The sequence below is a fragment of the Gouania willdenowi genome, chromosome 22 (assembly GCF_900634775.1).
Source record: "Gouania willdenowi chromosome 22, fGouWil2.1, whole genome shotgun sequence".
Classification (NCBI taxonomy): domain Eukaryota; kingdom Metazoa; phylum Chordata; class Actinopteri; order Blenniiformes; family Gobiesocidae; genus Gouania; species Gouania willdenowi.
The window spans coordinates 3,302,719-3,416,079 of NC_041065.1; the positions used below are offsets into that span (position 1 = coordinate 3,302,719).

General features: G+C 39.8%; 3 protein-coding genes across 8 annotated transcripts; 2 read left to right on the top strand and 1 right to left on the bottom strand.

The window, feature by feature from the left end:
- The first annotated feature begins 2,572 nt into the window (after positions 1–2,572).
- nin (ninein (GSK3B interacting protein)) lies at positions 2,573–63,152 on the top strand. Of its 5 annotated transcripts, none has more exons than XM_028437809.1 (28): positions 2,573–2,730; positions 7,712–7,924; positions 15,413–15,506; positions 18,569–18,738; positions 28,887–28,929; positions 29,016–29,191; positions 30,051–30,197; positions 31,454–31,609; positions 32,467–32,603; positions 32,706–32,846; positions 34,174–34,348; positions 34,578–34,688; positions 35,235–35,324; positions 35,424–35,559; positions 36,622–36,743; positions 38,309–39,291; positions 45,642–45,740; positions 45,823–45,892; positions 45,965–46,117; positions 46,198–46,314; positions 47,281–47,394; positions 51,468–51,614; positions 51,687–51,830; positions 51,904–52,038; positions 52,115–52,210; positions 54,551–54,640; positions 59,852–59,968; positions 62,877–63,152. In XM_028437809.1, the coding sequence occupies exons 2-28, from the start codon at positions 7,733–7,735 to the stop codon at positions 63,090–63,092; spliced, it is 4,371 nt and encodes a 1,456-aa protein (XP_028293610.1). In that variant the 5' UTR covers positions 2,573–2,730; positions 7,712–7,732; the 3' UTR covers positions 63,093–63,152. The 5 variants fall into 5 exon arrangements, with proteins under 5 accessions (XP_028293610.1, XP_028293611.1, XP_028293612.1 ...); XM_028437810.1 differs by having other exon boundaries at positions 59,855–59,968; XM_028437811.1 differs by having other exon boundaries at positions 51,546–51,614.
- A 2,192-nt stretch (positions 63,153–65,344) lies between these two features.
- On the top strand, positions 65,345–75,506 carry sav1 (salvador family WW domain containing protein 1). Its single transcript, XM_028439046.1, has 5 exons — positions 65,345–65,643; positions 67,749–68,222; positions 71,678–71,948; positions 74,486–74,641; positions 74,719–75,506. Exons 1-5 carry the CDS (start codon positions 65,550–65,552, stop codon positions 74,930–74,932), a joined length of 1,209 nt encoding a protein of 402 aa, XP_028294847.1. The 5' UTR covers positions 65,345–65,549; the 3' UTR covers positions 74,933–75,506.
- Positions 75,507–82,034: 6,528 nt separating this feature from the next.
- atl1 (atlastin GTPase 1) lies at positions 82,035–111,867 on the bottom strand. Of its 2 annotated transcripts, none has more exons than XM_028438467.1 (14): positions 111,695–111,867; positions 105,914–106,167; positions 102,344–102,478; positions 100,712–100,816; positions 99,782–99,832; positions 97,616–97,672; positions 96,847–96,939; positions 96,637–96,775; positions 94,889–95,016; positions 94,047–94,103; positions 93,869–93,940; positions 89,513–89,944; positions 88,135–88,149; positions 82,035–83,412 (listed from the first exon to the last, which is right to left on the bottom strand). In XM_028438467.1, the coding sequence occupies exons 1-14, from the start codon at positions 111,726–111,728 to the stop codon at positions 83,314–83,316; spliced, it is 1,671 nt and encodes a 556-aa protein (XP_028294268.1). In that variant the 5' UTR covers positions 111,729–111,867; the 3' UTR covers positions 82,035–83,313. The 2 variants fall into 2 exon arrangements, with proteins under 2 accessions (XP_028294268.1, XP_028294267.1); XM_028438466.1 differs by having other exon boundaries at positions 111,689–111,867.
- Positions 111,868–113,361: the final 1,494 nt, after the last annotated feature.

Sequence of the window (113,361 nt, forward strand, 5' to 3'; positions counted from 1 at the left end):
CCTTGAACCAAGCAGCAGCCATGTTGAAAGTCTCAGGTCAGTGTGAGCCTGATCCGCAGAGATATCTGAGGAACACACACACACACACACACACACACACGCGTTTCTCTTGTTCTTTCATCACTAACAAACTAAGTCTAAAACCAGAGCATTCTAGGAAAATAAACAACTGTAAACAAATTGTAGTTGTTTTGCATTTCAAAGTTGTCTGTGTTTTTATTGTTAATTTGTGTATTTTTGAAGTCATTTTATTTTATTTTTCTTTAATTTTGTTGTCGTCTTGTGTGTTTTGTTATTAAAAGTTCTTTCAGAGTCATTCTGTATATATTTGTTTTCAATCTTTTTGTTGTTGGAGTCATTTGTGTCTACTTTTGGTGTTTTGTTGATTTTTCCCAGTAATTTTTTTGTATACTTTATTTTTCTCGCGTCTTTTTCAAGTAAATTGTATCTTCTAGCATTTCTTTTGTGAAATTTTCTGTCATTTTGTGATTTTTTTAGAGAGTTATTTTGATTGTTTGGGTCGTACATAATTAGACCGAGGGCCACATTTGGTCCCTGGGTTTATGTAAGAATACACTTTACCACTCATTGATGAAGTTAGATTTGTAATTGTGATTTTTGAAAAGACTTGTTGCACTGTTGGAGGTCCAGTTATGGCTTGAAAATGATTTATTCTAAACTCACCAGTGTTTATTATGCTGCAGAGGGATACGACTAAATCAGTGGTTTGGAGAAACTGCATTTTTACATCTGAGATCTCATCCATAGATAGTTGGTTTTTAGCACTATACTGACTCCACTTAAAGTCAGCCTTAAATTACTATAATCGAAAGAAACGATAAAACTAAGTGAGTGGAGCAAAAAAAAAAGAAATAAAACCTTCTTACCTCAAGATGAGCAACCTTCAAATGTAATAATAAACTTATGTTTATGTTTCACCTATGTTTCTAAGGTGAGAAACATTCTTACACTTTGTGCTCCACATCAGAACAAAACGAGTGATTTACAGCAAACAGGTGGATTTTATGAATCCCACTGTCTGACCTTAAACCCATCTTTAATGTCCAAAGGATAAAACCTGTATGTTAATACTCAACGGACTCCATTAGGATCCTTTCAAGGATCCATATTGAGCCTCTCTGATCCCAGCTGGTCCCTTCATTGCCATGGCGATGGATGATACCAGGACGGTTGTCTTCAGGGGCCACTCAGGGCTTCTCCCCATGGCCTCTTCCCATTGGCTGTAGGGAAGACACAAAGGAAAGAAGATACAGAACAAGGCTACTTGTGTTTGGTTTGAGTGGTCTCGTGAAGCTGAATGAGATGATTGGGTCTCTATTCAGCACGGAGCCACCTGCGTCCAATATGTCTGAGCTTTTTTCAAGTACACACCTAGATTACATCTGTGTTCCAGCACATATTCAGCTGGACTAACGTCTACAAATAATGGAGTCATCTGTGCAGCGAACCACATGGTACAAGGTCAGTGTGTCTTTACTGATGTCATGACAGCACAGGATGGTATTTAAATGACTTCAAATCTGACTGAATCTCAAGTACGACACTCTGTGATGGATACAGTGAACCTGGATTTCCTATTGGCTCCTTTGTAGAGCTCATTATTGACTCACTGCAAATGATCCACTGTTGGTTTGAGCAAAACTTATGTTTAATCCTATTAGGTGTCTACTTTACAGATGGAAAGGTTTATCAGTGGGGTCCACAAACACATGATGGTCTGATCTGAGAGGCACATGATCAACATTCACGTCAGCATTAGAATAAAAATGAGCAATCAGAGCATTAAAGGAAACAGCAAAGAGTTTTCTTCTGTTTTTGTTGTTGTTTTGTACAGCTGTATACATTCGTTGTTCTGTCAGTTTTTGTTTTGTGTATTTTCATTGTCACTTTTTATCATTTTGTGTGTGTTTGTTTGCCATTTTATGTGTGTTGGGAGTCATTTTGTGTATTTCTGTTGTTGTTTTGTAAATGTCTTTTTTTATTTTTATGTCATTTTGTTGTCCTCTTGTTGTAATATGTTTATTTTTTCAATTCTCCTTTTGCCCATTTTTGTTGTAGTTTTATAAATGTTTGTTATTTCTTAAAATGGCCATTTGTATATTTTTGTCATAGTTTTATACATGTTTGTTATTTTGTTGTTCTTTTATGTATTTTTGTTGTAGTTTTATATACTGTATGTTTTTTTATTTCTTAAATAGTCATTTTGTATATATATATATATATATATATTTGTTTTGTTTTTTTTAAATTTGCCTGTAATTGTCATTTGTCATTGACTTATTAACTCGGAACCCAAGTCAATATGTCGTCCCCCGACGTAGTAAGTCGGGATCCCGATATAATTACCCCATTTTTTTTTTTTTATTATTAATCTCATCCATGTCCCTTACCGGGCTCCGTAGTGACTTTTTGATCTTCAGCAAAAAGAATCAAATTAAAGCGTGGCCCTTCTACTCGCTCCACCATTGGTTGTGGGGGTGAGGGGGCGGTCCTAATGCTCCTTGTCCCCGCCCCTTCCTCCTCAACAACCGCTTTTTAAAAATCCGCTACAATCCGGAGGAAGAGGATGAAACACAGTCATTCTTTAGCTCCAGAGAATTAATCTGTTCTTAGTCACAGTTCATTTAGACCAACTTTAGGGTGAAATGTTGTAGTCAATGTTGGTTTAGAGGCGCTTTGGGACATTCTAGCGGCAGTTTGGACACTTCGGTGAGTCACTTTCACTCTCAGCTTATCACTGCTAACCACTTTTAATACTTAGTGTTACCACTGCTAACACTTAATATTACCACTGCTAACACCACTGCTAACACTTAATATTACCGCTTTTAACACTTAGTATTATCACTGCTAACACTTAATATTACCACTTTTAATACTTAGTATTACCACTGCTAACACCACTGCTAACACTTAATATTACCACTGCTAACACCACTGCTAACACTTAATATTAACACTTTTAACAATTATTATTACCACTGCTAACACTTAATATTACCACTTTTAATACTTAGTATTACCACTGCTAACACCACTGCTAACACTTAATATTACCACTTTTAACAATTATTATTAATACTGCTAGCACTTAATATTACCACTTTTAACACTTAATATTACCACTGCTAACACCATTGCTAACACTTAATATTACCACTTTTAATACTTAGTATTACCACTGCTAACACCACTGCTAACACTTAATATTACCACTTTTAACAATTATTATTAATACTGCTAACACTTAATATTACCACTTTTAACACTTAATATTACCACTTTTAACACTTAATATTACCACTTTTAATACTTAGTATTACCACTGCTAACACTTAATATTAACACTGCTAACACTTTAATATTACTACTGCTAACACTTAATATTACCACTACTAATCTCCTCAAACCTGTCTTTTAACTGATTAGGTTTGTAATAATAACACTGTTTAATTGTGATTTAGAATGATTATTTGTTGCACTCTAATGCAGGCATCACATCGGTTTTAGTTGTTTTCTATATTTTTCTCTAATATTGTCGGTTTTGTTGTTTTTATGTGTGTTTTTAGTCATTTTTTGGGTATTTTACCTCGTCGTGTTGTGTGGTTTTTAGAATAATTTTGTATTTTATTTTAAATTTTGAGTTTTAGAGTCATTGAGTCATTTTTATTTTTTTCCCCCTAATTTTGTGTGTTTTTCAAGTCATGTTGTGTGTTTTCTTTGTCGTGTTGTTTGGTTTTTGGAATACTTTTGTGTGTTTTGGAGTAATTTTGCAAATTGTAGTTGTTGTTTTGTGTGTATATTAAAGTCGTCTGTGTTTTTGTTGTTATTTTGTGTAGTTTTTTGTGGTAATTAAAAAAAAGTCAAATTATGTGTTTTGGAGTCATTTTTAATTTTTTTCATATTTTTGTGTCACTTGTTTTGTGTGTTTTTCGAGTCATTTTATGTATTTCCTTTGTCGTGTTGTGTGGTGTTTTTTTTTGTGGGTTTTTTTGAGTCATTTACTAATTTGTCTTTAATTTTTTTTGCATTTTTGCATTTGTTTTGTGAAATCTTTTGTCATTTTGTACGTTTTTGGAGTTATGTAGTTTGTATTTGTTGTGCCGTACTAAATTGTGGCTTCAGATAAATAACCATACAGCTGAGCCACATAGTGCAGATGCTGGATGGTTATGGTGGACAGGCTTTTGTCTGCGCTGAATGGGCACACGGTTTGGGGTGTGGGGGACACCCGTCTGGGTTCTTGGAGCAGCTGGAAAAGCAAAGGGTCAGGCAGCACAAAGTATTCATACCTAATCTTTTACCAAAGGAACTTAGCTGTTGTGGTATGCTCTGAATTTCAAACTAGTTTTCTACACAGGCACAACAAAATAACCTCTGACACAGTTTAGTAAGGGTGTAATAAAAAAAATATAGTTTTTTGTGTGTGACGATATTAAAAATCAGTATTTGTCTTCAGATTTAAAAAAAAAAAAAAAATGTGGTCATAGTTTAGCACGACCACTATCCACATAGATAGATAAATATATCCTGATATCTCACCATTAGCAAGCGTTACCAGGGTTCTCACGAGGAATCTTTCACAGCATAGAGGGATTGCGTAGCCCGCTAGTGTTGACGCAGAAAATTTAGAAATGTATAACTCTTTGAGGGCTAAAGTTAGTGAAATAAAGCTAAAGTAGTTTTTTTTTATGTTTGTTACTGCCTTACTTTAAAGCCAAAACTTATTTGTTATTATATGGGTAGGATCATATAAGTTTATACTTCCTTCTCATTTTCAAACATGTACAAGCTTCATTTTGTAACTGTTTATTTTCACTTTTCAAATGTTAGATTCAAAAAAATATATGTTCAAAATAAGTGTACAAGGACTACAGAGAAGCGCTAACAATCATGGGACATGTAGGATTTTAATGGAACTTACTACACGGTGGTGCGCACGGGTATGTATGCTCTGAGGAGTGTGGACAGTCCACGTGGACAGTGATTACTAAGGGTGTCCCAATCTGATATTGATATCGGATATCAGCCAGAAAACGAATATCGGATTTTATTGGACTCCATCTAAAATCTCTGATATATATTATATTTATTCAATTGTAGAATACTGTAGATATTATACAATTCAATTAAATTTTTCAATCAGTTTGTCCGAGTGTTCCATACTAGTTGAGCCGTGAACCAATGATCATTCCATCCGAGTGTTCCAGACTAGTTGAGCCGTGAACCAACGATCAGTCTATCCGAGTGTTACAGACTAGTTGAGCCGTGAACCAATTATCAGTCAGTCCGAGTGTTACAGACTAGTTGAGCCGTGAACCAATTATCAGTCAGTCCGAGTGTTACAGACGAGTTGAGCCGTGAACCAATTATCAGTTTGCCCGAGTGTTACAGACTAGTTGAGCCGTGAACCAACGATCAGTCTATCCGAGTGTTACAGACTAGTTGAGCCGTGAACCAATTATCAGTCAGTCCGAGTGTTACAGACGAGTTGAGCCGTGAACCAATTATCAGTTTGTCTGAGTGTTACAGACGAGTTGAGCCGCGAACCAATGATCAGTCCGTCCGAGTGTTCCAGACTAGTTTAGCCGTGAACCAATTATCAGTTTGTCTGAGTGTTACAGACTAGTTGAGCCACGAACCAATGATCACTCTGTCAGAGTGTTCCAGACTACTTGAGCCGTGAACCAATGATCAGCCCATCCGAGTGTTCCAGACTTGTTGAGCTGCGAACCAATGATCAGCCCATCCGAGTGTTCCAGACTAGTTGAGCTGCAAGCAATCGATCAGGAACCACCAGCTCCAGCATCAAGACACCTGAAACAGAAAAGAGAGCAGGAAAAACATGATACACTATGATACACTCGTTCCTAGTGGTTAGGTTTACATTAAACATCTTGGTGAAGGTAAAAATGTATGTAACCGATTGATTAATAATAACATTCCACACAACACCATCAAATTTCAATGCCTTTTTTGCACATTTTTTCCACTTTCAAGACATTTTCAGCTAGGGATGTAACGATTAATCATAAGGCAGTTAAAAATCGATTCATACGTATCACGGTTGATATCGATTTTCTGAAAATTGAATCGCAGTACTTTTTTTAAACAGTAGAGGGTGCTATGTATTTATCTTTCTCTTGTCCAAATGCTGAGGCGGCAGGCGGAATCTGCTACTAATTTCTTTCTGGCCGCCTTCTACTCTTAAATATGTTCATAAATGATTCCTTACCCCTTTAGCACTGAAAGAATATCTGTAATATTAGGTGAATATCTATAAAAGTCACGTTTTTCTATTAGCTCTGTCTGCTAGCATATAGCATCTCTTCTTCACTGCACAAAATATCTGCATGGCAACCGACCCCTGGGTTACCAGCACCCTCTGCTGGTCCAAACAAATATCTATTCAGATAAATAAATAAATGTGATTATCACAGATTCATAGAACAATTGATCATCATTTTGCTGAGTTAATGGACGGGCTCCAAAAAATTCAAATTAAATCACAGAGCAGTAAATGAACGACATTGCAGCTATACTAAAAAATTAACCAAGTATAAGTGTCAACAGAAAAATGAAGTGTCAAGATGCAGGTACAAAATGAAAATTTAAAGTTAAATACAAAAAAGAAGGTATAAGTGGACAGCTATTGGACTAAAGACATATACGCAGTAGTGAACAGAACTATAGTGCAGTAAATAGGAAATAAATATAAATATACTGTATATATACATCTAGAGCTATGTGTAAGTAGGCAGGTAGTAAATAATAAAGTGATTGTGGTGCATGGCAGATAATAGAACGACGGTCTTTAAATATAAACTAGAACTATGTAAACAAAGATGAATGCTGAAAGAATAAAGTGAGAGTAGTGCAATGATGGATAAGATATGAGAACTGATATCAAACAGAATAAAGTGATTTAGTGCATGAAGACCAATATAAGCATAATAAAAAGCATTAGGGGGTTATGGTGCAGGCTTGTGGAACAAAACAAACAAAAAGGAGGTAGAATCGATAAACAAATCTCTCCCCTTTATTACCCCTTATAGATGGCCCAGTCTCTACATGACTACTCTACAATGTTCATATCTGTGTTTAACCACCTTCAGCTACAGTGGGGGTCCTCGCTCTCTGGAACCTTTATTTTAGGGGGCGGGGGCTAAAATGGTTGAAAACCACTGCTTTAACACATGGCTATCCTTTATGCACAGCAGTGACATATTAACTCAAACAGTCCATTATTGATACTTGTACTGTATATAGTGCAAGCTTATGAACTTTTAGTACTTTTGAACAATGACGTGAGAAATACAGAAATTTTAAAGACGGGAGAATCAAGTGAAAGGGAAGAAGACTTAGTGAAACCAATCTGATTAAAATCTGCGTATCAGCTTGTTGCTTTCTCCACCACTGAACAGATAAACATGTAGTTTATATGTACTTTAATTATCAGCATGTAGTTTTTATTGAAACCAAACTCAAGCCTTGATGAGAAATATCAGCTGAAAGTGCTTGTGTGAGACGTGCTTGTGTCCGTAGGTGTAAGTGGATTAACCAAAGCTTGCTGTGACACAAACGATGAGCTCAGTGACTGGGTGGCACACTTAGAGATCGCTGCTGTTGTTTGAACAGATGCTTCCACTGTGTGTGTACAGCGATAACACCCATAGTCTGTGTGTTTCAGGGCAGGGTGCTGTCCTATGGGATGGGTGACGGCCAGGAGCAGGATCAGTACGAGGAGCGTCTGAAGGAGCTTTTTAACAGTTTTGATGCCAGTGGCAGAGGATCCCTGAGCCACGAGGAGCTTTCTGACCTCTGCCAGTCTCTGCACTTGGACGATGCCACACCAGCTCTAATCCACGCTCTGCTGCAAGACCAGGACTGCCTCACTGACAGGGTACCACATATTATTTATTTACACAGTAAACTACAGCTTCAACTTTTCTTCGACCCCAAAATCTTCTTGCTTCTCATTTTAGCATCCAGATCAATTTAAATCAGTGTTTTATAAGCAGCACTGACACTACGTGAGGTGATACAAAGAATTCTCCTTTTTCACAATTAACCTTTAAAAATACAAAGTGGGGTACGTGAGTAGAAATTAAAAATAGCGTGACAACATTGTATGGAAACTAGAATATAAATAGAGCAGCAGTCAGGAGCCTCCATGAATTGCTACAAAATACACATTGGCCAAATTGCACATCTCACTCCATCTTGCACGGCTAATCAATAAGATAAATGTCCTTCCACATGGACTGATGCCACTAGTCAGTCCACAGTTGAAGCGTCACCTGCTAGTTACAGCAACACAGACCAAGATGCTAGCAGCGCTACACTCATGGTGTGGATAGCCCAGCTACTAGCATGGCCATGGACAGCAGTGAGGAGTCAGAGCCCCCTCATCCATCCTCAGACAGAGAAACAATGCCAGTAGATTAATTAATTAAATTAATTAAAGTGATAATTTTGAATGTTTTCTTGTGAGCTTACAGATTATTATGATTTTTTTAATTAATTATTATTTCCAACAGAATAGCTTTTAAGCAGTGTTGGGCGGTAACGCGATACGCAGTTACCATTACAATATGGTGCGTTTGTCCTTTACTTTGCTAGCAGCAGTGTACTTCCTGTTACAGTGGCGCTACCTATTTTTGCGGGACGCCGTGCCAAACACGGTAAAACAGTAGAAGAAGAAACATTGTCAGCGTGTTTCTGTTTACTTCACGTGCGCCAATCATGGTGAGTCAATGCGAGAGCAGGACGAGCTTCTCAGAGTGGAAATACGCGCATTATTTTTGTCTCCAAAAGGTGCATCAGTGAAGCTAAGCTAACACTGCGACTGGATTTTAACAGACTGTGACTGTTATCCAGGGACAGATCAGCCAAACTATTGCACGGTATGTTATTGTAAATATGCAGCCTGTCGCTGCTGCTGAGTCACTGCTAACAGCAGCTCATTAGCCTGATATGTTTAGCATTGTGTTGCTGAGAAAAATGCTGTGAATTAGGTTTTCCACATTTATTTTTATAAACATTTTCAACAGCAGAATGTGCACCTGGAATACACACAGCTTTCTTTACATTACTGTGCTTAGGCTGAAAAATTACTGTTTTCATTTTGGAGCAGCTGTTTTGTGCTTTATATGCACATCATTTATGGTTGTTTTATAGCAGTTGATCAACAGTGGATTATTATATTATTACAGCACTAATATGAAGCTGTATGGACACAAATGACCCAAAATAAATAATACATTCCTCAATTCTACATAACTCAAAAGTTACTTTTTCCAGTAACACATTACTTTTTGATGTAAGTAATTAAAATAGTAACTGAGTTACTTTGTGAATGAAGTAACTAGTAATGGTAACTAGTTACTTTTTTTCAGTAACTAGCACAACACTGCTTTTAAGTGTGCAGGATATAATTTAAAATATGTAATTTAAAGATACACTTAAAAGGTAGCTATAACTTATGCTGACATGGATTATTCTGACTGCTCCTTTTTAATTATTTATGTCTTATAAAGCTGTATGAGAGCAGCATTAATGTCACCATATTCCCTCTCAGGGATCAATGGTTTACTGAATCTGATCAGGTTTATTAAGTTTTGATCAACTTAATTTAAATTAATCTTATTTAAATGATCCTGATGACATCATTCCAGACCGTAATGATTAAACAAAAACAAATGGACACAAGGATGCATCAGTTAGTTCACCACTGGGGGTCAGAATATTTGACAGTATCAGAAGTTATTAATCTATGATGTTTCAGACTCTACAATCACTGGTATTGATGATCTCGTCCACAACAACACAACTTTATTCACAGATCTTCTGTAGCTCTGAATAGATGTTTAAACGCTCTGAGCAGATGAAGCTCATCATGTTCTCATGGAGCGCTGCAGCGCTACATGAAAAACGGATGGAGCTCCACAGGCACGTTAAAGTTAAGCGGGCACTGGTCGGCTCTGATTTAGGGGTCAGGGATGGTTTGCGTAGTTTTTTGGCAGTTTAGTTTGAAGCAGCCAGGACGGGAGGGGGACTGGCGAAGCATCTAATAAGCGCTCCCCGAAACATTTTCCCGTTAAAAAAAACGTCCTTTTCCTCACAGAGACGGCGTTTAAACCCATTTCTATCCATTTCAGCTTTCAATGCTAGATTCCGTTTTCATTGGTTGATTCCGTGATTCCGTTAATGTGAATTTCTTAGGGCCCCAGTGTAGTGGTTGTTAGCGCACTCATTGAGACTTGCTGCAGCGCATAAAAGCTTGAGTCCTGTAACCATCTCTGATTGGCCAACAGCCCAGGAAGGCGATTCTCGGCGATTGTGATTGGTGAACATATATATCAATCAAATGATGGAGACGGAAGGAAAAACCTCAGCGTCTGAGGTTACGTTATCGTAGTAGTCCAGAACTCAGCAGCCTGTATCATCACCGGAACCCCCTCCTCTGACCACATCTCCCCTGTCCTTCTGCAGCTCCACCGGCTCCCCATCAAGTTCAGAATAACTTAAAAATGCTCCTGTACACTTTCAAGGCCGTCCACAACCCACAATCATGTGAAACGATTTTTTTTTTTTTTTTTAAACTAATTAATTACAAATCTGTGTGTGAATTTGTAACCAACACACTGAATTATCAAGTTGTTGCACAGAAATTGACTTTATCCTGAAGCAGTTACTTTTAATTTGGCGCAATTTAAAAAAATTGGTTAAAAAAATGTGCGCACAGCTCACATTATAGACGCAAAAAATGCGACGTAACCGCACGACCAGCATGTTTGACAGATATGTATGAAATTCGCCACATATATTTTTGACCCCAGGATTAGCAAAAAGTTATATTATGACATGCCCAAAAGCAAACAGGAAGTCGGCCATCTTGTTGCCTTTGTTTTCACAAAGAAGAAAAACTACTGTAGAGTGTGAACCATGCAGACTGCAGAGGTTTAAACTTTGGTAAAAAGGTCAGTCTGTTATCACCCAAAATATTAACTATTTAAAAGTTGTGCCAATAAAACAAAGTGCGCAAATAATCTAACTTGTAAATTTCAAAAATTCCAGTGTCAATATGAGAGAACTGCAGATTAAATTTGAACCGTGAACATTCAGACATAAACTATTGCTGCTTTACATTCAACTGCTGAGGCACAGCAGGCTGTTTACAGTACTGCGCTCTCCTTCTAAATCTCTATTATTAATTATCGTTAGTAATAGGGGTGTTGACAAAAAATTGATTCAGCGATATATCGCGATATTACGTCATCAATATCGATTTTTTTTTTTTTTTTTCCCCAAGTCATATATTTAATAAAAAAATTGCAATAATCACCTTATACTTTAATATTGGGATATATCGCATTGTATCGTATCGGGATACAAATCGTATCGCCAGATGCCAGGCAATACACACCCCTAGTTAGTAGTCAAAGTATTGTCCCAGTTTTCCCGTTCTCTATTCCCAGTGTTGCTCTGTAGATTCACTCGCAGTCAAAGCAAACGGCTGCAGACTCAGTCATCAGAGTTAGTGACAGCTGTCAGTGTTTACAGAGGTGCAGTGGTCACTTGTTAGAGCTACAGACGGAGCGCTTTTGTCTTTGTTGTGGGTAGATGATAAGCTCCACCCACCTCTGGCAGTCCCTGTGTGCCATCCTTCCTTCCACTTTAAAGCATGAACAAGCATTAGTGTTTAGAGTCACTGGCCCTCAATTATCAACCGTTCGTACGTTCAGATCTGAGCGTATGACTTGCATTCGACCATATTCACGCAGGCCTAATTGATCAATCGTGACGTGAGCGTACGCTATGATCAGATCTCACGTCGGTTCATACCTCGTGTATGATCATCTGAGTGTGTGGATTTGTGGTACAGCAGCCAAAACCCGACTGAGACTGAAAATAAAATATTAAACAAACCTCAGTTGTCATTGAAGCATAATGAATGAGACACACATTCAGAACAGATCAAAACTGATTATTAAAACCAATTAAACAAATAAAATTAATTTCCAAGAAGCCCACATTATTACTGATACCACTTTTTTGATTTTCCTTTCACGGAGGTGAAATCTGCTGCTGTCCAAGCAGGAGCGCATAGGTTCACCCAGTGCTCAATACGCACATGGGACTGCAGCGCTGCCATGCTCTGTGTTGGACCAGGAGAATGCTGCAGTATGTAATCAGTAATGTGATGAATTATAGGTGAAATTGGCTGAAAGTACAATAAACAACAAAGTGATTTTTAAGACTATTCTAAGGTTTTTGTTCATTTCTTTTAATGTTATTTATTGCCTAAAGCGTGCAGACAACTGAGGTCAATATAAAAGTCATATTTCTGTGTTTATCTCCAGGATCTCTAATGTGAGGGGTTTGTTGACAGCACACACAGGGGGGCAGACGTCATCTGCTCAATATCTGATCCTCTTCGTTCAAAAAGCAAATTTGTTTTGCTCCACCTCAGATGTGATTGGTCAGATACAAATGTTTCATAAATCACATGTTGGTCCAGTCGTACGTCCAAATGTGAACTCAAATTTGCACCCGTTTTCATACAAGGTTGATAAATGAGGACCATGTATGAAAGCAGAACACAAATCCATGTAGGATCTTATTGTCATATATAAGTGTGTCGGACTGATGAGCTCAAAACTGCTCTCCGTCTGGTATTTCCCCCCTCCTACGTAAATCCTCACCTTAAGTGTCTGTAGTCCAGGCAACCAATCATGGTTTTCTTTGAGGGTCCTCCATGTGAAGATGTTAGGATCATCACTGATCACATGTGCATTAAGGACAGCGGCGTGCATGTGGATTGTAAACAGTCTTTATGTTTTGGTTTCTCACAGTAGAAAAGTGAGATGTTTCCATCCTTCCACGGTGTAGCTGTAGCACTAAGTTTATTTTGTGTATAAGCATGTGGGCATGCGGGTGCATATTGTCTTGGTTCTGTGGGTGGAGTAGATGTGAGCAGAAGGGCCAGTCACCCACAGCACGTCACAATAAATTTAAAAAGGACCAATCCCCCCCCCTCGAGCCGCCAGTCGCCAGCCTGCACAGCACAAAGAAAATCAGCATAGCAGGGTTAGCAGCTGTTGATTCTTCAGGTTTGACCTCAAACTATTTGAAAAGCCTCCTCCATGCAGACACAGCCATAGAGGATTCATCTTTATTCTTTAGTTTCACTGAGCATCACTAGGAGTGTAATAATGACAGACCAGACCTGGCTTTTAGGTACACAACATAAATATTGCCATTCATGTTAACTACAGACACAAATTGTAGAGGAGACTCTTCTTCTGCAATTAAGGCTACTTGACTTTGGATGAACCTTTCCTGAAGAGATAAAGCTCTCAGACTTTATTGTCTTAATTAAATGCCTACCAAAGGCTATTTTCAGACAGTTAATGATGTTTAATTTTGAGTTAAACAAATTGTGTAAAAAGTTGATACTATTCCTCATCAAACAAAGAAAAACAAACGTATCATGAAATCTGGTTTAGAAGCACCGTCAGCAGCAAGCAGCATTTCAAGCTATCGTGTGTCGAGTTCATGTATTTTGAATAGAACTGGGACTTTAACGCATTAATTGTGATTAATTAATTACAGAAAAATAAGGCACTAAAAAAACAGTTAATCACTTTTTTTGGACTCAAAACAGTGCTGAATCTTTATCATTTCACGAGTTCCCCGTGCACCCATAATACTGATGCACTGACTACGGGCAAACCAGAGGAGAAGTCGTTGCTGTGCTTCGTGGCCAAAGAAAGAGTTTGTTGACCACCCCAGCTGTTCTAACCTCAGCTAGCACCTCAATGTTAAACATGTAGCAGCTAGCACCTCAATGCTAAACATGTAGCAGCTAGCACCTCAATGCTAAACATGTAGCAGCTAGCACCTCAATGCTAAACATGTAGCAGCTAGCACCTCAATACTAATCATGTAGCAGCTAGCACCACAATGCTAAACATGTAGCAGCTATCACCTCATTGCTAAACATGTGGCAGCTAGTGCCTCAGTGCTAAACATGTAGCAGCTAGCACCTAAATGCTAAACATGTACCAGCTAGTACTTCAATGCTAAATATGTAGCAGCTAGCACCTCAATGCTAAATATATAACAGCTAGCACCTCAGTGCTAAATATGTAGCAGCTAGCACCTCAGTGCTAAATATGTAGCAGCTAGCACCTCAGTGCTAAATATGTAGCAGCTAGCACCTCAATGCTAAATATATAGCAGCTAGCACCTCAATGCTAAATATGTAGCAGCTAGCACCTCAGTGTTAAACATGTAGCAGCTAGCACCTCAGTGTTAAACATGTAGCAGTTAGCACCTCAATGTTACACATGTAGCAGCTAGCACCTCAGTGCTAACATGTAGCAGCTAGCACATTAATGCTAACATGTAGCAGCTAGCAGGGACAATGGTCCTAGTGGAGCAGACAGTGTCTCCAATCCACACTAACACTCAGACAGGGTTCAGAACTAAAATGAATAAATCCATGAGTAACAAATGAACAAAGTCAGTGATAAATGATTGTAGTGACAGTCGACCACTCTCTGTGGTAGAGGATGTGGGCGGGGCTAGAAGCGCTGCTACAGGTAGCATCATCTGAGCCAACTTATCAACTGTTATGTCGAAAAACTATTTCAAACTAAATTCATCATCTTCATCAGTTGCTCTGTTTATTTCATGATATCCACAGATATTCTAAATATTTTACACTGTTCAGTTTATACTTCTCTGGAATGTTCTGGACTAAGTGATGTTTTTTATTTTAATACAAAAACATTTGTTTTAGAAAGTTTCCAACAAATCTAGAAAAGCATGAATACAGCTTCGTTAAATTTAAGTTTATGCTTTGTGAACAATACAATCATAATATTCTTTATTCATATTACACATTATGTTAGCACTGATGAAATGATTAACACTATTGAAATGAAAAACATTGCTTCTCACTTCAAATATTGTTAATGTGATTAATTTATTTTTATCAAGATGAATTCATTACAAAGTCTCTTATTAATTTTCATTCATTTTCAGACCCACTTATTCCTGTTAAGGTTTTTTAAATCTAGTCCCACCACTAATCTTTGAGTTTCTCCCACACATCAGGACAGTGGCTTTTTTTAATCAAGATTAAGATGATGTGGTTGGTTCAGTCATTTTTATTGGAGAAATCCTTAGTGCTTTCTTTGAGTGTCCTTGCATTTGCATTAATTTACAACTTAAATCCTGATTAAAACATCTCAATATAACTCTGTTCATAATGTTTATTTTTCCCTTGTTGTCTTAGGTCAGTGATTTCTGAAAGGCTTTTTTAGATCATTTTTTATTTCATCAAACTTCACTTTGTAATCACAGATTTTCCTTTTTTCAGGTCGACTTTGAGCGCTTCAAAAATACACTGATCCTGTTTTTGTCGTCGACCATCGAGTCTCCTCAGACGGCACAGGAAACTCTGCCCAAACCAGGTGAGCTCTTCTTGCTGTGGGTTTTAGAGATTGGTTCGATCTCTTTGGGAACGTGTGCCTGTGTGGAGGTTACAGTTAAACATTAGGAAGGTCTTTCTCACTGCGAGAGTCATGCAAGTGTAGAGGGCAGCCATCACGCAGATGAGCAGTGGGAGCCACAAAAATGGGACCACATTATCAACATTAGGGTTCTCACACGGAATTTTTCACGGCATATAGGGGAAATTACGATGGTACTTATTAAAAAGAGGAAAAACAACAGAAAATCCCCCCTACGTTGTTGAAAATGGAGCTTAAGGGGCACCATCGCTCAACAGCGCTGCCGTTTTGTTGTTTAAAAATGTAAAATCACCTTATCAAGCTTTATATCATGTTGTCATTCCCTCCTGAAAAACATAACTCCAGTATTTCTCAGATTGATTCACGTATTTTTGAGAAATCTTTAAATCTCCTGCTAGCAGCCATTTTCCAGCTGTTATGCTCGAGGGGACGAGGCTCCACATTGGGGATGAGGCCCCTCCTCCCTCTTATGTTCTCTTCCTTAGTTCAGCCTACAGCACCTGCCTCTGCAGATTTAGCTTTTAATTTACTTATTTTAAATACTTTTCTAAGAAACCCCTGGTTTTTGTTTTCTGTACTCATTAAAATAAAAAAATTAAAATGTAAATAAAACTCACACCCTCCCCCGCTTCCAGCTCCGTCAAAACAGCTGCAGTCACAGCAAACAGCTGAAAGATAGCTGTGTGTCGATCGGTTTACTTTGCTCATTGTAGTAGCTACCTGCCTTTAGTTTTTAAAAATGTCTTCAGCGAGAACATTGATTTTTGGATGTGAAGAAAACAGCCCTCTTTTGGATGAAACAATTTGTCAACAATGGTTGGAGTTTATCTTTGGAAGTGACACTAAAAAACAATGTGATTCCTACTCGTAAAGAGAACTCGTACTTCAGAACCTGTCTGTCTGTCTATGTCTGTGTCTTATTCTCCGACTGTACTTCAGCATTCCTCACTTTCATAACCATTCAAAAATGTAGAAAGTAGCCAAATACAGTGCACAGAAAAACAGAAGTAAACATTCATGCATTTTGTATGAGTACTGAAGGGGGCGTGTTCATGGGAGCATCAGACAAGCTTCAAGTTTCTTAAAGAGACAGAGGTGAAATCAAAGCTAGAGAGGGATATTTCTTTTAAGTATTGTTTTCATATTTGCTGCATTTTCCCCCAAATTTGAGTAGCATAGTTGTTTGAGTATGCTATATAATGGTACTATGTGCCTGACAAAAACATGATATCACCCTTTAAAGAGTAACTAAACCCCTGCTTTTTGCTGAGCTGCTACTAGGTAGGAAATTTAAAAAATGCCTTGATTATGGGCATTACTCCAGATGCACTAAGACACGCCCACTCACAGCGCACAGTGCTGGCAGTGACAGAGCACCATCTACACACACACACACACACACACACACACACACACACACACACACAGACAGACAGGGATACGCACACTATGCGTCTGTATGTACACACCTAGCTTGATGAACCCTCTGATTAGACCAGAATCTGATCTTTATAGAAGCACAAGTCAAAAACATTCCGCAGAAATGCACGGAGTTCTGCATTAGGGCTGTCAATTAATGGGCTGTGATTGGAGGAAACCATCCTCAATCCTCCTAGCTTTTATAGGAGGGGTGGGGCCAACAGTGACAATTGGTGATGCGCGATGGTCGCGATAATCCGTCTCAGCCATTAGCAACATTCAGTTGTGTTAGCCAGTGTTCAACCCTTAGAGGACAGTCACTGACATTTTACAACTAAATACACAAAATTAAAAATATTTTTACTAAAATGTTAAAAGTTGACTAGGATCAATCAACAGCACTACTTAATACCCAAATACATATGTATTCAGGAGAAAAAAGTTGGTTTGGGATTTAGTTACTCTTCATTTTATATATCTTTTGGTGTTTTTGTGTAGTTTTGTTGTCCTTTTGTATATTTTTCTGTATTTGTTATTGAGATTCTGTGTATTTTTGTTGTCATTTTGTAAATGTATCTGTTGTTTTTGGGTGTTTTTTTTATAGAGAATTTTGAGTTTTTTTGTTGTCATTTTCTATGATTCACTTATCCATTCTGGGCCGACTGTTGGTCTACATACACATGAAGCCAATCAGCTGACTGTCTGCCCTGTCGTGATTAAAGAAATGTTGGTTAACGGAAACTGAAAGAGATGATCAATCAATGACCTCATAAGTGCACTGTCATTATGTGCGTCTTAGTGAGTCTAAACAGTTCCTCGGATGTTTGCATCTGCCTCTAGTTTGATGTTTGATTTATTGAAACAAATGGGAGGAGGTGTGCTATAAAGCAGTGGTTCTCAACTTTTCACAGAATCTGTGATAACCACATTTGTTTATTTATCTGAATAATATCCACTGTTATCCAGGAAGTTTATTATTATTTACTCTTGGGTATATTGTCATCTGTCATCTTCCTCATTTTGATGAGAATCACAATGGGTAAAAAGTGACCAAAAATTGTGGAAAAGGTGGTGAAATGGGATTTTAAAAACCACAGAAATTGGTTGAAAGTTAAAAAATTAGAGTGACCAAAAACAGACAGAAAAAGTGGTAAAAAAAAAAGGGGTTCAAAGTGTCAATATTGGCTTGAAAGTGGCAGAAAACAGTAGGAATGATTAGTTTAAACTGGCAAATAATGAGAAAATAGTGGAAAAGGTGAAAAGAGGTTAAAAGTGACAATAATCGTTGAAATTTAATGGAGAAGTGGCAGCAATGGGAGTAATGTAGCAAAAATGCATTAAAAGGGGCAAAAATATGACAAGAATAGATGATGAAAATAGGCTAAAATGTGGTAAGTTTGGTGTAGTTGCATAAAAAAGGTAAAAATAAGCAAAAATGGCCTCAAATAGTTAAAATAATATTCTTAGTTCCTTGAAGGCATCTGGCAACCTGGCATCTGTCTCACCACCCGAATTGGGGTCCCATTAAAGGGCCATCAGTCATTGAACCTTTCCAGTCTTGACTTTGTAAACTAATTTTGCAGATTCTCCCGTGATCCGACCAAAGTTTGTGAAGGGCAGTAAACGTTACGGCCGCCGCTCCACACCGGAGTTCATCGAGCCTGTGACCAACTTATTCCAAGTTTCCAGCGTGAACACAGAAGATGAGGCTTTGGAGGACAACTATGACTCGGCTGTTCCCAGGAAGCGTGAGGTACGGGTGTGACGTTGGATTCCATCTTTATCACCTCCTGAACGCACACGCACCAAGTCTGTGCTGCCAAAGAGTGGAAGTGTTATTCTTAGCTGCTGTAATCAGCTTATCAGGCCTGGTCCTACAATGTAACATACAGACACTTCACCTCAGGGTGCACAAGGCTGAGTTCATTGCATAACTCTCTCTACACATGTTAGAAGGTCTTTGGTTGAGTCATCATGGAAGATTTCTATCTGTGCCAGCCTCACGTTTCTGTAGAAATCATATTAATGTGAGCCAAGTGTTTTGGAAAGAAAACATTTACACATTTCAGTCAACACGTAAAGTCATATATGCATCCAGGGATGTCCAGAAACATAGGCTGCAAATCGCCTTCTACTCTTAAACATGTTCATAAATGATTCCTTACCCCTTTAGCACCGAAATAATATCTTCAATATTGCGTGAATATCTGTAAAAGTCAGGTTTTTCTATTAGCTCTGTCTCCTAGCACATAGCATCTCTTCTTCACTGTGCAGAATAGCTGCATCCCAACTGAACACTGCGTTACCAGCGCCCTCTGCTGGTCAAAAATGTATCTGGCGGCTACAACTGAAGGAAAACAGTCATTCTCTTTAAACATTTCCCCAATAATACAATAAATCTTAATATTCACAACATTACTGAATTCAACTAAATTAATTAAACTATCTTCAAGAAAGATTCAACAAGAGTCGCTGGTAAGAATAATTCATTTTAAGTGATTTAAGAAAAAAGCACAATTCAAACTTTACATAAAGGATTATCTGGAAGTTTGAAAAAATATCCAAGACTAAAAGCTCTTCATTGAAAGAAGTTTTTAAAGTTTTGAGATTTTGAGGGTAACTGTAGTGCAAGCTTTTTTTAAAACAAAAAAAACCTACTACTTTAAATGTGTTTTTTTAATGTGCACATATTTACTGTAGTTTATTGAATGATAAATATGTACTTTAAACTTTGTCTGGATAGTTTTTCATTTAACTTTTTAATAAATGATTTGAGCTGTTTAGTTTTTATTCAATCTGGTGTGTTGACCTGTGAATGAGACATGATGTAAGGTCAATAAATCTTTTTATATATTTATCATTTTGCACTAGTTATTTACAATTTGTCAGGATCAGATGGTAAAAGTTCAGTTACTTAACATATTTGTTGAATTATTTTTTCATGTGTAGTAATGTTGAAATTGAGCTTTTTTCTTTTTTCCCTCGCCTAAAATCTGTGGTGCACTTAGATAAACTGCTTCGTATTTGTCCCCTGAACTAAAATGTGTTTGACAGCCCTGGGTTAGATGCTAAAAGCTTTGTCTATACCTTCTTGAAAATATAGTAACTGTGAGGTTTACTGATCTTTATATGTGAATTTGCTTTCGCAACATCTGAGCCATTTCCGTGTCAATCCCATTCACTGGTTCAGTCACTATTTAAAGATGGTCAGTCTGCCTGGGGCTCAGCTGGTTGTGTTAATATTCAGTGTATTGTGTGTCTGAAGTGTGTCTCGGTGTGGCAACAATGCTCTAATGTCCAGCCTCAGCAGATGGGCTCAGGCTGAGCACGTGAAGGAGGCGCGGAGGATGCAGGACTGTGACAGGGGAACAATGAGCACTGCCCCCGCCCCCCCCCCCGCATGCCGATGCTCCTGAATGCAGAATGCCATCTGCTCCTCCTCGAGACTCCCTCCCAAACAATAGGAGACACGAGGCATAACATTTTGTTGCACAGATTGCAAACGTGGGTTGGACTAAATAGAAAAGTACGGCAATGGTTTTAAGTTGTAGCTGGAGGAGCAAAGTTATTTTTTAAGCATTGGAAACGAAATGTTATGTCTATAACTTCTGTTCCCTGAAGGAGAGGAACGAGGTACAACACATAGTATGGGATATCACGCCCCTGCGTGGCCTACTGAAGAAAACCTCTAATCACGCCTTGAAGGCAGATGATCTGTGATGACGTAAATGAGGCTCCGCCTGCCTCATAAATACGCTGTCATCACAGTCATCCTTCAGTTCAGTAGCCACTCTTCACCGAGCCCATCTGTGTAGCGGGGCAAAGAAGTGTTGTACCTCGTTCCTCTCCTTCAGGGAACAGAAGTTATAGACATAACATTTCGTTCCCTTTCAGTCGATTCACTCGGTACAACACATATAGTATGGGACATATATACATGCCCCGCAGAGCAGCTATGAAACGGAAGCTAACCTCCAGCACCTCTAGTGCATGCTAGACCCAGTGGAAAGAACCGAATGGGCCACCAAAGGGGCCGTTACATCCAGATGGTAAAACCGAACAAAAGTGTGTGGTGATGACCAACTGGCAGCACGACAGATGTCACTCAAAGATACCCCCTAAACAAAGCCCACAATGTACATACGCCCCTGGTCGAATGTGCTCTCACACCCTGAGGTAACTGAAGACCCTTGCTGTTGTAGGCCAGGGAGATAGCCTCCACAATCCAGTGAGAAAGCCGCTGTTTAGACAGGGCTTTACCCTTTGCTGGATTAGCAAAACACACAAACAGCTGGTCACATAAACGCACACTCCTAGTGCGGTCTATGTATTCACGTAGAGCACGTACAGGACACAAGGAATGTAACCTCCTTTGCTCCTCAGATGCAAAAGGAGGAGGGCAAAAACTCATTAGCTCAAAAATCATGGAGCTATGAGCTGAAGGGATGATCTTAGTCACATATGCCATGTTTGGGCGTAATGTGACCTTAGAACCATCTGAAGTGAACTGGGCACAAGAAGGATGCACTGATAAAGCATGAAGATCGCCCACTCGCTTAGCGGAGGTCAAAGCGAGAAGTAGTGCAGTCTTGTATGACAGAAATTTCATATCTGCTGACTCCATAGGCTCAAAAAGGGGGCCACAGAGAGCATCCAGCACTACAGTTAAATCCCATGAGGGGATGATGGATTTCACCACAGGCCTCAGCCGGCGAATTCCCGTTAAAAAACACATGGCCAGCGGATGCGCACCTGGCGTCACTCCATTGAAACAACATGGCAGGCAGATATAGCCGCCAAATAAACCTTAATAGTGGAAAAGGACAGACCTTTATCCAACAATTCCTGAAGAAAAGTCAAAACCTCCACAATTGAACACTCGGTCCTGACACCATTGCTCGAATGCTCGCCATTTATAAGCATATAAGCCACGAGTGGATGATGCCCTAGCACTCTGGATCGTTGCCACCACACTTGGGGGCAGACCCTGAGCCATTAAATTTGACCGTTCAACAGGTAGGCATGTAGTTGCCACAATTCCGGACGTGGATGAACCACTTCTCCACCTGCCTGCGAAAGGAGGTCCCTGCGTAGAGGAAGCTGCCACGGCTCCGCTGCCAGTAGATTGATTATCTCGGCATACCATGATTTCGCAGGCCACCGAGGGGCCACCAGAATCAGGGACAGACCCTGACGACGCACTCTCTCCAACACAGGCAGTATCATTTCTACTGGGGGAAACGCATACAGGAGCATGTTGGGCCATGGGTGCGCTAGCGCATCCATCCCCAGAGGTGCATTGTGGTCTGTTATGGAAAAGAACAGGGGGCAGTGGGCGTTTGCCCTGGAAGCAAAGAGGTCCACCTCCGCCCTGCCAAATCGAACCCATATCTGAGCCACTACCAAAGGGTGTAATCTCCACTCTCTCACAAGGGGACCCCCTCTGGAGAGAAGGTCTGCACCCAGGTTCAGGCGTCCTGGAACATGAGTGGCTCTCAGAGACAGAAAATGAACACTGCCCCACATCAACAGAGAGTGAGTCAGTTTTAGCAGGGGAAGTGATCGTGTACCCCCTTGCCTGTTTATGTACAAGACCACTGTAGTGTTGTCCGTCCTGATCAGAACATGTTGGTCTGATAGCACAGAGCAAAAATACTTCAGGGCCAAGAAAGCTGCCAGCAGCTCCAGATAATTTATGTGAAGCCTGCTCTGTACTGAGGTCCAGAGTCCTCTCACTGCTGCTCCGTTGCACAGAGCCCCCCATCCCATCAGGGAGGCATCTGTGGTCACCACTTTGCGAAAGCACACCCTCCCTACCGGGGAGCCCTGGCTTAGTAACCCGGGATCCCTCCAAGGGTGGAGAGCCATCATACAAGACAGAGTTATTATCAACATCCGCTGGAGGTGACGCTGTGGACACAGCCGGTGTGAGCGAGACCAGCGCTGAAAAGCGCGCATCTTTAACAGTCCGAGCGGCACTACAGCAATCATAGACGTCATCATGCCCAAAAGCTGCAGGACCAATTGGAAACGTAGTTTGCGTCCCAGTTGAAAATGAGCGAGGCAGCCACCCTGCCCTCCGACAGACGCGCTCGGCCGGTTAAAGAGCATATCTCCAGACCGAAGAAAGAAAACTGCTGACTCGGGGTCAGCGAGCTCTTTTTCATGTTCACTGAAAAGCCCAGAGCTCGGATATGGGACAGAACAAGAGACAGATCTGCTGCTGACTGCTCTCTCGAACCCGCTAACAGAGCCCAGTCGTCCAGATAGGCTAAGACACGCACGCCTTTCTCCCGCATAGGAGCTAACGCCGCCGAACGGAAGCACAAGGTATTCGTAGGCTACACCTTCGAATGCAAACCTTAGAAACTGCCTGTGGTCCGGGTGTATTGCCACATGAAAATAAGCGTCCGTGAGATCTATAGTTGTGAACCAATCCCCCGGATTGATAGTGCTCAGTAGCTGTCTGAGTGTTAGCATCTTGAACCTGTACGTCCGCAGATACCTGTTCAACACTCGCAGGTCTAATATAGGACGGAGTCCCCCCCCTTTCTTCGGAATAATGAAATAACGGCTGTACTAACCTCTTTTCATCTCCGAAGCGGGCACCACTCTCACCGCTTTCTTGCTCAAAAGCGTGTGTATTTCCTCCCTCATTACCGCTGCAGCCTCTTTCTTTACCGCTGTGTTTATTACAGAAGTGAAGCGTGAAGGTCTGATCTGGAACTGTAACCGGTAGCCCATCGCAACGGTCCTCTCTACCCAAGGGGTGAGTGCGCATGCGCGCCACCTGGGAAGGTGGACAGCGAGCGGACTGACCTGTAGCACTGTGGGTGGAGTGCTGCTGCCCTCTAGCGTGCTGGGGGGTAGCAGCCTCACCTGACCGACCAGGTTTATATGAGTTGGAGCTTGTTTTGTTTTTCTTTGTTTTTTTTATACAAAATGCACTTTTTATTGAGTGCCACATGGGCATATTTGCAGTAGGCACAGAGTGAACCTTTAAAGGGGCACCGAGAAAGTGACGAACATTGCAAAACTTTACAGTTACCTGAGAAACATTCAACACCCCCAAACTGGGGTTTATAAACAGAGGTAACAGATGTGCATTTGTGTGCATGGGGGGTTTGTGCTTGAGAGACTGTGTTAGGAGAGAACAATGCCTTTTGGGAATGGGCCCCTGAACAGAACTTGGCTGGCTCCTTTTCGGCGGCAACAAAATAGGGACAGCAGGGTAGACGCCACGGTAGACGCCATTCCTCTGCCGAGGGAGAGCGCTGCACAGCGGGACACCCGGAGGATATAATCCGTGGTGACCCACACCTCGTTAAGAAGAGGAGCCAGAGAGCTGTCGGGGGGGGGAAGCAGCAAACTGAGCTCAGCCAGCCGCATAGCCTGATAGGTCTGCAGCATGGTGACAGAGCTCAGTGCACGAGCGGTGCCGGCCTGCGCTCTGTAGATTTTATCCAGCTGCGAGGAGGAAATCTACAGTGCTTGGAAGGAAGCAATGTGGGGCTGCTCGCGCCATGGTTGTGAGAAGGCACCAGATACGCAGCCAGAGAAGGCTCCATAGGTGGAGGGTTGACTAAGCCAGCCTTTTCCGCTCCATCCAAATCCAAAAACTGTCCATAGCCGGGCACCGTGACGCGGGTAGACAGTGGTTTGTTCCATGTTGATGTCAACTCCGAGATAAAATCCGGGAACATGGGCAGGCTATTCTTAACCACCCTAGGCTCGGGAGGGAGAAAAAATCCCGCAAACCGTTACGGTTTTTGAACCGGGGGAGGAGAGGGCCACTCCACTTCCAGTCTCTCAGCTGCACGGCGGCACAGAGAGTAGAAAGATGTGTCGTCCTGGTTAACCGGCGCAGTAGCGGCGGCACATTCTCCAGGCGACAACGCTTATCGTCCTCACGGTCGGCTTCTAGTCCTACCAGAGGCAGGTTTGAGCCCTCAGAGAACTCCGGCTCGACCTCGGCCGTGCACGTACTCCATGTGGTCAGCCCAGCTAGTAGCGGGGACTTCGACCACAGGTTCCTCATCATCAGACTCGGACGAAGCCGGGTCCCTAGACTCGGATAGGAGAGGGTCATGCCGTGCGACCGCAGCTTTTCCCAGAACCTTCTCCACGAAAGCGACCCGCCTTTCCAAGGTTGAACGCCGAAGCTGGCGACAAAACGCACAGGACTCGGGCAGTGTCAACGCTCTCCTGGCGTGGACTATTCCCAGGCAGACGGGACATGCTTCGTGCTGGTCCTTATCGTGTAAGGAGAAGCCGCACCCCTGAGGACAGGGGCGAACAGAAGACTTCTTCCTTGCTTTAGCCTTCGTGCTCATTTTGATACACCGAAGCTTGTTAATAGAATTAGCGCTCCGCGGGCAGCAGCAGTAGCTGCTAACACCAACAGGAGCAGTTAAACTAATTCTAAGGAGGCAGTAGCCAAGGCAGAGAGAGCTAACTAGCAGCAGCTTGTTAGCTCCACTCGGTAGAGGTGTTCTTAGCGAGGTGAAGAGCTTAAGAACTGAAGGATGACTGTGATGACAGCGTATTTATGAGGCTGAGCCTCATTTACGTCATCACAGATCATCTGCCTTCAAGGCGTGATTAGAGGTTTTCTTCAGTAGGCCACGCGGGGGCGTGATATCCCATACTATATGTGTTGTACCGAGTGAATCGACTGAAAGGGAACTTTGAATCTGATCGATTACCAATGTCTCGTGGGGTTCCTCAGGGCTCTGTTCTTGGACCTTTTCTGTTTAGCCTTTATATGCTTCCTTTAGTACACATTTTACAGAACTGTAAGGTTGATTATCAGAGCTACGCAGATGACGCACAACTATATCTATCACTGAACCCAGATGACTATGGTCCCATAGAGGTGTTGTGTGACTGCTTAGAAAAAGTAAACTGCTGGATGAGTGAAAACTTCCTTCAACTAAATCATGACAAGATGAAGGTGATTGTCTTTGGTAACAAGTAAAAGAGGACTGCTGTCAGCAATTATCTTCAGTTTCATCTTTAAAAGCTAAAGACCAAGTCAAAAACCTTGGTGCTCTGATTGACTCAGATCTTACATTCAGCAGACTTCAAAGTTCTGCTGCTGCTGGTGTATAAATGTGTGAATGGGTTTGGTCCAGAATACATCAGTGAGATGTTAGTCAGGTATCAACCCAGCAGGTCTCTCAGATCTATGGACACAGGTCAGATAGTGGAGCGTTTAGTTGTTATGCTGCAAAGAATCTATTTCTCTACTGCGTATGATTGAGAGGGAGATTTTGGGTCACGTGTGTTGATTTTAAATGTTTTTGCTGCTGATTTTAATATTGTTATTGATTTTTAAGCTGTTGAATGTTTTTTGTTGCGCTTTTTAATCATGTAAAGCACATTGAATTGCCTTGTGTAGGTAACACAATATACAAATGCTTTTTCCTTGCCTAAGACACTGTAGATAGCTTGTTTTTGATGTTGGACACATTTTTTTTGACAGTATTGTTAAAGCAAAACTCCAACAGGGAAGATCTTGTTTTCCTGATTTTTCATCTTTAATTGTGCTGCTTATGAAGGAATTTCTGGAACATGTGCCATATGAACAGTCCAGCATTGTGTTTACATTTCCAATCTCAGAAAAATGCTCTGTATGTGTGGTCCTGGTAGATTTACATACTGTTTCTAATCAGCTTACTACAAAGATCCTGCATGTTGTTAGTGCGTGTGTGTTTTTAAATGCTTAATTGTGAAAAGGCATTTCCCCCCACGAGCCTCTTTCAAGACCCGGGCCGTCATAAAAGCTTCCTTGTGTGTTTTATTTCTGCCACGTCTGCACACTCCACCGTTTGCTTACGACTTTGACTAATTTAAAAACATTTTGGCTCAAAATATGGGAGAGAGAAGAGTTGGGCTGATTGTTCTCAAAGAAGAGTGTTACTACTTTAACTTATTGTAAAAGTAAATTAATAAATGAGTGAAATATGTAATATACTGTCATGGACAAAAGTATTGGCACCCCTGGAATTTGTTCCAGAAATTACACAATTTTTCTCAGAAACAGTTGGTTTTGGTATACACGCGTTTATGTCCTTTTTGTGCATTTAACAAAAAACACAAAAAAGAAAAAACTGGGTTCAAATTTTTTTTTTATTTCAAGCATGTGATGCAGTTTAAAGGGGACATATCATGCTAACTCCACTTTTTTAGCCCTTAAATGCATTTTGTTGTATATTTAGAGTGCTTAGAAGTACAGAAAAAATCAAATTAGTCTCTTCAGGTGCTCCGTAGATATCTTCATATTCTGTTTTGCTCATATTTTTCAATCTGTTTCGATTTTTCTATTCTCTATTACGTTTTTTGAACTATTACATCACAGTATTTGCAGCGGAACTGCCAAATTAGTACATCAACTCCAGGTCCAACACTTCGAGCAATCCGCCATTTTTATTTCTCGCTTTTATTTTGTAGTCCAAGCTCAAGGATGCTGAAGTTAAGAGAGGATAAGTCAAAATGTTGGGTTGTTGGATGTAGTAACCCACACGCTTCATTACACCGTCTCCCAGCATCAGAACCTTTTCAAAGTGTCTGGTTGAGTTTTATTTTTCACAGAAATGTACCACATCTGTGGGTAAGGTCATTTTTGTGTGCGCGAAGCACTTCAAGGATGACCGCTTCGCCAGTATAAAGAAGGATTTGCCGAAAGACTTTGTCTGATTGAGGGTTCAATTCCTTCTATCTTTGGAGACGACGAACAGAGCACTTCGGTAAGCTGTAAATAATGCTAAAAAGTGTGATAAGACGTCCCTGTCATTGTTTTGTTAGCATTAGCAGTTGCACCGTCTTCATATGTTAGCGCTGTGTGCTCATTTTAGATTCTTGATGATATGACCTACGTGATTTAATTTAAGTCTAAAGTTTTCATTAGTCATTTCATTTTGCCGTTTTTGTCTTTGAAAAGACTGTATTAAAATGCATTTCGTGATGTTAGCTTGGCGCTAGCGTTAGCTCGGTGCTTGTGTTAGCTCACTTGTTAGGGTTCTGCAGGTTCATCATCTTCATTTTCATCTCGCTCCGCTGGGTCAGACTCTGGCTGGAACATGTAAGGCTGGATGGACAAGTCTAACGTTGTTGACATTTTGTAAATAACCTCTGAATAAAAAGTTTATGCGCCGCTACATAGCCGTATCTCTTCTATCAAACTACAAAAATGGCCGAGCAGGGTGGAGTTAAACCGAGTGTCACCTGAAGAGGGGGCGGGGTATGGAGTGTCTCATTTGCATTTAAAGAGACCGCACCAAAACGAGTTGCTCTCAGAAGCACATCAGAAAAGGGGTAGAAAAGGGGTGGAGCTATAATAATGAGGAATTCAGACCCAAGCATTGCAGTTCCACTTTATATAGACCATAACTGTATGATTTATATGTAAAAAGGAAGGATTTAAAACCATGATATGTCCCCTTTAAATTCACCTGTGGTAGTGACAGGTGATGGTAATATAGAAATCACACCTGAAGCCTTTAAGTTTGTATAAAATTATGTAAAGTTTGGCTTTTTCTTCTGATTTTTTGTGTATTTTCAATGCACATAAAGGAAATAAACATGTTTACACCAAAATATTTGGACTTTCAGTTATTTCTGAGAGAAATTGTTTATTTTCTGGAAAAATTCTAGGGGTGCCAATACTTTTGTTTATGACTATCTCAGTCACCAACACATGCTATGATGAGAGGAACTGTGTTCTTTATTTCTTGAGATGGGTAAAAACCAGGAACATTAGATCCATAAAAAAAAGACTTGTACACACAATTTAGACAAATGATGAAGTTAGAAAAGGATTGTACAGAAGACAAGGTCTGGCAGCATAGTTTGCAAAGAATGGCATTAATTCTGTTGTACTTTTTGTGACCTCTCTGACAGCGCTGGAATGCTCACGAAACCACAGAGGAATACGAGGCTGAAGGTGCGTCACTTTTCCCACGAGCTCACGTTTCCTGAAGAGACATTATTAGTCCAAGGCTAAAAGCCATCATGTCATTCCGTGCACAGGCCAGATGCAGCTGTGGAACCCGGACGAGACCAACACGCCTCGAGGGTCCATCATCGCTCTGTCGGCCCAGGTAGAGGAGAGGCTCCGTGAAGCCTGTGATGAGTTGGACGTATCATGGGGTGGATGTGCATGGCACAGTCAGCTCATTGCTCTCTGTGAGCACGTGGGACTGGAGGTTAGTTTGGAAACACCCAATGACTTTGAATTCTCTTTAATTATCTTTACTGATGTGTTTGATGTCACTCATCTGTTTCTATTAGGCTACACATGTTCAATCTATGGCCCTCCATGTGCAAGTGAATGCACAAAAATGACTCCACCAATGCACAAATTGACCCTAAACAAATGTGCAAAATCACAGAAAAACACCCAATGATGACAGAACTACTCAAATGGAATCAAAAAGCTTGACTAGATGACTAAAAAATACAAAAGTAACACAGAAAAATACAAAACCACAAAACAGAACACAAAACACATTAAAAAAGCTTGACTACATGATTAAAAAAATACAAAAGTAACACAGAAAAATAGAAAAACACGAAACAAAACGCAACAAAAACACACAAATTGACTCAAAAAACAATTACAAAATTACAGAAAAACACACAAATGATAACAAAACAATTCAAATTGAATCAAAAAGCTTGACAAGATGACTAAAAAATGCAAAAGTAATGCAGATAAAAAGAACCCCTCCAAAAAAACCACACAAAACCAAAACAAAAATACACAAAATGATTAAAATACACTAGAACTGAATGAACTGGACTTAAGTCTTTGTTTTTTCCTGTGTTAATGTGTCCCCTCAAATCAGATCATCACATTTTTGTGGCCCCGCTGTGATAAAAGTTGTTGTTCTGTGTATTAAGGCCGTTAACTCCTCTGATGTAATGAGATAAAACTCAGCCATGATTCTTTTCTTTCCTAGTAGTTACATTAGTTGGTTATTTCCACACATGGACCCCAGACTTGTGGCCCTCAAGCTAAAGTATTCCAGCCTTGAAGTTCACTGTATGCTTGAAATGTTTCAGATATCTGGAGACGTGCTCTTGGCCCTGGATGCTGACACAATGACAAACGTTCAGGAGTTTGTTTCCATGGCAATAAACAACAACAAGCCTGTGACTCCGTCAGCCTCCACTCCCTACAGGCAGCTGAAGCGCCTTCACTCCACACAGGTATGCTACGCTACGCTGCTAGTTTAGGACACTTTAACACTGTTTCCATGTTAGTAACTCTGGTGTGACGCAAACAGACTGGAGGTGTTTTTACTGAGTTCACTGATTATGGTTTGTATGTGTATCACAGTACGGTTCTATAAAGGCTTCTTATTTGTGCTACAGGAGTTAAGGTTTGAGAAAATATCCTGAAATCTTTTATTTCGTCCTCCACCTTCTTATTGCCTCATAGATTTCTAGAAAAATCTAGATTTTGATACAATTTGAAACACGTGCTTAGTGTATATATTAGTGGTGGGACTAGATTTTTAAAAAAAAATCTAATTAATTAGAGACTTTGTAATTAATTACTCCTAATTAACGACCTAACAATATTTGACACGAGAAGCAACATTTTTACAATTTAAATGAGTTTTGGTTTATGACTGAATTAACAAAAAAAAACAATAAATTATCTTAAACAACAAAAATGTGTTTATTTCCACCACTGAGTGCTAACCTAATGTGTAATATGAATAAACAATATTATGATTGCATTGATTACAAAACACTAACTTACATTTAACGAAGCTGTATTCATGCTTTTCTGGATTTTTTTGTAAACTTTCAGAAACAAATGTTTTTGTAATAAAATAAAAAACATTACTTAGTCCAGAACTTTCCAGAGAAGTATAAACTGAACAGTGTAAAATATTTAGAATATCTGTAGATATCATGAAATAAACAGAGCAACTGATGAAGATGATTCATTTAGTTTGAAATAGTTTTTCTACATAACAGTTGATAAGTTGGGTCAGACGATGCTATCTGTAGCAGCGCTTCTAGCCCCGCCCACATCCTCTACCACAGAGAGTGGTCGACTGTCACTACAATCATTTATCACTGACTTTGTTCATTTGTTACTCATGGATTTATTCATTTTAGTTCTGAACCCTGTCTGAGTGTCAGTGTGGATTGGAGACACCGTTTGCTCAGAGTATGTAGCAGCTAGCACTGTCCGAGTGTCCGTGCTAGCTGCTACATGTTTAGCATTAATGTGGTAGCAATAAAATGTGCTTTTTGTTATCCAAACTTATACAAACGGCAGAATGGGAGTTTACACTCTTCATTACTGTAGATGGCGATATGCACCTATTGAAGTTGGTTTCAACATGCCAATAACCAAAAAAGAAGAACTTATGCTAACAGTGGAGGCTAACTTTGCCATTGTCTGTTTTGTATAATGTCAGAGTCACCATGCTTTTGACTTTTTGCAGCCCTTTGATGACGGCGGCCGCAGAACGACGTTAAGCAGCACTATGGGGATCCAGCTGTTCTCCACCCTGGATGATGGCACTGGTTACACCCCAGTGGAGTGTGTCCTGGATGCTTGGACTGAGGAGGGAATAGAGAACAGCACTGAGGTCCTGCAGGTACAGTCTGACCCGTTTGGGTCCAGAAACATCTGTTTGAGGTTGATTATGTACCTGAATGTTTCTGTGTTTTATCTCTGTGATGGACTGGCACCCTAAAGATCAGAACAAGCATTGTTTATTGCAGGGGTTCTCAACCTTTTCAGCCCGTGACCCCTCAAAATAAAGGTTCCAGAGAGCGGGGACCCCCACTGTAGCTGAGGGTGGTTGAACACAGACATGAACATTGAAGAACAGTCATGTGGAGACAGGACCATCTATAAAGGGGAGAGATTTTTGGGGTCCATCCATAAAGTCAGCAAAATGATGGTCCATTGTTCTATGAATTTGTGATAACCAGATTTATTTATTCATCTGAATAATATCTACTGTTTTCCAGGAAGTTTATTATTATTTGGGCCATAGTGTATAGTCATCATGAATATGTAAATTCTTGTTTTAATCAGAAATAAAATTAGTTAAAAGTGACCAAAAATGGTGGAAAAAGTGGTGAAATGGGATTTAAAAAACCACAGAAATTGGTTAAAAGTTGCCAAACAGACAGAAAAAGGGTTCAAATTGTCAATATTGGCTTAAATATTAGGTTAAACTTAAAAGTGACAATAATGGATCACAACATATGTGACATTAGGTGGAAAAATGGTGGAAAAGTGATAAAAAATGGGGTAAAGTAAAAAAAAAAAAATATTCTAAGTTTCTTGAAGGAAGTTGGCGACCCCTTCCCAGTGTTTCATGACCCCAAATTGGGTCCTGACCCTTAAGGTTGAGAACCCCTGGTTTATTGGATGAATAAATAGATTCCAAGGTAAACTCAAAGCTAAGGAACACTTCTTCTTTCGATCGTTGACTTTTCTCAGGCGTTAAATTTTGATCTGGATGGAAAGCTGAGTCTCAGTGATCTCACGATGGCTCTGGAAAGCGAGCTGCTGGTTACTAAGAACGGGATCCACCAAGCAGCTCTTGTTAGCTTTAAAGCTGAAATTAGACATCTCGGGTGAGTTTAAGTCATCCCCCAGGTCCTAATGCTGTTACGTCATCCTCAGGAGAGACCATTAATGCATCATCACTGGTATTGTTGTTGTTTTCTACTCATCAGAGAGTGCATGGAGCGGGAAATCAGAGAGAAAGACAAATTACGATCAGACCTGGAGAAAGCAGAGAGGCTAAAGACACAGTTAGCCTCTGAGATGGATGAGCATCACTCAGCAATCGAACTCAGCAACAATCTCCATCTCAGGTGACTTCGTTTTTTACCAGTTCCTAAACTTCTCACACAGTAAAATGCCAGAAACGATCAACAAAATAAGAAAAATTCAATTGTTTAAACATTCATCTGAGATATTAACGATAATCAATCAGTAAAGTTTAAGCTTTTCTCATCCATACATGATGAAATGTTGCCTTCACAGTTGGTGTTATTGTTCCCCCTTTTATAGCTTCAACATTCAGTAACAGTTAGATCAGAGATGATGGACAACTTAGTTAAATCACAGGGGGCGGGGCCACAAACAAGTGATTGGCTGTGTTGTAAATGTCACCCTTTGTAATATAGACCAGGGGTTCCCAAACCTTTCAGCCCTTGAGCCCCAAAATAACAGTGACAGAGACTGGGGACCCCCGCTATCCCAGGTGGTGACTGAAAACAGAAGAAAACGTGCACACAGGACTCGTGCATTTATTACCTCAAACACACACGGGCTTAACAGCAGCAGAAAAAAGAACATCATCATCTACTTTCCTCTTCCACTGCTTGGGTGCCAAGGATTGGCTCTACCAGAGGCAGGAACCTTGACTTATGTTGCATTAGTTTTTGCAGGGCTGAGTTAGGAAGTCTAGTTATATGAACAATGTACTTAAGGTGTTGGACTCGACAGAAGTTACAAATCGGTGTAGAGTGGGTGAGAAGGAGTATGTCAAGATTGGTACGACATCCATGAAATGATTTACATGTTATCAGAACAATTAGTCAAGATAGGTTTAATAGCCACAAACCATTGCAGTGCATCAACATTTAAACACTATTGCGCTGCAAACATATATTATATTATTATGACCCCTCTGCGGTCCTCTCCTCCACCTTCTCCCCCCACGCCTCACGTTGTGGACATCGGAGGGGAGGGAGGTGCGTGTAGAGAGGGACCAGTGCGGGACCTAGAGGACGAACCCATAACTCCTGGACGATGTGACGGTGGGGTTTTGGTTCCTAGCGACAGACAGCAAACCTGGCCGGGGGCGGTGCCCGCGAACCCCCATGGATGCCGGTGCATTGCCGACGAGCGCGCCCACGACAAGCCCCGTCATGGCCGTGGGAGCTATTTTATTGTGTGTTTTTCTGTGTTTTTGGCATCTCTTGTGCATTTACTTTGGGGGCGGCCCAAAATCAGACTGTGGACCCTTTAGAAATCAAATAGCAATGGATTCTGCACTGCAGCTTATTGAGATTTTTCTTGTGAATTTTTGTTTTTGTACAAAAACATTTTTGGCTAATTGTCACTGAATTGAACGAAAGGACTTGTTTGATGTTAATTGCTACTTTTTTTCCTGTTTTTGACGTGGTTTATTAGGAAACTGGAGCAGGAACATAAAGACAAGTTAACAGCAGTGCGATCAGAGCTGAGGACAGAGATGGACCTGATCCAGCAGCAGGCAGGCCTGCAACGTGACGAGCTGGAGGCGGAGCTACAGAAGATCAGAGGGGAGGAGTCTTTCCTCAGAGAGCACCTCTCCATCTCACTAAAGGTTAAAGCTTCTGTTAAATGATCCTCATCCAACAACAGATCTCCTTTCTCTGCTTTTATTGTTGCAACTTGGAACATACAGAATATATGTGAAGATATAAGAGAAGGTATCCGTTATTGAGTCCCAACGGAATGCACCAGGGCAGCTGTGGCTACAGATGTAGCTCACCACCACTTTAACTGGGTTGTAATTGAAAAATGGACTGAACTGTTGTTGAATCTTTTTCCAGGAAAACCGACGCCTTGAGACGGAGTTACTGGACAGTACGGAGAAGTTAGTTGAGACTCAGAATCAAATGAGCAAACTCCAGACAAATCTGGACAACCTGACCAAGGACAAGGTGAAGGAAGGTTCTCTGCTAACATACATCTGCTGCCTTTGTCGTTTTAATAGTTCCTACAGCTCGCCTCACTTTAGTTTTCATTCCCTTTTTTGTTACTATGTAAAATGTCCCTGTAGTTGCTTTAAAATGAGCTTACCAGGGAATGGGCTATTACCAGTCTTAGCGTTAATACAGGAAATGACAAATAATTGGTGTGTTTTTCAAAAATGTTCTGGTCATTTTAGTATGTTTTTGAAATCATTTTGCTGTGTTTTTGTTGCAGTTTTGGGTTTCCTGACTAATTTTGTTTCTATTGGTTGCCATTGTGTGTGGTTTTGGAATCATTTTGTGTTTTTGTTGCCGTTTTGTAGATTTTTGTTACCATTTTGTGTTTTTAAATTATTTTTGGTGCGTTTTTGTTGCCATTTTGTTTTTTGTTGCCATTTTGTATATTTTTGAAATCATTTTGGTGTGTTTTCAGAGTCATTTTGTGTATTTTTCTGTCATTTTGTGCAGTTGCTTTGGGGGCCATGTGTAACTTATCCATTTGTTCTTATTTCTTAGTATGGCGACCTGGACCAAGGAAGTGCAGACTTCTTTCTCCAGGAGGAGCGAATCAAGGAGCTCCGCTGCAGCTACGAAGCTCAGTGCAGGGTAACTACAAACTAAACTACTGCAGCTTCTCTACCTGTTGTTGTGACGGCAGTGTTTTTGTTAACATTGATTAATTGATTAAGCTTAAATATGTGGTAGGAGCTACAAGATCGCATTGATGAGCTGCAGTCGGAGCTGCAGGACTTTCACAGTTTGGATCGAAGCCATCAGTCCTGCAACAAACCGCTTTCTGAAGAGCTGGAGAGTAAGAGTCCCGGCATGGATTCTGACCCAGGTAATGATAAATACAGTAAATCCACCATCACAATGTTCTAGATCAGGGGTTCTCAACCTTGGGATTAGGACCCCATTTGGGGTCACAAGACACTGGGAGGGGGTCACCAGATGCATTCAAGGAACTTTTTTGCAACTTACACCAAACTTTGCATATTTTAACCTATTTTCATCACTTTTCCTTGCCATATTTTTTCTCCTTTTAATGCCTTTTTGCTACATTACTCCCATTTCTGCCACCTTTCCATCAAATTTCAAGGCCTTTTCTACAGTTTTTTTCCACTTTCAAGACATTTTCGTTACTTATAAACCCATTCCACCACTTTTCCACCTATTGTTGCATAAGTTGACTTATTATTGTCACTTTTACCCTCTTTTGATTATATTTTTGCTCATTTAACCACATTTTTTATTTGTCAGGCCCATTATTTGCCAGTTTAAACTAATTGCTCCTACTTTTTTCTGCAGTTTTTAAGCCAATAGGGACACTTTTAACCCTTTTTACCACTTTTTTTCTTTTAACCAATGTCTATGGTTTTTAAAATCCCATTTCACCACCTTTTCCACCATTTTTTGGTGTTTTTTTTTATCCCATTTTAGAAAAGAATAGAATCATTTTTATTGTCATTACGCAATGTACAATCTAATGAAATTTGAAAAATCATGACAATAATGACTATGTTGATTGTATTTTATATGATAGTAAAGTCAGTATAGCACACGCTATTTGTAAACATCTGATAAAATAGGATAAATACAAGTCATAAGGATAGAGATGTGGAAATGCAGATACACATACATTATATCCAAATGTATGGACTCCCCTATTTCTTCAAAATATCACAATGAAACACACAATCCAAATTGTCAAATTTGATAAATTTCATCAATGATAAGAATTTTTTATTTATTTATTTTTTCTTTCAAACTGATCTATAATCAGTATATTGATCCAGATCCCCTCCAAACTAAGGTCTAGCTTTGATTGATGAAGTAGTTTATTGTAATCCTGCTGTTCAAAGACATCAGATATTGTGAAGCACAAACCTGGACATTTTTCCAGGTCTCGGCTCTGAGGATGTGCGACCTTTCAGCATGAGCCTGGAGTCTGAGATGATGCTGGAGCAGCTGAAGGAGCAGCACCAGCAGGAAGTGGACGAGTGTCGGAATCATCTGCAAACTAAGGTACTGTTCTGTGGGAACATGATCAGACCAGCTGGAGGAGATGGATTTTATCACGTGCAGCACATGATGGTTGAGATTAAAACTCAGCATATCCTGTCGTGACCATATTTTGATTTCCCAAAAAGAAGACACTTGGGCCAAACTCAGCACACTCAAAGTTCTCGAAGTTTTCTTGAATCTACCATGTAATGCCAAAATAGAATATAATAAATAAACAAGTTGTTAAAAGTCATTCTGTTAATAGTCCCTTGCTGACTCTGAGCTTTATTCTGACTGTTGTCATGGAGACGGGAGCACATGAGGTCTAGACCAGATGATGGAAACTGTGGAGGCTCAGCTCATGGTGTTCATGTCCATGGAGGGGCGTGTCCACTCCCCATGGACTTAAAGAAGAAGAAATAAAAGAAGCGTTACATATTGTCATTAAATTGCACATGTTCATCAAAGGAGAACTGAAAGTGAACCATACACACACAGTTTAAACTGTGGCAAAAGATTTTATTGATCCAGAAATGTAAATGATCTTACCTTAACTTCCTATAGGCTAAGTTTCCTAAAGGTAGACCTACACTGTGCGATTTATGGCCCATTTTGAGCCGATTTTCGACTCGTGCGACTATTTTGTGGGATCGTGCGAGTCTCTTCAAGATCGTGTGTCGTGCATCGTGTAGTATACATGGGGTCACGAGAAGCGATTAACACCTCACGACCAGCTCCAGATCAGCAATCGTAGGTCGTAAGGATTTCAAACATGTTTGGAATCCAGTCGCTCCTAGTGAGGGTATCTCACAGTTGAAGCAGTGCCACGGACCGGCTTACCCTAAACGCTCACACTGCGCATGCGGGAACACCGTAGGACCGCTGTAAAATTGACTGACTGTACTTCCCACGTCTGTCCAGCAGCTCCTGGTCCATCACGTCGCCATCTTTTCTTTTTAAAGCTCTTTTTGCTGAGATTTGCGAGCGTCTCTCCACTTCCGGGTTTTTCTTCTTCGTCTGTTTTAATGATGACACTTCAGTGTTCTTCTTCTTCTAATGTGTATGTTGCATTTCCGGAAACAAGACCCCGACGTGTCGTGTATGAACGTACAGTGTGAGCAGTCAGATCGTGTCAGAGTGTCGGTCCGTACAGTGTGAGAATATGAATCGTGAGCTGCGACATTCGGGCTCTGCGTCTGAGTCGCACAGTTTGAGCTGGAGCTGAGTGCAACGATTGAAAAAATCGCACAGTGTATCCCAGCCTTAACCCTATCCCTCTCTGAACCTCCATCCATTTGATCTCTTTTAATCTCTCTCTCTCTCTCAGACTTTGCTCTTCTTTCTCTTTTCCTCAAAACAAAGCAGCATCTTTAATGATAATGACATCAGATTGACTTTAAATAGCCACTCCTTAGCTTTTAGAAACTGCTGGAATTTCTCAGATAGAGCAATTATTAGTATTACAGTCTTTTAAATTAACATGTCCCCTGAGATGCGTTCAAGGTCCCTGGGAAACCCGGAAACCTGGACGTATAGTCACCCTAACAGATCCCATAATTCCCCTCGTGTTCTTCTAATCACTACAGATCATGGAATTTGACCGGGCACTGGAGCTGCAGAGGGCAACTCATCAAGACCAGAAGGCTTCTCTGATCCTCCAGCACCAGCAGGAGATCCAGGCTTTGCAGCAGGAGCTGGTGCGAATGAAGAGCCACTCACAGGAGCTCCAGGCTGAGGAGCTGGGAGGTCTCCGGCAGCAGCTGTTGGAGGCTCACACCTGCACTGCAGACCTGGAGGAGCACCTGAAGAACCTGGAGAGTGAGCAGGCAGAGGCTGAAGAGATGATGGTGGAGCTGAGGAGGAAACATCTGGCTGAGGTTCAGAGGCTCAAGGATGAGTATGCAGAACAGCTGGAAAACAGACTCCTAGAGGAAAGAGCTGAACTGGAGCAAGGGTTGTCAGGTGATTGGGCCAGAGAGAAGAAACTGTTGAAAGAAAGCCACGAGCAGCAACTAGAGGAGGTGAAGATGAGGTCTGAGGTGGAGCATAGAGACTTGGTTAAGAGCCTCACAGAGCAGTGGCAGAAGGAGAAAACACAGCTGGATGAGCAGAACACGGAGGCCCTACAGGGGCTACTGGAGGAGGAGATGCTGAAGATGGTCTTTGAACAAGAGGAGAAGGAGAAGGAGCTGAGGGAGCAGTGGGAGCGTGAACATGCTCAGCTTCAGCAGCAGCACCAGGATGAGGTGCTGAGGAGATTAGAGGAGGAGAGGTCCCAGTTTGAGCAGAGGGAGAGGAGGCTGAGAAAGCAGTGGGACATGGAAAGGCTGCAACTAGAGGAAGACTACGAGGGAATGATCCAGGAACGAGTGAGTGAAGAGAAGGAAAAGCTCCAGGCGGAGAGAGAGGAGGACGAGAAGATGCAGCAGCAGAGTTTGAAGGAGGAGAGGGAACATCTGGAGGAGAGACAACGAGTAGCAGTGAAAGAACTGAGAGCCAAACACGCAGAGGAGAGGGCTACACTGAGCAGCACGCTGGAAAAACTACGAGACGACATCGCTGTGGAGAGGTGAGACACACACTCCGTTATTCTTCAAAACTCTCACATCTACTTATTTAAGGAGCACATGTCCGCCCATGTTGTTTAACGTGTAAGTACACCCCCAGGTTTTTGCTGACCTGTTACTAGGGAGAAATTTAAATAATGCCTTGATTATGGGTGTTGCTGCTAGAGTAGTTAGGATGCGCCTAGTCACTGTGCAGCCCCGCCCCCACAACGCTGCACAGTTCCCCTATGGAGCTGTCGATCAATACTCCCTGAAAGCTGTGAAAGGAGGAAACCTAGTCCCTCCTCCCATCTTTTGTAGGAGGGGCGGGGCCAACAGTGACGGGTAGTGATGTCACTGATCCAAAAAGACATCACTGGTCTAGTCTCAGCCAATAACAAAATTCAATTATAATAGCAGCGTTCAACCCATAGTGGGCAGTCACTGACATTTTACAACTAAAAACATTCAATTTAAATACTTGGACTAAAATGTGAAGGGGGGACAAGGATCAATAAACTACGTTACTTCATACCTAATCATATATGTATTCAGCAGAAAAAAGTGGTTTTAAGAAGATTTAGACTTTAACAAAGAATATCTTCCACATTGGATCACAATGTGATGTCTGAACAATAATTACAGCAGATCATCAAAACAAAAACACACAAAACTACATCCTTACTTTGTTTCTGATGCTTTAAAACAAAGAAACATGAAGACAATAATACAAAATGTATAAAAAATCTATCTTGTTTATTATTGAAGATCAGCTAATAAACGATGTAGTACTTTTGGGGTTTTAAAGGAAACCAATAATCCCCTAGAGATGAACCGCCCATGCATTCTAAAGCATGGCGGAGATTTCATCAGTTCAGTGCTGCTTCACTGCCTCTAGCCCTGAAGGTGTTGAAACTAACTAAACAAATGTGTTCAATCATTATGAGAGGATATTAGAGGGGAAGATTTCTGAACATTTGCAACATAATTTTAAATGTTTCAATTTCAAATGTTGGATATCGTTGTGTGTAATTTTATCGCACACAATAGAATGATTTGTTTATCTAAGGTATAGTAGTAGTAGTTTTCATTAGTATTAAGGCGCTTACCGACCTTTAAGTGTAGGGTAGTAGTCATTTATCAGCCTCAGGACAAAATGTGCATTTTCTATATTTCTATTGTTATGTTTGTTACTTTTTTTCCCATGTATTCTCTGGTCAATTTTGTATATTTCTATTGTTGTTTTGAGTGTTTATGTTGTCTTTTTGTGTATTTTTGTTGTCATCTTTGTATATTTCTATTGTTGTTAATGTTATGTGTGTTTATATTGTCCTTTCGGGCCTTTACTACAAAGCTAGATAATACTATCATGGATTTATTTCCGTTAGCTTCACCTAACCAAACATTCTCCGTCAGACAGAAGCTGTCCTACAAATCTCGATTACAACTCGTTAAATTCAGCTTGTTGATATCACACTGACTACGTGCGCACTCTTGTGACAGAGGAGGAGATTACAGCATCAAAATAATCACAATCACTGAAAAACTGGAGAGAACAACTTACGTCACAATTGATGAATAATTCTTCAAGAATATGAATAATTAAAATCCATAATTCAGACCAAAAACAACACTGTTGCTGCAGTAAAAGCAGGATATAATTAATGCAGGCATTGATGAGTGTTAATGATTAAATTAGTAAGATTATAAACGGAGAATAAACAGACACTCTTATCAGTTTCACTTTTACCTTGTACAGTCTGTGGCTCTGATGCTGCGTTCATACAGACCAGCTTGCATCATAAGGTGGAATATATTTGTATTTTAGATTAACTTACAGGACCGAGGCTCTGCATCAACACAGAATACATGAATTAATTAATTTATCGGTCTGAAAGAGTCCAACACACGCAGGCTTTATCAGCTGACTAATATAGGTCAGTCCATCCGATAAAAATCTATATATTACCTATAGGATGTCATCGGGTAAATGAAAGGATGAATATTCTCTGTCCTGTCACCGTCACATCAGATCCACAAAGTGCTGTGTTCACAGAATGATCCTCCTTTTATTGGACAGGTTATTTTCTAAGAGAACTGATTGGTCAAGAGGCGGGACTTTCATACTCGCTCAGATTTTAACTTGAGCAAAACCTGGTCCTGACCAGGTTAGTCGTTCAGCCTAAGTTACCATAGTGATTAACTCCCGTCAATTTGTGTAATTTTTTTTTTTTTTTTTTTGCATTTATTTTGTGTATTTATCTACTTATTTTTTTGTTGTTTTGTTCTGTATATTTCTGTCACTTTGTGTTTTTGGAGTCGCTACTTTTGGGGGCCTCACAAAATTAGGGACTGCCAGTGGCCAATGTCTGATCTATCGCTTAAAGAAGCTTCATCTTTGCATTACTAATAAAACAATGACTGCTTGACGATGGAACAACAAATGAGTGAATGTGATTTTGCAGTCGGCTTTGAACCTGACGGGGATTGAAGTGTCTTTGGTCGTGTTATAAATGTCATACTAACGTACTACTCGTAATAAGTTTGACCTCAAAATAAGTAGATAGTGCGTTCACAGGAGATGGTATGAAAAGATTGAGTACACGAGAAATACCCAGATGTATACTATATGGGACATTTTTTAAGTATGTACGGTGGGCACACTAGTCATACTGAAATGACCCATGATGCATTGCAAGCAAAAAGTAAAATTGTCCTGGGACCGGCTTCAAGCTAAAAATCAAACATCTCCTTTTGTCTTGTTTTGAAGTTAACCGGAAGTTTGTACATGAGTTTTATGGATCAAATGAGCACTTGGTACTTGGTCACTTTCTCACTTAAAATGTTTTCAGAACTTTTGAAGGTGGAGAATCAACAGAGATATTTAGCCTCGGCATGCTTCAGGTTTGTAGGTTCCAAATGCATCGTGGGAAACTTGGAACTATACATCAGTGGAACGCTCATCAGCCTAATCATACTAATCGTGTATAGTAGACAGTATACACTCATTGTGTTTGTAGTGGATAGTACGGAGTGTGACTTTTAAAACACAGCCATGTAGTTCAGAGCTGCCAGACATTCTTCGATCTGCCTGTAAACTTTAACTTTGCAAATCACAAAGGCCAGGTCATGCTAAACCTTATCCCCTTCAAAAATGGAGAGGCACACCAACGGTGAAGTTTTTTATTCTATTTGAAGCTTCCATTTTCAAATTGAACAATGAGTGAAGTGTTCTCAGTTCAGGGGGAGGATTCAGTCGGCCAGTTGGTAGGTTGGTTGGTTGATAGGTTGGTAAGCGCCTTTAGACTAAAAAAACATGGTTGCTTTAACGGTTGTTAATGACTATGTACAGGAGAGAAACGGAGCTCAGCTTCAACAGGAAAATCAAAGAAATGGCGGAACGGTTCGCTAGTGACCAGGAATCTATGACGCAACATTTTCAAGCAGATGTTTGGAAAGTGGAGCAGCACTACCAAACTGAGCTAAAGGAGCTTTCCGAAAGGCACGCAGAAAAGGAAGTCCAGTGGGAGGCTCAGAAACAAAATGCTTTCCAAGGAGCTGAGGAGCAACACATGATGGTGGTGGAAACCAGGGAACAAGAACTGGAGAGACTTAGTGCGCAGTGGATCAAAGAACGAGAAGATCTTCAAAGAGCGCATAGTGAAGAGGTCGAAGCCTTGAGGATAAAAAACAAACAGCTGCTGGATGAGTTTTTTAGTAAGGCCCAGGCTAAAGAGATTGAGCTGAGGCAGCTCCACAACAGACTCCAGGAGAGCCTGGACACCAAACAACAGCTTCTTTCTCAGTCTGAGGACAAAGCTGTAGAGATAGAGCTTCTACTTAACCAAACGGTGGAGGACTTTAAAGATGAGAGGGAAGATCTTCTTAACAACTACTCTGAACTGGAGGCAAAATACAGTGAGATGCTCTCCATTTCTGACAAGATGATCACAGAGAGGATGGAGCTGCAGACTGAGTACGATGTTCTAAGGGTGAAGAACGAAGAGCTGGAGATGCTTCTCAAACAAGCCACTGTGGACTTTAAACTTGAAAGGGCGGAGCTGCAAGAAAATGTAGACAATCTTCAGACGCTACTTAAAGAAAGTCAAGGTAAAGACAGAGATGAGGTGAGAGAAGATGATGGACCAGTAACTAGAGGTGAAGTGGAAGATGCCTCTGTGGAAATGAAGATGTTAGAAGGTGGTTCTGAGTTTGCAGACCACTTTCTTACTCAGCTTGTGCAAGATGGAAATGCAGAGACTGACAATGAACTTCCTCCTGCAGTGTATGATGGTGCTGATGAGACAGAAAGTCACCCTGCCAGTGATGTTGATGATGGTAGACTTAACTGCTGTGATGGACACCAAAATGTTGTTCAAAATGACGAGAAGGAGACTTGTCAATTAGGAACTGAAAATGCCGTTGTTTCTCAGAAGTTGGATCTTGACGTTAAAGTTGTTTGTGATGGACATCTTGAAAGTTCAGACCCCAAGCTTGATGATGGTCATCATGGATTTTCTGATTCATCACCCTGTACTAGTCACCATCACCCAGAAGCTCCAGGGGACTGTTTACTTGATGGAAACCAAAATGAGACACACAGCGAGTTGATTTCATCACATGAGGTGTTTGAAAATGGTGGGAATCAGCGGATTGAAGCAAGTACAGAGGAGAATAAACCTCAAGGAGTTGCTGTAGAATGTGGGAGCTCTTGTTCAGGCAACAAACTAGAATCAGCACACACTCCTGTCAAAGAAGAGAACATCCTTCTGCACCAGAAGATTTCTTTGCTTCAGCAGAAGACTGAGATACTTGAGAATCTATTGTCTTACAACAGTGAGAAGATCAAAACTTTCCACCAGGTTCTAGAAGAAAACTACAGCCTTAAAGTGAAACTGCTGCTGTTGATGGAGCACAACAGAGACCGCGAGATGAAGGCTTTAAAGATGGCAGATCTATTGATCCAGTATGAAGAATGCTTGTGTGAAAATGCCAAACTAAAAGACCAAAACGATCAACTTAAAAGAAACATTTGGCTACTTGAAGCTGGGATTAATGTTTTACACAATGTCCGGAGTCGGCAGGTGTGTGCGGAAGACGAGATCGGCAAGATTGAAGAGGAAAACATGAAGCAGAATGGGAGGCTTTCAGTTATGGATTTAGATTCTGAAGGCTCAGAAATGCCCCTCACGGGTCCAAACGGTGAAGTAAACGTCAGCAGCCTTGCAGCATTTGACTTGGACGACTGCTGTTTGGAGTTTGAGCGAGAGAATGGCAAACTTCGCCTAGCCATCTCAGAGCTGCAGGACCAGTCCCAGACATTGGATGAAACAACACAGGCTCATAGGTAACATGGAGAAGACTATAGAATCCTGACCCTGGTCTCCAGTTAGCCCTGCTTCCCACCTGAGTTTCCTTTTATCTGTCATCGCATTCCAATAGTGTTCCTGCTTCCCTAATCCTCTGAGCAACGCATCGAGCTGGTTGTGGTTTAGGTCTTTGAACCCTGTAGTAAAAAGTGCAATAAAAAACTAAGTCACTTCTGTCCATGTAAACCCTATTCTACAGTATGTAGTTACTGTAGGCTTTTATGGAACTAAGTAAAGCTGATATACTGCAAAAACTCAACAGTTTTTACTGCCTTTGAGAAAATATATTTCTTTCTCAATAACAACAATTGGGGGTGACGGGATGTTGTGATTAGAAACCTATGGAAGTGGATTAAGGCCAATTTTGATATAGAAAATAATTTGGGCAAATCAAGAATAATGTCGAGATTAAAGTCTAAATTTTGAAAATATACTCAAAATACAATATGGTGATAAAAGTCGAAGGTTTTCTAATAAAGTGAAATCTACAGAAGCCGACTCGGGCCAATTCACCTTATACAATAAAATTTTCCTTCTAAACTGTCCTTAATGTGTTTACGTAGCTCCTCAATAGATACAGAGGGACTGAATGCTCCACATCTTCCAAACTTCACTGGTTTTTTCCTTTTAAACAGATTCATTTGTGATTATGAGCTAAAAGAGAATCTCTTTGTTATTAAACCCAACTTCGAAGTATAGTTTAACGCATTCATTGATACACGGCCACAATCTGCTGTTTGTTGTCACATGGTGAATTGGCCCTCGTCAGCTTCTGTACATTTGACTTTATTAACAAACCATTGCCTTTAATCTCGATATTTTCAAAATTTTAACTTTAATCTCGACATTTCGTCTTTATTCTTGATTTGCTCAAAACTATTTTCGCCATCAAAATTGGCCCTAATCCGCTTCCATAGAAACCAGATATGTAAAACTTGTGGGTTTTTGCAGTGTAATGTAATGTGTATTGTGTGATTGCTGTTAACTCAGTTTTGTGTGTGTAGATCTGAAGTTCATCGGCTCGCTGATGAAAACGCTGTCCTCAGCCAGAAAATTGCTGCTTTAAAGAACGAGGACCTGAAAGAGGAACACGACAAGTTGCTGTAAGAAGCCCCAAACACATCCTCATTTATTTATTTATCTGTGCCCTGCTAGCTAACCGAGTCCTCTAATGTCTGATCCTAGAAAAACGTTAAATCATCTGAAAAAGGAGAAGTTTGCAGCTCAAAAAGCAGCAGAGAACGGAAAAAAACAGGTAACACACAAAGATATGGGTTGCAACAAAGATGAAGCTTTGTAGTTCAGAGATGTAATCGTCTTCCTTCAGATTTCAGGGCTGCGTTTGCAAAACCAGAAGCTGGAGAACGACAACAAGGTCCTGTCGGAGGAAAATGCCAGGATCTCTGCTGATGTGGAGAGCTTACGACAGCAGCTGGAGAACAGAAAGAGAGAGGCGCTCCCAGTGGAGGAGAGGACCACGGTGAGGCTGTGCACGTGCTACACCCCCGGGCTGGCATGCTAGTGGTAGCGCGTAGTTAACTGGTGGCTGTTTTGTGTTAGCTGGCAGCTTGTATGTCTGCTCTGGAGGCAGAGTTGACCAAAGCTTTGGAGGACAGTGCACAACTAGAAGAAAGAAATATCCAGCTGTCACAGCAGCTCTCTGAGTCCAGGGAGAAGGTGAGCCTTTAAACACAGGAACCAAGACATCAGACACATGTTCTGTATCAGCTTAAAAATAATATTCTTTCAGTTGTACAAAAGTATATTGATGATGTAGAACTGTAGAATTTGTCATAAATGTTGTATATGGTGCTATACAAGTCAGGTAGTTTTTTTTTCATATAAATGTATTTACAAAGGTCCGTTGACTCCTCATGAAGTAACCAGGATAGCACAGGCCAACCCTCCAGCCACGCCCCTTTCCCATGTGCTACACAGTTGATACAAACACAGGTCTTTCTTGGTGTAAGCCTGCTGTAAACTGTGGTGTGCACAGGAGTGACTGCGTAGCTTCACTGTCGCTATGATTCAAGCATGGGAGTGAAGCTCGCTTTCATATCCACCATTTTTGTTGCATGGCGTGGACCGGGCGTTATGGCGAGTGATTAACTGATAACTAATAACAGTAATAAATGGATCATATTAGTTAATTTTATTTAAAATGATCAATATACCTTTCCTTGTCATTTTATAATTTTTGGTTGCATAAGGTCCATGTGGACACCAGAATCCTTTATTGATTCCTTTTCATTAATATTTATCCAAAATGTGAGGAAAACACTAATAAATGGATTAAATTCAGACAAATAACAGCATTGATTTGAGTGTGTGAGCGCTCTCCACCACTTGTACAACTTTCTCTTATTAAGGACTTTTCTTTTAGTTCTTGTATTGCTTCCTACATGATAAAAAATAATTTAAATATTACCATTTTCATTTCAGGAATAAAATTCAAGTTTTTTTGTGAGGACAGGAAGTCAGAGACCCAAAAAGTCTTAACTTCCCCTGTCGAAGTAGATGGGATACTTGGCCTATACGACAAGTGGCCTTTGAACGATAATGTACATCTGTTTCCTGAGATGAGTCTCGTCCTCAAGCTTGAGTTTTGTGTTTAATTTGCAACATTTGTTGTTTTTTTTTCAGGCCCACCTGAAAGACGGGATGGAGAGCCAGCTCAGCCACCTCGTGGAGGAATGCAGGAGTGTGGATAAGGAGACTATGGGCCTCAGAAACCAGCTCGCCAAAGCTCAGGAAAAGGTGTGAGGGCGTCTAAGCGTGAGGAAATGTAGAAGCTACTCATCTCATGACGTTGTGGGAGAATCATCTCATTTCAGAGGTTGAAGTGGTGCACTATAGTCACAACGATTCATATTCCTGTTGCTTCCTCTTAAAAAATGTATTATTCATACAAGACACAGAACTGTGCCTGTATTCACAGTGATTTAATAACACGCTACAGGCTCGATCGTGCAGAGATGATGTTTGTGGTTGACTTTATCAGGGATGCGTGTATTTTTCCACACAGTATAACGTATTAGCAGAGTGCTGAATCAGTCCATTACAGTGTTTTCACAGCCTTGTATTGCTGTGTGATTTGTTTGCTCCCTGTGACCCTGAAAAGGAACAAGAGGGTCAGAAAATGGATGGATGGATTTGTTGGTTTTCAGCTGGATTCTCACTCATTGCAGGGCAACAGACGGGCACTCATGGGCATAGTGGGTTTCCATGGCATTGTTTGTGTTATTGACGTCACTCATGTCTGCATAACTGCACCGTCACAAGACAAGGCGTTCATGTGAGCAGGAAGCTGGAGATCCAGCCCCTAAACAGTTCAGTAAATGAGCATATATCATTTTAAAACATTTACTTTGATATTAATAAGTCTTAATGGTAGACTACAACATTCACCTGTTTAAGAACAACTTATGCTCTCGCTTTAGATTGCAGTAGATAGCAGAGCGTCTCACACTCGTTGATTATGGGCACACGGAGAGGGAACGATCCATTATTTTGTTTGGTAATGCGCTCCCAGGTCTGCCTCTTCCCTAGTGCCGTGATCTCATTACCCAGTTTCTCTCTTTATTCTCTTTTATTTATATTTTGAAAAGAGCGAAAGCTGTCTGCTCCACCATTAATATGAAACACATTAAGCAGTAAAATGACCAACGTGGACAGTTAACATCAATAAGTGAATCAATATAACAATCGCCATGGGAACGAGGTACGAGCATAGCCACTCATGCTGATGAATAGTTGACTTAACTGGCGTATCGTAGTGGAAGTAAAGTTTGACAGTGACTCGAGATATATTTGCAAAATGTTTTAATGTTTTAGTGTCAATATTAAGTTTTTCTGCAACAAGCAGTGGCTGAAATAACAGCTCATTTATTTTATATCATTTTAAAAGAAGACGTAACAAAAATGTTTTAAATAACAGCAAAGCATAACAACAGGTTACATGTATTCTGTTATTTTATTTTGCAGAAATGCTGTACTTGAATTAAGTTAACAGTAGCATAACCAACTTAACATCTGCATTGTCCAGCTCTGATAGTGGGGTCTCCTAACCCTCTTCCCCTGGTCAGGGGTCTTCAACCTTTACTCTACAAGGAACCATTTAACCTCATCTCACCTGGATTAAAGTCCTCCTGGAGCCATAAATACCTTCTCAATGAAGACAATACAGTGGATTAAATTATAGGCAGTGGCTACCCGTACGGTTGCCGTATCAATATACCGACATTATATCCGTATCATTGGCCAGTTTAGGTCATGTGACTAAGACTAAACCTAACCATAAACCTAACCCTAAAAATTGTTGCGATATTAGGTTATAACCTAACTCTAAGACGTGTACTTCGGTGAACGTACCAATAGCACCGGGGGTTGTCTGTACGACAACCGTAGAAATAGACCCTATCTAAATTATATACAGTTAAAATGATATAGAATAATGTTTGATTTAATTTGACTTGAATTTTATTGATCATGTAAATAGAAACTTAAAAAGAGTTTAAAATAAATTGACAACAAGAAATAAAACAGTATCTTTCATCTTCAAATTCTGACACATCTCAGTTTACATGAACACAATGTTATATAAAGAAGAGTTTTTTTTTAGTTAATGTATTTGAAAGGCTACAAAAAGTAACATGAATATAATAACACATGATCATGTGATCAACACATGTTAATTACTAATTTCTTGCCACACATAAAACATACATATTTAACCTGTACATTGGTGGTTAAATGAATCTGTTCCCACACAATTAAAATCTCTATTATCTTCCAGAATAGTGTTTATGTTGGTTTAATTATCTTACCAGGGATTTAAAACTGAAGGTTAGTCACAGGTGCAGGAAAGTTGATGGTCTGTAGATGTTGCAGGAGGTGAAGTAGGAATGTGCTGAGTCATTGGACAACGTGATTTATTTTAGGTTAACAAATTGTTATATCTTGATTTTATTTGTCATTAATCATTAATCTGTAAAAAAAAAGTTTTTTTTAAAGCTATAGGGAGCCATTGCAAAAGAGTCAAAGAGCCACATTAGGCCCCAGAGCTGCACCATACTCAATCAGTTCTGGTCCCTCCATGCTGATTCTGATGAGGTCCTCCTCTTTGGTGTGGAATAGTGTATGCGCTGCGCGTGTATGCTCACTCAGCGCGTTCTTCATTTTCAAAATAAGGTCACCCTACACCAGGGGTCACCAACGCGGTGCCCGCGGGCACCAGGTCGCCCGTAAGGACCAGATGAGTCGCCCGCTGGCCTGTTCTAAAAATAGCTCAAATAGCAGCACTTACCAGTGAGCTTTTATATTGTGGCGATCGATGCGAAGGCACGAGACACTGACTACTGATTACTTTTCACACACACCCAAACCTGCAGGTGGTGCTATTTTTAATTAAGCTTCTATACATGCACAGTGTGCAGAGTCACTGCTGCACACACAGACCTGACACACGGTGCAAACACAACGCACCTTCTTCATTACATAACATGAAGACACAACTTATATTTAACAGCCACTTCAGAACATGGCTAAACAAAGTGCACAATTCCACTCTAAAGTGCTAAAACAGAACACCATTGTGCACTCCCACAATCCTTTGCAGACGACTTCCCCTCCATGGCTGCCACAATATATATAGATTTATTTATTTAGCTATTCTTGTTTAAATCACACTTACATGTAACTTAGAAATGACAATACATATATATAAACACTTAAAATGTAAAGTGTTTTTTGTGTTTAATACATACTTGCCAACCCTCCCGATTTTCTCCTAATTTCTGCCCGACATTGTCCGGGCGGACCATCCTTCACTGAGCGTCGTTCCCAGCCGGACAATAATATAATTAATTAATTAATTATGTTATTGTAATAATAATATTGTTGTAATAATAATGACGATTACACCGCATAAGAAGAGGTGTAATCGGTATAGGCTATGTTTAATTTTCCTTTTGTTGATTATTTTTATTTCAAGCATACATTGCATAGATTGATGGATAATTTATGCAATGTATGCCTTTTTTGTTTAATTTTATGTTATTTATTTTATTTATTCTACTACTACCACCATTTACCATTTGCACGGGTACTGTGGAATTTGTTCTTTACTTTGTGTTTTTCAAATAAAAGAACACTGTGAAATTGAATTATTTCATTTACTCTTTAAAAAGCAAACTACCCCCCCCCCCCCCCCCCCCCACCCCCGCTCTTTTGAAAATCTCCCTAATTATTATTTAAGTGTGTATCAAACTGGTAGCCCTTCGCATCAATCAGTACCCAAGAAGTAGCTCTTGGTTTCAAAAAGGTTGGTGACCCCTGCCCTACACACTCGCACAGATGCGACCAGATGAAATTTTCACTCGCACACACTGAAAAAATAGTCGCATATGCGACCAATTTGGTCGTAGTCTTGAGCCTCGTCTAACAACCAATCACAGCTTTTAGCAGACTGTATCATACCCAGCAACACCTCCTCACTAAGATAAAAGTTTCTGTCCGTCCTGCTCTCAGAAACGTCCTGAATCACTTTTAAGCTAGGTATTTTTTGGCTACGTTAGGAGCTCTCTGAGAGACTCAGAAGCTTTGTGAATACAGGCACTGGAGCCCTTTTAAAGGCCATAATTTCATTTTGTTAATATCTGCTTTTATTATTCTCTAACTATGATGTAAATGATCTTTAACATATAATATAAGACATATAACAGACTTCATTCAATGAAACGTATAAAAAAGTGGAGAAACCACCACAGGAAGTGTGTCCTCTGTGGCGAGAAGGGCCGTATTCGATTACATTTATTTTCTTTCTGTTCCAGGTGAACTTAGCAGACAAAACTCTTCAGGCTCTGAACCTTCACAGTTCTCGTCTGAAATCAGACCTTCATGCTTTGCAGCAGGAAAGAGATTCCCTCCAACAGGAAGTGGCAGTGCTGAACAAGCAGCTGCAGAACGCCAATGATAAGGTGAGCAGATCTAAGCTGTAGAAAAGAAAAAGAAGTCAGAGCAGCAGTGACAGTGATTTTTGTCCTTTCCAGAATCGCGTGTTGGAGAGGGCATTGCAGCATCACAGTAAGACGCTTTACAGGGATGAGATGGACCACGACCTCAGGCAGGAGAACAAGAGGCTTCATGCAGAGGTCTGCAGTATGAGAGGAGACCTTGTCCAGTGCAGGGAGAAGGTGGGCATGGAGCCACCATGACAGGAAGAAATAAGCAACCTGTGGTTAACTGAAATCGTTTAAATGTGTGTAGGTCTGTCAGCTCGATGCTACCATTGTATCATTGAAGCAGCACAAGCAGCAGAGTTCGTCCTCCCTGATGAAGGCTCTGGAGCAGGAGAACGTCTCTCTGAAACAGGAGCTCCAAGCACAAAGCAAGATGAACAGAGTACGAGCTGCAGACAATGCCCTTAAACAGTTCAGAATGTAAGTTAACATCTTTATCATGTTGGTTTTTCTTTCAGGGCGAAGCTGGAAGTCTCTCAGAGCTTCAGAACCTTCAGCAGGAAAACGAGGCTCTGAAGACTCGGATAGAACAGCTGTCAACACAGCTGCTCGAGGTTTCTTCTTCTACTTTCTCCCTCTTGTCTTTTCTGAAGCTTAAAGAGAATTAAACCTCCAGGGTTTTCTGACCTGCCGCCAGGGGGAGGATATTAAAAAATGCCTTGATTTGTGGGCGATGCCCATTGTTTTCTATTGGAGTGAATCATTCAGCCTGATTTTTAGATCATTTAGCAGCTTTTTCAGTCAAAATGACAACTTGTGCTGCTTTTGGTTGCCCTAAATAATCAGGAAAAGTTAAAGATGTCGGTGTAAACCTCTTTTGTTTACCGAAAGAGGATAAACACAGTTGTGACCCAAAAAAAACTGTGACTGTTAGTAGACAATGAAGCAGAGAAGAAGAGCTCTCCTAAGGGACCCTTACTCTCCCCCAACCAGTGCACTTACATGCTCTGGTGGCTGAAGTTAGCGAGTAAATCATCGACTGCAAAAATTGTTTTCACAGTACAGGAGGATCATGTGACGCGCAAACGAGTGCCACCAGCATAAGAACTTTTTGAACTTTCTGAGGGCCAAATTTAGGGAAGTAAAGCTAAAGTTGTATTTTTTTTGTAATAAACACACACACACTGTAGAGACAAGAAATAACATTTTATTCAAAAGACTGATTCCAAGACGCGCTTTTAAAATTTAAATGAGGTCATATGTGGGCTAACTGGCACCATGTTGGTGACCCCTGCCATAGGGGATTAAAATTACAATGTCGGGGGGGGGCTACACTTAACAGCGAGAACCCTGGACTGTTGAAGACACACACACCCTGAGAATAGAAGTCCTTTTGGGTCAAAGTCCTTCACTCCAATAGAAAACAATGGGATGTTTACAGACAGTGGGGCCGTGTGACATCATCAATAATGTGATTTCAAGATGGAGGAACACAGGCTCTAAAACTGTAAAATAGCCCCATTTAAATGAATATGGTGCAAAATAATGTGTTTTGTTAGACATAGATCATTTTAAAGGTTTTTGGCCAAACCTATAAAAACAGTGGAAGATCCTTTAAGAACCACCTATTCTATACTACAAAATCTCCAAAGAACAATCTATGCTATGCTAACTAGCTACTCAACACTCACTATTCCTCTCTATTCACAATTGTCTCAGTACAACCTACTCACCAAAGATTGTAGAGTCCCAAGCTGATAGTTTAATAGAAGTTGACGTAAGAAGTGGCTTAAAAAGCCACCAAAACATCACAATCCTTCATTCCTAGCCAATAGCAACATTTGATTGTAATAGCTGGGTTTCAACCCATAGAGGGCAGTCACAACAAAATACGACAAATTGAAGTATTTTGGCTGTGTTTTAAATGTCACTACAATGAGTACATACTGTCTACTATATACTATAGTATGATTAGGATGATGAGCGTTCCCACTGAAGTATACTTCCAAGTTTCCCAAGATGCATTTGGAACCTACAAGAACAAAAACCTGAACCACACTGAGGCTAAATATCTCTGTTGATTCTCCACCGTTGAATGTTCTGGAAACATTTGAAGTGAGAAAGTGACCAAGTAGAATATCAACATGTGCTCATTTGATCCATAAAACTCACGTGGACACATTTCATTCACATATTTCACACATTTTCAGAGACCCTCCATTGTGCTACTGACTAAAAATAAAAAATGTCCCCATATACAGTAGTATACATCCTCTTTTCATACTTTTTAATGTGAACACACTACATACTTAGTTAGACGTCAGACTGTACGTTAGTATGACATTTACAACAAGGCCGTTCACTAAAATGACTACAAGTTGGACTAGAATCAATCAACGACATGACTTCATACTAATTGCATTTGTTTGGGGTTTAGTTACTTTTTATTAGGCCAGGCTAATGAATGAATGAATATGATGAGAAGCTTGCAGCCCTTTTTTTTAAACTAGGCTTGAGGGCCCACCCCCCCATTTCCAGTAATTTCCAAATTTATGGGAACATAGTCGTGTGTTATATTGTTTCAAAGGTAATTCAACGTAGATTATGATTATGCCTGGCACAATTCGATTAGGGGCCTGGAGCCCCACCCCCTTTTTCCGGTAATTTCTAAATTTATCGGAACATAGTTGTGCGATTTATCATTTCAAAGGCAATTCAACGTAGATTACCATTTTACGTTACACAATTTTATTTGTTTTACTCGGTGGAACCCAGTCATTTGACTGAATTCTCGGGAATGTGGTACGTGCTATTTGGCGCGGAGTTGTTCCGCGGGCCCTGCCGTAGTTCGTTCGAACTTGTTAAGAATACAGTCATGATAACAATTTGAGCTTGCTAGCTGCTAATCAATGCTCTCCTGGGTCTCTAATCACTTTCCATTGCTGTGCTCGTAGACGCTGCAGGCTCAGTTGTTGGGACTTCTGCCTCCATCACCTCACAGGTTACCCAGAGGGCAGCACCGAGGGGAGGAGCCTGATGTGCAGGTAAAGCGCACACTCACAGAGATACAAATAGATAGGATGGGAAAGAACACTAACAAAAAGATAGTTTTAAAAGGTCTTTATCTTGGAATAATCAGTTTCTCTGCAAGTGCCTCATGGACAACTGGGGGCCAGATGCAGCCCTTGGTTTAATTTTGTGTAAAGTAAATGCACAAACTGCCTTCAAATGACAGAAATATACACAAAATGACTCCAAAATTAGAGAAATTTAGTTGTTCATTACATCTTAACACTAATGAGTTTTTATAAATCTTAGTCTAAATGGAAAATGATTTTTATATATAAATGGATATTAGGGTGGTCCAAAAAATATATATATATATTATTTTAGATTATCTAGGTTTGAACCCTGTAATTGGTTCCATATCTGGCCAAATTATTTCGGTCCCAACTTTATGCAAATGAATTATTATTTAGAAGGCACAAGACACTTAAAATTGCTCCATACTATAACATAGCGAGCCAAAAAAATTGGAATCATTTGTGGTTTTGTTCTGCAAAAACAAACTTTGTTGACATCTGGTGGAATCTCTGAATAATGTTATATGTGTATAATGTATATCTGATCAGCCAATTTCCAGGAAACTTTGAGCAGCTTGTGCAACCTCTAAAACTCCTACTTTTTGTTCTAAATATCTTTCTAAATCATCTTCTAGTCCAAGTTATCTGTAACTTTCTGTTTTTAACACTTAAATAATTCATCCATGATTTTGTTTTTGTCTTTTGCTTGTAACATTTGACACTGATATGTTTAATGGATTTCATTTTATCGACTTTCATTCACTTGAGTACCTCAGCTTAGGTCTACGTACTTTGTGACTGAGATTAACTTTCACAAAAATACACGAGCAGAGTCATTTTTATGTGTCACTTTTGTTTTTGTTTTTTTACTTTAACGTCCATCTGTCGGGTCTTCATCGTGTTTATTCAGTGAGTGTGTTTGTGAGTCACTGGGGAACCTGAAGAATAATGAAGGTGTGATTGTTTTTTCTGTAGGGTTGTAACGATTTCTTTTAGCAATGATTGGATTTGAATTATGATTCATTGTTGCCCTTTCCATTCAAGGATGATATTAATTCATTTGGAATAATTAGAAACGATTCAGTGACTTTTTATCCAAAATAATAATTCAACCAGTGTGACTGTGAAATAAATCCCTGGATACTGGACAGAACAGGTGAGATTTCACAGATTTCTGATGTTTCTTGTTAGAGAATCGTCTATAATTAATGATAGATTTAAACAAACAAACAAGTAAACAACATTTAATGGCAAATTTATTCAAATTTTATTTGAATAAAGTCGAACCAACTCTTTTAAATTAACAGGATGTTAGCTTTTTTGCTCTCATTTTCAGTACTAATAAAAATACATATGAGGTTTACCTACCTCTTCTGTTTGTTTTTTCAACATAATAAAAATACAGTTTTAATATAAACAAGTTCAGATGAACTACGACAATTCAGTTCCTGGTGCCCCCGTGGCATATACAGAGTAATGGGCCCCATTCATATAATGGTATGAGTCAATGATTTGTAACCACCAACAGCAACATTTCACTCACAAATAAATGAGAAAACAACTTTAGTGGAAATTACTGAAATGTGGGGTCGGCCCCTCAAACCCCTAATGGAATTGTGCGAGGCATAATCGTAATCTACGTTGAATTACCTTTGAAACGATATATCACACGACTCGGTTCCCATAAATTTGGAAATTACCGGAAATGGGGGGTGGGCCCCTCAATATATTAATTCATAGAGTATTCATACCAATCTGCGTTCCGATCTAATGAGAACTAACGGAGGAGTAATCATTTGAAAAATGCGGCCCCTGGCACCCTAGTGACACATACGGGGTAATGGGCACTATTTATATTTATATTAAGTGCAATGATTTGGTACCACCAACCGTCGTAATATTTGACTTGCAAATAAATGAGACATCAACTTTCTTTCTTTTTTTTTTTTCCCCTTTTGGGGCCCCAAATCAAAAATGGGGCTCCAAGCATCAAATGCGTACAAAGCCATAGATTATAGCTACCAAATTTCAGCCTGATTCGTTCACAAATAACAGAGGAGTAGCGATTTTAACTAGCGTAAACAACAACAACAAAGTGAGTGGCGTTTTGAGTCCGGTAACCCAACCTAAAAATGAAGTGCAGCTGAGATCTGATCAGGTTAAATGAGCTGTGGTTGACCCTGATACTTTTACTTTTAACTTGATGGCTATCATGAGGCTAACGCTAACGAGCTAACGCTACATATGCTGCTGCTACCAGAAGGGCCTGGTAGTGAACGGTGGTCTTTTTAGAACATCTCCATCTGTGTTAAAGCCAAAGTGTTTCACACACTGGACCCCAAAGGTGGTTCTTGTCAGTGCCTGATCCTTTCAGATCCTTTCAACGTATGCGTGTTAACTCTGTCACTTTTTTCACTCGCAATCTTAACGACAGAGCTCCTGGGACGTGATATTTGAATGTAAACCAACCATTGTTAAACATTTTAATAGTACACATGTAAATATGTGACTGTTTTGTGTTGTTTTTAATTGGTAATTAAAAAAAGACAAAATGGAAAAACCACAGCAAGGCAATATATACAAAAACGGATCAAAACACAAGACAGAACATTGACAATCAATAAACAAACAGAAAATAAAAACCAAAATAAATCGGAATTCACTGAAAATATACATTTCTAATTGTTTTTAACTAGCTGGCTTCAAACTTTTAAATAGTGCACAAACTGCTGTAAAATAGCTCAACCGGATGTAGACACGTTTCGTGCATGTGTTGAAAGATCCAAAAGGATTGACATGACACTGACAGTACCATCCATTTCTCACTCGCTGGCGTGTGTTGTGTAACGTCTCAAACATCCGACAGTCGGCCGTAACTTCTTTATCTTTAGAAGAGCTTTTATAACGCATCCATATAAAGCTGCTTGACACCAATGCATTATTTCCTTGTTTCGATACAATCAATCAATTAACTTTATAAACAATTTTAGATCGATTGTCATCCGGAAGGCCAACTTGCCGAGCACAGATCAATGGATCTAATGGATGAATCGTTACACCCTTAGTTGTCAGTGTGTGATCGCCATGTTTTTCCTTCTAAGTTTATATCTCAGCAGCAACAACTCGTCTGATTTATTTTGTAAATCTGAAGCATATTTAATGCCAGGAAGCATTTAACTTGTTTAATAAATATATAATATAATATTATAATAGGGTTATGTCATTTCAACAAATTTTCAGAATATCCCACGCACTTGGGTCTCAAAAAAGAGAAAATGTAAAGTGATCATAATAAACACTGTGTTTTCAAAAATAAATGTTTTCTGATGCTACGATTTTTATATTTTTTATCTTACTATTGGAAAACTAATGAACAGCAAATCATTTTGTCTATATCCTAGGATATTTAATGGTGAAATAACCCAAAGTTGTGTCCAAAAATAGTTTTATATCCCAAGAATAACTTTATACTATAAATAAAAGCAGAAATCAGATTTTTTTCTTACATTCCCACATGCAGTTATTTATGGGCCAATGAAAATAGTTTAAAAATAAGGATTTTTTTCGGATTTTAAGAGCGTGTGACCCAAGAACCAATGCATATCTGTGACTAATCATTAGTGATGTGAACAGTCTATGTTCATAGCTCTAAGCTGATCACAATACAGGGAGCTGAGACATATGCTAAGTAGTTTACTGAAGGACCAAACATGTTCCAGACCCAAACACACATTTTAGAGGAGCTGACATGTCCACCAGATAGAATGTATAGCAGATCTATATCTATATTATTTACCTTTCTATGTGATGGAGTTACTGACATATTGGAGGATGAAAATGGAAGAATAATCATGTGTGAAAATCGATACATACCCACCTAACTCAATTGTCCATATCTCAAAAAGTATTGATCTGATCAAACTAAAAATGTACAGTGTGACTATTGAATAATCACTGAACAATTGGTAAAAAATTCTGAATTTTTTTCGACCGAAGTGTGTCCTGAAAATGAGTTGAAGGAAAATGGAATAACCCAATAATAAAATATATTCTACTGAACTTTAGTCATTGGTGAGAGGAGGAGCATCACATTGGTTGTGTATTTTGTGTGTTTGTTTGTTTGTGTGTTTGCTTGTGCTGGTGTTGTAGTGATGCAGTCAGTCAGTGGTGCTGAGTGCAGCCTCAGAGGAGAGCGTGAAGTGTTCCTTCTCTCTCTCCAGGCGCCGATGCCCGAGCAGCAGCGAGCCGCTCACGCAGACGGCTGTCGGCGGATCGGTGGATTGTAACCATCTTTCTTCTTCTTCCACTCTTCGCCTAAATCTTCCTCTTCCTCGCACCTTATCTGGAGCAATAATCTGACTCGTAGCACGTGACGTTACACTTTTCTGTATCCTTGTAGGAGATTCTGATCAAAGCTGTGATTGGACTGATTGTTCCTCCCAATGGGAGGAGCTTGAAATACATCTGATGTCAGCTCTGGATAATCCAGAGCCAAACTATAACTATGGTTGTTTAAAGCCGTTCTGCTGGGTGGGTGGGGGTGGGGGGCTGTTTTAATGATGTGTAACAGGGTATATTTATCATCTAGGAGCTGGACTTTTTCATTCCTTTCACTGTTTGTTGTTTCCACACGGCTCTCATGCTGCCTTTGGTGTGTGTTCAATGTTGTCTTTGGTTAGTGGTTAGTTTTTCTCTTCTCACACACACACACACACACACACACACTTTGGGACACTCCCACATGCCCAGGTATCCTGACATCCATTCTGCTCTGTTTTAAATGTTTGATCATAGGAACGTCTGATGAACCAAACAAATCATTTTTATTATTGTGTTATTTTGTAAAATGACTTATTTTAATTATGAATATTCAACATTAATTTTTATTTTGTTTTAGGAAACATGTTTAATTTATCAATTTATTGTGTTAGGATTTATTTAATTTATGTAATAAATTATTTTTGTAGGAGCCTATTTTTATTCTTATTTATGTCTTTATTTATTTTGATAGTCAATAGTTTTTTTTGTGTTTGTATTGTATCATCATGTCCTGGTCCAACTGAGATTAAAAATAAAAAATTCCAGCGAAGAAGAATTCTGCATTCTGTTTTTATTTGTCAGTGTGTTTTGTGTGCGTCAGTGTGATGATGATGATGATTTCCTCTTCCTCAGCAGAGCGACAGAGAGAGGAAGATGAAGGTGATGGAGGGGCGCATGAAGGAGATAGAGTTATCGTTACATAACGTCAAAGTACTGCTGAAAGAGAAGGTGGTTCAGCTGAAGGAGCAGGTAGGTCCTCCATCCAATCACAGGCCTCCATTAGTCCTCCGTCCAATCACAGGCCTCCATTAGTCCTCCGTCCAATCACAGGCCTCCATTAGTCCTCCGTCCAATCACAGGCCTCCATTAGTCCTCCGTCCAATCACAGGCCTCCATTAGTCCTCCGTCCAATCACAGGCCTCCATTAGTCCTCCGTCCAATCACATCCATCTATTAGTCCTCCATCCAATCACATCCATCCATTGGTCCTCCATCCAATCACATCCATCCATTAGTCCTCCGTCCAATCACATCTATCCATTAGTCCTCCGTCCAATCACATCCATCCATTAGTCCTCCGTCCAATCACATCCATCACCACACCTGTCATGTTTCCCGTTTTGGTAAGGAAACGTATTTTACTCCTCTTTCCCGCCATCATCCCGTATTAGTATTATCCCGTAAATATCTATATTTAAATGTATTAACAATTAAAAGATAAATGAATAAAAACAATCCTCTGACTTACTAAACTCTAAGCTTCACTAGCCTCGAAAGAACTGACACCTGAAATGGCCTGGGTGGCAGTTCTCGCCAGATTAGATTAAATGAGATTAGATTAGATTAAATTGGAGCCGACAGCGGGAACAAACACGGAAACAACTAACATAGAGTTTATCTTCCTAAAGACCATCAGGATGTGACACAGTTACACGTTCTGTTAGATTAATAACTGATATTTTAACGTCTACCACAGCGGAAGGAACCACGTAAATCAGCATAAAAAATCATCCAATCACAAGCTCCACAAATATACACTGCTTTAAAAAAGTGTTAAATAATGTAAAGTCTGTAATAAATGTGTCTAATAAGTCATTAGTGAATATCAGAGAACCACATGAGTGAGTATGAGAAATTATAAGAAAATGTATAATAAAAATAAAATGTTAATGTCTAACTTAAAGACAAACAACGTGAAATTAACAGTAAATATGCAACGTGTTGATTTGTATATAAACTGTAAGTATTTTAAATTTTTAAGTTTTAATTTAGGCTGTTTTATAATTTAGGAATTAGAGCTGGGCAATATATCGAGATTCAAGATATTGAGATTTCTATTTTCGCGATATAGAAAACTACAATATCGCTTACTGTATATATATATATATGTATATATGTGTATATATATATATATATATATGTATATATATATATATATATATGTGTATATATATATATATATATATATATATATATATATGTATATTTTTTTTTTAATAGCGTATTTTTTATCAATAGATTCTTTTTTGGAGTCGCTGCTTTTACTTCTCCTAACAACATGTAAAGCTCAGTTAGATGATTAATGAGTGCGTCCTAACCCAGATTTTTGTCATAACAAGCCACACTACAGAACTCACTCACACGTGCTGTCCCTTACAGGAGAAAAAGCCAAAAGTGGCAGATATATTGTGCAGCTGTTTGTTAATAAATGTGTCTGTGTGGCATTTTGCCGCTCGTAGCGGGCGTTAGAAAATTTCCCATATTTTCAAATCCAAAACTTAACAGGTATGTCAATCACATTCATCCTTTAGTTCAGTGCTTCTCAAAGTGTGTGGCGAACACTTTGTCATTGAAGCATGGGGGTTAGGGTGCATCAAACTACGCAAACATTTGTTTACATTTTATTATCTTTCTGTCTCCAATCGAAATTTGTTCCAATACAAAAAAATAAAAATAAACAGGCAAAATATTAGCCAATTTCATCATTGTTTCTGGAGACCACCAAGTCTGTGATGAAATTAAAAATAAACACTAACAACATAAAATAAGCGTTTTTTTTTGTTGTTTTCCTGAAGAACATAAGAAAACAGAAATGGTAAATTACTGCTGGGTCATCACTTCATCATGGTAGTTGTGTAAATGTGTCAATAGTGCCTTATTATAAACTAAATCAACTTTATTTATATAGCACTTTTCAAAACACAAGTTACAAAGTGCTTTCCAAAGGCAGATATGTTAGAAAATTAAAGCTGCAAACCGCAATCAACGGGCCCTCGCAACCACACACACATTGGGACGTGGCACACGTCGGGGTGCATGTCGGGGTGTGGCAGAAATGTTAAAGTGTTGAGACGTAGCTGACCATTTTCAAGGATTATATCACAAACTTTCCTGCTATGATCTGTGTAAATATAATGTCTATGATTTCCTTTTACCAATAGGTGGCGCTATGACTATGAATGACATCTGGATTAAACCATAACTCAGTTTTTTGGCAAACTCTTAACAACTACCATAAGCGTCACGCTCGCAGAATTTTGTTGACGTTCCACAGTGATGATGTCATCAGTCCCAGCTTGGAGCAAATATAATTTTCAGGGGGCGCTATTTAGTCATTTTGCAATTCACATCTGAAATTCTCCAAAATATAAATTTTGTCGCCGGTCCTATTATGCGTTCAAATTTTCATTCGTTTTTTAACGTATTTAGGTCCTCAAAAATGTGATAATTCGGCCTTAAATAAAATAATAATAATAAAAACGAGGTGCATTACAATAGGGTCCTACGCATCGTTGTGCTGGGGCCCTAATAAAATAAATAAAGTTTAAGTTAAAGATTCAAACTGTTAGAAGTTACTAAAGAATAAGGGAAGGCTCTCTGATAAAAGTATGTTTTAAGAAGTGATTTATTAATCTTTATCATCCAGTGCAATGAAAACAATTCAACCTTGAGGTGGACCATATGAATAGAATTTGATTTACCAAATACTTTACAAGGCTTCATTGGAACATGATTGATTTTAATCATTGCAGGTTTTAATGGTGACGGTAACGTCATACTTGCCAGTGAAGGCGTTTATTTGTTTCTTCTCTTAATGCTTCTAAACTTTCACGTCGTTCCAAACTGAACCCTAAACCTCCTCTTCCTCGTTCTGCAGCTGCATAAGAACAGCAAGTCAGACGTGCTGCTCAGAGACCTGTACGTGGACAACACTCAGCTGCTCAGAGCTCTGGAGCTAGCGGAGCAGAGGCAGAACATCGCTGAGAAGAAGAACTACCTGCTGGAGGAGAAGATCTCCAGCCTGAACAAGATTGTACGAGAGCTCAGCCCGTCTCCACTGTCCTCACTGCCCTACCTTTACAAATGTCCCTGAAAACACCTTCAAATAGCTTTATTATCACTATATTTATACAGCTCGTTTTTTTACAAATATAAGGGATGAAAAAACTATTTTTAACAAGAATATTTTTATTGACTTTTCCAATGGATTAGTTCCCCTTTAAAATGCATTGTGATCAAACATTATTACAGTGAAATAATTTAATATATTAATTTCCCTCTCATTGCTCAGGAAAGTCTCATCAATCAAAAAGAAAATAATTGTTCCTTTAATTACATTTGAAACAAATTTAGTCTGATCTTTAAAATTTGCTTGAATAGGTTTGAACAGAATAAAGCCTTAATATTTTGAGATTAAAGATGTAAATTTTAGAATAAGGTCGTAATTTTAAGAAAATAAAGCCGTAATGTTTTTAGATTAAAGTCGTAACACGTGGACGACTTTATTCTCAAAATATTACGATTTTAATCTGAAATTATTACAACTTTAATCTTGAAATACAGTATAATGACTTTAATGTGGTCAAATTAAAAAATTTTTTATCAAGATTACATCTTTATTCTCATAAAATCAAGACTTTATTCTCAAAATATTGCGACTATCTCTAAATATTACGACTTTAATCTCATGAAATTAAGATTGTATTAAAATACGACTTTTTTTCTCATGAAATTACAACTTTATTCTCAAAATATTACAACTTTAATCTTGTAAATTATGATTTTTATCAAGATGCAACTTTATTCTCATGAAATCACTCTTTTATTCTCAAAATATTTCAACTTATATATTTTTTTATTTTAATGTGGCCCCAATGCACCATCATAAGAGTAGGGCCCAATTTCATGATTATTAAATAAGATAAAACTTATTGGGAATGCAGCAACATTTAAATGCTTTGCTTTTGTAGTTTTACCCATTTCATATTGAGCAAATATTTGCTTTATAATATGTAATATTTACAATATATTATAGTGAAATATTCACTAAAGTCAGACTGTAAGAAAGAAAATGAATATACACTAAACCCAACAAGAGCAACTGTTGGGTTGGGGGCCACATATGGCCCTCAGTCTAAATGTACAACATTTAAATACGTGTGTGTGTGTGTGTGTGTGTTGTTTTCCAAAGAGCAGAATCACTCTGTGTTTAATGTGAAGAGCTTGGTGTGTTTATCTGAGCAAACAGAGCTCAGTGGTGGAAGGATCCATGCACTGCTGTCAATGAAGGACTGGATGTAATCCCTGCACTACAGCTAAAGCGGACATGATTTGTGCTGAGTCATGACTCGTTTTTTGGAGGCCAACAGCAAAAAGTTCCTTTTCAATAAACTGTTCATGTGTTTTTGTAACTCTGCTTTTGTTTTTTGAAGTGAACATTTTCCCCATGTGAGACTGGTGAGTGCTTTATTGCAACCATTTCAACTTTATTTACAAAGAGTTTCATATTTTACAGATTAAATTTATTTTTAGAGCAGCAGATTAGTAAAAATCATTTACTTTGGTATAAAAGCATGACATTTGGCACAGATGCTCTCCAAGGACCACTATTTTTGGAAAAAGGTGTTGGCCGTTCAATATGGCGGCCATTTTTCAAGAGTAAATAATTACACATGGTCGAGGCCAAAGGGGTGGCCCAGGGTGTCACGTGCCACCCCTAAATTATATTAATATAGTCAGGATTAAATATTTTTATGCTTTTAAAATAAATAGTCATACATTCATCACTCTAATCACATAAAGATTTAAACATTTATACTGGGTAGGAAGTTTCAGAGCAGGCATTTGAGACACGCAGATGTGAGAAACTTTTAATATTTGTATTTTTTTTTCTTTAGATGTTTACCACGTTTTGTTGCTTCAACATATAAAGGAAATTACAAATAATTATATAATTTAGGGTAAACAGTATTATTAACTGGGATTTTAAGTGGTTGTTTTACTATTTGAAATGTAGTATCCCACCATCATCTGAGTGTGCACCTGCAGTGGCCCCCAAGCCAAGATTTCCTAGACCCGCCCCTGTCGTTACCCATTTAACACTTAATATTGTCTAATAACAAAAAGACTCTTTAAATATATATATATATATATATATATATATTTGTACATCCTACAACGTATTTGAATGTACTGGAACCATCTGCTACACGTGTATAATATTTATATATGTTCTGACTTTATATTACATTCTACTGTAAATGTGACATATTTATATAATGTGGCCCCCAGTACTGAGATCAAAGGTTCCCATCTTTGTGCGCGTGCGCAGATTGTCCTGCAGAGGGCGTGTCCTCACACATCAGGCTCTAGCTCTGGCTCTGGCTCTAGCTCTGGATGCTAATGGGCCGCTCTTCCCGTTGAGCTCCGGGGGCAGAGGCAACGCTGAGCCGGCTGGGACCGACCCGGACGGCCGCTCGGAGATGGCGCCCCTGGGCCGGGACGGTTGCTGCTCAGCCTCAAACGTGTAGGTGCTGCCGAGCTGTGAGTTATGCTCTCCCGAAAGAAAAGTAAAAACGAAGCGTCCAAGCCAGCCGAGGTACACGGGAAATATGTGAAGAAAGAGACATCGCCTTTCCTCAGAAGTAAGCGCAACTAGTTGTCTGCTAGCTGGTGTAGTGAGTCTGCTGGTTCCCCTTGTAAATAGGTGACTGACTTCCGCCTGTGTTGGCAGTGACTACTGATTTATCCCGAGATTAAAACTAGGAATTTATCCAAATTGTGACTTTGTTTGATAGTAATGTATTTAAAACAAATATCGCCAATTGAACTGAACTTGTTAGGTAAAGTTAACTGACGTGACGAAGTTAAAAACTGCGTTTTGAAAACCTCAAACTACGGAAGTCGGTCACTACTTAACACGGAATCCAGTGGATCCAAAACACAGTCTGGCTCAAGATTGGCATCAGTTAACCCTGAATTAAAGTTCCACAGTGTCACAGCTAGATTTAACTAACTGTAGATAATCCATATTTTAAACCAGCTCACGGTTCTGATACTCTTTACGTGTTTTATATGCGTGTTAATATATTTCTACGTTATAAACTAATGAAGATGCTAATGTGATGCTAGCCCAGTGAGAACAGAGTTGCTATTTGAACGTTGACGGAGTTGTTTAAAGTGATATTTATTATCAGAGACTGCTTATAAATATCAACATAGTATCTTTCTAACTGTTAGGATTAGCTTAACTTAAGTTAGCCCAAGGTTACACAAAACCCTGTGACGTTTAAAGGCTGTCAACTAAAAATAGATTCAAGGCAAGGCAAATTTATTTGTATAGCGCATTTCATACTCAAGGCAACTCAATGTGCTTTACATGATAAAACATTCAATTGTTTAAAATCAATAAGAACATTTAAAATCATCAGTAAAAATCAATTAAAATTATCAGTAAAATCATCGTTACATCAACAACATGACAAAAAATCTCTCTCTCAATCATACGCAGTAGAGAAAAAAATTTCCTTTAACTTTGATTTAAAAATGTTCACATGTGATGTTGACTTCAGCTCTGCTGCAGTTTGTTCCACTTCTTTGCAGCATAACAACTAAACACAGCATCACCATGTTTACTGTGAGCTCTGGGCTCCACTATCTGACCTGTGTCCATAGATCTCAGAGACCTGCTGGGTTCATACCTGACTATCATGTCACTGATGTATTCTGGACCAAACCCATTCACAGATTTATACACCAGCAGCAGAACTTTAAAGTCTATTCTGAGGCTGACTGGGAGCCAGTGTAAAGACTTTAAAACTGGAGTAATGTGTTCTGACCTCTTTGTTCTGGTTAAGACCCAAGCTGCAGCGTTCTGAACCAGCTGTAGCTGTTTGATGCTCTTTTGGGGGATTCCTGTTAGAAGACCATTACAATAGTCCAGTCTGCTGGAGATAAAAGCATGGACCAGTTTCTCCTGATCTTTCTGAGTCATTAAACCTTTCACTCTGGAGATGTTCTTTAGGTGGTAGAAGCTGTTTTTGTGATAGATTTGATCTGATGCTGAATGTAAGATCTGAGTCAATCAGAACACCAAGGTTTTTGACTTGGTCTTTAGCTTTTAAAGATCGAGACTCAAGATACTTGCTGACAGCTGTCAGCTGATTCAAGGCGTAATAAACAAATAAACTATTTAATCACTTTTAACTTAAGGTGTCCAAATTTATAACTTAATCTAGGTGTGTCTTTTAAAACAAGAGTGTTTTAGGGCCACACTGAGGGAAATAAAAAGATGACTTTGAAAATGAAGATATATATTATATATAAATATATCATGAGAATAGAGTCTTACTGTCCTAAAAAAAAAAAAAAGTCATAATTTAACAACTGCTGTTTTCCGTCATCATAATAATACACATTTATTATTGTATGTTTACAGTTTTATTTTCAAAATTAGGGGAAAAAACAAAAATAACCCAAAGTTTAGGTCCAAAATAAAATAAAAAAGATGAAAATTTGTTTTATATCCCAAGAAATAGTAACTTTCTTACGTTATGAACCAAAAATGACAGTGTAACTATTGAATAATCACTGAACAATTGGTAAAAAATGTCAGAATTTGTTGCCAAGGGTTGACTTTTTATTTGTGGTAAATTATTTAAGATAAAATCAAGTGAGTCAAAATTGTTTGTAGTGTTCATGAATGTTGTTAAGTTGTGATGCTGACTTTTTTTTATTCTCTCCGTTCTAGATCTCATGCCCTCGTTCATCCGCCATGGTCCGACCATCCCCAGACGCACTGAGGTCCCTCTGCCAGAGATGGCGTCCTCAGCCTACGCCGTCCCACAAAGCCGTGAGCCTGTGGTGTCTCGTAACAAGAGCGTCCTGCGCCCCCCTGTGCAGAGAAGCGCCCACGAGGTGGCCCGCAGAGAGAGCCACCGTCTGTCGGCCCCTCCCTACCTGCCCCGCAGCCTGGGAGACATTTCCCATGAGTACGGGGGCTCCTCCCAGTCCTTCCTTACAGACGTGAGCCCCCTGTCGGAGAACGGAGACGCCACCCGCTATTACTACCCGTCAGAACCGTACTATGAGAACCAGCAGCGGCAGCCCAGGAGGGGGCCGGACTGCTTTCCTGAGGACTATAGATACTACGAGCACAATGAACAGAACTTCCAAAGAGTTCCTCGACAACACACTCCTCCAGCTCCGAGCAGACCTCCTTCAGGTAAATCAATGCTTTTACTAAATATCAAGTCATGTGATCAGTGGCTTTTTACCAAACACTTGCTGCAGGGTTCTCGCCAGTGCTGTTGAGCGTGGGGGCCCCTACGCTGTGTTTCAACCAGCATAGGAGAGCTTTTGTGTGGTTTTTTTCCTTTTTTAATCGGTACCTGCATAATAATTGTTGCACACTTGGACACAAAAGGGACTTCCAGATGTGCATGGGCTGTTTGAACTCTTTTTAATCTGAATAACCCAGAAACACATACATTAGCTGCACCGTATATTTAATACAGGCGATCTGCTCGGATGCTCCCGTCTTCTCCTGAGGACCCCTGCAGCCACTTAGCTGCCCCCGATGTTGCCTGTGTGTAACCCATAATTACTGTCCAATATAAACAGTGCTGATTCAACCAGATGTAGCGTGAAGCGTCACAAGAAGCTGCTCGTCATGTTTGTAACGTCTGGTTGAAACTTGTTGGGGCTTAAAGAGATATCGGCTTTATTCGGGTCGGATGGTTCGGGCCGTGCTCTGTCGGCTTAGGGCCCTGTAAAATCTGTGTTAACGGAATCGCGGACGAAATCGACCAATGAAAACGGTTAAACGTGGAAATGGACAGAATCAGCATGAAACGCCATCACCGTGGGACAAGGAACGTTTTTTGGTGTACCGCCCTTCCCCCTGAAAGCTCCGCCCATTTTTTTCTATAGCGCAGCAGTGAGAACGTGATCAGCTTTAATCATCTTCCCCTGCTCAGTGTTCGAACTGTTATGTCTGGTTAACTAAGAATAACTCAGTCTGTGTTGTCCTTTCGTCTGTGTTTATAGGTTCACATTCACAGTCAGCTAGCTACCTCAAGTACAACCGTTTCAGTGGGAACTTCCGGTTTACAAAATAAAAGTCCGTTGAAGCAACGTTATTAGAATGTTACATTCTAACAACATCTAATCAAAGCTACAGAAGATCATTTAAATTAGGTTAATTTAAACTAAATTGATCAAAACTTAATCAATAAACCTGATCAGATTCAATAAGCCATTGATCCCAGAGAGAAAATCATGTGACATTAATGCTGTTCTCATACTTCTTTATATGACATATAAATAATTAAAAAGGAGAAGTCAGAATAATCCATGTCACTACAGTTTATATCTACCTTTTAATTGTATCTTACTTTAGTTTTTACATACATTTTTGTTTAATTATGAGTTTTTTTTCTTTAGTGTCTATTTTGTTTCCTCACAGGAGTTATTTAAACTAATATTTAAAAAAAAAAAAAAAATTATAAGTATTTCTAAAAACAAAACACATAATTTAAAAAAATTAAAGTGGAAAACATGGAATTTAGAAAAAATAAAACGGAATTTGGAAAAAAATAAAACAGATTTTATAGAGCCCTAAAATATCTACTGTGTACATCCTCAGCTTTGTAACCCATGAAACTCAAATGTTATTTCTTGTCTATACAGTGTGTGTGAGTATTTATTAGTAGATGATCTATACCAAGCATTCATCATCACCCTTCACCAATTCAACAAATCACTTTGGTTCGAACCACAATTCATAGTGGCCGAGTCGTTTCATGGATGATATGATTCATTTAGGATGATTCAATCCAAAGTGACTCTTTGTCACATGTTACTAGTGTAAGTGAAATAAACACAGGTGACCTTTCCAGTCCAACCAACAGTTCAGTTTAATTAACAGGATGTTAACTTTTCTGCTCTTATTTTCAATAATCAATATGTTTTTTATAAAAATACATATTAGGTTCTATCAGTGTGTTTCCACCCACTGGACCCAAAGTGCTTCCATCCATTTCTCCTCCATCACATGTGTTGTTGTATAGTGATGACATCACAGACAGTAACGTCTTTAACGTTAAAAGAGCTTTTAAAACACATTCATATGAAGTTTGCTGGGCTAAAATCCAAAGCCTTGTTTCGATACAATCCATTGATTACCTTTTAAAAGGATTTTAGATCAATATGTGTCATCAGGATGAACAACGAGCACAGATCGATGTAGTTGGATCGTAGGAATATTAAGGGATGAATCTTATTTCTGGTTGTGCTAATCAATATGACTCATGTTGTCGGTTTCTCTGGGCTTTTAATATTCCAACATTATGTTTAAAAGAGACGTGAACATTTTGAAGTGATTAAATGTTACCAACGGTGTGTAGTAGGGATGCACTGACATGAAAATTATTGGCCGAAAACCGAAAGAAATGATTATTGGAAATTATTAGTAGCATTGCATTCATGCCTTTGAATGTTATTAACCTCACTAAAATTAAAGCATTAAAATTGTATAAATTAATATCAATGCTTCAAAAAATAAATCAATTAAAAATATGAAAAATGTTTATTTAGCGCTGATATTCCAACAACTCTGTGAGTCCAAGGACAAGTTGGAACATTTCCAGACAACATCAACTTCCTGTTTAAGTCGGCTTGTTTTGGTGAATGGTTTGGCCCAAAAGTGCATTTTTGGTTTTCAGCGGCTGAATTTTGATGCATCATTATTCTGTACATACATCAGGGTTATCACAGCGGGGCCACAACAATGTGTTCATTTGATCTGAGGGTCACATGATCAACATTCATGTCAGCATTTAGAATATTGAGTGATCTGAGCATTACTACAGGTTTTTACATTTTAGATGCATTCTGTGTATGCATTTTGTACATTTGTACATTGTACATGTACTTTTGCGTTTTTGTGCTGTAATTTGTATGCATTTCTGTTGTCGTTTTGCTTGTTTGTTAGCACTGTGGGTTTGCAGAGCCAATCTTTTGTGTTTTTCTTGTCATTTTCTGTAATTTTGTCTATTACTGTTGTCGTTTTGTTCATTTTAGTTTTTTTTGGAGTATTTTCTGTGTTTTTATTCTTGTATTTTCCTGCAATGTTGTAATTCTTTTTATTTTTTTAATGTATTCTTGCTTTTGTTTTGTGTATTTTTCTGTCATTTTGTACATTTACTTTGGGGGCCGCATAAAATTAGACCCGCACATGTTCCCCGGGCCGCCAGTTGCTTATGTCTGCTGTACATGATGTCATCAGTGCATAATCACATGATGGTGGTTAATAGAAGCACAAAAGGTCACATAAGTAGTTTGCACACAAGTAAAGGTTTACTAGTTTTAAACATGGAACCAATCATTCTTTAGGCTTCTTATATGAAATGTTACTATCATGACGAGAAACAAAGACGATAAGCTATAAATAATAAAATAACCAATGTTGGTTCCTGGTCTGCTTTGAGTTCGGCCTGGAAAAAGTGCAGTGGTGATGAGGAGGAGGGGGAGGGGGAGGGGTCAGCACGCTTACATTCCTTCACTCAGCAGCTGGCGTGGCGCTCTGTAGCCGTCACTCCTCCCCTCCCCTTTCTGCTGCTGTGATTGGCTGTCGCCTGTGGGCTGAATGAAAGCCTGTGATTGGTCTGTTTTCCTCAGGCATCGGGAGAATTCAGGCCAAATCTCTGGGGAACCTCTCCAGCCTGGCGGGAGAGGACGTCCCACTGCCGGGCGGCTGGACCGTGGACTGGACCATCAGGGGCAGGAAATACTACATCGACCACAATACTAACACCACGCACTGGAGCCACCCACTGGAGAGGGAGGGGCTTCCTCCAGGCTGGGAGAAGGTGGAGTCAGCAGAGTTTGGGGTGTATTACGTGGATCACATCAACAAGAGGGCACAGTATCGCCATCCCTGCGCTCCGAGGTGAGCCACAATCATGTGGGGAAAGAAAGTCAATCACGGGATTGTTCAGGATATTTCAGTCCCAGCACCAAATGTACTGGAATATAGAGATCTGAGATAGTGGAAACTAAAGCCCTATTTGCACAGGATTAGTTTTACCGAGGGACCACATGTCATTTGTAATAATTGCGGAAAATGTTTGTGATGTTATTCCTGTGCGAATCGGCCGTGTCAGTAATTTGTAAAGTAAATATTCCCTCACAAATGACCTACTATATTTTGCTGAACTCTGAGGTCCTGTGATAATGCTAATCTAATGTGAATAGGCCTCTGTGTGATTTGGACAGAAATAGGCGGGATCTGATGCGTCCATAAATTTCAGCAAAATCTCAGGCTTCGTTATCCCGTGTGAATGCGCCACATAAAAAGCAGACGTTGGGGGTATTTTATTTATCACATGTGGTCCTTAGGTAAAACTAATCCTGTGTAAATAGTGCTTAAGTCTGACTTTTTGCATTATTAAAAATATTAAGGTTTTTCTTAAAGGGATCCTCCACTGTTTTTACAAATGTGGACTTAAATTTTTAATGTACTTATTACAAGATTTATGTCTAACAAAACACATTATTTTGCACCATATTCATTTTTATTAACTTTTGAAAAAGGGACTACTGTACAGTTTTAGAGCCTGTGTTCCTCCATCTTGAAATCACATGATTGATGATGTCACACGGCCCCACTGTCTGTAAACATCTCATTGTTTTCTATTGGAGTGAAACATTCAGCCTGATTTTTAGATCATTTAGTAGCTTTTTCAGTGAAAATGACAACTTGTGCTGCTTTTGGTTGCTCTAAAAAACCAGGAAAAGTTCAAGATGTCAGTGTAAACGTCTTTTGTTTAACGAAAAAACAGTTGGGAGCAGAAAAATAATCTTTGACCGCAGGAGGAGACAGTTCCAACTCTGAGGTTTGGTTGTAGACACAAAGAAGTTTGGATGAACTACGGTCGGGCCTGTGGAACGTCTCCGCGCTAAAAAACGCGTATCACGTTCCCAAGAATTCAGCCTCTGGCGCCCTCGTGGCACATACGGAGTAATGGGCCTCATTCATACTGTATATTGGTATGTGTCAATGATTCGGTACCACCAACTGTCACAATATTTGACTCAAATAAATGAAAAAACAATTTAAATGGACATTCCTGAAAAAGGGGGTGGGCCCCTCAAACCCCTAATCGAATTGTGCAAGGTATAATCGTAATCTACGTTGAACTACCTTTGGAACGACAATGTTCCCATAAATTTGGAATGCTCCGGAAATGGGGGGTGGGCCCCTGGGCCCTATTTAAAAAAAAAAAAAAAAAAAAAGGGCTCATAGCGTCTCATCATATTAATTCACTGAGTATTTCTACCAATCTGCATTCCGATCTAACGAGAACTAACGGAGGAGTAGTCATTTGAATAATGGGGCCCCCTGGCACCTCCGTGACACGTACGGGATAATGGGCCCCATTTATATACAGTATGTGCCAATGATGTGGTACCACCAACCGTCGTAATATTTGACTTTTTTTCTTTTGGGGGCCACTTGGGGCCCCCCCTGGGCTCCAAATCAAAAATCGGGCTCCAAGTATCAACTTTCAGCCTGATCTGTTCATGAATAACAGAGGAGTAGTGATTTTAACTGGTGTACACAACGACAATAACAACAACAAAGTGAGTCTGGTAGCCCCACCCACAACCCTGAGAATAAAAGTCCTTCATCTGTCCATGTTTAGTATTACTCTCTAACTTCAGCCACCAGAGCGTGTTAGCCCACTGTTTAAGGGAGAGTAAAGGTCCCTTAGGAAAGCTCTTCTTCTCTGCTTCATTGTCTATTACCAAACCACAGAATTGGAACTGTCTCCCCGTGTGGTCGCAGGTTTTTTTTTGGGTAACAACACTTTTCATCCTCTTTCTGTAAACAAGAGGTTTACATCGACATCTTTAACTTTTCCTGATTATTTAGATCTACCAGAAGCAGCACAAGTTTTGATCTAAAAGCTTCTAAATGATCTAAAAAGCAGGACTAGGATCACACTCTAGTCCACCTGACATTAGTATGCGCTACACCATCCTGCACGCTTTAGAGTTCATGTTATTAATGATGATGACTAATGCACGCTGATCATTTCTGAATGCAGGAATGTAATAAGTTAATAAAATCAGGCTTTCCACACAAACATCAATTTATCGTTAGAATTGTAAGTTAAAAAAAAACATTTTTTTTCAATGACATTTACAAGCGTTGGGGAAAGTTCATGTTCCGTGATTTCTAGACGGCCCAAAAAAGTAACATCATGGTCCAGTCCGCCTCCCTGGCTTCAGACCGCCTTCATTCAGACTACGCGCTCTTGGTTGATTTATGTGTGTGGTGGGCGTGTCAGGAAGCTGGACTGGAGAATATGTGCATGTGATAGGAGTCTTTATCTGATCAAACCTGATCGTCTCCAGTCATTTGATTGATTTCAAATCGAATGCAATGACATTTAGACGTATTTGTTGTTTGCTCGTGTCCAGTGTTCCCCGCTACGATCAGCCTCCCCCGCTGCCCCCCCCTGTCACCTACCAGCCTCTCCCAGCTGAGAGGAACCAGCCGGTACTGGTACCAGCTAACCCGTACCACACAGCAGAGATCCCGGACTGGCTGCAGGTGTACGCCCGAGCTCCGCTGAAGTAAGTCCAGTCTACGTGTGTGAGCGCTCAGAGAAACCATCTGTGATAACAGAAAGACGTGATGTTCTCCGTCACAGGTACGACCACATCCTGAAGTGGGAGCTGTTCCAGCTGGCAGACCTGGACACGTACCAGGGCATGTTGAAGCTGCTCTTCATGAAGGAGCTGGAGCACATAGTGAAGTCGTACGAGGCGTACCGCCAGGCGCTGCTCTCTGAGGTGGAGGCTCGTAAGCAGCGGCAGCAGCAGTGGTATAGTCAGCAGCAGCAGACCACCAACAGCTTCATGTGACCACCAAACACTCCCGTGCCTTTGTTTGATCCAAATATCTCAGCCTGGAGGTGCACACGCATCACCTCAAACTGACTTTGTGCCTTTTTATAGAAACAAACTGCAGCAGTTTGATTTCCACTGGCAGCTTCTCCTAACATCTACCTTTACCCTCCATCGCTTTTACTATGAGCCGTGATACCTGTGTGTTATTCTCTGTTTTATTGCCATACTGAACGTTAAGACAATCTACCAAAACTACACAATATGTAAGTTTTCTTAGAAGCTAAAGAGCATCTCTCCACATTACTGTAAGTCAGGATCATTCCTGTTTTTGTTCATCAAAGTAAACCTTGTTTCAGGAACATTTGATCACTGACTCCAGTCGGACGTTTGAGTTGTTGGAGCCGTGCTGTGTGGACGTTTGTGTTGAAAACATGGAACACTTCAAAGCTACGTCGATAAATACACTAAACATTAGTCGAACAAAAGCCAGGACGTCAGCTTCACATTAAGTCTTTTCTATGCAACGAGGTCTCCATCATCGCTCACTGAAACCTGATGATGTGGTTTGTAATTAAAGGTTGTAAGCTAACGTTTATAGTGACGCGTGCACTTATTGATATCTGTTAGCACATTTTTGACTCACTACATTTCTGCTGTACTTTATTCTGATATTTAAAGTGTCTAGAATGGCTGTCATGGCCAGTCTAGACACTTGTTGATTTGAAAAAAACTAAAATCTAAATCAATTCAAATGCATTTTCTACCTTATCTTAGTTACTGTATATCATAGCCCTCTATAAGTATTTCTATCATTATTTCCATCATAATATTCATGCAAACCTTGCCGATGCTGGACATTCTATGAAGTATCATGTGGTGAAAATCTTTTTTTTACACAGTATTTTAGAATAATTCATTTTATTTTATACAATTGTATTTTTTCATTATAGCAACATTTTAAAGTCCAATTTTTTTTTTTTTTCATTTTATCTCATTTTTATAATTTTTAAAAAGCTTATAATGGGTCAATGACATGGCACCTAAATATTTTAACTGAGTTTCTTTTAGTTAAAAAAGGTTTAAAAAGATTCAAAATATGTAGTAACTTTGATATTTAAAAAAAAAAAAATTATTCTGTCATTCCATGGTTTGACAGGCCATGACTGCTGTTTATAAAAAACTTTACATTTACTCTGAATCTATTTATATTTATTTTCTGCCCTATTTTAGATCTATTATAGTACTGTATATTTATAATTTTTATTTCCATCATATATTCATTCAAACCTTGCCCAGTTATGTCATAGCATCCGTGTACGTCATTGACCCTTAGAACACAGTTTAATTTACCCTCTTCTATTTTTTTTAACTATCCATAAGAAACAAACCTGAACAGAATATTTTGTTACACTGGCTTTTAAAATGTATTTATACCTAAATTTAAACTTTTCCACATGTTGTTACATTATAACATATAAATATAAATCAGACCCAAGGTGATTTCTCATGTTTTGTGGATCTTCCATCCATCCATCCATCTTCTACCACTTATCCGTGGTCGGGTCGTGGGGGCAGCATCCTGAGCAGCGATGCCCAGACCTCCCTCTCCTTGGCCACTTGATCCAGATCTTCCAGGGGGATTCGGAGGCGTTCCTAGACCAGCTCAGAGACAAAGTCAATCCAGCATGTCCTGGGTCTTCCTCGTGGTGTCCTGCTGGTGGGACGTGCCCTGAACACCTCACCAAAGAGGCGTCCGGGGGACATCCTAATCAGGGGCCCGAGCCACCTAATCTGGCTCTTCTCAACGCAGAGGAGCAGTGGCTCTACTCTGAGCCCCACCCTGATGACTGAGCTACTCATGCTCTCTCTAAGACAAACCCAAGCCCCCCTGCGGAGGAAACTCATTTCAGCTGCTTGTACCCGTGATCTTGTTCTTTGGGTCATGACCCAAAGCTCCTGGTGCTAGGTGAGGGTATGAACCAAGATCGACCAGTAAATCCTGAGCTTTGCCTTTCGGTTCAGCTCCTCTTCATCACGACGGATCACTGCAGATGCGGACGCTGCACCAATCCTCCTGTCCCCCTCCCACTTTATCCTTCCCTCACTCATGAACAAGACCCCGGGGTAACTTGAACTCCGGTCGAGAATCTTGGACTCAGAACCACATCATCTGTGACCCATTCCTGGGGCCACAAACCAGCCCCTTCAACGCCCCCTGGCTGTGCCTAGAAATTCTATCCATAAAAGTTGTGAACAGAATGGGTGACAAAGGGCAGCACTGGACGAGTCCCTGGGAACCAGTCCCACTTACTGCCAGCAATGTGGACCAAACTCTGTCTCTGGTTGTACGGGAACCGGACTAACCAAAAACTAAACCACTGTTTTTTTCTTCCACAAAAGAAACGTATGTCTAATGAATTTGGTTGAGTTTTATTGATAAGCTTTCAGCTCTGAACCAGTGGATGAGGGTCGTTGTTTAACACAGGCTTTTCTATTAATCAGAAAACAAATACAACATTTCTAATTCATTAACAGACGACTAACAGTCAGAAGAAAGAGATTTTACAACATTACAAATCTTAAGGTTGGCTCATGGTTTTCACTTCTTTAAATTTCTAAACATATTAGCAGGGGAAGGTTTAGCAAATCAAAGCATCAAAATGATAAAGTGAACTGATTCAAACCTCTGAGCCACTGGAATTCACTTCATGATATAATCAGAGGTGCTAAAGGATGGGAATCAGAAGCTGGAGCTCACACTGCACACACATGTTCTACAGTTTCCTGTCTTTTTTTGTGTTATTTGTATGTATTTTTGTGTATTTTTATTGTTTCTTGTGTGTTATAGTTGTTCTCTTTTGTATTTGTTTTCCTCTTGTAATTTTTTGTATGACGTTTGGGTATTTCTGCTGATGTTTTGTGTGTTTGTTGTTTCTTGTTTTTCATTTTGGGAGCCACACAAATTTTGCCGTAGGGCCACGTCAGCGCACACACATTTCACTGCTGAGCCTTGGGTTGAAGGCTTTGAGTCTGACAGTGGTTTGTGTTTCTAATGGAGGGCAATGAGCGCCTGTGAATGGCAGAGGTGCCGCCATGTTTAACAGACCTTTCTCACAACTTCCGTGTTTTCTACCGGAAATACGCAATCGTTGTGGAAACCTACTTCCTGTTGCAGTCATGGCAACGGTTAAACAAGCAATGAGCAAGAGTTGTTGTAGCGTACTGCGTTGCTCTTGTAAAAGCCTTAACTCCTCCCCTGTTAACGATGAAGACAAACGAAAATGGGTTCAGGCTATTCGGCGTGATGAAGGACCAACGTTTACGATTAAATAGGGGAGTATACAATGTCTGCAGTAGACACGTCACACCATCCCTAGCCTTTTTCCTGGAACAATCACACGTCTGAAGGAAAAAGGAAGTCTGTGTATGAGCGGTGCCATTGACGTCAGTTGGAGTCAATATAAAAGAAATTGCACAGAAAGCTTTGAAGCTGAACCATGATGCGAAACATTAACGTTATGTCTTCATGGTAGAGTGGTGTGTGGCTTCTTCAATCACTGTAACAGTGCGTTAATATTTTAAAAAGCATTCTTTGCCTCATATCGCTTAGGCTAATTCCCTAGCTAAGTTGTTGTGTAGCGGATTAGTCATTCAAGCTAACACTTCAGTAACAATTAGCCTAATTGCTCTCTAATGTTATGGACAAATTCTTTGTGTAAAAATGTGTATCCTTTATCCAGTTTCTTCTTCTTGGTGACGGAGTTTTCCTCCACGAGTCTTGCCACGTCGGAAAAGCTCATTTTTGGCAAATCCGTGAGAGCAGTTGTGTAGACTTTCTGCTGTGTTGACATTTTAGTCCGCATTCACTACGATTTCTTATTTGCGGTTATTGTGAGAATGGTCTGTTGAGTGGGAGAAACAAATGGAGACGTTGATAAGGAGCCTCAGACATGACATGGTAAAAATACTACACAATTAAAAACTGTAGAGCAGTTCATTCAATGATGTTTAAAAATCACATGACACTGGATTGACACACACAGATTTTCTTTCTAAACAAGTATTAAATTAAAAGCTACAAAAAAAGAAGAGAAATCCAGTTTCCCCATTTACATCTGGAAATTGTGTCACTTTTAAAGTATATACTGTATCTAGAAAGACTCTCTTTTTAAGAGCAATTTCAATCTTTAATCGCTTAGTTTTCCCGATGTAGAAACACCCGCAACGACATTCAAGTCTGTAAACTACAAAACAAGTGTGACAGTTTCTAAAAGTCTGTAAAGTTCCTTGTCATATTGTCACAATTATTGCATTTTCCACATTGATGATTTCCTACTCTAGAGTCTAACCAGGTCTTTTTTGAAAAAAAAAAACATTAAGTTTACATACTTTAATGTCTTTGTGGGTGTTTCTACATCAAGAGAACTAAGCATCAACTAAAAGCAAGACTGGCTGAACATGAATACATAATTAAAACCAGAAGCCCACAATAACGTATAACGAGACTAATCGTGGTAGCAACTCTAAATATCAGGCATTGAGCAAATACAAAATTCTGGATACAGTAAATACTGTACATTAAAAGCGACACAATTTCCAGGTCTAAATGAGGAAGTGGGTTTCTCCCGTTTTGTTGCTTTTCTGGGCCTAAGATTAATACCAAGATAAAATCTGTGCGTCAATCCAGTGTCGTGTGATTTTTCATGTTTTTAAACATCATTGAATGTTTTCACTTGTGTGACCTTTCACTTTGTCATGTGACCTGTTGAAAATTTGTGCCACATCCGTTCACACCGGATGTGGCACAAATTTTCTTTGACGCGTGCGCCGTGCGAAAGCTTCCGCAGGATCCAAAAACGTTTTCCCCATATTTGCTTCAAATAAACATCTGAAGTGGATGTAAAAGCTCTGCCAGTTAGATGCGCTTTCTTTTCACCATCAACCATGGAGGACCCCAGGATAATCCATGCTCTTTACGTCCTGCGATGCCACCATTATTTTCTCCTCCATGCTGAAATGGGTGAAAATTCTCAACGCAGGCGAATGAAGAATGTCACGAAAAGTCTGGAGCGCTCACACCTTGCGGATCAAATTGCGGCGACCAACAGGAGAAGAATTTGCGTCTATCCCATTAACTTCGGATGTAAATTGGTCGCGCAAACATTTTGTGACGCGTCCGGTGTGAACGCAGCATAGGCTGAAACATGTGGCCCTCATGGATTAAAGGCTTTTTAACAACAGTCCCTCTGAGTGCCTCAGATCTTCTCAGAACTTTACGTTGGATTGATTGAACATCAGAGACCACATTTTTCAAGCAACTTTCAACTTGAACAAACCCATGCAGCACTCCATGCAACTGTTTTTGAATGGTAAAAATACTAATTTCGTGGCCGCAAATGGATTTTTTTTTTTTACCATGTCATGTCACGTGGCTCAGTAACATAAACAGGAAGAATGTCACTTCCTGTCACTGTGAGGCAGAGATCCAGGTTGAACAGCGTTGTTTCACTGATGACGCTTTAGTAACCCTGGGGACTTCATGGAAAAGCTTCTTCTGTAAGTCAGAGTATTACAGTTCATTGCTGCACCATTTTGTAGTCATACAGAATGTATTTTTAATATTTTCACGTTACATTTTATACATCAATGAGGAAACTCAACATGAATACTAATATTAAAAAGACTTTGTAAATCCCGATGCTTCTTTAAATCAAACCTGATTAAATCATTGCACAGCACATGACGTGTGTGTGCAGATGTTTACGATGCAGTAATTGTGGTACACACACAGGAACCATGTTCTCCAATAGCACACGAGTGACTGTAGAAGCTTTGTATACATGCTGCAGGGCTTTGCACAGAGGATTCAGCTTGAGCCGCATTGGGATGATGAAACGGGTCAGGAATGAGGTTCTGTTTCCAAAGCAGGACCACGCCCTGTGGGTCCACGCTTTGACTCCTAGATGACCACAGAGCAGCTGCTGGAATGTTCAGTGGAAAAAGACACAAAGTGCTGTGTGTGTAAACGGTTCATTTCCCTGTGTTTGAGTTGAGTTTTAACCCTCCTATTATCCTTGTTTCAATGTTTATCAGTCAAAAAAAATAATAGTTTCATAACTTTTTGTAATTTGATGAGTACAATTCAGAGATGTCCAGAAAAAGAAGCTTAAAAAAAGAAAAGTGGAAGGATAAAACTTACGGTGTGTTGCTGCTACTGCACGCCGATGACTCGCAACACCTAAAGTGATCGGGGGGCATGCCCCCCCCCCCTCCCTGGAAATGTTTCCAAAAATGATGCTATATGGTGGCTTTTGGTGCATTATATTAGTGTAACTGTGGCTTTTCTTCTGTTTATTTTGTAGCACTTTTCTTAGCATGATGTATTTTCTCACCTAGTTTTTGTTTGCATGATGACATCTGGTATCCATGGCAATGATGACAAATAATTGAGCATCATTATCAGTTTAACTCTTTCCAGGTAAAAATGTACCAACTTATAGTATAGCAGTAGTATGGATGCTTGGTGTCTTAGTAGTCCTCTGTAGAATGCTGTCTGGTACTGGAACATATCTGTATGATTAATATCATTTATGTGTGGTTTGCTCGTTGTTGGTTTTAATAATATATTTAGTGTATCAATGCACATTAATATTCATAATATATCTTACATATACCCTTACATTTGTGATTTTTGTAACCCAGTACCCTGGACGCAGGACTTTTAATTCATGTTGATATTGATCAATAATGTTAAAAAATAAAAATACATATTCAATTTTATAGAGAAGAATTAAAAACACCTTCAAAATCTACTTTTTTCAAATTTGGTCCATGAATTATTCTTACCAGCGACTCTTTTTTTTTAGTTGAAACTTTCTTAAAGATAATGTTTATTTGATTTAGTTGAATTCAGTAATGTTGTGAACGTTAAGATTTATTATATTAATAGGGAAATGATTAGAGAGAATGATTGTTTTCCTTCATTTGCAGCCGCCAGATATTAGTTTGTACCAGCAGAGGGCGCTGGTAACGCAGTGTTCAGTTGGGATGCAGCTATTCTGTGCAGTGAAGAAGAGATGCTATGCACTAGCAGACAGAGCTAATAGAAAAACGTGACTTTTACAGATATTCACGTAATATTACAGATATTCTTTCGGTGCTAAAGGGGTAAGGAATCATTTATGAACATGTTTAAGAGTAGAAGGCGGCCAGAAAGAGAGTAGTAGACTATTCCGCCGGCCACCGCCTACGTTTTTGGACATCTCTGGTACAACTGATCAAGTATGAAATTATCATATTTGTCTCAATTTGCTGAACTCGTATTGCACACATTGATGTTCCGCTGGGGTCCATTTGACCCCCAGCTGTTTTAGCTGTGTAAAACTAGCCTGTCCTTACACACGGCATGCCAGCTCTTTATCCGAATCATTGTTCATTGTGTTCTGTGTGTTTTGCAATCTGCACGCTCTCTCTCTCTTGAAAATGTCTTCTCTAGGAAAAGGTTTACTGTCTGAGGTTTTGAAACAGCTCTTTCACAGTGAAAGTGACGTAGAGGAAAATGTGTCTGAGACCGAGGATTGTGTTGAGGACCCTGATTTTGAGGCATTCTAATCTGATGACTGTTGACGCTCCAGCAGACACAACATGACCAACATCAATCAATATGGTTAATTCTGTGAGAGTTATGAAATTAGAAAAGATACAAAGATACACTAACTCTAAAACTGAAAGCTGGATAAAGGAAAACTCATATCATCACCACAACCAACAGGGTTCATACTCTTGTGTTCAATAGTGTTGTTGGAAACAATTCAAGATAAATGATTTCTAATTAAGTGCCTGATACAAAAACTTGGTCAACAATTTTCTGAAAATCATTTTCTGGAGGCAAATATCTCTGGGGTCAGATGGACCCCAGGGTAAAATGTGTTAGTAATATTTGAGGATAATAGGAGTTTTAAATGACTAATAAATCAGTGATATTATGGCACAATATTACACAAGTGTTGAATAAAACACATTGTTTAAAGCGTAAGTGGCGTGTAGGGCTTAAAGCAGACATACATTATTTATCATGCTGATGATGCTAGTCACACTTAAACTGTTAGCGATGGCAGATGAAGTTCGGACTTCAACAGAACAATCACCACAAATGAAGGATTTCTACACACGTGGACGATCAGAGTGTGCACGGCTCGTCTCCAGCTGAGCTCCCACAGCTGGACACCGTCGGGGCGTCATGCGGTCTACGGTTTGGGTTCTGGATCTAGACCCGATCCACCTGGAGCATACGCTGAGGGGAGAGTTCCTCTGTGACCTACTCACAGGAAGTGAGTGAAGCCACTGTTTGTCCATCAGTAGGAGGTCCCTGCAGAGCTCCACCCCTTTCCCTTCAGTCAGTCCCTCTTCCTGTCCTCGTCCGCCTGAGGCCCGGGGAAGGCGTGGTGGTACAGGTGCCTGTGATTGGCTGCTACGTTGTACAGCTTGTGGAGAGCCTGGAAGAGGAGCACCACACAGAGGTTCTTGATCGAGAACCAGGAGATGATCTGAAGAAGATCTAACAATCAACACAATGCACAACACTCCCACAGTGTGTCAAACTCAAGGCCCGGGGGCTAAATCCGGCCCTTTACTTTAAAGCAGGGGTTCTCAACCTTAAGGTCAAACTAATTTCAGCCCATTTTTGCTTATTTTTACCGTTTTTCTGCAACTACACCAAACTTGCCAAATTTTAACCTATTTTCATCACTTTTTCTTGCCATATTTTTGCTCCTTTTACTGCATTTTTGCTACATTAGTCCCACTTCTACCACTTCATCAAATTTTAATGCTTTTTCAGCATTTTTTTCGACTTTCAAGACATTTTCAGAACTTATAAACCCTTTCCTCCACTTTTCCACCTAATGTCACATATGTTGACCCATTATTGTCACTTTTAACTTATTTTAACCATATTTGATGCTTATTTTTTGCCGATTTAACCACATTCACGATTTAACATGCCCATTATTTGCCAATTTAAACTAATTGTTCCAGTATTGACCCTTTGAATCCTTTTTTACCACTTTTTCTGTTTATTTTTGCCCACTCTCATTTGCAACTTTAAATCAATTTCTGTGGTTTTTCAAATCCCATTTCACCACCTTTTCCACCATTTTAACTATTTTTATTTCTGATTAAAACAAGGATTTCCATCTTTAAGATGACTATAATAATAATAAACCACCTTCAGCTACAGTGGGGGTCCCCACTCTCTGGGACCTTTATTTTTGGGATCACAGGCTGTAAAGGTTGAGAACCACTGCTTTAGGTGTGGCCCAAAACTGACAGAAAAGGATCAACTAATTCAGATGTAAAGAATTCAGTCCCTCCAAATACACAAATCTAATAATAATAATACATTTTATTTGTATATAGCGCTTTTATAGTACTCAAAGACACTTTACAGGGATAAACAATAAGTACAAATACAGAGGCATATAATTAAGTAAAAACACAATGTAACTAGAACTGCAAGCAGTTATTAAAGGGGGCTAAGCCTTCCCGCGCGACTCGGCCCCCAGGCTTTGCGGAGCCCATGGAAGTGCGTCATGAAGGATGACGGGCACAAACCAACGTGCCATTTGCTGTAGATATAACATTTATGAAGATGTAATTTAAGATGTGAAAGTTAGAGGCCAAAATGCGTTTGCACCCATTATAGCTCCCCCTAGTGGTGCACTTTTTGGTATGGGTGATCTGTATGCTCTTATATATGTACCCTGTAAATTTCACAGCCCTCAACATAATACTTGAGCGGAAATAAAAGTTTGTTGTTTATGTTGTAATAAGCCACGCCCACTTTGACCAATTGTGAACAACTTCGAGATATGGCTTCAACAGCGACCCAAGGTCATACCCACTAAATTTCTGCATTTAAGAAATATGCATTTCCCATATTTGCAGCGCCCCCTAGTGGCCTACATTATTCAAATTTAGCTCATACCCTCACAGTCACATGTCAACCAAGGATCTCAGATTTGGTGTTCGCATTTTTATAGCTAGCTAGAAAATTTAACCCTCATATTTTCACCAAATAAAATAATTTTCATAACTTTAGGTCCAACTGAAGCCTCAATGTACCAAGTTTCATGCTGATTGGACAAAACCCCAAGAGGAATTTGAAAAAGTAGGTTTTCCAGTTTTCACAATTTTGCGACTAAACAATTATAGGCGCAAATGGACGTGTCCCAGCCCAGGTGATTCAGTGTTCAGGGAATCTGTGAATATGAGGTTTATGAATGTGCGACATACGGTGTGGGAGTTATAGGCCAAAACACGTTGACCTTGGTTATAGCACCACCTGCTGGTGGACATATGTGGGTTTTTGTGTACGTGGAGGCATCTGGACCAACCCTCCAAATTGCATCACCCTCCCTTGCACGGTTTAGCCTGCAGCACCACTTTTACTGGGGGAAACATAATAATAATAAAAATCCAAGCAATTACAATAGGGTTCCTAGCACCACTGGTCCTATGAACCGCGTATGTTCATAGGACCCACGGGCTTGGCCCCCTAATAAACAATAGATAGACTACAAAATAAAATGGCTATATATTAAAAGCAGTCCGGAATAAGTGGATTTTGAGGTGTTTTTTGAAGTCTCTAAGACTTTGAGGGAATGAGTTCCAGAGGGTGGGGGCGGCAATAGGTTCGACGCCTGCTCCTGGAGGGAGGGGACAGGAGGTTGGTGACGGAGGAGGGGAGGGAGCGAGTTGAGATATGGTGATGAAGCAGGACAGTGAGGTAGGAGGGGCCCAGGTTATGGAGGACTTTGAAAGTAATGAGTAGGACCTTGTAATGTATGCGCTGAGGGATAGGAAGCCAGTGTAGATTTTGAAGAACAGGGGTGATGTGTTCACGGGAACGGGTGTGTGTGAGGAGGCGAGCAGCGGAGTTCTGGATGTACTGAAGTTTATTGAGGGTTTTGGATGGTAGGCCGTAGAGGACGCTGTTGCAGTAATCGAGTCTAGAGGTGATGAAAGCGTGAATGAAGGTTTTGGCGGCGGAAAAGGAAAGGGACGGGCAAAGACGTGCAATGTTTTTTAGCTGAAAGAAAGCAGACCGGGTTATGTGACTGACGTGCTGTTGGTATGAGAGTGTTTGGTCAAAGAAAATGCCAAGGTTACGTATGAGAGGGGATGGTGATAGAGTGGTCTGGTCAAGATGAAGGGAGACATTCTGAGAGGAGTTGATGATGTTTTGGGGGCCAATAATGATGATGTCAGATTTGTCCGAGTTGAGTTTGAGGAAATTGTGTTTCATCCAGACTTTTATTCCTGATAGGCAGTGGGTGAGGGTGGAGAGGGTGGTGGGAGTGATGGATTTAGTGGAGATGTATAACTGAATGTCGTCGGCGTAGCAGTGAAAATGGAGACTGTGACAACGGATTATGGAGCCAAGGGGGAGAAGATAGAGGATGAGGAGGAGAGGACCAAGCACCGAACCTTGGGGGACGCCTTGAGACAGAAAAGCAGTAATGGAGGAGCAGTTATTGATCCAGATGAACTGTTGTCAGGTGGTGAGGTAAGATTGGAGCACGGCCCAGTGATGCTGAGCAACGTTTTCAGGTGGGAGATGAGAATAGAGTGATTGATGGTGTCAAAAGCTGTGCTGAGGTCGAGGAGGATGAGTATATTGAGATGGCCAGAGTCAGAGGAGAGCAGGAGATCATTGGTGATCTTGAGTAGAGCTGTTTCTGTACATTGGGAACAGAATCCAGACTGGAAGGGTTTGAACTGACTGTTTGAGGTGGGATTTTAGCTGGCTGGCTACAACGTGTTCCAGGATTTTAGACAGGAAGGGGAGATTAGATATGGGACTGAAGTTAGCAAGAGGTTTTTTAAGGAGGCGGTGATGGGGGCCAGCTTGAGAGACTGAGGAACAAAACCAGTGGAGAGTGATAAGTTAATGATTCTGGAAATCAGAGGGGAAATGATGGAAAAGCTACTTTTAATGAAACCAGAGGGAACAGGGTCCAAGGAGCAGGTCAGAGTTTTATTGCCAGAAATTATTTTTAAGAGTTTGCTTGAAGAGAGAGGGATGAACTGAAAGAGAGGCTGGGGAAGGTGAGGAGATGGTGGATCAGTTGGAGGCACTGAGTGACCTGTGGGGGGAGTGAGGATGCTGTAGATGGTGTTAACTTAAGATTGAAAGGAAGTGAGGAGACTGTGAAGGATGCTGATGTATTATCACTGGGTGTAGGAGGTTGTTGATTGTGGGAAAAAAGACTTTTAGGGTTTTTGGAGCCAGTGAGTAGAAGTTGGATCGAGCAGTTGTTGTATTGCTGGATGTGTTCAGTGTACATTTGAAGATGGACAGTTCAACCAGTTTTTCTATATAGTCTCAAGCCGGCGTTTGCAGGATTTCATTTTATGGAGTTCAGGAGTGAACCAGGGCGCTGAACGGGTAAAAGAGACCATTTTGGTTTTTATGGGTGCCAGTTCATTAAGACAGGTGGAGAGTGTGTTATTGTAGTAGGTTTTCAGACAGTGGGGGGGGGGGGGTGGAGGCTAGTTTGGTGGCCAATGTGGTTGAAAAAGCCAAAGGAGAAATGGAGATGAGGTTTCGAAAAGATATAGTGCGTGTGTTTTGAGGGTGGGGAGACGGATGTCGATGGCTAGGTGATCAGAAATGTGGAGATTTTGGCTGGAAAGGTTGTGGATAGAGAGGCCGGGATAAGACCATGGGAGTGAGTGGGAAAATGTACATGTTGGGAGAGATTAAAACAGTGAGGAGACGCAAAGAGCTGGGTCAGAAAGTCCGTCAAATCAGAGAGAAAGGAGGAGTTTGTCTAATGAATCTAATGAAACTACACAATATGTGCAGGACTATCTCACATTTTATAATATCCTTTAATTTCTCACAAACTAGAAAACTCTCCTGAAAACCACCACATATTGTGCCTGGATGTTACATGGAGCCTGCATTTCTATGTGGAAGTTACAAGTGAATATCATTAAAATGAGATCTAACAGGTGAGTGTTGGGTCCAGCTCTGACGGCTTGGAGGAGCTTTTACTGTCTGAGGGATTCTGTTCTTAATTTCTGTTAGTGCTGCTGGCTGATAAATCATCGCTTGAATAAAAGCAGAGCATGCAGAAAGAAGAGCAAACATATGGTATGTACAGTATGTGTACTTAATCAAACGTTACATCAGCAGTAAACGTATCACGTACCTCATTGGTGCTTCCCTGCAGCAGCATTCAGAAACAAAGGCAGAAACATCATCACACGTTACATTACAAAACTCACAATATACATCAACATCACTACAATATGAGATCACACGAGGGCACAAATGAGCTGAGGGTCACATGATCAACAATCATGATGTCAGCATTGTAGGAAAGAACTATATGAAGATGGATTTGCTTGACTTCTAACTGCAGAAACATGTATTAATGAAACAAACAACTAATCCGTAGCAAAGGTCCTCAGAATAATAATAATGACCAATCTGAGCAGGAATATAGGAAAGAATTATTTTTGTCTGTTTTTGTTGTCATTTATCTCCTAATTTGTCTGTATAGGTGTGTTCCTGTTGTCATTTTGGTGTGTTTTTTTTGTGTATTTTATTGTCATTTTGGTGTTTTTGTGTGTTTTGGTTATTTTGATGAGTTTTTGTAGTCCTTTTGGTGTTTTTTGTGTGTTTTATTGTGACTATGGTGTGTTTTATGAGTCATTGAGTATGTTTCATTGTCATTTTGGTGTTTTTTTTGTGTTTTTCTGGAGTCATTTTGTGTGTATTATTGTGACTTTGGTATGTTTTTGTGTGCGTAGGACCCTACTGTAATGCACCTTGTTTTTATTATTCTTCTTACAAAAAAGTGATTGCATTTTTGAAACATGTTCAAAAACTCGTGAAAATTTGAACGTATATTAGGACTGGCAAAAAATGTGATATTTTGGTGGGATTGGTCATGTGAATGGCAAAATGACTCAATGGCGTCCCCTTGAAAATTGTATTTGCTCACAGCTGGAACTGATGACATCATCACTGTGGAACTTCTGCAAAATTGTGTTTCATTGTCATTTGGGTGTGTTTTTGTGAGTTTTCTGGAGTTATTTTGTGTGTTTTATTGTCATTTTGCTGTGTTTTTATGTTTTTTCCGGAGTCCTTTCAATTATAATTTTTTTAAACAATTAATGTCAATTTGGTGACTACGAGAAAAAAATAATGAATACAAAATACATAAGAAGAGCCCATTTTGTGTGTTTTTGTTGTCCTATATTTTTGTGTTCTGTTGTAATTTCTAGTGTACATTTTGTTCTTCTACTTTCAAGGTGGTGTCGCCCTCTAGCGTTTGAAAACATTTGATAAACTAGATTTTCTATTTAAATTGGAGGTTATGAAACCTGAGTGTATTTTATTATTTAGTGTTTACTCATTTTCAACCTTCAATCAACTCATAAAGCCTTAGAAGGGCACGTGTTTATTTATTCTACATGGATGTAATGTTGATACCAGGGTTAGAGTTAATTACATTTTTCAATTACAATTATATCTTCAATTACAACTCATTTCTGATTATGGTGACTGGCATTTTTGCTGACCTGGTCCCACAGCGCTCCAGCCACCTGGTCGATGACCGCCCCCAGCTCTCTGTACTCCCCCGAGTAGCGGATGTAGGCCCAGGTGCAGAGCGTGATGAGGGCCAGGCCCAGGATCATGTTACACAAGCTGGCCACGATGTCCACGCCCACAAAGCCTGTGATGCCAGCGGCCACGTACATGACGAAGATGACCACGAACAGTGTGGCCGGCGTGCGGGCGGCGTGGAAAATGTTCTTGGAGTCGTTGTGCTTGATGTACTGAACAAAGACCTCGTCAATCTCTCCTTCCAGCTGCTGCAGGTAGCGCCGGCTGAACTCCTCGCCACCCATCTTCTTCACGCCCCGGAACACCTGCAGGGCGTCCTCTCTGATGACGCTGTGTCGGGCCTGCAGCTCAGTGGGAGCGAGGAAGGGGCGCTCCCCCCCACAGACCTGGAACCCCCAGGGAGAAGGTCAGAGAACATGTCACTAATGACAACCAATGACCAGCAGATCTACACACTTAGCAACGCTTAGTTTATACCACACATGGGTCACATGCAGCCCCCAAAGTAAACGTAGAAAATTACACAAAATAACAACAAGAACACAAAAAAAACTCATCAAAAATGATTCCAAAATGTCAGGTTCTGTTTAGTTTTAGTTGTCTTTCGCCCTCGTGGTTTTCTTTTTGTTCCGTTTAGTTTTTATTCTAGTTCTTGTTTCATGTGTTAACTCTTGTCTTTGTGTTTCCAGGTCGTCCTGCTCATGTCGCCTCCTCCCAGTGATGTCAGTGGCTACGTCCGAATATTCCCTCCTATCTCCTTTCCTATCCACTTTTCCTCAACCCCCGGAAGTGTTTCAGTGGTGTCCATGATGAAGAGCATTCAAATTCTCTTTAAGCTAAGGAAAGGAGGCTCAATGATTCCTTTATTTCCTCTGTTAGCCTAGGAAACACTGATGCATCCTTTACCAAAGGAGACGAGTTAATGCTGTCCCACAATTTCTTGCGGCGACAACATTTAAAGGGACACACACACCCGAGCACTTACGGAAACTCACGATGACAGACAAGGGACGGAGATCATATAAGTTACCAATACAATAATATGCCTTGAACAACTTTAAATAAATAATCTAAAACCCATATCTTATGATATGTAAGACAAATTATCAGATTATAACTGACATAAAAAGGGATCAGAAACATTTTTAGTCCCATTATGTTTTATTCTCAGTGGAAGGTGAGTGTGAGGAACCATTCTCAATGTTCTCTTAGTTTCACTTCTGTTCCTCGTAGCCTGGTAGCCTCTATTCCTTTGATTTACATTCAAACCTTGTGATTTTTGAGATTATATCAGTAGAAAGTGTTATCTATGCGCTTTTAGTCCATTTTTGGAAATGTGTAGTTTTTTTAACCTCAGCAGACGTCACTAACCTTATTACGTCACCTAGTGGAAGTGTGTCTGATTGTCAAAACAAACATGATGGCCTTTTCTTAACTTCTCTCCTAACACCTAAAAGTGGATATAATAGGAAAGGAGATAGGAGGGACTATTCAGGCGCAGCCTGTGTGTGTGGGTTGTGACTGATGAGCTGCCTCATGTTTCCACCCAGGTGTGACCCTTTCCAATCAGGCCTCCTGCACTGTTTAGCTGAGTGCTTGGACCCAGAATGGTTGCTGGATGATTGTGAATGTCAACGTTACCCTCCTCATGTGCTGCTGCTGCGTATTGTACCTCGTGCCTTATTGGATTTTGTTTATTTTCTATTATGAATATTACGCCTGCCTCGTTCTCTCTCTGTGCTTGGATCCTCCTCATCCTCAACTCTGACATGTGACACAAATAGACAGAAAAACATGCAAAATTATATTTTCAAATACAATAATTAAAAAATGCTATAAAAAAAGGACAACAAAAATATACTTCAAAAACAAAAAATGAAATACCAACACAAAGAATATTACTCATAACACACAAAACAACAACAAACAGTATATACACGAAGGGCCTGTACTATGAAGCTGGATTAATATGTGTTATTTTTTGTAATCATTTTGTTTATTTTGGTTGTTTTGCATATTTGAGTATTCTTGTAGTCTTCTTGTGTGTTTGTGTTTTTTTCACCCTTGAACACATTTTCGTTTTTAAATGTAATTTTGTGTGTGTTTTGGATGCATTTTGTGTATTTTTGGAGTCATTTTGGACCTATAGTCTGAAGCCGGATAAGTTTATCCTGATATCTCTCCATTAGCTTCACCTAACCAAACATTCTGCGTCAGAGAGCAGAGGTGTATTCCATGAAGGAGGGTTAACAAACTCTGAGTCTATCCATAAACTCTGGGTCAACAAACCCAGTGATGGGAAACTCTGGGTATCTGATTCCATTACAGCTGGTATGAAGTGGGTTAATCAACCCTGAGTATGTAAACCTTGGGTTACTGACGTGCACGCGCGCGATAAAAAGCCATCATCAATGGACCAGAGATGACTCGAGCTGCCATGACAACCACCCGGAATAGAGTGATTTATTCACCCTAATGGGTGAAATAAGCCGGTATTTGAGGAATATGAGCCTGTTCTAAAGGTGTTCAGTCTTCAGTGGAATGGCTCTTGTAAATGGTTGAATGTAGGTGTGGCGGGGCGTTTTAATCATTCTACCTGTATTTAAATACAGTGAGCAGTCGGGACCAGGGAATCAGCTCTGTTTGCTCTAAAAAATCAGGAAAAGTTAAATATGTCGATGTAAACCTCTATTGTTTACAGAAAGATGTAAAAACAGTTGGGAGCAGAAATAAAATGTGACTGTAGGCTGAGGTTTGGTAGTAGAAAAAGAATGAGAAGAAGACAGCTTTGAGACTGAAAGAAGACGAGCACAGTGGACTAAACTACTGTTTGGTTCCAAAGATGTACGCAGAGGCATGTGCACAGGTCTTGCAGTGAAAACCAACTAACAAACAACTGTTAATGTCAACATCAGATCAGCGCACGGGTACCAGGTGAAAGTCAAACACAAACAGGGGCGCAGTGCACGCAAGAGACCCATCGGAACTGTTTACATAATCCATGTATCAAAGATCAGGATAATCCATGTTATTATTCCTGGAGCTGCAGCAGGAAAAGAAGAACGCTGCACGCAAACAACACTATGTGACCAAAACATCTGTCTGAACCCGACCCGTCTGGTGCCGTCGGGTCCCGTCATGGTTCGGTCGGGTATCCATCCTCTAGTACAGGTTAATGTGCAGGTTAAATATGAATGTTTTATGTGTGGCAAGAAATGTGTTGATCACATGATCACGTGTTATCATATTCATGTTACTTTTTGTAGCCTTTCAAATACATAAACTAAAAAAAAATCTACTGTTTATTTCTTGATGTTAATTTATTTTATTTTAAACTGTTTTTAAGTTTCCATTTTAAATCACACATTATTCTATATCATTTTAAGTGTATAGAATATAGAAAGTGTCTGTTAGTACGGTTGCCGTACGGACAACCCTGGTGCTATTGATACGTTTACCGAAGCACACGTACGTAGCGTCTTAGGGTTGGGTTATGAACCTATATCGCAACAATTTTTAGGGTTAGGTTTAGTCTTAGTCACATGACCTAAACTGGCCAATGAGGGGCATATGGATAGAATGTCGGTGTATTGATACGGCAACCGTACGGGTAGCCACTGCCTATAATTGAATCCACTGTATTGTCTTCATAGAGAAGGTATTTCTGGCTCCAGGAGGACTTTAATCCAGGTGAGATGAGGTTCAATGGTTCCTTGTAGAGTAAAGGTTGCAGACCCCTGCTCTGGTATCAGCTGTAAACAGATGATGGCTGCAGTTACCTTAACCACCGTGGGGTCACTATGGAGTCTGATTTATAAACGCTGCCCTATGTTCCTTAAAAAGTGTGCTGACACGCTCTGGTGGCTGATGTTAGAGAATAATCAGGGACTGTTAAAGGACTTCTATTCTAAGGGTTTGTGTGTCTTCAACCTGAATAGAAACACTTGCCGTTTATCATCCCATGGGTTAATATTGTATAATCTCACACTTTTACGCCGTTTCCTGCCCGTGTTCTTTTCTTCCTGCTTGTTCTGCAGTTGTTTTTGGTCTGAATTATGGATTTATATTCTTCATATTTCTAAAGAATTGTTGGTTTGGGGCGTAAGTCTGCACGGTTTGTCCGTAAAACACCTGGGTTAATTGAATGTGTTTATATCCTGCTGCGTAGTACAGCTGCGCTCTGACGGAGAATGTTTGGTTAGGTGAAGCTAACGGTGAGATATCAGGACATACCTATCCAGCTTCATAGTACAGGCCCTTAGTGTACTAGATGTATGATTTATATGAGAAGAAATGGTACAAAGTCAGACCTCCTCCATCTTCTTGTTGTAAAGATCCTTTGCAGCAGCAACAGCTGCTAAGTTGTTTGCTTCTGCTGTGGCCTGTGTGGAAACACACGTGTAAAACATGCAGGTCAAACCTCAGCTAAACAAGCAACATCCAATCTACTACTATTAGATTAAAAAGTGCTGACTAAACTAAAAGTACCTGCAGCATCGACTTTGGATGTGGCAACTCTTCCCCCTGGTAGATTTTAATGTAAGCCTGTAAATCCATCAAAACAATATCAAATATTATTAAAAGTTTGTCCTTTTTTCTCTAGTATTATTATTTATTTCATGTAGATGAATAAACAACACTAACCACAGCGGTAATATTAATTACTTTTAGGGAAAACACTAGATAATATAAATCACAACAGTGATTAAAAATAATAATAGCAGCTATAACAAACAATAAAAACAGCACGAATAATACTACATAATAAAATTAATTATTAGTTATAAAATAGTAATAATAATAACAATAGTAATAATACCCTTATTTAGAAAACACTTATCAAATGAAAGTACAGTGCAGTAAATAAAATAAAATCCACAATCGATGATAAACTTTAAAGTATGAGAAAAAATAAAAACAAAACATATCTTATTAATAATATTGATAAAATTATAATATTATTAATAATAAAAGTGATGACAATAGGAACACAAATAAAGATAACCTCATGCAGTTACAGAATAAGAGTGACTGCTAAAAAGTTTTTAATAATTACAATTATTGTATACATCTAATAATATAGTCTTGATGTTTGTCATTTTGGTTGAAACAATAAAACTGTAAAGGTTATAGCAACAAACAAAAAGAGAAACTGTGATTAACACAAACAATAATGGGAATAAGTTATTATAGATTATAATAATCTGAGCATTAAATATATACAATAAAATAGTCTGCAGGGGAGTCGCCATGTTGATTCAAAGTGATATAAGGTGATAAAACTGTTGGAATGTGCTTGTTACAGTGAATTGATGGATCTTTAGTCTGACCTTGAAATACTCCAGAAGGCCTCTGCACGTGATTTTGCTGCCGTTGATTTCCTTCACGTCGATGTTTTGAGGGCTGAGAAGCCATGGAACCAAAACCTCCAGGTTGTTGATGAATTCCTCGTCTATTTCTGAAGGTGGAGGAGAAGCACGTTGGAACTCGTGAGTGATCAATGGAATTAAACCAGTAGAAAAGATAGAAGAAATGTAATATATTTATTCAAATTAATAAAGATGTTTATTTAAATGTTTTGCCTCAATAAAATTGCTGATATACAAATCAAATAAATTATCTAGAAATGAAGAAAGCGCACGCGGGAAGTAGACGCACCAGTATTTACTGGGACACACGTGATGCGTTGTTGTTCATGTTCAACTTGTGTTTATTTGAAACAGAATTGCTTTAATAAATAAGCAATGCTGTAATCATTATTTGAATGAGTTTGATTTTTATCACCAACTTTTTAAATTCATTGGTTTAGTAAACTTAGTGTATGAAGGCAGTTTAATGCTGAATCATTTCTGTTTCAGTTAATTTTAATTATTGGTAAATCTCAGTTAGTGGTAGAACCTTTTAAAAGACAAGTTGGAATATCGGCGTCAGTGACAATGATCTTAAAGGTGCAGTCTGCAACTCTTATAAAAGTAACTTTTTGTCATATTTACTAAAGCTGTCACTATATAAGTACAGCTTTACATCAAACTAGTAGTTTGTGTGAAAAAAATAGGCTCATTGAGCCCCGCCCCCTGTTGCTCTTGCAGCATTTGGTAGATTTCCAGAATGCACTGCGACCAGGCAAAAAGAACCAATCAGAGCCAGGATTGTGTTTGATGCAGTGTCTGACAGCTGTTGCTCACAGGCCCCGCCCCTTTCCCGGAGCTAGAGCGCCGTCTTTTTTACAGTGTATGGTCTGGAGGAGTAGAAGATGGAATTGGTGACTTTTCTGCTTGAAAGGTAATTACTGCTGCTTGATTGACATTATGTTTGATTTGTAATTGTTACACTAGAACTCTGTGGTGCATGTGTTGTTCATGTGTCACTTACAGCAGCCGAACGGAGGCTGCTGTAAGTGCCACTGTGTTGCTGCTGTTGCTGAGGTGTGTGCACATTGAGAGAGAGAAGTGCTGCCATAATATGCTTTTAACAGAGCATGTTATAATACTGTGATGTTGCTGTCGGACTAACGTTAGCTTGTTAGCTCATCTGAGGGAGGGACTTTAGAAAGTTTGTAGGCAGGGCAAGAGAGCAGCGGGGAGGGAGGCGGAGAGAGGGATCTGAGAGTTGTGGACTGCACCTTTAACATAAATAGGTATCAATAAATCATCACATCATTTTTGTAGCCTTGAATTCAATTCGTGTATATTTGTTGTCATTTTTTGTGTTTTTTTTTTTTTTTATTATTATTGTGGTCCTTTCGTCTATTTTTCTGTAAATTTGTATACAGTTCTAGTGCAGTGCCTGTAGGAAGTATATATTGCTATAGAAAAGTGGGAGGGTCAGTAGCTTTTTCATGGATAGCCAAATGAGGTTGTGTTTGAAGGTGGGACGTCGTCACTGTAGAGCTAGGACTGATGACATCATCACTGAGTCCATAGACTCAGGAGGTGAGGGTGGGGCGTCCAAACAAATCCAACGTTGCACACCCTTGAACCAAGCAGCAGCCATGTTGAAACTCTCAGGTCAGTCTGATCCTGATCCACAGAGATATTTGAGGAAGACACACACACACGCGCGCAAAAGAGGACTCTACCTTTGATTCTCCCATCAAAGTGTGGGTTGGTGGCCACTTTGAGGCCAGGGTGAGGCATCAGGAAGCAGGAGATGTTGGTAAAGCACGAGTGGATGTGTTTACGCACGTTCTGCAGCTCCTCGTGTTGGTTCTCTGAGATCTGAAACACAACCACACTCATCATCACCAAACGCCCTCTAAAGGCAGCCTTCAGCCTCAGCAATGACCCACCTTCAGTCTCTTCTCAAGGAACTTCATGCCTCCTTCCTGTCCGTAGTGGAACTCGTATGGAAAACTCCAGTCTCGGACCAGGAAAATCATGGACTGGGAAATTAAATATTTAGATTTGAATTTGCTTCGTTTCAAATGAAACCCCACGTGCATTCTTTCCCAGGACCATCAATACTCAACTTACCATAACCTGCCATTTATTATATTGTTAGAGCAAGCATGGGCAATTGGTGGGCTGTGGGCCACATGCGGCCCTAAATATAATTTTGTGCGGCCCCCAAAGTAAATACACAAACAGCAACACAATATGACACAAAATGACACAAAATGTTCATTTTGTTTTGTCTTTTAATTTGATCTCCTGACATGTTTCGACAGCAGACGCCTCTGACGAAGACTGACAGTTGGCAGTCGAAACATGTCAGGAGATCAAAGTAAATGTCCTAAAAAAATTGTCTGAATAAATGAAACTTGAAACAAAAATGATTACAAAAAAATGCCAAATAACAGAAAAATACAAATAGTGAGAACAAAAATACACAAAAGAACACACAAAACTACAAAAAATATAGGAAATTATAATAAATGATAACAGAAATACACAAAAAATGACTCAATAAATCAATAACAGTTGCCCATTATTCGCAAAGAAACCCATTCATGCTGAAGGAGAACATGCACAATCCACCCAGAAAGCCCGAGGCATGACTAATGGATGCAAGCCCACTTACTGTATATCAGATCCTATCAGTCTGTGAAAAGAACCAACCTGAAATGGTTTGAGGAACGTCTCCTCCATTGCTAGTCTGCCGTACTCAGTGAAGAGCTGAAACACATTCAGTTTAATCACAGAGCTTCACAACTGTCTCTTTATCCAGGATAGACAGCAAATGTTATGAATATATATTCAAATATTTCTATACATATGCAGTACTGTATATATATATATATATATATATGAGTCCATTTACAGCTTTTTATGGTGACGTTTCTACTGGAACCAGACTGACACACGGCTCCCTCCCTACGTTCCTCAGAAGCGATCACATAAAGTCCAGAATCTGAGCCAGAATCAGGACTTGATCACTTCTGTACAAACCCAACATGGTGATTTGGCATCTTTATGCTGTTTGTTTCCTACTGTTAAAAACCATAGACTGTAAAAAGAATGGACGGGACAAGCTCGGCGGTTATTCTTAGAGCTCCCCCTGCTGACTGGCTGCAGTATAGGTCATAAACCCCGCCTCCTCAATGATAACAGATGAGATGTGGGTCAAACTGTGAAGTGAAAATACTTTTCTAAACCTAAACTCTGCTGTGATCATTAGTTATTATCACCATACATTGTGTTCAAGTGATCATTTTTCTGTGAAGGTAAAACTATGATTTTACATCATATAAGATGATGACTGACAGCCGTAGCTCTCTTTGTGAATAGCAGTTATGTCGTGAAGGAAAGCTGAGACGCGTGATTTTCTTCATTTTTAAATAGAGTACGTTTAAATAAATGGTGGTTTTGTACTAACCTCTATGATCTGAACAAGACGTTGGTAGATTTTCCAGCAGGAAAGATATTTATGTTCATGGCTGGGCTGCGTAAGTCATCAGGGCAGTACGATAAATGGGCGGGGCGTGTTACCAGGGCTCCTCCCGACCAACCCTACTGCGCAAACTCTGGCTCCAAATGACGTAAAATTTGCAAGATGGAAACGCCCCTAAGAGCCGTAATTTGGCTTCAAGAACGTTGAGTGGGAACAGCTACAGTGCACGCCCACTGATAAAAACTGGCTGATTTTACTGTATCCAGGCTGCTGCAGCGCTCTCTCCCTCTCTCTCTCTCTGTGTGCATACGTGCGTGTGTCAGTTATGTGATCTTCACCATCAGCCTCAGAGTCCTGTGTGCGATCTCTTCTGTACAAACTTAATGTAGTTAAATGACAACTTTATGCCATTTATTAACTACTATTAAAAACTGGTGTACTTGTTCTTCTCACCATGGATGCGTACAAGCCAGCACTGCTCCCCATTACACAAACTTCCATGTTTTACCGGTATTTGCTTTTTATTTAATTAACTCACTCACTGCCAATGACGTATTTAGATGTCAATTGTGTTTTTCAATGGGGGTTGCTAGGAGACAGTGTAACAAAGCTCTCACACGAATATCAGCCTTGTACTATGATTTAGTGACCAACTGGTGCAATGTAGGTGGCGCGTTGACTCGGCATGTCTTGAGTAGGAGGAAGTTGCGTGTGTGGGGACTAAGGGAGGGGGAAGACTTTGAGGAAGGCCGAAAAAATACAGTAAGGAAACCATAAAACCCAGATAGCAAAATAATAATAATTTTGCCATCAAAAGCCCAGTCTGAGTGTTGTTTTTGTTGTCGGTGTCCCTTAAGTGAAAAAAAAAAATCAAGTCACCGACAGGTTTTTTTCAGAAAAAGCCATTTTTCTCAGCTTTTTGTCAGAAACTGGTGATTTGTGTGAAACTTGCCTCTATTGAACTGCTGATGACGGAAGAACAAAACAAACTTGGTTTCAGAGTTTAGATTGTCATAGTACTAATGATTCTTTGGGTCTTTAAAAATCAGTCAAAATGCTGTAAAATGGTTGGCAGTGAATGAGTTAATCAACAGATGTATGGCGTCTCATCCGTCCTGTTATTAAAGCTGTGAGAGCTTCATTTTTTCCTACATTATCCGAAGCTGGTTTTTGAACGTTAGGTCCACCGTGATGTTCAGTGGCTGTTACAGTTCAGTCATTCAACTGTAGGGGGGGCTGTCAGTGATACAGAAATCCACACGGGGCACTCCGCCGTATTTGCCACACCCTCAACTTTTAATGACAAGAATCCTTTACGCCAGAAAATACGGTCACTGACAAGCTGACAAAGGTGTATCATTGACAATAATTCCTAAAAAAGGGTAAATATTTACCTGCAGATGCTGAAGATCATCCTCCTGAACGTTCTGGGAGATGTTGTAAACCTGGAAAAGTTCCCATTAGCAGCGTTACATTCCTGTATTAGGAATGCATCTTTATCCTAAACTATTGACTTAACTTTTCAACCTCCACTGATATATTTTAAACTTCCTACTGACTTTCCATTCGCCCAGTTTTTTAATCCTTCGCTCCCTCCTGTGCATGAATACATTGTCGTGATGTCATTTTTTGTGCTAATTTGTGGATTCTTTTGTTTTGTATTTGGATTATCTTAAAAAAAAAACCATATTAAGACAACTCCAACATTAACAGACAACTATAAAAAAAATACAACACAAAAATCTAACAACAAAAACACACAAACCATGTGTATTAATGCTCAGACTAATTAATATTATAAAAGCTAAAAACACTAAAGCAGAAATTGGCAACTGGTGGCCAGGGGGCCACATACGGCCCTCTGTTTAATTTTGTGCAGCCCCAAAAAATGTAATTCGAGAAGTTGGAATGAATATGAAAACCAACATAATACAGGAAATCACCAAATCACTATAAAAACACACCAAATGAACAGAAAAATATAAAAAAAAACAACAAGAAAAAATCATAAAACTCACATTGGTCTTTATTCTAATGTTGACATGAATGTTGATCATGTGACCCTCAGATCATATAATCAAACCGTGTGTTCACTCTGGGTTTGTCAGTGAGTCTGTTTATCGTCCTGTCTGTAACATGTGTCGGTTTAAAGTTCGTTTTTCTTTCTTAGTTAGTTTGTCATGGTTTCCATCATCATTTCTCTGCTCTGCCTAAACTTTTCTGTCCTTTTCTCATAACATATTTAAATAATGTAGTATTTTACCTCATTACTGCCAAAGTAAAGTGAAAGTAAAGAAGGATGTGATTGGTGGAGGCCGGCGTACCTGCATGGAGCTGATCATGGTGCTGAGTGCAAAAACTGTGGCCGAGTCCCTCAGAGTCGACTGGCTGTCGAACGTGCCTTGGGTGTCCATGAGCAACACAGCGACCTGCACAAACCAACAACCCATGGAGAAAGCTGCTGTGTGAGCGTTCGACAGGTGGACGTGCACTTCCTGTGTGCGCCTGAGCTACAAACACATTTCTACGCTAAATACCGATACCTGTAGAAATCTCTGCCTGAAGTCAGAGTTAAAGAGAGTAACTGAAGTTGGTGTACCTTAAAGCAGCGGTTCTCAACTTTGGGGTCAGAACCCCATTTGGGGTCACGAGACACTGGGAGCGGGTCGCCATATGCCTTCAACAAACGATTTTTTCTGCAACTACACCAAACTTCCCATATTTTAACCTATTTTCATGAATTTTTCTTGCCGTTTTTGCTCCTTTTAATTAATTTTACTCCCATTTCTGCCATGTTCAAGTACATTTCTGCACTTTTCTTCTACTTTCAAGACATTTTCGGCACTTATAAACCCTTTCCACCACTTTTCCACCCAATGTCATTTTTAACCTTAGTTCATGCTTATTTTTGCCAATTTAACCTCATTTTATTTTGTCATGCCCTTATTTAGTTTCTACTAATCCAATAGCGACACATTGAACCCTTTTTTATCACTTTTTCTGTTCATTTTTGGCCTCTCTAATTTGCAACTTTTAACCAATTTCTGTGGTTTTTAAAATCCCATTTCACCACCTTTTCCACCATTTTGGGTCACTTTTAACCCATTTTATTGTATTTGGCAATTGAAAATAATACGTTATAATCGTAGGAGTTCTTATTATTTTTCTTGACACGCATCTCATCTCATAGGGACAATGTCAAGGATGATTTATTGACCTTTTAGGAGCCAAAATGTCAAGGTCGCGTCAAGTGTCAAAAACCAACATTTTCCATAGCTCTATGAATATTTATTGTACAAGTTTGATGCTTACATTTATGAAAAGTTCATCTCAAGTGGAGTATTTTATTTAATTGGACAGAAGCTGTACAACCTACCAGTAAAAAGATTGGTAGGGTTAAAGTTGACATGACAAAAAATACCTATAACTTGGCCACAAATTGAGATACAGTGCTCAGACTGGTACCATTAAAAAGCATTCTCTCAAGGTCATATTTAAGGTCAAGGTCAGTCTTCTGTTTTTCCTGCATTATATAACTTGTCAACAAATCCAGACAGGCTGTCATTTTGCCAATTTTCAATTGCCAAATAAGTATTTGCTTTGCAAATACAGGTCTTGCTTAGTTATTATTATTATTATTATTATTATTATATGTCAAGTACAGTAGGGGTCCAGGGTCTCTGGCACCTTTACTTTGGGAGTCGCAGGCTCAAAAGGCTGAGAACCTCTGCATCAAAGGTATAGTCTGCAATGTTGGAGAGCTAGCAAGGTCAAAGAAGTTGTGTCTCCTCTAAGCTCCACCCCCTCCTCACTCTCCCCTCAGTGCTTTGTCTAAAGCCACGCCCCCACAAACTGCATCACGCATCTGATAGGACAGACGAGAGCTGACTCAGCAGACAGAGGGGGGCGTGGCCAGGATAACACATGAAGTGATGCTCCACCCCCTCACTCCATACCTTGCTGCCATCAGGTTTGTCCACCAGAAAGACTTCGCTCCAGATCTGGATCCCTGTGGTCTCCCTCTCAGAGCCGCCCCTCCAGGAGAAGCCCGTCAGCGGTTCTTCTGCATCGCCGAGCCAGCTATCAGACGCCTAACCACCACAACGTCACACAGAGCACCACATCCTCACAAAATACAATACTTTTACTTTTACTACTTAATATTGCCCGCTCAGACATGGACAACACAATAACAATGCACAAAATGAGAGAAAAATATAGAATACAGCAAATAAATATATTATAATAAATTTAAAAATATAATATAAAATAAATGTAATAATAAAGAGACAAGAAAAATACAGAAATGTGCTCCATAAACACACAAAACTACTACAAACATAAAGAAATATAACAGAAAATAAAGGAAACCACAATAAAAATACACAGAATGAGAGCGACACGTACAAAACCACAAGAAAAACACACAAAGCCTTTGCTGTTTCCTGTGTTAATGCTCCGATTGGTCATTATTCTAATGCTGACATGAATGTTGATCATGTGACCCTCAGATCAGATACAATCACATGTTCGTGGCCCCGCCTACTGTGATAAAAGTTGTCCACCTCTGTTTTAGCTCCTAAAATCACAGTAAATAGATTGAAATACTAAAGTTCAGTGCTTTCAGAGTCTATATATATATATATATATATAAACAATGACTATTTTTAGATGAATAAAGTAAGAAAAAATTATTAGACAGGCACACTAAACAAGATTTTTTTAAATAACATAAACAAAAAAACTTTATTTACCTTGTTCCATCATCACAAGGTTTCAAACTGTTTTAAACTACCCTTATATATAGTCAAATGTGAATTAATAATTAATAACTAATAATAATAATAATAATAATAATAATAACTAGAATTTTTGCATTTCCTGAAAAAAATGCAAGTGAGGATGCATGTGCTGGCCCGCTTCGCACTACATTAGCATAGTATTAAGCTAGCAATAGCCTTAACGTTGTAATAAAAAAGGTTGAAAAAGGCCGAAAAAGGTTGAAAAAGGTTTAAAAAGGTGAAAAAGGTTAAAAAGGTTAAAAAGGTTGAAACAGTTTGAAAAGGTTGAAAAGGTTGAAAAAGTTTGAAAAAGTTTGAAAAAGTTAGCATTGCGTTAGCGTCAGCGTTAACATTGTCTAGCATTTATATTGCGCTAGCATTTTGCTAGCATTAGCATTGCGCTAACATTAGCATTGCGCTAAATTAGCATTGTGCTAGCACTAGCATTGTGTTAGCGTTAGCATTGCGCTAACATTAGCATTGTGCTAGCATCAACATTGCGTTAGCATTAGCATTGCGCTAACAATAGCATTGTGCTAGCATTAGCATTGCGCTGACATTAGTATTGCGTTAGCATTGTGCTAGCATTAGCATTGCACTAACATTAGCATTGTGCTAGCATTAGCATTGCACTAGCATTAGCATTTCACTAACATTAGCATTGTGCTAGCAATAGCATTACATAAACGTTGCGCTAGTATTAGCATTGCGCTAGCATTAGCATTGCGCTAACAATAGCATTGTGCTAGCATTAGCATTGCCAATGCATCCTCACTAATAATAGTAAAAAATAAATCATTCACGTAATTCAGGGTTTTAAAAAGTAAACTTGTAATTCAACATCCCTTAAAAAAAACTTCACTTCCGGTACTTTCTAAGCGTGCTAGCAAAACCATAGCAAAGGGATAAAGCATGATGAATGTACGGCAAAACAAACTAACTACGGATCCTATACATAAACCAATAGGATGCTATGAAAATTGGAGAAAATTTCTCATTAGAAATATTGTCAAAACAATTCTAAAGCCACAGTTTATCTTGAAATATGGCAATATGCCACTAAAATATACGAGATATTCGCCATGTTTCTCATTGCAGGCAAGGGGCGGAGTCAGCAGTCACGTGACCCGACGTCAGCCTGTTGAAAAGACTGGGCGTAGCAAACTGTTAGCATCTTACTTTCTAAGAGCCTCATACGTAAAATGTTTACAATATTGCTTGTGGACAAATGTTGCTATTACACATTTTGCTGTGAGACTGGGTTGGACATATACACAAAAGGTGATAAAATATACAGAAAATTACCCAAAAACGAAGACGACAAATAAAAATGCACAAAAATGACAGATAATTTTTCAAAATTACAACAAAAATACATAAAAGTTACTCAAAACAAAAGCATGCAACATTACAGGGAAATTGACTAGGACAACTAAAACACAAAGATAACAAAAACACACACACAAAACAACTAAAAAACAGAAATATAATAGAAACACACATAAAAACACAAATAATTAATTAATAATTCCACAAGATGAATAAAAATACACAAAAAATAACAGAAACAAGAATACACAAAATGACTGTAAAAACACAAAATTCCTCCAATAACCAATAAGACGACTCCAATAATAACAGACGACTATATAAAACTACAAAATAAAAATTACAAAAATGACTCTAAAGGCTAATGCTGCGTTCACACCAAACGCGTGTTCTGCGGCACCGGACGCATCTGCCACACGAAACGTACCGCAGGGTCCGCAGGATCCAAAAATGTACGCACGTATGAAGCGCAGCCCCGCCCACCAGCGACACAACCAACTCGGTGAGTTTCACTGCCAGCTGAAGCAAGGAGCTACGCTCCTTTTTCTCCTCTCATAAACATAAACCACCAGTGAAAAAAGCCGGTGTGATTAGCGGCTAATGCTATCCTAGCTCAGTGCCAACTTTCAAAGATGAAAACTACATAGAGAACTCCTACCTGCTACTACCACCTCCTCTCTGATTCTCCTCCACACCTAATCCTTCCTAGTCCTGGTTATAAAGGCCGTGTCAAACAGCTCCAGGTGGTCACACACAGCTTCTACTCCATGGTTGAATGGGTGAACAGACCGGTGTCCGTGTTGTCCTGACGTCATCGTCAACAAAGACTCTGATTGGCTTTCATCATGCAAAACAGTCGCAGGAGTTAAATATTTTCAACTCTTGCGAATGTGCGGATGTACGGATATGTGTAAAATCAAGATTGCGCTCGCACAGCCAACGCACTTGACATGCGCATCGGACCGCACTGCCGCACCCGAAAGATTTCGCATCTGGGACGCATCTATCTATTGACTTTGTATGTAATCTGGACGTACGGACATTTCGTGATGCATCCGGTGTGAACGCAGCATTACAACAAAAACACACAAACCCTTCGTGTAAATGCTCGGACTGGTCATTATTCTAAACGCTAAAAACGCTAAAGCAGGCATGGGCAACTGGTGGATAGGGGGCCACATACGGCCCTCTGTCTAATTTTGTGCGGCCCCTAAACAAATTCCTCAAAAATTGTAATTCAAGAAGTTGGAATAAATATTAAAACCAATGTAAAAATGAATTTTTAAAACAATGTCACTCCATTAAAAATCCCTTGTTAACTTGTCAACAATAATCATGACTTCCTTAAAAAGATGTTTCAACATTTTAAATCAGATCAGAGTGAAATAGAGTTGGCTTTCAGAGGCCGCCACTTACGTGGTTGTACATGTAACGCAGCATGAAGTCCATGAGGAAGGACTTTCCCTTGCGGAAAGCTCCGGCTACAGAGATGGCCACTACCTCACGCTCTCTGACCTTCTCTGAGAGCAGGATGCGGCTCAGAGCCGCCTCGTCCAGCTCAAAGGTGTGGTCGTCTTTAACCAGCAGCACCTGGATAGGCCGCGCCCGTCCATCAGGCTCCTCCTCCTCCTCAGAGCTCCAATCGTAGACATGTTTATCACCCAGGGACCCTGCAGAGGAAGAACACATCAGCTACTGATGATGAGGAAACATTAGGTGAGACAACCGGAAGAAGAAGTCCATTATGCCTCCCAGTCAGTCCCAGATCAATAGATTTCCTGTTGATATCAAAGTGAATGAATCTGAGAGCATCAGTGAGCTTTCCACTCCATCACTCACTCTGATTCCAGCATCTGTGACATATAGCTCTCATAATGATCACAACATCTTTCAGCATGACGGCAATGATTGGCTGCGTATGAATATTCCCTCCTATCTCCTTTCCTATCCACTGTTCCTTCACACCTGGAAGTGTTTAGGAGGTGACCATGATAAAAAATCTTGAAATCTCTTTAAGCTGAGGAAAGGAGGCTCAATGTTTCCTTTATTTCCTCCTTTAGCCCAAGAAACACTGATGCATCTTTTACCAAAGAAGACGAGATACCCACAATTCCTTGCGGCGACAACATTTAAAGGGAAACGCATACCCGAGTGCTGACGGAAACTCACGATGACGGACAAGGGACAGAGATGATATAAGTTACTAATACAATAATATGCCTTGAACAACTTTAAAGTCCTATATCATGCTATATTAAAATATTTTACATTTTACAAAATAAAATACTAATTTATTAAGAAATATGACTTATTTTCTCCCTCCCTTCCTGCTGCAGAGAAGCTCGTCCACGCCTTTTCTCCTCACCCCTGGCAGGAGCCTCCAAAAGCTCCAGTAAGTTCAGACCAGTGCTGCCAGGGTCCTGATGAGGGTGTGGAAACCTGAGCCCATCCCCCCATCCTCCGTACACTGCACTGGCTCCCAATTCAGTCCTGCATAGAATATAAGATCCTCCTGCACACCCATCACTGTCTGCACAGTACCTCACAGAACTGCTCACACCACACACCTCAACCAGGACCCGGTCAGGCCAACAGCACCGTCTGGTCACGCCCAGGACACGGCTCAAAACAATGGGGACAGGGCCTTTGAAGCTGCTGCTCTCCGCTTGTGGAACGCCCTCCCTGACCACCTCAGGGCCCCGCAAACAGTAGATGCTTTTAAGAAAAGACTTAAATATCACTTTATTACAGAAACTTATTTTAACAGTTTAATATATGTTGTGTTGTATTGTTTTAATCCTGTAGCACTTTGAGGTTTGGCATCAAATGTAAAGTGCATTACAAATAAAATGTATTATTATATTATTATTATTATTATTATTATTAATAAACAGTTCCAGAAAACTCTTCTGTAAAGTGACGGTCACAGACTAACGGATGCTGGATGATCTGTTGCGTGTAAATTCCAACAACTTCTGGCGAGTAGACTCTTCTTTAGGAAGTTTGAACAAATTCCAAGGACTTTCGCAGTCCAACACTCATTTTCAGTTACCAGACATTATCGTTTGGTACAAAAACAAAGTCCGTTTATTTTCCCTGTGCAGACTGGATAAGAAAAGACAATGACCATCCAAACGGATGCTCTTTGGTGCTCGCATGCCTCTAGCACCACAGAGAATGGGCGTGAATGTTCACTGTGGAGGCGCGGCAACAACAGAAGGCACTTCCTGGAGGGGACGGTTCAGAATGCTAGTGACATCACTACAATTTCAGCTGCTCGTTTTTCAGAAGAGGGCAGAGAAGCAGCTCAGAGAGCAGGGAGCAAGGATGTTTTTGATAAAGAAATAACATTGTAACAAAGATAAAAGCTCAAAAAAGATGATTTGCATGATATAAGACCTTTAAATAATCTAAAACCTATATCTTATTATATGTACGCCATATTATCAGATTACAGCTGACATAAAACAAACACTCACTGTCATTCAAGGAAAAGGGATCGGAGACATTTTTAGCCTCATTATGTTTTATTCAACATTAATATTTCTGAGACTGGAAGGTGAGTGTGAGCAACCATTCTCAATGTGACGTTCTTTTAGTTTCACTTTTTTCACCACGGTAGACGTCACTATCCTCTGTGGCTGTCGAATTTTTACGTCACCGAGTGGAAATGTCTGATTGTCAAAACACACATGATGGCCTATAAATAACTCCTCTCCTAACACCTTTCCTTAACCCTGTGATGTCATCCTTGGGGTTAAGAAAAAGTGGATAGAAAAGAAGATGGGAGGGAATATTCGGACACAGCTTTTTATTGAACATATACGCAGTTTTCATTTTAAATATATTGGAGATATTTTTACATTGTGTTCCACTGATTGTGATTGTGTCAAACTGCTAAAATATACAATCCACTTCCTGTTTGACTTTATTGCATTAATTGCAATCTTCTACTACATACTCCAAAAGATGTAGCAGCTAGCACCTCAATGCTAAACATGTAGTAGCTAGCACCTCAATGCTAACCATGTAGCAGCTAGCACCTCAATGCTAAAAATGTAGCAGCTAGTACCACAATGCAAACATGTAGTAGTTAGCACCTCAATGCTAAACATATAGAAGCTAGCAATTAAATGCTAACCATGTAACAGCTAGCACCTCAATGCTAGCATGTAGCAGCTAGCACCTCAATGCTAACCACGTAGCAGCTAGCACCTCAATGCTAAACATGTAGCAGTTAGCACCTCAATGCTAAACATGAAGCAGCTAGCACTTCAATGCTAACCATGTAGCAGCTAGCACCTCAATGCTAGCATGTAGCAGCTAGCACTAAAGCAGCTAAAAAAAGTGGAACATATATGCAGTTTTCATTTTAAATATATTGGAGATATTTTTACATTGTGTTCCACTGATTGTGATTGTGTCAAGCTGCTGAAATATACAATCCACTTCCTGTTTGACTTTATTGCATTAATTGCAATCTTCTACTATATACTCCAAAAGATGTAGCAGCTAGCACCTCAATGCTAAACATGTAGCAGCTAGCATCTCAATGCTAACCATGTAGCAGCAAGGACCACAATACTAACCATGTAGCAGCTAGCACTTCATTGTTAACTATGTAGCAGCTCGCTCCTCAATGCCAACAATGTTTAGCATCTCAATGCTAACATGTAGCAGCTAGCACATCAATGCTTAACATGAAGCAGCTAGCACTTCAATGCTAAACATGTAGCAGTTAGCACCTCAATGCTAGCGGTAGCGGTTAGGGTTGGGTTAGGGTTAGGTTTGGGTTAGAGTTAGGGTTAGGTAAAGAAATGTGTTTTCTCGATGAGATCCCCCCCCCCCCCCCCCCCCAGTTGAATAGGGAATCAAAGGCAGTCACGGGCCGATGTTTGTTATTCGTGTTCCTCTCTTCCTTGTGCCACTCATCAAAAAGATTTTGTGAGTTTGTATCAGTATAATGCGGTGTCAGTGGAGTGTTGTAAATATGGGACAAGGAACAGCGTGGGGGGGATGGTTGCACCCTCTCCATTCTGTGTCTGTTTGGACACCCTGTCGTAAATTCATGTGTCGTGTGGTGTGGTGTGGTATGAGGGTTCACAGAACTGTTAGCCGAGGGACAGAAGTAGGAGCCTGTTTGGGCTTCACCACAACTGGGTCTGTATGGACCTAGTCCTAGCTTCCAGTCTCCGCCCCATTACCTGTTATAAGGAATGGGGTGGAGGTAGAAGTGTTTTGGTGCATTCCTGCCTGTTTTTTCTTGGTTAATTTTACTTTAGGTTTTGGGTTTTCTTTCAGTTTTGGTGTAAATATAGGGTCCCTTAAACTAATTCTAGGATAAGGGTTAGGTTTCAGTTGCAGAATTCTCCAATTTTTGGTCATTGGGTTAGGGTTAGGGTCTTTTGAGTGGAGGCGGTAGCAGTTGAGTTTAGGACCAGTGGGTGGGGGCGGTAGCGGTTAGGTTTAGTATCAGGGTTTAGGGTTAAGTTTAGGTTTTAGGGTTAGGGTTGGGGTCATTTGAGTGGAGGCGATAGCAGTTGAGTTTAGGGCCATTGAGTGGGGCAGTAGCAGTTATGTTTAGTGTCACAGTTTAGGGCAGTTGAGTTTAAGGCCATTGGATGGGGGCGGTGGCTGTTAGGTTTAGGGTTTGGTTAGGTTTAGGGTTTGGTTAGGTTTAGAGTTTTTTAGGTTTAGGGTTTGGTTAGGTTTAGGGTTTGGTTAGGTTTAGGGTTTGGTTAGGTTTAGGGTTTGGTTAGGTTTAGGGTTAAAATTACTGTTCGTAAAAAAAGGAAGGTCGGTATTGCAAAGTTCCCCAAATTTGCCAAAAAAGTGGAGGCGGTAGCGGTTGAGGTTAGTGAAAAGCTTCATGACCAGGTATTGGCTCAGGGGGATCGATAAGGGCGTATTTTGTAGGGGGCGTGGTTTGTCCGGAGAATGGTTTGTACAGTTCCGCTGCTGCAGCTAGACCCTTCTCGTTAGAAGGCCTGTTTACACAGTAGTATTATTTAAAAACCCAGTATAAAGGGAAAACCAGTTAAAAATCACTCAGTGAATTTGATGCGAATCCATTGATAAATAGCCAAGATACAGCATTTAGAATATGATGTTGAGGAAATGGCAAAGGATTTTCTGATGACATGATGGTATAATAATAATAACAATAATAATAATAATAGTGGTAGTAGTAAATTTAAGCAATTACAACAGGTTCCTTTGTCCTATTCTGGGACTTTGGACCCTAATAATTGTAATTAATTGATCTCATCCAGCAGGCCTGGTCCTGGTCCTGGTCTGGTCTGATCTGGTCTGATCTGGTCTGGTCTGATCTGATCTGATCTGGTCTGATCTGATCTGGTCTGGTCTGATCTGATCTGGTCTGGTCTGACCCAGCCCAGCCTGATCTTTCTGTTGTTAACCCTTAAATCAACCAAAGACGTCAGAGGCAGCTGCTGCTTAAAGTAGGTCAGAGTAGGTCAGCTGTCGAATGATGAACAGGAGCATTTATATTTATATTTATATTTATATTTATATTTAAAAATACACCCTCCTCATGGTGGCTTTGAGGTCGGCCTACATTATTTTAAACATCTTCGGGGCAGCTGAGGATAATAAAGATGGATGATGTGATGAGGAAAGAGGATGATGATGATGATGATGATGATGATGATGATGAGGAGCTGTTTACTGTTGTAATATTACATAATGTGTAACTAACTGCACTACAGACCACGGTGTGAGGCTCTAAGGTGATAAAGAGAAGAACAGAGAGCTGTTTTGATGCCTTTGGGTGTTCAGAGTTCCCAGCAGGACAAATACATCACACAGAGCCCTGGAATCAGCATAAAATAAAATTAAATAAAATACACACAGACAATTAAAAAAACGAGCCTTTCACCATCATCCTCTGTTGGATTCTTCAATATTTGTGCATAAATAAAGGCAAACACTGCGTCTTTTGCTCATTGTCCATGGATGCTAATGGGTGGGACTGCATCAACAAAAATAAATAAATATAATAAAATCAAAATAAATAAAAGCCCAATGTGTTCGTTTTGTTCCAACGAAAACAAGCCTTTAATCGTGTGGAATAAACGTCCAATCATCTGCATTGATTAAAACGCCCTCTGTAGCTATCGATGGTGAAAATAGCGTCATTGGAAAGCAGGAAATCAAAGATGACGTACGTACACTCACCCCAGCTGTCTCTTTCAGGACGGTGTTTGGACATGTTGCTGTAAATCCCTCTGTGTGCGGTGAAAGGCTGACACTATTGCTTCTATTCAGCCGGCATGAGAGGCATCGGTAAGAGGATGTTCAGTGTCCGCCGAGAGGATGGAAGCACCGCAGGAGGAGGGTGCAGTGATCAGGGCGGGCCACCGGGGTGCGCTGTTGGCTGTTTTACCCCAGAGTCCCCAGAATAAAGGCATAGAATGAAATAAACAGCAAATACATAAATAAAAAGAAAAAAATGCACAAAGACACGACAAAATCAAAGAAGAAATCAACAAATACACAAAACTACGACATCATGAAATGATCTCAAAACATGAAAAGGACAATAACATACACACAATTACTAAAGTACACAGTGACCAAAGCAATACAAACATAAAACAGTCACAAAAACACAAAGGAAAAAAAAAAAAAACGACGAAATTATTATTGTTTTTTTTTTAAATGCACAAAAGTACGACAAAAATGCACAAATTTACTCCAAAATCAAAGAAGAAAACAATAAATATACAGAAAAATAAAATGAAATAAATAACTGCGATAAAAATAAATAAAATTACCTAAAATATAAAAAGGACAACAACATCCACACAATTACTCAAATAAATTACACAGTGACCAAAGCAATACAAACACAAAACAGTCACAAAAACACACAAAAAAAAACAACGAAATTATTATTATTATTTTAAATGCACAAAAGTACGACAAAAATGCACAAATTTACTCCAAAATCAAAGAAGAAAACAACAAATATACAAAAAATAACAAGAAATAAGCAAAAACATCAAAAATGACTGCAAAACATACTGTAAAACATATATATACTAAATTACTCAGAAAAAGTACAAAATGACCAAACAAGTACACAATGACTTAGTAAGTAATAAAACAACTATATATAGGCCTAATGACTACAATAAAACACAAAACAGTCACAAAAACACATTCATGAAATAAAAAAGACCAATTATTGCACAAAAGGACAACAAAAATGCACAAAATTACTCCAAAAACACTAGAGCTACTACAAATACACACAAAAACATACATACAAAAATGTGATATACTTTATTGTATCGTTAACAACACTCTTAATTTCCTCTCACCCATCATAAAAAGCTTGCTCTACCTGTGCTTCCACTTTTCGTCGGTAGGTGTCGTGACTACATAAACACTGTTATTGTCACACTGTTATTGTTACTGTGACGCATTCATGTACCAACGAAATCAGAATACAGTGGACAGCTGACATCGGGGGCCCCGGGGGCCACAGAGCTCTCTGTCTAACCTCAGAAAACAATACATAAAATGACTCGCTTAAGAAAATTATTTTATTTTCTAAACAACAAAATCCCACAAAGTAACTTGCAAAAAGATATGAAACAACAAAAACAGAAAATTATAACAAAAACACACACAAAAGCAAAAAAACAACAAAATAAACATACAAAATGGTAGAAAATTAATACGCAAAATGACTTTAAAAACACACAAAATGATAGAAAAATAATACACAAAATGACTCCAAAAGCACACAAAAAATACACAAAACCCCAGGATAACTACAAGAAGACCGAAATAACCCAAAAATATACAAATGGTAACAAAAACATAGAAAATTACTC

Coding starts and splice junctions, on each gene's coding strand:
- nin (XM_028437809.1), top strand. CDS start 7,733: ATGGGTGACGGCCAGGAGCAGGATCAGTACGAGGAGCGTCTGAAGGAG. Junction 32,847..34,173: donor AGCAACAATCTCCATCTCAG/GTGACTTCGTTT, acceptor GTGGTTTATTAG/GAAACTGGAGCAGGAACATA. Junction 52,039..52,114: donor CACAAAGCAAGATGAACAGA/GTACGAGCTGCA, acceptor TTTTTCTTTCAG/GGCGAAGCTGGAAGTCTCTC.
- sav1 (XM_028439046.1), top strand. CDS start 65,550: ATGCTCTCCCGAAAGAAAAGTAAAAACGAAGCGTCCAAGCCAGCCGAG. Junction 65,644..67,748: donor GACATCGCCTTTCCTCAGAA/GTAAGCGCAACT, acceptor TCTCCGTTCTAG/ATCTCATGCCCTCGTTCATC. Junction 74,642..74,718: donor TACGCCCGAGCTCCGCTGAA/GTAAGTCCAGTC, acceptor TCTCCGTCACAG/GTACGACCACATCCTGAAGT.
- atl1 (XM_028438466.1), bottom strand. CDS start 111,728: ATGTCCAAACACCGTCCTGAAAGAGACAGCTGGGGTGAGT. Junction 106,168..111,688: donor AAGAGACAGCTGGGGTGAGT/GTACGTACGTCA, acceptor CTTCCTCTGCAG/GGTCCCTGGGTGATAAACAT. Junction 93,941..94,046: donor ATCCAAAGTCGATGCTGCAG/GTACTTTTAGTT, acceptor GTTTCCACACAG/GCCACAGCAGAAGCAAACAA.